General features: G+C 39.5%; 1 long non-coding RNA gene across 1 annotated transcript; it reads left to right on the forward strand.

Annotated features, from left to right (window-relative positions):
• The first annotated feature begins 10,506 nt into the window (after positions 1–10,506).
• Positions 10,507–80,019, forward strand: LOC108891877 (uncharacterized). The gene is made up of 3 exons (XR_001962384.2): positions 10,507–10,594; positions 50,386–50,613; positions 79,938–80,019. It is a non-coding gene; the product is annotated as an uncharacterized LOC108891877 (long non-coding RNA).
• Positions 80,020–144,179: the final 64,160 nt, after the last annotated feature.

Here is a 144,179-nt window from a genome sequence, read left to right on the forward strand (position 1 = left end):
ATGGTAACTTCAAGTTGAAAAAAGATGTCTAAAGATGACTGTTTACAGCAGCGGTTTGCCCAGATTTGCCTCCATTAAATTAAATTATTACACGTCTTTTTATGGATGGGAAACACATGCTTTGTGGAATTAGATCAGACTTGCTTCCGTGCAGTAGTTTCTTTTTTTCACTAACTTGTATTCAAATCTAGAAAACTGAAACTGGGGGGAACATCTGAAGTTGAAGATAACATAATATTAGCAGTATCACCCTGGACTTAAAAAAAGAGTCTTAAATCATTATATAAACAACTAATTAAACAACTAATATGCAATAGAATAATATTAAATTTATCATATTGACAACAGTTTATGATCAAGAACTTGAAACTACAATTTCAAAACTGGAGACCTGTATTTATGTAGATCAGCTTTGAGACATCCCAAAGTCCATAATAGGCTCTTTGGTCTTGCTAATGTTGACTGCAGGGTTGTTATTAGAGATCCACTCTGGAGTATTAGCCTTAATTGCAAAGCCACTGTATACTAGTATATTAATATTTGTGGGTAAACATACTGGAAGATACAGTGACTGTTACTGAAAAGGAAACTATTAAAGTACCTGCATAATTCAATCTTGTGTGTGAAAGCGAAGGTTTTTAATTGCACTTTAAAGTAGATCTGACAGCATGAACTGAACTTAAGTAAACAACACTTCTAACCTTTATAATCTCCATAACTGAGTAAGACAACTTTCATCAAAACATATTTGCTTTAAAAACTCAGAGACCAAAAAAAAGATGACAGCTGCTATCACTCTACAGTAATGGTCATGTGAACACAGGGAATTATACTATCCACATAAATATCGTAATCATGACTCTTGGGACCTTTTAATTGAGAGGTTGAACGCGTTAATTGTACTAAGACTGCTCATCTTAATTCATGAAAGTATATTCATTTTGTCCCCTTAGCCAACCTTGTGTTTGAGAGAGCTATGAAAGGATAGAGTGGGATCCCTAACATCTACTCATGTCTGTCCTTAGATGGACAAGCTTCACTCTCATTTGCCCCTAGTTTGTTAACACTGACATTCAGTCATGTGGATTGGACAGGTCTCTTTGAGGCCAAGCACTTGTTTTTGGTCGGCTGCGTCTCTCTCTGTGTGCCTATCAGCCTGTTCCATGGCATACTGCACAGTAAGTTGCCAGTTGCCTGGTGGGTATAAGGACGCCCTGCACACTTGTCATATGCGCTGATGCATCACGGCTGCTCGACTGTGCCACTGGGCAGGATTGGGACTGACCTGGGGTTTAGCTGGCTCAGCATTGACTGTACACAAGCATATTTAACCATTTTCTCTGCCATAAATTACAAGTATTCAATATAGCCCCAGTATTTTATTCTTGGCAGGGTAAAAAAGCCTCTGCAACACTATAGTCTTGCATTTAAACCAGGATAATGACATCCTCCAAGGTTGGTAGGCACCTCTATGACTTAATGATTTTAGGGAAAACTCTTAATTTGAAAATATACAAAGGGCATAATTCAATAATAAAAGGAATAATATAATATTCTAAGGGAATAGCATTTTCTTCTAAGCCCTACATATATTTGTGTGTGCACCTGTGGTCTGGACCTACAAGGATTAGTTGAATAATTGATTAGTTGACTGACAGGAAACTAATACGTAACTGTTTTCATAATCAGCCAGTCAGATTAAGTCATTAAAGTCAAGTCAAATGCCAAAATTTTGGTTGTTCCAGATTCTCAAATGTGGCAAATGCTTGGCTGTTGGACATTTGATTGAAATTGTGATTGGCATTTTCTTCTACTACTACTACTTTGTAGACCAAATGATTCATTGATGAATTAAAGAAATAGTTGGTTTTACAATAAAATAGTTGTCAGTTGCACCCCAATCAGTTTGTATTACTGACATATTTTCTTAGAGAGGAGTTGTGCCGAAGTGGAACATGTAAGTGGTCGACTGATATCCAGTATTTAACAACAGGAATCCCAATAAACGGGCCTAACTGTAATCAATTTCATGGATAACCAACATGAACGCTGCAGGACACTAGAACACAGAGGGACACACACACAAACTGCAGGAGAAACCTGAACCACTTAGATTTTCCCACTGACCTGACAATCAGAGGCCATAGCTGGGGGCATTTAATTAAGGTCTCTGGACTAGCGCAGTTAATTGCAGAAAACAAACATTGAGCTTTTGCACTGAAGAGAGGATAATATGGAGGGTACAAGTGTTCTTTTTGTTATTTCATATATATATTTTTTTTCTTTAACCCCATTTGTGTCACCAACATTATTAGAAAACACATATCAATAACAAAAGCACTTGAGTCAGACTAATGGCTGAACACTGGCATATGAACAGTTTCATAAGCGATTTACTGCTCCCAGTGTAGCCAGTGATTTAAGCCATTATGAAAAATTCCCAGCATGAGACAGATTTGTGTGAAACAGCAGAGCTGTTTTCTTCATAAAAGAAGTACTCACATAATGCACTTCAGTACTTTATTGGTATGGTTCAAGGACATAATGACTGAAAAAGACCCTTTTTTAAGTCATGTACCATGATATGTAATGATTCAAATAACTACCTCTTAAGCAACAGAAAATACAATGATCTTAATGAGTCCTTCCTTTCATGCAGCATAAGATAATTGGAGCTCACCCATTTCCACTCATTGTTATGAGGCTGGATGGCTCCATCTATATACACATAATGCGTCTCTAAAAGTATATGTCACACATAAGTGTTCTGTTGAAACGGTCTTACTGCATTTTGTTGATTGCAGCAAATTGATGCATTGATAGGAGGCTGGATTGGAGGATGCAGACTGCTATCAGCACATATGTTGTTAAAGATGAAGAAGAAAAGTAAACTAAACCTGTAGGCGCCGTCCAAGTGTGTCCCATTTCAGTGATAGCTGTGGTTTGTAAGAGGCAACATAGCCTGGGATCTTTGTAAAGTTTTCATCTCCTGGGGTGTATTTGTGCTCATTTACAGGTTATTTAAATTTGATTCCAGCTCCCTCAGTGGTCAAAAGCTTTCTATTGAGTGTATGTTCCTCTTTGACTTTCTAGTTAACAGCAATCCACCTATTAGCAAACACAGCTTATAGCATATGACCTACACCCACACAATCAATACTCATTTCAAACAAGTAGGCATTTTTAAATATGTTTGTGCTGTCCTGTTGTTTTAAAGGAAGAACAAATACAGGACTAAATGTGTATGAATGTACATGTACAAAATACAGTCTTTATGATTTCTGAACATTTAAGCGTGAACTACTTATAATACATATGGTAGTGCTTGTTATTTGTGTACAGTATAAAGATAATTGTTTTTTAAATGTTTCTCTCCAGGTTTAGTGCTTAATTGAATAAAATGAATGAATTATTTCAAAAGATGTGAATGTGTTTCAGTTTTGCCGTGATAATAATTACTCTGTCAATTTTAAAAATAAACAAAGCAACAAAAGCAAACCAACCAAACAAACAAGCAAACAAACCTAAATTGCGTGTACAATTCATATTCAGAGATGACTCATATCAGCATGAGATTTGTATTATACACTACCCACTGTGCAAAAAATGTGCATGTAAATATGAATGTAAACATCATTTATATATATCTTTATAACATCTTAGGATGGGTACTGTTGATGAGCAAACATATATATATATATATATATATATATCTTTATTTGCTTGTTTGTTTGTTTGAATGATTAATTTCCCCAGTGAGTGTGATGCAGTTTTGGACTCTCAATAGCAGTCAATGCCAGAGAGCATTAGCTTATTACTTTGGCAGTACGAAGTAGCAGCTTCATGTCAATTAGGAGGGGATAAATGAGTTGGTGAAAAACTGCTGTTTGATACTTCAGTGTCGTGGAACGCTCACATTTGGCTTTTCAAAACAACAGACGGCCGCTCTAAGGGAAAATTCAGAAAGTGAATGTTTCAGTGGGCTGGCCGAAAAAAAAAAAGATACAAACACTTAACAATCAGAGCATATCAGAAGCTTTCTAAGCAAATGTTTGGAGCTGCAAAGAATGTGTTGTAGCTAGAGGAGAGCAGGTCAAGGACTTTTGCCTTTGGTGCTGAGCTCTTCAGTGACATGCAGGAAAATATCAAGGGTGGGCTGAGGTATACACAAACACAGGCACACTCACTTTATAGCATGTTCTGCTGCTGCTTTGCTCTGTTGAGTAACTAGGCAAATGACATTCTTTGAATCAAGCATACAGAGGTCTCACATATTTGCCTCGGGCAAAATATTCTCTGCTGAATGCCATCTGTGAGTCTCTCTACCCCCCACCCCACCACCTCCTCTTTGTGTGACTAACAGTCTGTATGTTTGGTATCAGGGTTCAACATTGGACAGGCTGCTTCCTGCAGAGTTTATGAACATGACCAAGAAGCTAAAATGGTTTATATCAGACTTTAATGGCTGCTTCTGAACCAGCAGGGAAGGCGTAGCATTATGCTAATGCTAACAAATTCATCACATTGTTTGTTACAGCAGGACCGAATATTTACACTGCCCGCAGCTAGTCCCCGTGATTATCTGCACAGTTGAATATGTTTCTGATGCAATGTGTGTTGTGAACCGTGCCGGCCGGGGTCATTTGTGCCTTTAGCCCTTTGATTGTTTGTTAAAATGTTGCTGCACCGCTGAGCAGGTTGCTTCATCACATCAGGGTCAGCCACAGCAGTGGCCTATTGTTCAGATGTGTGTTGTGGTTGTTGATAAGTCACTTGTTGCATCATTGTGGATTTAGAGAATCTTCAGTGTGAAATGGGAATGCCATATTTTCTCTAACACAGTATTAGACAGTTCTAGTTTTTGCACCAGAAGATATGGATTCACCTAGGTTTCAGTGTGCAGAATTCTTAATGCAAAGAGCCAGGCTGACTTTCTAAATTCTTATCTTTCAAAACAAAATGCTGTCAGCAATGAAAAAAGGAAAGAGGATGAAGAAATCTCATGCTTTTTCTTTGGAGTGCTGTCAAAATGCTGCAATGCATGGAGTGTCTAAATTGTGATTTAATTTGAAATGATTTCCAGCTCTAGAGTACCACTGTAGGCTACTGTATTTTAAATAATTAAACTTACAACATATTGCAAAACAGTTTGTGGTCAATACAGAAGTACAGCAGCGGTCAAAACATTTTGTCTTGTGAGTGTAGAACGTACTATAGTGTAAACTCAGTTGGGGTTAGGGTAGCACTCTTACATAAACAGCAGCAGCTTGGATGTAAACGAGGTCCTGTGTATTTTTTTCTGTGTATTTTTTTTCCTCCTGTAGCATTAGCATGATTGAGGCCGCCAGCGATGGTGACAAATATGTCGGGGCATGTTGTTTGTTGATTGCTGATGCCGCTGTATAGCTCATGCAGGTGGACTGCTGCAATAACAACAACAGCAAACTCCCTCTGCATGTAACAGCCGCCACTTCATGCCTGTAAACTCCGTAGGCGGAGAACAGTCTTTGAACACAACCACAACATTTGTGTGTGCGCTCCTTTGTGGATATAAACACAGTCCACTGCCACGAGTCCCACCAGACAGCAATGATTCCCTGTCGTACAAGTAGCAAGTTAGCCTGTGCACATGCTGCCATGGCAACCAAATTATCTAGACTTCATTATTTGTATTATAATGTAATATAGATAGCATAATAAAATGAAAGTCATTTCATTTTAAGGCCAAATATAAAAGTGTTGCGTGCTTGTGGTACTACACATGAGCCAGAACCACAGCTACCTAGATCCCTTATCCAGCCGAGCTTCAGCATCGACTATCGCTCACCTGTCACCTCGCTCTATTGTTTGCTTTTTCCTAATCGGAGCGACAGTGGAGGCAGATGCAGAGTGGTTTCCGTAGTGTGAGCAAAAGTTGTTCGGGATAACACACTGAAAGCCTTTTTGGATTCTATTGAGCGTGTCAGTTTGTTTGTTTGTGTGAGCGTCTGTGCCCCTCAAGAAAACAGCAGTCGATAAAACAAACAAACTAAGCTGGCACGGATGCAGAGTATCATTCTACAAAGGGGCTGTACAGCACTGGTACTGCAGTGTAACATTTTATCAAGATTGAATATTCATAAATAAATAAAACTTGATCAAAAGTAATAAAAATACACTTTACATGTGAATTATCTGCAATTAAGTCTGCATGAAGAGCAAGACTATTTAACTGGTGGTGGATAAATGTGCTAATGTTTTGTAGCCAGCATTGTGCCACAGCATTAATGCTTTCCTGAACCATGACATCAGCTAGTTGTAATTGCATTTTCAATGGCGTTAGAGTCCTTGATGTCCAACTCTGAAACAATTGTCTTTTTTAAGTGTGGTTTTCTTTTATCATACAGGTGCCCTTCAGCACTTCAGGGGCACTCAACTTGTTCAGAGAGGCCCTGTGCATGTGTCACTTTTTAATGAGCAATCATAAAGAGGCAGGAGCGTGATAGTGATAGAGCTAATGGTATGTAATAGAATATATAGCAGTGTTATGGAGTAAACAGTAATGTAATGGGGGTGAAAGGTCGCTGGACTGGCAAGAAGAAAGACGGGTGGGGTGAGTGAGTGAACAGTGCTTCCCCCACCCACCCACTGCTCTGAGTGTGTGTTCAACACCTTCAGGTGGTTTAAATGCACAGGCCTAATTTCCTGTGTGTGTAAAAACAGGAATTTGTCTGTCATTGTAAGAACATTCAAAATTCACGATCAGATCTCAAAATTCACATTTGAATGACACTTGTTAGTATTCCCTCAGACAGTTTCAGATGAGCTGACTCATAGGGAACTGTAAGGCAGTACTGTGTCACAGCATCCCCAAACCCCACAGCACACACAGTCTGCTGTGTCGCTGTTTGAGTTGTCCTGGCTGTGGCTGCTGTTTGCAGCCAGTGCAGCCTTTGTCGCTGTCCTTATGATGACAGATAAAGCACCTTGATGCTTCCTCAGAGGGAGGCTCACACACACACACACACACACACACACACACACACACACACACACACACACACACACACACACACACACACACATATACTCACACACTTGGATTCAGCCGTTAACTCCCATGTCCTTGTGCTGTGTTGCCCAGATGTGCGATCTGTCAAACTATCTGTGTGGGTACATTTGTTTGTTTCTCAAAGTAAGAGCACGCCTGTGGAATCTAAATAAGTTTGAATTCATTAGTGTTCATTTGAATGTGTTTTGAAGTTAATGTTTTTCATCCAGCTGGTTTTAGGTTCCTCTAAGACGTCCAAGAGGGAATTTCTGATGTTTTTATGAGCATTGTTGACCAAATATTACACTGCATGAAAACTTCTCAGCCTTTTTAAAAGAAGCACAGAAGCTGCAGTTGTAACGATTAATTGCTAAGATATCAGTGGACTGATAAAAACACATATCAAACTGTTGAAGCTCCAGAGGCTTTGTCCTCTGACATGCTTTTTTTCAGAGCCCAGTGTTTGCTCTGAAGACAGACATGACATGTACTGCCCTGCCATTTTACATAAAAGCTGCTGTGAAAATCAAACGCCTTTCATCACAATAGTCACCGGACATCTCTGCTAAACAAAAAGCAGTGGATGTGCCGTACAACAAAGGCTTTGCTCAGGTTCAGTGTGTGTGTGTGTGTGTGTGTGTGTGTGTGTGTGTGTTTGTTTGAGAGGAGACCGTCAGAATTAATGAATTCAGGAGAGACACAGTAGTGCTGTGAGTCAGATGGGGATGTTTTAATGGGTGAGATCTTCACTGGGATTTGAATACAAAGAAAAAAAATCAGTTTTGCTTTTGAAGTGTTTTTCATGAAGATATGAAACAAAACAAAGAAGGAAAGAGAAGGCAGTCAGCAGCAAAAAAACAAAACAATTATTAACAAAATGGCTCTAAAACTACAATTAGAGATTTGAGAATAATATTACAGCTTATGTTCATCCAAACCTGCTATTCTGCACCTGTCCACTAGCTGTCCCCATAGAGAGATGGACCCTGCCACCTGCTGCAATGAAAGCTACTATATAGAAACATAATTACTAAATGCAAAGATGATGAATGGCTAGTGCAGAAAAATAAACAATCATGAATAGTAAAAACAGGTTCAGATTTCATGAAAATCTAAGGGAGTGTAATTTTAACTCTACTCTCTTGCTTGGTTGTGTGCTTTTTCTTTTGTGACAATTTAGGTTGAATTAAGTGTTTTTTAGATCTTTTTCTTACAAGCAAATTAAACATTTTGACTTACTGCTCCTAATTAAGTGGAGGCTGAGATTCCTGCCCATCTGGGATACTCAGTGATTTCACAAAACTTACTATGTATGCATCAGTGCCTCCAGGCCAATTAATAAGGTATCATAGGCTTTGTTACTGTTTTATTTTTATTTTTTATTATGCTTTCAATTTTTAATGAATGCATACAGAGTAATGACTTTATCTGAGCATAAAACAAAACAAAAACCCCTCTGTTTTGATTATAGGTCAATTTCACAATTTTGAAATTAACTGGAGCTTGTTAAGTGGAGCATTACAATAAGGCTTTCATCCGTTAAAGTAAGTATTGGTGTTAAGAGCTTCCATTGAACTTATTATGAATGTCTATGGCCCACAATATAAAAATAAAAGTTTTGATGGAGTATTTCAGATTATTCTGATCAGTCATGCTTTATGTGTTGTTGACCTGGAATTGGTTTACAAATGTCATGCCTGAAATCAGGCATTTAAATCAACTCGATCTCCCCACTTAGCATGGGGAACAATATTATCATTATACTCAGAACTGATTGTATCAAGGGAGTGTAGATTGCACAAAGACAGGGCTTCACTTCAGCGGAGCAGCAGTCTGCCTATTGAGAGCTTCGGCTGCCACATCGCCATGACTCCATTAACAAATGCAATCTCAGAGATCATAACTAATCTCTGGAATTAATTAAAAATCCTTTTTTTTCTGTGCATTTGTGTAATTGAGCTAGTGTGGGCCTTGGTTTCGACTGACAAAGCTAATCCCATTTTTAAAATGAGATTGAAATTCTGCAAATCAACAAGACGGTCTCCCCTTCTATTTATAATTATTTCATTATGCGCAGCCATGGGTGTTAACTAGGAAGAATTGATTGTAGCAGCTGGTGATAGGGTCAACCTGATGAGGCTACTGTTGACTTCACTCTGGTGGGAAATTGTCAGCATCTTGTTTTCCAGTGACTCTAAACTACCCAGGTGATGGTCTAATTAGCTTCCCAACAGCGTTTTCAGGCAAATATCCACATGCCAAAACCAGTCATCACCATTGTGATCATCATCACGCTGCTGCTGAATTCACTTGTCTCTCATCTCTTTCCTTTACTTTCATTCCACATAGTTGCTGTTAACCTCAACACGGAGATAATGGCAGCTCTTTGCCACAACATGACATTTACCGTACCATCAATAGCAACACCAATAAAAATAACTTTATTCTTGAAACTGCAAGGTCGCGCCGCCATCTCCTCTCATCCCCGTCCCGCAACCCCAGTTCCGGTTTGCTTTTATTACCTTGCGACGGTGCTTGATCCTCTCGCCTCTGTGTTTTCTCCCTTTCGCCCAGCTGAGCTGACACGCTGACACTAACAAGCCAGCGTGCCTCCGGATTTCCTCCTCAACCCCCGCGGTCTGCAGCGCCATAAATGCACCTGGCTTTGATGCGAAAGCACAGGAACAACAAGTCATTTAGTCGTTTCGGTTCATCGAGCAGACCGTTCGTTAGTTGGCCCCAGGGTAGAGCTGTCTGCAGGAGGTAGGGGAGAGGGGGAGGATGGGGAGGACGTGTGGGTTATTCTATAATGCTTACAAAAGGAGTTTTAACCATTTTATTATATCAGAGTTACATAAAGACGAAAAATAATTCGGCACGTCAAAGAGAGCTTAGCACTGTGAGAAAGTGCTAATTTAATGAGAACGATAGTGAACTAATTGCTATTCTCAAGAGTTTGCTTTAAATCTGTGACTGCTGATTCCCTTTAAAATTTAACAGTAAATTCCCTCTACACTTTGTTGTGCTCTGATGCCTTATTATTTTATTTTTATTCACCTTTTTTACTCAATTTATTTCCTCTCCTTTCCCCTCAAGAAGTTTGCTTGGAAGTATTAGACAAAAAAAATTTCAAACACAAAAATCAACACTTAACAAGGGGACTAGATAAACAGAAGCATTACAGCAAAATATTGGCCACACATAACAAATAGTTAAAAGGTCATCTTGCTTCACATTTGTTTTCCTCTCTCCTGTGAAGACGTGAAGCCCTGTGATGAAATATGATGTTATTACACCTCTCAACCAATTCTCAACCCAAAACCACATTACAGTTGGATAGATATGTCACCTCTGCTGAGTGATGTTCCCTCCGTGTCTGTATTGCAGGATGTTTAACCTTATTCTACTCACCTGAAAGGACGTACAATATAGCATGGATTCTAATTTATTTAAATCGGATTCACCACAGGCCTCGCTCTTGCAGATGGATGAAACGGCTCAGGAGTTTTGACATCGAGGCCTCTGTGACCTTCTAACTTTGGACCATAGATTTCATCCAGCTGGGTGAGTTGTGTGTGTGTGTGCACGTAGATGAATGCATGTTATACTTTATTTCTTTTGCCAAGGCCTGAATTTTTGCTTATGCCTAAATATATATTAAAGGAGCACGCCACCTATTTTACCTCATAAGTTTTCTCATCACAAGGAGCTCTACCTAGCCTGCAAAAGCAGTTGTATGTATGTTGCAATGTTTTCTGTGGCCCTGGAAGAGCTTTGTCTAGTTTGACAGAATAAGTAGTGATGACATTGGGGTTATCTCAGCTTGGGTTTAGGGACTTAGGTTTAACTAAGTAGTTAGACCGCAGGTAGTTAAACCTGCGTTAAGGCAACTTTTTTACTCAAGCTTTGTTATAAAGTGGGTTTGTAGAGTTTGTAAGGCTAAATACCTATTTCTATTGAAATATTTTAGATGCATTATGGGAGTTGTAGGATCCAGTATTTTTGGACTTTGACTGGTATTTAAAAGTCAGGATTTGTCAGCCTGTCCTGTTTTAAAAAACCTAAATCTTATGACATGTGCAATACTAATGTTGTGTTCACATGCTCCTTGGATGGCCCCATTTCCTGGGTTGGGAAGTTGTTCACCCAATTTTGTTGTGTTTATTTGCTTTTAAGTTGAGAAACAACATGGACAACATTGATTGAAGTGATTTCACTTGTGTGTGGCACGTATTGCCACACACAAGTGAAATCACTTCAATCAATTATAAGCACACCTTCCTGTACAGTACTGTACCATGACCCAGAAGCCTGACATTTACACAGAGGCAGATATACTGTATGTGGCAGGTCATTATCACTGTTAACTGTAGTTGAACTTGATTCTATAATTATCTGCTGTATCTGTCTGTCAGGGGAGGAGAACTGCGGCCCAATAAAAACAGCAGAAAATATGACTTTAAACTGGCTCACTGCCATAGCTAGTTTTGCTGCTTCTATACTGCTGCTGTAGCAGAAAAGAGACACTGCAGTTTCTCTTTATCTCCCCTGATTTAAAAGTTGTTACAGCCATTATATTTTGAGCACGATTCCTGACCTGCATCCCTGAGAAATGTCAAATAGCTGTGGTAAAAAATAGGCAGGCTTTATTTCTTTTTTCTGTCTATATGAATCTAACAACACCATCAAGCCTCCAGTAAGGTGTTCCTGTTTCAAAACTCAACACAAACAAGGCCAAAGTGTGCAGAGAGTGTCGCCCACGGCACCAAATGAGCTGCCGTTTTAATTTTCTCATCATATTAACCCTTCCATTAATCACCCTATGTCATGTCTATGCATGCGTGCATGTTTGCGCACGTGCATGTCGCGAGACTGTGTCATCCGTGAGCACAGCGGCTCTCTAGATCATTAATCAACTCAAGGCGAGCCAGCCAAGGGGCTCCCAAAATGTCAGGGGGGGTGGGAGGCGAGAGTTTGCTGCGCTCTGTGCTCTGGTGTGCTCCTACACCAGGGAGCTGATCGCAGCACATCACTCCCGTCGGTCCCAGATGGTGGGGAAGAGCGGCAGGAAAGCATGAGAAAAGAGGATGTGTATATGCGTTGGAGAAAACCAAGTAAGTCTCCAGGAACTGGCCAAGTTACCCACAATAACAATTCTCACAAATTATGGCAGGCTAAAATTAAACTTTCAGCAGCTTTGTAAACTGATATTAAGATTCGATTTCACACTAAGGCAGACAGCAGCTCTCAGCTTTTATTTTGGTGGCACACAGGTTCTGAGCATCTACTTAACATCACAATACATGCTGTGATAAGGTGACAGGAGCAGTGGAAATAGAGGAACTTAAGGACAAGAACAGGAGGAGGAGAGGAGTGTGGTGCACATAAAAAGCTGGTGGATTTTACAGAAGGCCAACTGGCAGTTTACAAGTGGTAAACACAATTCTGAATTGATTTGAAAATGGGGGTGAGAAAAGTCACGGTGAGCCATTTAGAGAGAGAGAGCGGAGATTCAGTTCTAAAATTCAGAGCAGTTGTTATTTGACAGTGGCTCAACTTTTTTTCTCTATTAAAGCGAGAAGGGTTACAGAGACTGAACCACATAAGGAAGGAGATTTCCACCAGTGAAGAGATGTCAAAGATGTATCATCCAACTTCTTTCTTATTTTTGTCGTTTTGTCTCTAAATCCTATTCGTACTAACTTAATACTTGTGTTAATAAGTTAATTGCTGAGATCTGGAAACAAGGTGACTATGCTAAACATAAGTTAGCATATCTTCTTTTGAAAGGGAAAACAAAGGCAAATGGGAAATTGTACCTCCAAACTTGTACCTTGTGGTACAGCTTTGACCAACTGTAGTTATAATAGTTTTGGGTTTAACTGGAGATAGATTAATAACTAATTATTGATTACAAAACTCTTTTTCTGCCTATTTGATTGTATTTCCTTTAGTATCTATGGAGAGAAAACAGGGTACCACATGACCAAGCTGGTATTCTCAAAATACTGTATTGGCCTGAATTAAAACATTGTTCAAAATGTCACTTTCAAGTTGGCCATAAAAGTCCAGCTTAACCTGTGTTTTCAGTTGCTCAGGTTCCGTGTTTTACTGCCCCGAAAGAAATAAATTCCCAACATCTCCTGACTGTTGACTCGGAGAAACACACCGGGGAGCCAATCATCCATCAAAGCAGCCAGGAAGTACTGGTGTCACAGATGATGAGAAGCTCAAACGGAGACAGTCTGAAAATGCCAACTGTCAGAGAGAATAATTCTGACCACTTCTAAGACGCTGTCAGAGGACTGTGTGAGTCTGACAGACAAGCTACACAGGTGTGGGGTTTACATTGTCCTTACTGGAAGGATTTTCACGTTTGACTTTTAATCAGGGCCATCTCACATTCAGGCCGGTATGAGAGACGTCTTCTCCATGCAGTTACTCGATCTGGACTATTCAGCCTGTGACAAGCATCAGAAAAAAAGTGGTTTGGATAGTGTCTCTTGCTTCATTGGGCTTGTTTATCAGCCACAATGATAATACCTAATTACCCGTATGATTTCAGATCTCAGGCTGCAGTTTTCATCAGTGTTATGACAGGGGCACTAAATCTAAATGTATTTGTCAGGGTGTATTTAAATAAATTCATATCTGAAGAGCAGCAGGGAGCAATGTTGCCTCTAAGCTGCACATCTGTCAAAGACAGTATGCTGATATACGTCTAAAAAACATACACACGCTTGTCAGTCATCATCCATTGCTTTGTTTCGTCCCATGAAATTTAGTGGATATTAATAAATTCAGAAGGAATTGGTGGCAAGTTATTTTAAATGCCAAGAGTTTGCCCTTAACGTAGGGTGTAATGAAATGATATTCAGGGATAGAGAGAGGTAAAAAAAGGAGGTAGGTGAGTGGGCAGAAGGGGCAGCAGAAAACATCCAAACTTCCATCCTGGGTGGAATGGAGCTGTTTTAGATACAGTGTGTCACTGTGAGGAGTACCAGAGTGGATACATAGGGGGACAACTGCACTGGTTGACAGCTAGCCTGAGGTGTAGCATAAATAAGGGATGCTTAAGCCAAGCAATGCACAGCTCGCCTCATGTAGAATAACCTAGAGGGGTTTAAGCAAGATGTGGACATGAGTTTCTGTATGTTTGCATGTGTGTGTGTGTGTGTGTGTGTGTGTGTGTGTGTGTGTGTGTGTGTGTGTGTGTGTGTGTGTGTGTGTGAGTGAGTGAGTGAGAGCGAGTGGGTTTTAGATACACAAGGAGCTGTAGCGCTTAGATGTCGGGTCCCTCCCTTCAGGAAATAGTTTGCTCCTGATGCATACTGTACACAAAACACACACATACACACATACATATACACATAGGGATAATGTCTTCCCATAAGAGAAGACAAGCAAACTCAGCACTGTGAATTTGTTTTGCCTCATTCATCAACCAACAGGACGCACGCGCGCGCACCCCAACACACAATCCCTCCGCCTCATCTTTGTCCCCTGTCCTTTGCACCAGAGAGGGCCATTATCTTGGTGTGCCCTTGTTTGAGTGTGAAACATTTTCATCTGCTATGACTCATTGCTTTGAGAGTATACCAGCTGCCCAATGCCCAAGTGTGTGATCATGGCATAAAGCGTACGGAGGCAAGCACTGGCTGGCTGGGAAGCCTCAGCAATGGACTAATTAGGCTTTTAACAGAGAAAAGGCAACAGGCTTGAACTGCAGATGGCGTGCGAGGGGAAATTGTAATAATATAGGCTTTCTTTGTGTCAATAATAGATGCCCCCTGTGAGCTCTGGGCAGGAAAGTAGCATCGGTTAGAATTCTGTGACAGACCATGAGGCAATTGAACGACGCTCGGCTCTCCAGCGTCAATTAAAGCTGAGTTTTATCCCCTGGAGTGAGGTTCCCCGCTGCTTTGCTCAGCTGGTCGACAGTAGAGTTCTGCAGTCGCCCTGGGTAGCCTCCAGGTGCCTAAGTGTGTAACTGGGTGAATCTGAAGCATGACATGTGCACAAGCTCAACCCTTCCCCTGGAATAATGAAGATCAGAATGATGTGTTTATGCTCGTCTGGGAAGCCATTATCTGATTAAGTTCAAATGCCAACTCACGCTGCGCTGTAGTGTGGCGTCATCTCCTGCTGGAAACCAAACAACTGTCTGCTTGTTCCAGTGATTGATTAATTAATTTCACACCACTGTTGATTGAATCACTTATTTACTGACTCCTTTTAGTGATTCCCAGCTCAAGTCAGTTATACCTGCTGTATCTCCAAACAGGGCTGAACAACTAATCAAATATTCATTGCGATCATGGTTTCCCACAAATCTGCATATCAAATCAGGTGCTTCCAAAGTGTGAAACCAGAGAAGCTGTGGTGCTACATTGGTTTTTCCTTGACGAATAGATTGTTTTCTTTTCCATAAAATGTCATAAAATGTGAAAACTTTCTTGAAAACCAACATAACATCTTCAAATGTCTTATTTTCTCCTGACTAATAAACCTCAACCCAAGGATATTTGATCTGCTGTCATCGAGGGCTAAAGAAACCAGAAAATATTTACATTTGAGAAGCTGAAATCTGAGAATTTAATTTTAAATTTCCTTCTTAAATTATTCAAAACTACTCTGTATCCCAGATTTCATTTCCCAAAGATTTAAATGAAAAGAATTCATACGTCTTTATTAAATATTTTGGATTCAGTACCTAGTTAAATTGCAAGGCCTGAAATTTGAACACTGACTTGTCTAAGAAGCGCATAGAAGTGTGATAAGTGATTGAATTCAAAAACTGTATTAAACTTGCGAGGGATATGTGTGCAACACCAGCCAATTCAAAAAGAAAATTCAAAATTTATTATTATATTATCGTCTGCACTGGTGTCAGATATTTTAGAGCTGTCTGTTCCAGTCTCATGAACACGATATCTCAGTGACGACTGAAGCGCCTATAACTTTTTGAAATTTTTAAATAAACATTCACTTGAACTGATCAAGACGTCAAGACCCGATTGACAAAAATCCCACAAAATGATATCTGAAGATGGATTTACGCGTCACGTTCGTGGTGGCCAACACAGCCAGACATCAGGAAACAACATGGGAACATCACGGACAGCATCAGTCAGGTATGTTTGTCAATTCAATGCAGGAAATGTTTTTAGAATTTTTGCCTCTTAATCAAATTATATGTGCTTCACACAGCTATCAAGTAAACATAATTTCTTAGTTCAGTTTTAGGATAAGACCAAATTTCAGGTACAAGTGATAGGATGTTAAAAGGTTATTAATGCTGCTAATTTTCATTTTTTTCAGCTGTAAATGTGAACTGGAACAGAAGGAGGCCACATACGGGAACGTGAACTTAACACAGAACACTGAACCAGGTCTTTTCTCAACGTGAGTACATTTATTTTTAATAGCAAACAAATTATTTTAAGTATCATGTTAGTTTTTTGGTCAGTTTAGCTTTTCTAACTGTTATATTTTATAAGGACTGTCATCAGCTACAACAATAAAAGACACAGACAGTGTACTGGTGTGTAATAAAGTGTTGGTTATACTTTATGTGAAGAGTTGTGAAGACAGACATGACACCTGTCATGAACATGAAGGAAAGTTCATGAATGTTTATGGCTGCTGTCACTGTCATCAGTTAACCCTCACCCCCATCAACAATGACATAACTGACCAAATGACACTCCTTCATGTTCTTGACAGGTGTTGTCATGGTAATGACAGTGTTGTGTCAGTATTATGCACACCCCCTTTGAATACAGTTTCCCATTGTTATAATCTCTCAGGCCTCTCTCAGGCCTCAATGTCCCATTGAGATCAAATTGACAGAATGACTCCAAAAAACTAACACATAGTCACAAAAGTTTTATCATTTGTCTGGAGTCACATTTCTGTTTACCTAACAAATTGCTGTATTTAATCTCTCAGTTCACCTGTCAACCCTTTGAAAAAGTTTTAGTACTTATTTCTTCATTTCAAGCTGTGGTTGCTGATTAATTTGTTGTGTTCCCAGGGTTTTAGCGGAGATGAATCACTCAGAAATAATGTGTAAAAATCAATTTTTTTTCAGATCCACACTGGAGAAGACAAAAGGAGGTGTGAGGAAAAATCCAAACCACAACAAAGGACCCACTCTTAGTAGAATAGGCGGCTGTAGCCATGTGGGGAAGGAGAGTGTCTGGGAGGGAATGCCCAACAAAACATACAGAAGAAAAGCCTCCTTTAACACCAGACAAGCCTGGAGGCCTCAGAGGTATGATGTACACTGAATTTCATCTTAATCTAACAGACAGGTGATACAGGTGTAATTGTTTTGCACACCTGCAATTTTGCAGATTTTTGCAGTGTCTTTGATCCAATCACAGAGCATGTTCCGAACAAAATTTGGTATATTTCACTTTTTCATATCACAGTGCACAAATTAAAGTAATCACCAGCCACAGCTGGGGAGAAGGAGAAAAAATGAGTTCTGGACAGTTGTTGGTGTTGAATAGATTTCTGATATAACTACTGATAGAACTACTGAGTAGTAGGAGAAAATGAGCTTCATCAGGCTCCATCAGAGAATCCGCTCACAAACAGCAAAGATCCCAGTTCTGAATGTTCTAGATATTATTATAAAAATAAATCCAAATACACCTCTACATTTACTGAGTTAATTTGCATGTGATTATTTAAGTGCCACCAGGTTGCAGTTGTTTCACTTTGTTTTGTTTTAAATTTGGGATATTTTCAGTTTGGGCTTTTAAAGATGAGCAGTTATAACATATATACATTTACACCATGTTCACACAGAGTTGTTAAGGACACACAAACACTCATTTATCCTCAACAACAAAAAAGCTTGTCATAGACAATGCCTCTAACCCTTTCTCCAGTTCGTTTATGGATATAAAGGAGCATCACTTCTCAAGTGATGTTCCTCATAAACTCCGCCTTCTTGGTGGCGGTGGCTCAGTGGTTTTATGGTTTGTTGTTTCACCTGATAGTTTAAGTGTTTAAACATCTCTGTACATTGTGTGTGTGTGTGTGTGTGTGTGTGTATGTGTATCTACAGGATGCCCACAAGTTCCTCACATCTGTCCTGGAGCAGAGGAGGTTCTGGACCCCCCACAGCTGCAGGAACTGGCTGCCAGCATGGACAAGACCTACTTATATCTTTACATAAAAAGAAAATGCATCAAAACGCAACACAACACAATACTCAAGTGAATGACAAAATGCCTCAGAATGGAGCTGCAACAGTTATTCACTAATTCAGTAAGTTACTATTCACAATTAGCTAGCTGTTCTCCATCATTTTAAGTCATTTTTAAGAAGCAAATGTCCAAATTCTCTAGCTCCTGAAATATTCATATTTTCTGGTTTCTTTGGGTTGTGGAGTGTTGGTTGAAACAAAACAAGACGCCGTTGTCTGACATTTTATGGGCATGCAGCTAATCAATGAAAATAATAATCAAGAGATGGTCATATTGAAAATCCTTTGCCACCCTGCTTCACATGATTAAAAGCAGACTCTTAAATTATAGTTTAATAACCTGTTGTTCTCAAAACCCAGGAACAGTGTAGTGAGTCTCTGAATTTCGAAGTTTGCCTGGCATATTTATTAGTATTTTTTCTTACATTTCAAATTTTTATAAACGCTGACTCAAACTTTCATAATATATACTGTGTGCTCAATACAAGTGACTTAATTTCTCTTTGAGTTTGGTTGAGTCACACACAAAGACTGTGACAAGACACAAGACACTGCAATCAGCTGCATTTGTGAACCAATCACCTTGTCTGACGCAGGCAGTGTGTGGCACAGATGCTCCCTGTGGGAAAGCAGCTGGAACCTGCTTCTGTTTCTCACCATTCATTTGCTGCTTTTCCGAAGGCCTTTCCTTCACCTGTTAAAATATTTTTTTTTTTTGTGAACAGTTCTTTGGAATAAAAGCAAATTGAGTGAGAGTCTAATACGAACATGCAATGTAACTTCTTATGGTGAAAATTCTACCTAATGTAGCATCTTTGTGGGTGGAACAAGAGGTAGTAAAAAGTCCTGTTGAGATATCATTAATTCCTTTCAAGTAATAGATTTCCTGTTGAGAATCAGTAGATCAGTGTTCTGTCAGAAAGACTGCAGTGTCAGTGGCAGTGGTAGTGTTCAAAAAAACTGTAATGGTTCGCAGTAATTGGTGGGATTTTTCAGTTTCACCTACAAGTGCTGCATTGAAGTTACGGTGGCATTTGTAGCCACGGCTAGGTCATATGGCCAGACGATGAAAATTCAGTTGATCTTGATAATTATCACAATAAATGTCAAATCTTTATTTCTTTAAAATTTAAAGGATGATTTTTGCTCCTGAGTAAAATTTGAGGAAACCAGATGTTTAATTGTGGTTTTAAACTTTTCTTTATGGTCAGAACGTGACGAATACCAACCAAACATTGGAACTTTTCACAAATCTGAGGCAGGAAAAGAATTATAATGATAAAATCTAACCTAACTAATCAAAAGCCTAACTTGTGCACTGCTTCCCTTTATTCTTGCAACGTGAGATCTCATCTTTTCAACATTAGTTCTTGCTTTTTTATCTCAAATATTTACCTCCCTCAATAAGAACTCTTGCCCTATCTGTAGATGTTGGAATATACTTCATTATCGATCAGGAGTACATGTAAGTGGAGATAAGATTAGCCAAATCTCTTTGAGATTTTTGCTGCGAGCATGTGTCTTTGTTCTCTGTAGCCAGTAGCAAATACCTCTCTCACCGCACTGTTGATGTCCAAAATTTCAAACATAAAGAACTTTATCTCGGCTGCCAAACATACGCCTAAGTACCTAATCAGTCTTCTTTCACCTTGTCACTTTGAAGACACATTTTCATTGGGCCAACAGCACTGCTCCTTGTGTGATTGGCTGCTTCTAGCACGCTTATAATGATAAGACGTGGAGAAAAGATAAAAGCAACAGCTTACCATATTTTAAACTAAAACTCTCACGCTTTTCTTTTCTTTTCCATTACCAGAGTCCATCTCAGGGTGTGAAAGTGAAGAGCGTCTGAGCTGATACCCCTATGACACTGTACAACCCAAGCGTTTGACACAAACCTTTTAGGGCTTAACACATTTTAAATGCCCGTCAAATCCCATGTGACAATGCAGCAGGTATTCATAGGCAATTCAGCCGGAGCAAAAGGGCATCAAATCGGCCTCCATTTGCACTGTGGATTTTAAAAGGTCCGGTGGAGGGAGACCAGGAAAGGAGGGGAAATGGTTGCAAATGGCACGCCACAATTGTTATACCCATGTAGACTATATATATATTTCACGCTTCCGTGCTGCCATTTTAAAGACTTTGTCTTCTGTTATGCCTGTTTGAAGCTGCACCTTAAGGCAGCCATGCTGTAATATGACTTGATGTATGGCGCCTGGTTTATTTATAGTCCATTTTAAAATGTACCAGTCTGTTAGATGCTTCATCCAGCAGACTTGAATCAGTGTATTATCCCTGACTAAAATGTTTGTACCAGAAACTACATTTACAGGTGGATGTTGAAGCTTGGAAAATCATTATGCTGAGATGAGGAAATAATCCTGACACTACACAGTGTTCGTCATACTAAATAGGGAGTGGACCACCATTTGCATCGTCAGTGGAAGTCAGACGCTGTGCGTTGAGTGCATGGTCCAATCAGTTTCAGAGCTAAATTCATATGACATTAAACGATAAGACTATTCATCCACTGAAAGCTTTTCATTTCACTCATTTTGCCTCATTTTTAAACTTTAGATGAAAACTCTCCTGAGGAGCCCATTTGAATTGAAAAAAAAGACCAAAAATTGCCTCTGACAGTGACTCATAAGCTAAAGAGTCTCTTGCCCATCTCTCCATTGGAAGCTCCTCAGAGCTAATGATTTATGGGCAACACGTCCCGTCCTAATTGTATCTTTGAAATACCTATCCCCTTTGTCTGAATGGCTTTAATGGCGGGGTGCCGCTGTGCTACCTTGATGTGGTGCTCCGGCACGCCCAGCACTCTCACTCTCTCTCTCTCTCTCTCTCTCTCTCTCTCTCTCTCTCTCTCTCTCTCTCTCTCCCTGCGAACACGGGAAACCAACGCCATGTTCACAAGTAAACAATGAAACGCACCCCACTTGCTCTTACATTATCCTGTAGAGATGCTCCTGCACTCCCTGACATCCGCGCGCACACACACATTCACACACATATCTCCCTGGAGAGACGTTGCCAGGCAACAGGAAGCAGCGCTCCCCCCTTCCCTTCTTTTCTTATTATTATATTTTTCTTTTCTGAAGCTGCTATCAAAGGTGAAAGAAAAAGAAAGGCGACATAGAGATCAAGTAAAAACGATATTTTCCTTTGGTGCTGAATATTTGTTTTCTGACATACACACTCTACTGTGTGTCCATGTGAGCTCATGAAAATATGTATCCGTTATTATGATTTTGCTGCTATTTATATTGTCAGGATCCGAGCGATCCTACTGCCTGCAAGTGCTTGTGTTTTTAAACATGTTCTGCACAGATACTGATTCCATCGATGGTGCAAAAGTGGATAAACCCATTCACGTTTTTAGGTTTGTCAACACAGCCGATGTGCAATCATATAACTATGGTTAAATTGTTGTAAACTTGCTAGTTCAGCCCAAAATTTCACATTTGTTATTGTTGTCTGACACAGCTCAATGGACACTTGACTAACAAACACCAATATAAACCCTCCTTACACATGACTGGATGAATGCACCACTCAGTGGGCTGGCATTGGTCTCCACTTTGAATTTTCAATATGGAAAAAATGGCAGCTGTTTGGGGAAAAGTCCAGTTTTCCATTAATGTGCCCATCAAAATTGGTTTCTGAATAAGTGTAAGGGGAAAAATGAGCTGTTATTGTCAGCATTTTCAACATGTTCAACAGCTGTCTGAAGCGGAGGAAAGCAATACAGATATTAACTAGTTTGGTTTCTGTTTGTATAATTTCCTGTCTTCTACTGAAGTTAGCTTGCTAACCAGCTAGCCCTGGCCCATTCTGTCTTGTAATACAACTTACAATAGTGAGTCACTGTAGTGTCCAGTTGTCTTGTAAACTCAACGATAGCTGAACCTCCCAAGTAAACTGCTGTTAATGCTAATATTGGTGATGTTGTGAAAAACGTAACGTAAGTTTTGAAACCATGTTTTTAGGTGACTTTAACTCTTGTAGTGAATAAAAACCCAACAGATGAGGGGATTCAGCAGTCTCATTTTATGATTTCGACTCATAGGGAGTTTATTTTTACATAAAACTTTTCACCTTGTGCATCAGTGTGATTTAACAAAGACGCAGCAGAAAGACATTCAGAATATTTATCCTGTAACCTATATTTATCAAGCCATATTAAAATGCACTTTGCTGTTGCTGCCGCCTTCTTAGTCACCTTCAGATTTCCATTTCTAAATGAAAATAATTAAAAAATAAAAACAGCCAGGAGATTGTTCTCCCATTTTCAGTCGTAAAGTAACCCTCCCGCGTCCTTGAATCCTCGCCAAGACTAATAACAAGCCTTGTTGTCTCTCCATTTGTTTTCCTCATGTCCTCTGCCGCGTCGCGACACAGTTGGAGAGAGATTACAGTTGTATTGGGTGCCGCCTGTCACTGTACAAATGCCTGTCATTAATTTCACAGGCAGAAGGCAATTTCAGAGAAGTGGATAAGTTCTGATAATGATGCGAGCTCTGTTGTGCTGTCAAACTGGGGAGAGAAACATCAGGTCAAATACATTTCTACTCCTCATTCTAACTTTTGTATCTGTTTGTTTAGATAAAAAAGACCATCTTTGACCTAGAAATTTTGTGGTGTTATCTCTTTTTATTTGTCTGTTGACAGACCTGAGGTACTGGATTTTTTTTTTTTTTTGTGGAAAAGGGTGTGAAAATGAATCAGGTGACAGAGCTGAGCATGAGAGATGGATGATTGAGATGGAGTGGAAGATAATAATTGCTGTAACATTGCCGCTGCCCTCTTATGTACTCATATAAATCACCTCATAAGCCTGGTATTCATAAGGAGCTGTCGGCTCAAGTCCGATGTCACTTGTAGATTTGTTTCTCCCATTCAGAGAGCTGCTGAGATCCATCCCAAGCAGTGCATTCATCCAAAGGGCTGTCTCACCCTCCTCCTCTCCTCTCTAATAACCCAGTGTGCGTGATTGCATTAGGGCCACGATAAATGTAAAATAGGAGCTCACCACTGAGTGAATCATCCCAAATTACTCTGCAGACGACGCTAGTTACAGATGGGACCAGAAGGGATGTGTTGTTTTTGAAGCGTCTGTGTCACAGCGCGGGTTGTTTTCACACGGAAAGCGAGGGCTTTCTCCAAAAAAAAAAACACAGTCTCTGAATCCACTGAGTCCTCCTCTCACTGTTGCCGGCTGATGATATTTGTGCCTACTCAGCCCAGCTGAAAATTTAGTAAAGTTTCACATATATGCTAATAAGAAATTTAGATGAAATATTCAGGAATTGTTTTTGGTGTTCTCTGTTTTTAGCAGCATACACCAGAGGCATCTAGACACATTTGCAGCTGACTGTAAATGGCATAAAAAGACCAAAATGCACTTTTGGTTTTGTGCCCATTACTATACACTTTCAAGTTAAAGATTTCACCATTTCCCCATCTATATACCATGACATTTATTTTAGGAGTTAGCTTTAAGTTACAGCTCTGTCAGTTTCCCTTAGTCTTTTCCAGTGGTGCGTGACTTTTTATGAACCCACATTAGTCTGTGTGCTAAAATGTGAAATCTACTAAAAGGAACTATTACTTTGGCTTGTACTCTCTCCTTTATTCACATCTCAATCCCTTCCTGCTCTGCTTTGGGCCAAATATAACACTTTTTAATACAAGTGCCTTCTCTGCTCCCTAGTTTTTGTTCTGGAATTAGTTTGTGGGAGTCACACAGTCTCTTATGTATAAGAAATAGACATTTACAGTACCTATTTACAATGAAGTGAAGTTGTATTATGTGTTGTTTATAGCGTTAATAATGCTAGGCTAGTCTTAGAGAAATGGTTAGCCACCTTTTTTGACTGATATACCCCCATAGCTCTCTCTGATGGGTTCTTGTAGCCATTCGCCATTTATCATTATTATAAATCACTGAGAAACACATTGACTGTGTGAATCCATACAAGACACAGCTATTCTGGACTTGATAATGTTCAGGCATGGTCAAGTTTATATTCGTACTGTTAACAATCGGAGTGGCAGGAGCTGCCCATTTACACACAGACTTTTAGATATCCATTTGGTATTTCAGCTTGAGCGTCAAGTTAGTTTTATTTAAAGGAGACCTGTCATGCTCATTTTCTTAATCTGTATTTTTATTCTTGGACTCCACCACTATAGCTTTGCCTGAATTTTATCACATAGGGGCCTTATGCAGCCCCATAATTCAGCTTCTGTCTGAAACAAGCTGTTTTAGCTCTGTTCTGTCCGTTCAGCTTACAGAAACTTGCTCTGTTTCCAGAGCAACGTAAACAAGCTTTATTAACCTGGTGCTTGTGAGTGTATAACACATGGAATATGTAATGAGCTGACACCAGCAAAGTTGAAAACACTTTAACTTTAGGAAGTGATCTCTCTTCCAGGTTAAACAAGTTTTCCCACTCTCTCAATCACAACACTTTCATCAGCCTGTCATTGCTGAAAGGTTTCTGGATATGGTGACAGTAAATGTACTAAATAATCGCTATCAGCCCAATTTCTAATCCCATTTGCCTCTTTATTTTCTTGCTAATCTCAAATAATGTGGTTATATTTTACATAACTTGCTCTAATCAAATCATAATTTGCCATAAAGAAAACAAATTTCAATGACTATAGCATCTCCTGACGTCTTTGCCCAAGAAATTACCAGACGGAGTTAGTCTGTCAAATTCTGTCAAGATGGCGAGCAGAGTGAATACCCATCAGCCCACCTCCACTCAAAGTGCTTATCTTCAAAAACAGGTGTTCTTAAAGGGGAGAGGGAGGGGGTTGTCTACAATCAGGGTCGTCTCACATTCAGGCCAAACTGGTATATATATTTTATCTTTCTAGTCTATTATTAGTGAAAATCAAGGAGAACAGTGAGTGAGTCAGAATTATTTGGCAGTGGTTTTTGTTTTTGCCCATTTTTTAATCTTTGCCTGTCTTTCAGAATCCCAAGTCTGGGCATGATGCCCATTTCTCTGTGTAGCACATTGATAATAAATAATCCATTATACCTCTGCAGCTTTTACAGAAACAACTGAGAAACTTGTCTCACAAATTTTGCAACACGCTGAAAAGCACCTCAGTACGTCTGGTCGTCTGGCCCACTTTGCCGTGTGCATTTTAATTGGCTGTAAGTGCAGAGAAAAGTGCGACCGCAACAGTCAAAGTTGAAGTGCTTGAGCGGTCTGTCTCTGGAGCGGCAAGGCGGCTTTCCTCCAGTGCTCTGCAAATCTACAGGCCTGACAAATCCTTATTAGGGGCTTCTACTGTACATCACTACAATATGTGTGTATGGGTTTATCATTTTGCACTACTGGCCAGGGAAGCCTATTTGACCAATTAAACCAGGATGTATTTGCTGTGTGTGTGTGTGTGTGTGTGTGTGTGTGTGTGTGTGTGTGTTTGGCTGCGTGTGTGTATATGTGTCTGCTGTGTGGGTGTGAAAAATATTTAGAATCCTCTTGACACCCAATTAGAGAGCAACCCGACATGACCTCCAACTTCAAGAGACACCAAAAAGCTCACTTGAAACAACAACTTGGAGCTGCTTGACAAAATGGCCCCACTAATGAGCGCCTGTAAACACAACTTTATTCCTGCTGATTGGTATTTAAAAGAAAGGAAAGACTACAGTGTCTGCAGAATGTATGGCTTTAATTACCATGCATAATGAATGCACTGAGACTGGCCATTGTACCAGTGGTCATCTGATATTTTGACTATATGCAGTAAGCCCATGATGCAATATTGAACATTTCACAACATGTTATTCTTAAGAGTCTTCATTTTCAGTCATTAAGTATTTCAAATTGAAAATATCCACGCTGGCTGAAAGGAGCTCTGGATTTATTGTGTTTTTCCTGTTGAGCACGGTTTACAGTGAACAGTATCCTTTTCCCACAAGCATAGCACTGAAATGTTTCTGGTGGGGGCCGAACAGTAAAGGCGTAAAGCATGTGACCGCAATGTGCATGATTTGATTCAACAGATTTTTGATTCAAGGAACTGGGTCTTATTGTGAACATTCTTGTTGTACTGATTTTCATCTTTAACAAAACAGGGCAGTGACTAAATGACAATTAAGCCGTCATTTAGTGGCTTTAGTGGATTTTTGCTGAAAAAGGAACGTCAATATGTGCCTTTATGTGCAGCCTGATCATTTAATAGTATGTGATATGCCCAGCTATTGGACAGATGGTGGCCGGTTGGACAATTTTATGATATGGCCCAAACCTAGTGTACAGTATATACTGGAGTATTTGGACTACATATGTAGTGAAACAGGTTTATGAAGTAGGTCTTCCGACTTCTTGCCATTGTAGCTGAGGTTGGACCTGGTTTGAAATGGACTTATGGAAAAACCAACCCATACTCAGCATGCATAACTTTTCCAAAATAAGGGGGGGGGCCTTGTTTCCCACATTGCATTCTGGTCCATTTGTTCCCAAAGTGGCAGAAAGAGATGTTCATGCTTTGCTGGCCTTTTACTTTGCCACATTTAACCACGGAGTTCACGCCAGACCACTATCCATAAAGATCAAGCCCATCCAGCAGTAATTTGAAACCCAGTTGTAACCCCTCAAATGTTTGAGGAGTTGTAATTAATCAAAAAGTCTTCCATGTCTTGCTGAATTGAGCTGCCTATTTTCTAAAGACACTCTCCTGTAAAAGAAGACGAAAAGGTAGATTTTTTTGGTGTTTGATAAATCAAAAACAGTTGGCATTTGCCTTCAGTTGTCATGACAGTGAGCAGTGAAAAGCTCTGTCAGACTTCATAATTTGTCTTAAATTTGCTTCGGTCTTTCAATTCAACTATCAATCATTTGTCAAGCGACTCAATCATAGTAGTGGCCACTTTGATTATATTGAAGTTGCTATTTTAGGTGACGTGAAATTTGCTGCCCACTCATTCTTTCATACTTTCATCCTGTCACTAACCAAGAGGCTGAGAGTTGGTGTCAGCACCCTCATGAAATGAAAAGTTTCCCTCGCTGTGGTGGAAGTCTGCCACCTCCACGAGTGATGAAACATGAACTTACTGATGTAGACACAGAGTCAGCTCCCACCTGCTGCCCGATCCGGTCCAGTCTGGACGCTCGCATCACGATTGATCGCACTCATGAAACCGAACAAAACTCGTGATCAAAGCGGACCCGGGGAGTTCCCATGGCCACAGTCTTCAGATCACAGAAGAGGAGCAGGTCTGCGGGAAAAGGAGGGAGGAAATGCGGTCGGGGGTGGAGGATGAAACGGAATATGAAACAGTCAAGTGAAGATCAACTCTGCTGATCCTGCTTTTTGATCTCCGTCTTCTTAATATATACGATTTTACACAAAGCAGCGTGACAGTGGTGCATGTGTCTATTAGCTCTTGTCCATACTCCATGTATACAAACACGAACGCAGCCACACAGGCGTACTTACATTATGCAGATAATTTCTTTTTCACATCCATTTTCTCTCTCGCATGCTCGCCATCAGTCACCTCATATCAAATCACAGTTTGAGCCTCGCTTCCTGTGCTTAAAATGCAAATTTTTTGGACGTTTGCCACAAAAAAAGGGGATTTATATGTACAATATGCAACTTTTCACCTTGAGGCAGAGTATTGTTAGCATATCTGCATCCATAAAGTCATCACAGAGGCAGACAGCGGGCGCATCTGCAATTGAAATGCTGTTTTTTTTTTTTTTTTTTTGAATGATTCTGATTCCCATGCAGGCCTGCTGGTTGTTTAGACACACAAACTGTAAGTGTACAGTGTATGCAGTGTGTGTTTATTGGGGAGAAGAAAACTCACATTTTACAGCTAATTATAATAATGTGCAGATTGACTTGTTCTGTTCTTTTATTGGGCTGAAATTCAAGAAACAAAGAGGCCATGCTGCCTGTAATTAATCAAACGTTTATTAAAAAAGCTATAATGTGATGTATGTAAGGAGCACTCTTGTGCGCACGCACACACACACACACACACACACACACAAAGCTGCAGGAATTCATACATACACACAACTTGAGCACCTGCACTCCCACATACACACTGTGCCTAATTATTAAAGTGCTTAAACTTGCTGACTGACCACTTTTTCAATCAAACCTGTGCGTCCCAGCAGCTCCCGTCCGCCCAATCCATCAAATCCCCCACCCGAGCGTCACGGCATCACAGAAGCAGCTATTGTAGCAGGGGCCTCCAAGTCGATAAAAACCGAGATGATTACCAAAGGGATTATAATTAGTTGGAAGTGATTTCGAACCGTTATGTCAGCTTTGTTGGGATGGCTGATCTCAGATCACAGACTGACTTGCCTTTGATGACCACGTTCATAAGAAGAATAAACTGATTACAAAGAAAGGCTGCTTTAAAGAGCTGCATAGCTTGGTTCCTTGAAAGAGAGATCAAACCAAATAAATAAATAAAATGTATTATAGCAGTAATAATAACATTAACACTTCTCCAGAGCGAATTTTAAAAGGGTTTACTATTTATACTAACACGTAAATTAAGATACGTGCTGCTGCTACGTGCATTTTGATCAATATGCAGTTTCCTCGGGCAATAGATTGCAAATGAATTTTGACCCAACTTCACTTTCAGAGCTCACTTTGAAACAAAATCTGCGAGCACTCTTTTGGTAGACTGAGTGGCATATCAAAAGAAGCACGGAGGGGGAATATTATTATATGCTAATAGAGGAGAGCTTGTGGGAGCAAAGGCTTAAGTCTGGCAGATAGAGAACTAATTTTATTTCAGAATGTATATTAATCAAACCCAAACTCACCATCATATGATCTCAAAGGCAAAAAAAAAAAAAAAAAATCATCAGTATTCATACATCAGGGCATGTAATAAGCGTGGGCCCTGCAGGACTGTTGTTGGTGGAAACATTACTAAATCAAGCATGCTGAACACAGAAGGCAAAGGTCGGCTTATTGACACCACTTAAAATAATAGATGTGTTTATTGTGTTTCTGCAACCATCACCCGGGGTTAATAAATGTCTGTGTTCATCTGGCAGTAATCGGCACAACAGGCTGCGATCATTAATATGGATTGGGGTGCATGTCATGTGTGAGGGCGTTGGCAGTAAAGCTTCTGTCGGGTAAAGCTTTAAACGCATGCAGTGGTTTGTTTCGTGAACAAAACTCTTTAGAGTTTTACAGGGTTTTACATTGGTAGAGAACATAGTGTGATTTGGAGTTCTTGCAGTGAAGTCAGACTTACTTATTATAATGAATTTCACATTTACTTTTAGCACTTAGTAGTCTCTGCATGACTGAGTTGAAAAAGAAAAAACTTGATACTTCACATAGAGAACATTGCCAGAATTTGGTGCATAAACCATGCAGATTTGTTGTTGTACCTCACCGTGTATGACAGCTTTGGAAGTGCCAAAAAAAAATTGGTGTGTGCGTGAAATTCGGGTGCACAAACTAATAAAAGTTGGATGGCAATTTTGAATGGTAATGTTTTGAGTGGTTGCCCAGGTATTTTGTTTTGATTCGATGGATAATCCGCAGAAAAAAGTCAGAATAGATAAGAGAGGCCGCCGCATATTACAACCAGATGACAAGCTATCATCATGTTCTTCACTGTGGAATTATGTTGAATTAGTGTGAAATGAGAAACTCGTGAGAGACGCTCATGTTAGAAAGAAGAAATAAAAGTGGAGTTTACTTTGAAAAGATAAATGAAAGGTTGCTTATAAATTCTCTCTATAACCTTGGGAGCAAATGGTGCCCCCGACCAGGGAGGGGTTAAGTATGCTCAACAGGTATAATTCACCCAGGCCCAATGACTCAGGGGGAAACCTCATTAACCAGCACGTTATCCTGCAGCCTTATAAATTAGGAGTCGTGCCATTTTCAGCAGGCACCAGGAGAAAGGACCTCAGACCTCCTGATCTGCAGTCAAGTGTTCTGCCTCTGAGCTACTCTCCAACCCCGAATGCATCAGGCAGGGGACATTAAACCTCTGAGCCAATTTTGAAAACGCATTGCATCACGCACACATACCACATTACACTATGTGTATGTGTGTGTGTGAGAGGGGTGCAGTGCATTTTTAAAATGATCTACTCACTAAGACCTTGCTTTTCTCAAACACAGTTCTATAATGATTTAACCATGAGTTTCATGCCCATTCAGGCCTTCAGAGTGCAGCCACCTAACATCGTCTATGTAGAAAATGAGCATGATTTTTACTATTCACCCTGAAAGCCTGAAATAACCCCTCTTACTTTGAAACTCTCGGCTATTAGGAGTTCATCTACAAGCTCCAGTAGGTGATTTGTTATTTTTTAACAAGTGGGGTGGTCCAACGGGGGCACCACCCTGCTCCCACACCATCAACACACATGATGGGCGATGCAGAGGGAAAAATAAGGGTGCAATTACAAACTGCCTGCTACTTCAGCAGCACAGAATTTATTCATACGCAGCGCAGTTAGGCTACTGGTATTTCAGAGCCAATGTCAGGGTGATAGATTCTAACCTGCGCAAATCTTAGTGAGAGCCTGGCAGACTAGGCTTACATATTCAACTGAACGACCCTGTACTCCCTCTGCTGCTAGGGGAAGGAAGGGGGTGGCAGGTTAACAAGGGGGATGGTATCCCTCATCAACCCCCTCCCCTTTAAAATCACTTACTGGTTGAGGCTGAATCTGAAAACCTTCAAACATCCCAGATAATCCTCGCCAACCATTCGGTATTTGACATTTGTCCTAGCTGGACAGATTCGGCAAATAATCTTTCAACCAGTGTGATAATACAAATGTTTGTTTGTTTGTTTGTAGCATGTGTAAATTCTGTTGTCAAATCATAAATCCAGCCTTTGCTCCTGGTCAGTGACCTGAGTATACGCTCACCTCACCACCTGCCATGTTTTATTCCATGATGGTTACCAACTACTAAAGCATGGGTGCCATTAAAACACAAAAGGTACAATTACACCTCTGAACTTCACTGAGTGATATGAGAGAGGCATAACAAAGCCGCACAATGTGATTATTTGGTTAATGCCTCTGTTTGCGTGTAGGTCATGGAGCAGAGGGAGAGGGGAGCATGCTGGCAGAACGCTGACAGATTGCATGAGCCCTTCGAGCGTGCCCTCCCGCAGGGTGTGTGCGTGTGTGTGTCTATGTGTGTGTGTGTCAAGCGGGCTTCACAAAATGTTAGCATCAGTAGTTTGCTCTTCACTGAGGAGGGGATGTGTCCAACTTTGTCCCCAGACACCTTTGCAGGGGGTCTGGAAGTTGCGCTCCAAATAGAACCTACTGACAAGAGCTATTAATGGAAGTGTTTTGTTTGAAGTTTGCACACAGATCTGGCAGATTTTTTGTCTGTTGTCATGCTCAATTCCAAAGCTGCTTGCAAACATTTACTTTATACACTTGTGCGCTTTTCTCTTGCATGTTTGTCACCGTGTGTAGCTGCTGTCCCAGCTCAAATATCATTTGCAAATAATTAGTGGTGTTTGTTTTAATCTGCATGGATCATCAGTTGTGTAAGGCATACAACAGGGCAATATTAAACCAACTGTCACACACAGAAATATATACATATATTCATAGTACACTGTATATCTACAACCATAACTTTCATATATAACCCTCTCCCACTGTACTTGTAGTTAAGCAGGCTAAAAACAAACCAGGTCAAGTATTTTAAAGTGCTGCCGTTTGCCGCCTGTTTGTGTCTGTGCATAAACATGAGCAGCGCTACACATAAAGTGTGCATTCATCAAGGTCACGTTAAGTGCCTGGCAAGACAAAGGAAGCTCAATTCGAGCCAATATTTGACAACCGATCTGTTCAGGGCTGAGGGAGGAAAGTGGTTTTGCAGGTGGAGGATTATCAGAGCATTACTTTATAGACTGATGTGATTCTTACTTATACAGTTAACAGAAGTCACTTTACAAAGAGACATGTTTACACAATCTAGCTGAATACGAGTTAAATACTGCAATAAGCTAGCAGTGTCCCCTACTTGCTGTATTTCTGCTATGCTAATGCTACATTCATGTCTTGTCTGCAGAGTGGGAAATAGGAATAAACCTGTTGTTCCCACTTGAAACCATTGCACATTCCAAGATGGCCACCTTTAGCATTATGCTAGCCTTGTTGTCATTAGAGACAATGAGGAATCAGGCCTAATTCAGCCATTTGTATCAGGCTACATATTTCTATTGGTTCTTTAAACTTGTGTTGATAGATTTTTCAACATGTAAGGTAATGTTCATAGAAAAATTCTGACGAGCAGCTTTAAAAAGTGAAAGTAGGCTGTAAGTGCATGAGAAAAAACATTTTATGTAGATGCTGTTTTTTCTATTCTTTACAAGAGAGAGTTATTGTTGTGATTTCTCCAATTCTTGAATTACATGTAGGATTTTGATGTGAAAGGGTTTTTTTTCCCCCGCTCGGCTGCTTGTAATTACAGTCTGAGCAATATGACAACAGTGTAGCAGAAGACTCATTTTATTGTCACTTTGGGACATGATGCCACTTTTGCTATTAAAACAAGCATCAGCACTAGTGACTCTATGAATAAAATACTGTACTTCACATAATTGTGAACAAGCTTCAAGCATAAACAACTCATGAGGGCTGTCCCCAGAGCAATAAGCTGAGCTGTCTGGAGTATTTGCCTCATGTCATCACAAATACAGGAACTTTTCTGAAGTCAGTTTTCCAGTCTCAGTAGTTGTAATCTCTTTTCTGAGCTAAACGCCAACTGCCCCGAGACTTACCTCCTCTGTCAAGCAGTGACAGTTAGCTTGCGAACATCTAGAGCTCATGGGAAATGGAATTCGTTCAAGGCCACTAAAAAACAAATATTGTTACAGCTGAAAATATCACTCAATATGCTTCATTTTATTTGAAATTTGTTTTTAAGCTTGAATGAGGGGGGAAAAAATAAATATTGGAACTGTAATGACTGCAAAATAAGCCCAACAGACCTTTGACTTGTGCTCTAGCAGAGGACCTTGTTATAATTTACCATAAGCTTGGCCTATAACACATTGTATTAACCAGCAAACTAAGCTAATAAATTAAATGGAGGACACTAGCGAGCAAAGGCATGCTGATTGGATAAACACAACACCATAGATGGCAAAATTACAGACAAGGCAAAGGCTCCTATTTGCCGACTTTGCAAAAGCAGCTGCCTTACTCTACCACCACAGCAAATCTAAGTGGAGCAGCATCAGCTGCACAGCTTTGTCTGAGTAGGGAGTACTCAGTGTGCAGGAAAACAGACAGACATAGTTTAAGATTTTTTTTTTTTTTTAATGAGTTCTATTAATGATCCTATTAGTGAATCCAGTGTGCCAACAGCACACTTGATGTTTACAGTGTTATTAGCTGCAACAGTAGCAACTGCAGCAGTAACATGACATTAACATTAAAACTAACATCTATTTAAGGTGATTAATTAAAACTTTTGTATTTGCAGTCCACAGACGCATCAGGTGAGGAAAAACACTACATATGATCATCTTACATCAGACATGGAGACACTAATAGTTTCCCACATATGAGATATGTGTTTGTGTTCACACACCTTTCGCTTTTTTATTTCCAAACATGAGCAGAAGGTACAGCATATCCACGCCAGTATTTATCAGGTGCTATGATACGTTGACACGTTTTTGTTGTTTTCCAAGTAGGACGACTGAATGAGCGCTGAAAGACAAGCCCTGTAGGTAATATACTATACCGTTTACACAATACACTGGCCAGAACAAGCTGCCTCAGCTATATTCCTGAGCTTCCTTTTGTTGTAACTATTTCATGTTTCCTCAGGCAACAAAACTCTGCATTAGTAACATATAACAATCACTAAAAAAACAAACGCTGCCTTGTTCTCTTCTCTCTGTTTCAGTAGACAGTAACATTACAATACAACACCAGCAGTATGGAGCAAATACCTGTCGGTGCGCAGGTTTTTTTTGACTGGCTCTCTTTAATGTATCCCATCCTGGAAGAATGGTGGACCACTTTCCTTTGAGCTATATCTGCAAGAAAATCACTTATACTGAACTATGAGAAAAATATATAAACCTATTGAAAAGGAATGTATTCATGTGAGGAATGCATAGGACTCTTCTTTTCCCCCTATACACCTCTGTATAGTACTGACATTTTTCAGATATTTTTAATGTTACTTTCATGCTTCTGCTCTGAATTCAGTGCAGTCTTTGAACTTTAAGGTTTGCTTGCTGTTGAATAAAGCCTTACTTGTGCTCACAAGGTGTCATAAAAGATATTTCTCAAGTGTGTAACATATTAACCTGATGCATTACTTCAGTCTCTAGTGACAACATCTGTAATCCGAGCAACCTCAGAGCAAATTACCCCACTTTGCTTTTGTGTCTCTACTTGATGACTTGTGCTTGTGCGTCAGCCCTTTCTTTCTTCTTCCTCCCCCCTCCTCGCGGCTGCACCACCTACACACCTCTGGATTAGCTTTTCGACCACGACAACCCAGCTGAGATCAGGGTGGGAATTCAATGGCGCGGCAGGGAGCTGGGCTGTGTATGTGTGTGTTTGTTTGTCTCCGAGCGTGTCTGAGTGCTCTCCTATTATTTCCAGGTAGCGTTTCCTGTGTGTTTGGGTTGTGCATTTTGAGCTGTGTGTGTGTGTGTGTGTGTGTGTGTGTGTGTGTGTGTGTGTGTGTGGTGTGTGTGTGTGTGTGTGTGTGGGTGGGTGAGTTGCGCGACTCATATGTGCAGGAGAAAGTGAGAACGACTCGGTTGCTGTAATGATTAATGGGGGAAACTTTCAGTGCTGATTCCATTCGGATAATAGTAGCCAGGCGAAAAAAAGCAATCTTACTTGTCGCTCTTTTCTGCACAATTGATCCAAAAGAAGAAAAAAAAAGCAGAAATGTGGAAAGCTCTCAATTTCTGAACCTGTGTTTTGATACTGTTACACAGCCAGACACACATTCTCTGGCAGCTCTCACTCTCATAACAGATCCACCTGAGCTCATGGCTGCTAAAGAGAATAAACCAACCTTGCACCGACACTAACTCGCAGCAGCTACTTTTATATTCCAGGGTGATTGATCTGGGCTTTCAGCATCTGGCATTTCCACATTTTTTCCGTTTCTAATTAGCCGCTGACGCTGACATAATTAGTTGCCACAGATGGACCGGGGATGTCTGGCTGACACTATCTCACTCACACAGCCTCGCGGCACATTTACAACACTGCATTGTGACACTGCTTGAAGGTGTTTAAATCCTGTGCTGCCTTTATTTGCTCAGGATCATGTCACAGTGCAGCGAACAACAGCTGCATGAGTAAAACTCCCTGTCATTGTTAAAGCCCACCGTCATGCATTTATTCTGGCATTCATCCTGCATAAATTACAATGGAAGACTAAGACATAATAGTATCAGATGAGTGTATTATCACACCTATAATTTTCTTTGAGAATCTAGTTTATTTATGTTCACACCATCTGATTATTTGATAGCACCCAAGGAGCATTTTGTTCTCACTGGGCCAAATTAAGTATAATCACCTCTTCTCCTACAGACTTAATGTGAGGCTAATATTCACCTCATCTTGAGTGTTTCCTCCCAGGACGTGTCAGTGAAGATGTTAGCCAACTCTGTGTGTGTGTGTGTGTGTGTGTTTGTGTGTGGTTGTTTGTGCACTGCAGACCAGACTTGGACTAATTTAAAAACTTACCAGGTAGTTCAATTCTTTGATACATTCCTCATAAAGTGTGTCATAACTTACTCATAATGTGGCTACAGTGAGGTGAGCATGAGCTTGTGTCTGCTTTATGTCACTCTAACTGTTAAATATATTATAAAATTATCTATTTGATACATTTTATGAATGTAATACATCATTTTATCGAGTAACTTCCGGTTGCGGCAGCTGGACCAGCACAGAGACTCAGACATATGAGCTGCAGGTTCTTGCGAGCTCAGGGATCATGGTGGAAATGGCAGTAACTTCAGAATCTCACTGTAAAACAAACAGAAGGGGACGCTTTGGGGATGGCTTAAAGATATGTTTAATTGCAGGATATAATAGAGCTATGGCTCAATAGAAATATAACAAATGTTTGATATAATTGATTTCCATGCTTAGATAGTACTCAAAGTAATTCCCACTTTGCTTGTATATGTCACGTTCTGACCATAAAGAATAGCAGTATAACTCAAAAGAAATAATGATTTAGCATTTATCATGATATATATTAGTATTTACTGATATGAATATTTTCATCATAACAGTATTTCGCCATATTGCCCAGCCCTACACTTGTGTTGTTGTGTAGCCCAAATCAACAGACTTAAAGAAAGACAGCTTGCAGTTGTTTCACACAGACATTACCTGCTAGTTATTTTCATTTATTTTGAAAATCTCTCAGAAATAAATTTTAAATGCTAGATGCAGTCTCAGATTTATATAATACAGTTGTGTGTAAAGTCAGAAAGTTTTATCATGGTCCTTCTGCTGTATGTAGGCTTTTGCTATCTCTACATTGCCAATGTTAGCATTAACAGCTGTTTACTTACCAGCCTGGAAGACAGTGTTGCGAATTCAGCATCAAACTTGATTCCTTTACTCACCAGAGCTGGAACACCATGATGGCTGAAGCTCTTGGTAAGTCAGCAGCTTTTCATGCTTAATGTTAGCTGAGTAGTGATAGCAAAAGCTTACATGTAGCACCTTTAATTTCACTTAATATCAAGCGTTAGTTTACACTGCAGCTGGCAGCGTTCAAATAACTTTACACACCATTTTAATTGTTTTCAAGTTGGTTTCTTTTTATAATATTCATTATATTTGTTTTATAAAATGAGGCCCCTGTACATTATCAGTATCTGTTGATGTGGCTCCATGCAGAGGAGTCAAACATACTTACAGCAGTGTAAGAATCTAAAAAGTATGACATTATTTACCAAGAGAAGGCTCCAGTCCCCTACTTCACTATATTTCACAGCTTTTTAAAACCTGTTTACATCACTTTCAGGCAGGAAATGTTTAGTTCAGTAAGCAGATACCATGTAAACTCTGTCAGCAGTGCTATGGTTCCAACTTTTTTACACCATTTCCCCATCTCTCTGAATTGGAATTGTTTACTGAGGTTTAAGCTGTTGAGTCTTTATTATGTGCTAGATTTTCTGATGTTTATCCTGCAACAGGAAATATTTGCTAAGAAAATTTGTATTCCAGCCTGAAAATGAATAACACACAATAATATGCGGTGTAGCTTATATCATGTATGTTTTGAACATAGTGCCTGCTCGTGCTTAATCTAACACACTGAACTAACACAACACTTCATGATTAAACAAGATGGAGCACGAGAGAAAATCAATATTCATTTGACAGCACTGGTTTGAAAAGAGAACAGAAAAAACTCAAGCAGTAGAATAAAATCAGACAAAAAAGAGGGTATTGTAAAGTTGGAAATGTCACTGAATTCAGTGAATTATCCTCTTAGTGGGGAAACATGAGGAGTCAAACCTGCCAGGCAGCATATCTGCACAATATGAGATTAGAAACAGGTCAGGGTCAGCACACTTTAAACTCAGACAGTGTTGAGTGTAAATTGAAAGCGCAATTCAAATACTGTAACAGTGGCAGAGCCTTTATTCTCAGTAATTTGCTTTTTCAGGATTACATATTCTGTAAGAGCCTTTTTGAAGCTAAATCCAATTCTTGTAGTAATTGAATTGGGAAGTGAAAATGACAAAAAGTCTTATAATAAGCAGTCCTTATAGTAAAGTCTGTCATTCTTTGCTGGAGTGTTTCTCATCCCGTCGACTTCACTATTTTAGCATCAAGGCACATGTCAGAGCTGTGCTTCAGCTGAGCCCGCTGATGACAAAACAAGTAAATTAATAAATAACCAATAAGCTCTTTAAAGTTGATGCCAGTGACATCACTGCAAACTTTTTTTTTTTAAGTCTCTCAATGATTCTGACAGTGAGAAATTTTTCAACAACTGAACCCACCAAACTTGTTTTTAATGAGGGGCTCGGTTGACTCCAATAGTAGCCAGACAATTAGAGCAGTGGCAGCCGAGAACCAAGGCTCTAATTGGCTGCCTTGAGATCTGTAGTGTTTTCTTGTGGCATTGTAGATCTCACAAACCCTAAAAATACGGATCAAAACACCATCCAGTTCTTTCTTACATAGTTTTCAGAAGACCAGATAGTTCTTTCTGTACTGTAGCTGTGAAAACAGACTGTGAATAGTGACAAAAAAGCGACGTTCTAATGCAACAGATGACGCTCACTAGTTTTTTGGTGTGTGGCTTTTGCAATTGCATGACCGCTGAGTTGCTTCTTGTTGGGTCTACCCCTGAAAAGGAAATAAACAGACTAGATAGCGGACGTTCATTGGTTCATGCCAAGCCTCGGTATTACGTGGAAGAGGGGGGTGGAATGTTTGGCCTCTAAAAATCTGCTCAGGGCTATTATGATTTCACTGTTATCTGGAGAAGCAGACACATTATCAAGACACTGCAATATTAATTAGCTTATCACAATGTATCACTGTCACTGAGCCCGAAATGCTGAGGCCACTGGGAGGGAGGCTTGCGTTGTTTTTTTCCCTTGAATTCTGCTGACTTTAAAAACATAAATAAGTCAAATTGGGATAAGCACAGTGATTAAGCATTAAACTAAAGGTCAGCACTGGAGGCTACACAAACTTCTTCCTCTCATATGAATCCATAACGAAAATAATCGATCCTGAAGAGAGTAAAACACAAGCAAGAGTTTAAAGATCATTGTGAGCAATTTATACCAAGATTTCCCTGATAAATATCATAGAAATAATATTATGTTGGAGTTATGAAATTGCGCTAATTTTTAAATGTAAGTCTCTGCACTGCTCCGCTCTCAACTCCTGGTTTCATCAAATATCAGCATTTTCTCAAACCCACTCCAATTTAATAAGGAAAAGAGGGGGAAAAAATGACAATGATAAAGCGGGGAACAATCTGTTATTCAGCAAGCATGGTCTATGAATTATTTCATTTAGAATCAGCTATGGCATTTTGTTTTGAAGCATAACTACACACGTGAGAGCCAGTGTGACTACGGCATGTTCTTACATAGACCAAATTATGTGAGCTGAAAAAAATATCGCACTGGGCTTACAGAGCACATCGGAAATGCACAAGCGTGGCTGATGAGACATTAGCAAGTATTATTTTAGCCAGCAAAATGAATTGCAGAATGTTGTCATGTCACTTCTCAAGTTTTTATAGGACAATCTTTGGCAGAATTAAAGTTCTGCAGTATTTTAAAATATCCCAAAAAGTCTGTTTATATCTTATTTCAAATGCATGCTCAGTGGGGGTTTGAGGTCTGCTGACTGTGGAAGGAAATCCTTGCAAGTCAGCTCTTCCTGAAGACTTCAAATAGGCCTGGGATGGCTTTGATGCGTGTTTAGGCTTACGGCATGCCACTGCAGAATGGAGTGAAACTCCTCTTTGGTCAGTGTGGAGATGTTCCTGTACAACTTCATGTACTCCACTCCAGAAGCAGAGATACACTCTTCTCATTTCCCATTTTTTAACCCTTGCATTAACCTCCAATAAACCTCCTTCCAATTGCATGCTCAATCTATTGTGCAAGTTTTGGTTCAGGCATGATTTCTTTCTTTTTATCTTCAGATCATAAAAAAGCCAAGTTAGAAAACATCAGTGAAAGAGAAAAGAGAGTGATCGAGCATAAAGGCAGTTTAGTATCTCTTAGGTATTTTATTTGTAATTTCATCTTTTCTAGATTTTGTCTCAGCGGTTTCTTGTTGCCACATTTATTCTCTGTTACTTGTTTTATGTTTGCTGCTCTCACGGTACTTTTATGTTTTGGTGAGTCAAAGAAAGTTGTATTCTAATCTTTTCTTAATACGGAACTAGAAGTTTAAACTTCACTTGTTTTGCTCTATACTGTATTTTTGTGTGCTTTTTGCCTCCGTTTCATCCCAACCACCACCTTATAACTAGCATTTGCTGATAGCCTGTGAGCTACGGCTCTACCAATACTGGATTTTTGAGGCGATAATGATAATTGGAAGTTGAAAAAGTTTGATCTATCAGCTGCTATCTTGGGTTGATCTTGGTTGACTGCTGAACACTGGTAGGTGATGATGATAGACTTGTTACCTTCTGTAGTTATGATCTACTTTGACTAAAAGTTAGCATATTGTTGTTGGCAGCAGAACTGAAAATGGTAAGTTAAAATCCAGCACAATCTGTGCCAGCTTCAAGGACATCACTGCAAAAATAGCTAAGTTATATCATTATTATTCAGCTTATTATTATTCAGGTTTGTCAAAAACTTTAGGAAACTGCTGAACCTTTTTTTAAATTAAAGTATATACACATGATCCATTTTTCAAAGGTTTACATCTGAATGGCCTTGAATCTGGATGCCACAATCGCAAGATGAGAGAGTATTAATGCATTGTAACACTGCTGTTTTTCAGACACCTAGATTGACTAATCCATGATTTAGTTAACCAGTTAAACCTAGATGTATATATTGACTGGAAGCTCAAAGGATGTGGCACAAATTAATATCAGATGTAGATTTTAAGATGCAGTGATAATTTCCTGCAAGACTGTGGGCAAGAAAGTATCTATATCTGTCCTGGATTTCCTGTTTTTAACTTTTTGGTTCTGAACTCATCCACTGACTCTGAGCATTTAAACAGCCATTCGATAATGTAACTGTTGAATGATATTAAATGCGACATTGAGCCTAGTACCCGCACATCACATGCACCAGCCTTGTTCAACAGAAACTCGGCAAGTTCTTGGGACTCATACATTTCAAACACCCGTGGGCTGTTTCTCAACTGTGTGTGAGCAGAGCCGTGTCAAGTGTGCTCACAGCCACAGCTGGGAGAAGAGACAAATGCTTCCAGTTTTCGAGAGCCCAAAAAGAGACACTGACAGGAGTAAAGTTTTTGAATGTGGCTGACTCCCTCAGAGTTGTTGACTGTATGCATATTCCTCCAGTCCTAGCAAGGGAAAATGTTCTATATCCTAAAGCAGGAAACCCTGTGTTATCTGTGCTCATGTCACCTTGAAGGCAGTGACATGTTACTTGGTCCATTTTAAACGTTGGCTCAGTTGCCTTGGTTACACTGATGATTTTCTCTGCACAGCCGTGTCACTGCAGTTCAGTGTCCTCCTCAACAATGCAGTGAGTAATTTCTGTTAAGTGACATGAAGATCATGATACATATTCACAAGTTTCTACACCAGTCAAGTTAATGCAGGCAGTTTCTAAGCAGTTAAACATAAATAAAACCCCTATGGAAACATTAGGGTTGTGGCAACTTAAGTACGGTTACGAAATGTTTAAAAGTGCAATCCTCTGATTTTATACATAAAGCTCAGTTTACTGGGATGTCCAGAGGAGTTGAAGATCCTGCTGTAGTGATGCAGAATTGTACTTGGATGTGGTCAGTGCATTGTGTGGTTACACATACAACAGTATTATATCTGCATATTCCCCCAGTCCTATTGTCGAACAAGAGACAATAGTGAACAGTGCTTTTCAACTTGATGTTAAGTTATCCTTGAAAGGTGCTACATGTAAGTATTTGCTATCGCTACATAGTCAACGTTAACAGCTGTTCACTTACCAAGAGCTTCAACCATGGTTGCATTTACAACACAAGGTTAGGAACATCCTCTTGGCAGCGATCAAGACATTTACAGCTGCCTCTTTGGGTAATTGGCAGATTAATTGACAATGGAAATAATTGTTGGGTTGCAGCCCTACTTGAAAATAAACAAAATATTGTGGTAATAGCTAAATATTTTCAAATGTCACTACTGATTACCATTTAAAACCACTATACAAACACAGCCCGTTTATGTCCATTTATGGACTGCAAATGAAATAGAAATGAAATGGGTGGGATTTTGATATTTAATGCAAAGTTTTTTGAATGGCAACCACGAGCAGTGAAAAGCCAAGTGCTGTTATCCCAACCCTCTCCACCAGGCGATTTCACTGATTAGCGCTCCCTCAGTCAGGGAGGAACTAATCAATAAAATCAACTGGTGCAGTGTTCTGCTGGACTGAAGGCGCGAACGCTCTGAACATTCCACTGCACACGGCTGCAGTGGACTCTCTGGTGTTTGCATCAATTCATCAGTTCTGGAAAACACATCTATCAAGAAAAAAATGTGATTAAATTGAATACATGACTGCAGACCTATCTGAAATATTGTGTCTCAGTTCAGCTGTAGCACTAAAGTGACCAGGTGAAGGCTGATCAATACTCCCTCAATGTCTCACCTCATATCTGGGGCTATATTGCTTGTCAAGGCATAATGTAGCAACAATGACGTATGTTGTTGTTTCAGATTGGTTTCAGAACACTACTACACAATATGTCTTTTGCTTATTTTTCTTCTGCAAAGTGCTGCTGGCCAAAATCAGCCCTGTAAAGTTTCTGCAGAGGTTGACACTGGAGGACTAAATTAGGCATTAGCATTAAATCCTCAGATACCTCAGTCCCCTCAGACTGAAGAAAAAGTCCTATACTCACAGTAATTTAACTTCTGGGGTCAATCTGGTGTCAGCTTACTTTAATTATTTGGGAAAGCAATGTCTTCGCCATCATCCACTACAATTACCTGCTGCCATGACTACCACTCAACTTCCCCTATTTTTTCTAATCTCCCTCCAGTTCCTGTGATTAAATTCATTCCCATTCAATATCAACATTTGTTCCTTCCAGTACATGTCATTCCTCACCTGTCCAGTAGCTGTCACTGTAGAGTCTCCAGCTTCAAATATCACCTGGCCGTGTACCTGTGCTTCCAGCTGGATCTCATTACCTATTCAACCCCGGAGTATAAAGAGCAGCAGCCGGGCTGCATTCACCTTTTGCCTGACTGAGCTTTTACCATTAGCCTTCCAGCATTTAGCATTTAGCCCTATAGATTTGTTGGTCTTTTCTGACCCATTTTTAATTGCTGTTGAGTGGGGTTAAATTCTCCAATCAGAAATTGAACTTGCTTCTCTGGCTACTGGTTTTAACTGGCTTAACCAAAAGCCCTTCAGCTATTTAAATCGAGTTAAGTCATTAGCTCTCAGGGAACAGTTAGCCTTCAAGGCGCTCATGCAGTACTCGTTAAATGGTTAAACTCATTGCTCAATAGCAATGCAACCATTGAAAATGGCTAAAAAATGACCCGCCTGTACACCTGTGTTCGTCATTCACTGCCGGCCTTGTTGGATTAGTCTCAAAGCTTGAGTCACCCAATTTGCTTGAAGCTAATTGTGTGTGCAGTGCTCTTTTAGAGGACTTGTTTGTGCCACAATTTGATGTGCAAGAGTCTCAAGCACAAACAAAGTTCAGCATAATGAACAAATTGTCCTTGCAATGCAATCTTTACTAATTTGGGTCTGTCAGGCTGTGTTACAACTTTGGCCTTGATTGGCCAACAAATGTTAAGATTAAGTGTATTAACAGCCTTGCAAGTATATAGTGTCCTGTTTTAACAATGGCAGAGGTTCATTAAGACAAATTATGATGCATTTCATGCCTTTGTATGACTTGGATGTTTCAAGGTTGGGGGGCAAGGTTTGACATCAAATACAGCAGGAATACCTCAAAGAAACAAGACTAGACTGTAGAAAATTAACTGTATCAAGTCCAAAAGTAAGCAGGTAAAAGTTTATGGAATTCACTGATGCACATATTAAAATGTCTTGAGACTTTGCTGATTAAAAGCCACACAGACTTTGAATTATCTACAAAAATTGGAATAAAAACTAATAGACTGCCACCACTTGCTGTAACTTTGAGTTAAAGCTGAATTACTTTGATTTCGTTTGATACAATCTGATGGTTATTTCTAAAAAACACTCAAACTGTGTGAATGTTTAATTTAAAATTGAAACTTGTGAAACAATTAAAAGTTGGCACTGTCCCCGAGCTTTTGGAGAGAACACTATCTTCTGCTTCTTCCTCAATCAGTTGGTCTCCCTTAATGCCTTTCCGGGCTGCGTTGCTATTCATAGCATGTGTGTCTTCGAAACTGAGGTCTCTGATCAATTAAACGTGCCTCTCAAGATAACTACATTAATTACACTGCTGTTTGCATGAGTCTCGTTGCATTGCAGTGCATGTGAGATTTCAGACTGAATGGAAGGCCAGATGGGAAGCGCAGGGCTGAGATTCTTGGATCATTATGTATTCCTCTGCTGCTGTTGCAAGATCAGTTAGGCCTTATAAAACATTTAAAACCTTATCAAATACTTTAATTTTTATGACTTAGGCAATCACCAAAATCTTTTATTTCCTTTTATTTCCTCAATGATAAGGTCATATTTAGACTCCCAAATTAGGGGAAATGCTGCAGGTTTTCCTGCATAAGTGATATTTTGTGCTGAGAGAGAAAGTAAAAGTTAAAGAGGAGGGGAGTTGAAGGAGAGATTTTGATAGCGTGTAAAAGAGGAAAATCCAAAGGAGGGGTCTCTCTGAACTGTATACAGACTCAGCTTTGGGAAAACAGCCTCAGCCAAAAGTGCTGAGTAATGCACCAGTTGTAGGTCCCTGCAGACGCACACACATCCTTGCACGCACACACATGCATGCAGACAAACATTTGAGTCAGCGCTGCCCCGCAGTCTGCATCAAAAAGCCCCTCGAGTGATAAGCTTTGGCGAGAAGAACGAGGATTCCAATGCTAATCTCCTAAACATGATTTTTCATACCGCTTTGCACAACATGCCTCCGGATTAAAGACATTCTATTAAAGAGAAGGGGCTTAACATATGGAATGGGAAGAAAAGCCAGCTGTACTTGGTTGGGTTTAGCTGTCTGAGCTATAGTTCAATAGTCTCTTCTTTTAGTGCATTTGCTCAACAGTATGTGCTGTGGGATGATCCCTGCTAGTACTAAAACATCAGGGGGGAAAAATAGAATTTTTGAGATTTACCAAGTTTTACGTCACTATTTACAAGGATATCTAGGTGTCACAACACTCTTGTGCACTTCAGCCAATGTGTTATTTCATGAAAGGCGGTTTTAATTCTCTTAAGCCACACAGAAAATAAAACATGTCAGTAAAAAAGGCTAGTGAGTAGTAGTGGCCTATTAAGGGCATTTTTTTTCTGACCTTGAAGTTGCTGTGTTATTTCCTAAATTGGACAAACTAATTGCTCATCCTGAGAGCGTGTCTTTGGCAGAGTTGATATCCAGAAAATAAGGGATGAAGAAATGCTTTGTGGTTATTATCATCCTCTCACATGTCAGCGCAAGTGGATTTGTTTTCCTCTGATGCAACCAAATGTTAAATGGGCTGCAGTCAGTGTCCTCCATTATAAAAAGGGCTTGTGCATTGGATTATTTGTATTGTTCATTGAGCATAATTTGAATTAATATGTTTTTCAACAGATGGAAGATGTGCCTGGGCATGCCTGTGTGCAGCATGTGGCATATGGGTGATATTAAGCGTGGTATATAGATAATACTAATAGGTCTTTGTTAACATTTTTATCTTGTACTGTAAAAAAAAAAATCTGAATCCACTGAGAGGGACAGAAATGGTGCAGAGTGAGATGTAAAGTGTTGCAGTCCAAGCAAAGACATAAGAGCATAGCATGGGGTTGAATCTCATTTATTGCAGACCATAATACAGTGTTGGAAGGAGTGGAGAAAGGAGCTGTAAGGAGTATCAGATTACACCTACCTTTATACCTAAGGCAACGATATGTGACAGTACGCAATAAATGCGCCAGTGCTCTTGCAGTTTATAAACTGCTGCTACTACTGCTGCCCGGTACACACACTTTCCTCTGAGGCAGAGTTTCATAGGAGGCAGTAATAATCTCTTGACTGTTAAACTTGAAGGTGTGAAGCCACAAAAGCACAGTTGGTCAGTGTGTGAGATAGTTTACAGGCAAATCTGAGCAGCAAGCAAGGACTATGAAAGCTTTTTTCCCCTGTTCATTTATTCATAATCGTGGTAGTTATAATGTAAGAGGGCTCGCTAACCAGTATATATACTGCATAGCTTGCCCAGCTTGTCTTTGCCTGTGAAGGATAGTATGTAATAAAGTAGGCAACACTTTAATGATGAGCTAGCAAAGCTAACAAACAAACAGTCTTGGTAATGTTTTATTAATCTGATACACAGGAAAGAGGTGATGAGGCAAGAATACTTGGCTTGCTAATGCTAATATTTCTCCCAAGAAAACATATCTGTTGTTTCAGACGATATATATAGATTGACACAAATGTGATCACACATTAGTGAGCATCACACGTAGCACTAGCATTCAGCAGCAGTAAAAGTGTGGAGGCTGGGGAGGTGATTGGGTGTGTAGCACGCCTTCATTTCTAGAGGCTAGATTTCATGTCAAGTGCAGCAGTAAATCTCAGTGTGAAAGCGTGAAAACTGCATTTCTGTCACTGAATGGTAAAGATGTGAAGATTTCCATGTTTGTTCATGGCATCAAGATGGTTGTATGAAGCTGGTCATGTGATGATGAAGTCCTCCAACCTGTCCAAGCCGTGTCCAAGTCCTTTTTGTCCATCCATCCATCCACCCTGACCTCCTTGCTCTGCGGACTCTGTTGCTGTGTGTACAACATCCTTTAACTCCCTCCTTTCCTGCTGTCATAATTACTGCGGCCACTAGAGGTCACCTAAGAGGAACTATGGACTGTATTAAACTGCTTACGTTGGCTGACATGGGACATCCATATTTGCTTGACTTTCAGCTCTTCCATATCCATATGAACAATATTACAAGCCGAAACCTTGATGCTATGTTCATGTCCTATCTGATATCTCAGATAGGATATGTTCATGTCTATCTGATATCTCAGATAGGACATGAACATAGCATCAGATTTGGAGCGCAGGGTGAAATGAAAGCTTTCTGTCCAGATGTCTCGTACACCCCTAACTTCTCTGCTTTCAAGAAACTTCAATAGAAGTTGACCATGAGAGCAACTCTGAAATTTCATTGTTGAGAATCAGGGAAAAAAACCTTTGAGAGAGAATGTTGGATTTATATCATGACAAGGACACAGGTGGATAAAGCATATAATCGCCACTGACAACACAAAGTGTTAAAAGCTGAACGTGAAATTATAACTCTGGCTGTGACTGCAGAATTTCAGAGGTCACAGAGGCCTTACCTCAATATCATGGACAAAAATATTCTCTCTAGTATACATGGGTAAAACCTCCTCCATTGTACTCTATTGTATTCCTCTAAATTTCCAACTAGTTATTTATCAAGGTGGAATGAGCTTAAAATGTGACAGTGACACAGGGTTGATTCATATTCATAGAGGGAGAGGAGTGCAGTGAAATATTAAATAGCAGAGAATATCAAGTCAGCTCTCTTGAAGAGAATGATCCGTGCAGAAGCTAACCTGCCTCAGTCATACTCAATGATCAGTTTTGACTCCGCTGTGAACGTTCTGCCCGGTGGTGGTGCCCCTCGCGCTTCAAGTGATGAGTCACCCTGCATGCCTGTTTCTAAACTGCCCTACTTCTGCTTTTCCTTCCACTTACCCTTCCCCATGAGTCCCCACAAACAAAGCAGAGGAAGAGATGACAGGGTTTGGTACCACAAAGCCTCAAATCAGGAATTAATTAGACATCTTAGCATGTTCAGTATGGTATACGGTGTAATTATTGAGCCCCAGGACTTTCAGATGAGAGGACTGACAGGTTAATGCAGCAAGAGAGAAAAAGTATTCAGAGTCGCCTTTTTACCAGTCTCCAAGTATTTACTGACTATTAATTAATGTGGCTCTCAAAACCCTTTTAGTACATTTGATTGGCAGCAACCCAGGTCCATTTCCCTCCCATGACCACTACAAATAATGCGGGGGCTTACGCTGCTGTAATTGGCCCACCAGAGGAGAGGGAGCACATAATTTCCATGACAAATTACGCCGGACGCCTCTTACCTATATGACAAGCAATTAAAGATATAGCAGCCTGATTATGAATTGCTTTTTTGCTAAGCATGCGTAATTGGAATTTTATGTTAACCTGTTATATTTTAATTGGGATGTTGCCCCCTGTTCAAAGAGTAAAGTAATTATTTTTGCTTCCCCCTATTTACGGTAGCTCACAGATTCCACTAAAAGTTGAAATTGCTTCAATTAACCTTATCAGACTTATTTCCATCCTTGTACCTGAAATGAACTTATTAACTCCAGTTTTTTGACAGCAGCTGCTTATTGCCTCAGAGGTGCCGATGAATTTCAGCTTTTCCCCCCAACCTTGGATTCTTTAGTGAAGAAACTAAACAGGCCCAGTCATCTAAGATACTACACTGCTAATTGGCAGCTAATGAGGACAAAGTGTCTGTCTGCTTCTTGATGTCAGTGCCATTTTTCTGTGCCGCTCGCTCTTGCTTCCACGTCCCATCTTTGCTTTATGTCGTGCAGTCGCGAGCTGAGAACATGAAGGTCTTAATTCCGACTAAAGCAGCTGATCTCAGTGAGTTGTTCGCTTCTTTGACTGAAGATTATCAAATCACTGGATACAGCAGATGTAGTGGGGAAGAAGTGCAGAAACCTGCATAAACTCAGGCCGTAATGACTCATGGGTGATAAGTGCTGTTCTAGATCAGCAACACTTAATTCCAATGCCGAAGACTTGGTACTCTTTTATATGCAGCCAGGTGGTTAATGCACTTAATTAAGTTAAGCAGAAATCATTAAGTGGGGAAACATGACAAATGTACCCTCAAACAAATGCAAACTACATGCCATGATTAATTGTAATAACAGATTTGGTATTCAAACTAACTGTGGTTGTTATATTTAAATCTACAGAATGAGCTAATTAAATGATAAAGTATGCATCGCATGGAGATAGTGTGACACAAGCTGCAAGATCCTCTCACTCACTTTTATTTGCACACACATCCTCCTCTCACACACACTGGCTTGGTTGGATCTTTCTCACCGAGTGCAGTTTTACATGAGTCCAGCTTGGCAGCCTATCTGGAGGCACAAAGAGCTCCAGCAAGACCTGGCTTGCCTAGCTAATGTTAGTCCACACCGAAGGGTGTCCATAAAGTCCCGGCCAACAGCGGCACCTCAGCCAGCAGAGAGGGGCCGTGTTGCTGCTTCTCATGGGCCTGCAACCACACTGCAAACCTATTGTTCAGTAATACCTCCAGATCAGTTTCACAGGCGTTCTCTTTGGCATGCAGGGGGTTGGGAGAGGTGGGAATTGGGTGAGGGCAAAGTGATGCAGAAGCATGCTGGGGCTGAGTGGTTGCGGTGGCGACACATCTAGGAGCCTGATGATGGACCTCGGGTTGCCAGAGGAGTTTCCCCTTGTGGAGCTGCAACTGTTGTTTGTCAGTTTATGCTTCGTTGCTGTAACCGTTTTACCATATACAGAATGGCTATCACCACTGAGGAGTGCACAGATTTTTATCTTCAAATGTTACAGCTGGGGAGAATTTCTTTATGGTTGATCTGTACATTTCCCCTGAAAAGTGTGGAACAATCTTTGAAAAGCTGTAATACATCAGTTATTAAAAAACCCAACAAACCATTGAACTGTTCTCTGACAAACATGACAAGCAGATCTGCATTAATTTTCCATTATAGTAATACCAAAACTCATTGGCAATAGCTATAACTATAGCTATTATCCAATCAAAATGACTCGTTGCATACTAGAATGAAATAATGGCTGTATATTTAGCCTGCATAATGATTCTGTCAGTGTTACTACTATACAGTGAGGATTCTGATTTCCATACTATGGTTTCCAGCCAGGCAGTCCTGTCAGAGATAATGACAGCTTCATAGATGTCTCCTCAGAATGTGGATTTGGGTGAGAACATGTCAGTCAACATGACAACAGTTGGCATGTGGTTGATCGGAGGATGACAATAGAAATATAGAGTAGGGCGACCAGATTAAGAGCACCACTGTTGGAAAATGGCTAAACAGATATTTCAGCTCTGTCTCATGAGAGCTGGGCCTTGTGCCCAATAGTGAAGTAGAAGATGCTTCAGTGAGAGTTTATAGAATATATTGTTCAAAAATTAAATTTTCTTTTCTCTTTTTCAACAGATGGGAGTTTTACTCACTAACAAGCAAGCAGACCCAAAGACAAAGTAGGTGGCCAGTGTATCATCAAATGGCAGGATGCCACAACAGAGCTCCTTTGGTCATTCTGCCCACCAGTGTGAAGTCAGTAAACCCAGAGACAAGAGCCCTCGCCCACATGAACTCTGGCCGCTCTGGTTGAGGTCTGCTGCTTGAGTCACAGGGGCCAGAGGGACCGGAAGGACACAACAGGTACACAATGACACTCTACACAATATTACATAACCTACTGTATGGAAGGGTTGGACAGCATGTGAAATTATTTGATTCAGCTTTTGTTTTGCACAATGGTGAATATTAAATCAGTTCTACAATGTACATGATACTGCTGAGTCCGGTGATAGCGTCACAACTGTGAACTGTAACTGTGTTATTCTCCAAATAACACCAACAGTTTAATCTATCGAGGCAGTGGTATCCCTGCAGCTCCGGTGTCCTGCTCGGTAAAATCACAGTTTTTGTCAATGGAGACTAATAGGGATGTGTCTGGTTAAACCACCTCTTTAGTAAGAGGGTCTTTCTCTATAGGAGTCCTCTTCAAAATTTTGTCAGACAGTTCTAATAACAGTCTGAACCTGTCAGTGGCAAAAACAAGCACTTCAGTGGACGTGTAGTAGTATTTGCAGTGGCTGGGTACACCGTTCATGGTCAATACTGAACCGATTCCAAACATTTTTGTCCCTATCAATCATTTACACCTAAAATAAGGCCCAGGTTCAAGATTGAATACCTGCAGTTCTTTTATTATTCATGTTTGTTTATTTTATAATTTGTTTTTTCAGTTATTGCCCAGTCTTACCATAAGGTTTTCTATAAAATTTATAGTAAACCATCATTGGAAACCTGTGATTTGCTTTACTAGTGTTAATAGAGACATACTGTTGCCTAATTATGCACCTTGAAGAAAGTATTACGTGGGGAATAAATAAACAGACTCATTATTAAAAGCGTCTGATTATAATCAGGTGCAAATTATGGAAAGGACATCCATATTTGACTTTGACTTTTAATCAGGAAATGTTAGATGTTAAGTGGCTCCCTGACCCCTGTAGGCCCTGGACTAGTTCCGTAAACCATCCAAAGTAGGGCATATGAATGTCTCAAGATTAGGATAATAAATTCTTGCCAATCTGCGCATAAATTAACATAAATAAAAACATCTTAATATGCAGCTGGTGAGCTCAGATTCTTATGAAGCCACAATGAAATTCCTAGAAAGAGTAAGAAATATGTTAACCGGGGGAAATAAAACAATAACTGTAATAATTTTCTCACCTTGAAATTACATATCACACATGCACATATTTTGATTTGGAAAATGAAACACCCTAGGCCTCAGAAAACAATTTCATTCACTGTTCCCTGCTTTAAATTTAACAAGGCAATTGTTTTTTTTTTCTCTAACTGGAGCAAATATATTAATAACTGTATTTTTGAAATCATCTTTAGGGTTTCCTCCACCAGTTTTCCCCGCTGTGAGCTAATCTGAGTGCAGTGCAATGTTATGTCCCACCATATGTGTTTGTTATTTTTTCCTCTCATTAAACCTGGGTTGGGAGTAGGAGCCCGCAGTATCTCATGTTTTATTTATGGCGAAGATGTGTCGGCTCTGCTCGTCTTCAGCTCAGGCTTTTTGATCTTCTTTCATTAGAGGATGTTCAATATTTATCAGCGCCGTTTCCCATTATTCTGCCCATGGATAGGTCCAACTCTTTTACCACTTCAGAGTCAGGCAACTATCATGGCTTTCTTACAGCACACATTTGTTAAGGAAATGATACAGTTATCTGTCTGAAATGCTCTCTCTTTTCTCTCTGGAGAAGAGGGTTTTTAGAGATCTTGGAAGCATTTGTCCACATTTTAAACTGCACTTAAAGGACACTGTGGACCATACTGAAGGTATAAACCACTGAGAGAATATCAAATACTGGACTCAATTTGGCCGTATCTCTGAATTCTAATAACATTATTTTAACTGGTTTCCAACATATCCATTTTTTAAATTAGATCTGTGCTGTTTGTGTGCATTTTTCTAAATTCACACTTTTTTAATCAGAGTTCTGGCACAGAATAAGTTAAGAGTAAAGTGCTTATCCTTGTTATATCACTTGACAAACTACAGCAGACATTTATGAGAATAATAGCCTGCGGTCAGTGAGCTGCTTATGTACTCTAACCTCACTACATCAAGACCCTGGTTTTTGCTCAGGGTGTCTACATCTCTCTATTGTTTTCGTGACGCTCTAAGGTCACCTCTCATCGGTACGAGCTGTCGCTAGTCAGACTGCCGTGTTAGCAATCAGGCCCAGCTCTGTGGCTTGACAGCAGGGCTGTGTCTGTCTGCCCCAGCTGAGGTCAAGCCTTTCAGCGTGTCGCCCGCGGGCCGAATGTAAAATTGCGACCCCATGGAGGGATCTGAATGGAGTGCTATTTTCAATGCTTTTTATGTGACATGAAAAAGTGACCACTGCAGAAAGGCAAACAAGAGGAGTCTGGTTTTGTTCAGCTTTTTATGAGTGGACAAAAGTGTGAAATGACAAGGTGGGTGTATAATCTAAAGTTCTAGGACTTATTTTTGGCAGTATTTTTAGATTCTGTGATGTGATGTATTTCATAGTGAAAAGGAAAACATGGTTGGGATATAGCTGTAAGAAGGACGTTCAACGTTCGATTTGATTGTTCAATAGTGGGTGGTGGTCCTGTGAATACAGCACAATACACAGCTACAGGAGGACTGTTTGCTTCCACCTACATGTCCTCAACCTGCAGGACGATATATATATATATATATATATATATATATATATATATATATATAGTATTTCACTGTGTCTTTAAGCAGGGGAAGCACAGTAGCAGTGTCACCTCACAGCAAGGAGGTTCTGGGTTCTGGTTCACTGTGCCTGCATGGGGTTCCTCCAGTAACTCTGGCTTCCACCCACCATCCAAACACATGCAGGTTAATTGGCGACACTAAATTGCCCATAGGTGTGAATGTGAGTGTGAATGGTTTCTTGTCTCGATATGTCAGCTCCGTGATAGACTGGTGATCTGTCCAAAGTGTACCCCACCTCTTGCCCCTGTCGCCTAGTGTCAGCTGGGAATATCTCCAGTCCCCTTGCGACCCTCATGGATAAGCAATATAGATAATGGATGGATGGATGGATGGACTGTGTCTTAAAGGTTTGCTATAGTTACACATTTTTCCCCACCTTTAAACCCCATCATTAGAGGACAAACATACCATTCTGTAGACATTTTGAAATCTTATTTGTTACATTTTAAATCAAAGTTGAAGTTGGAAATTCAGGGTACACCGATATCATTGGCTTTGACGTGCTTTAAGGATGAATAAATAAGAAAAAATGAATAGAAATGATTGATTGGATGAGTGAATGAAAGAGTACATGCCCTCCATCTTGTTACATAGTCCTCTCTCTGGCTTCAGCTGTGCCCAGGAGCTTTGCTAATAGTTACTTTTGAAACATGTCTTACACTGTCCCTTGTGCTTGTGTGTATGCTGGTAGAACCACACTGGGTCTGTGATCCAAACATTGCACCACAGCGCCACAAGTGGTCAAAAAGCTCCACGGGGATGACTTCTAATTAGTTTCTTAAAATAATTGTTTTCAATTTTCTTCCAAGAGCAACAATAAAAACATCCCTCTGCTGTGTGAGCCCTTGCACCTGCTGCAGCAGCAGGTACGCATGAAATGATCTGGAAATATTTCACTCACAGGCAGACAAGGGGTCTGCAGTGTTCGCTGCAAAGGCTGACCACATGCAGTGGAAACTTTCAGTCTTACATAATCTTAAATCATACCCTTTTGCAAAGAAAATGAGGACTCCAGAGGCTTCTGTCAGATTCTCAAGGCTTACAATAACAACTTGACAAGGTACTGTAGCATAGCTGGCTACAACAAAGGGCAGACTGTATGCTGTAATGCATGCTCTGTTTCTCCTCATGGTATAGGATTATTTCAGGGCCACATTTAAAACCTCTTGAACATTCTCTGAGAGTTGCCTGAAGGAAGATCGTAGAGCGTGGTGTAAAATTTTAATCATTAGGGTTCCTGATCACATAGAAGGCCTCTTTTCAGTTTTACTCTAAGTGACAAACGGTACCAAGTAATCGGAGATCAGCAGGCAAATCGAAAAGGCATTTTTGATAAAAAGTTTTGCCAGAAGACTTAAATCTCTGTCTCACTCACCTCCCCGTCCTCTACCTCCCCCCTTTCAAATGTTGAAAAGGAGTGTAGCAGTACAAAGGGAGGCTTGACAGAAAAATAGATCCAGCCCTTAGCAGTAGGTCTTAGATGTCTTGAAAGACTTCTTTTGGATGTTCTCACAGTAGCTCCTTTCCTTTGCGGCTAAACAGATTTGTTGATTACCCCCAAAGACACAAGTGTGCACCGCTTGGGAGAATTTTTTCCTCTGCTCTCACATCGCACGTCAGCTGCAAGAAAAAAAAATTCACATCTGCTTTGTATGTGCTGGTTTGTTCTGGAAAAATGGGTGTCAGTTAGCATGAATTGCAAAACTGAGTCTTTTCATCAAATCATCTGTCTGGATCTGGACAATCCAGCAGCACTTCAGGTTCTTTTGCAAAAATCTGGAGATAGCTGTGCAGTTTTAATTTTTTTTCCAATTTCACATATTTCTATTGCCAGGTTTATTTATGCATGAATATTGAAATGAAATGTATTGTTTTTTTGTCTTTGTTTTTTATCAGCAGCCAGTCTTATATCCTTAGCACTCTGTATTTTATTGTGGGGATTTGAATTACAACATTCTTTGACAGAGATGACATGTTTCACCAACATCCTTATGGGCAAGTCTCACCACTCAGCATCCATCTCAGCCATTCCCCCAGGCAGGTATTTCAGGATAACAAGACCAGGCCCCTATCTAAATGAATGGGGAGAGAGCTGGGACTTCTCTTTTACTGGTCATGGGCACATAAAACACAGCAATTTCCTCTGTGGTACTTCCAATTATATCCTAATGTGTACACAAGTATATTATATATATAATATATATTAGTATATTATAATATTCTATAATTTCATTTGCAAAAAAAAAAAAAAAAAATTAATTTCAGTTTGACTTAAGATTTACTTCAACCTCTATTTGAAGTTATATTAACATAGTCGGTGTGTATTTCCTGCAGGGTTAGATATCATAGCTGTGAGTCCTTGTTTTATTTAAGAAAAAATATGGCTGAACTAGGTAAAGAAATGAATGCTCTATCTAAGGAGGAGTAGTTTTGAGAAGACATATTGTTAGTCAGATTTTATTTTATTTTTTAATCTTCCCCCAGCTAAGAGTTGATGAGGCGGTAAATTTCATTTACTGGTCTGCCTGAGACTTTATAGCTTTTGTGATTGAACTTCTGGTTTAGAGGAAGAGCTTGTTATCAATTAACAGTTCATCTGATACACAATATAGTTTCAAATAGGATTTCATTGACTAAATCAGAACAGACAAGGCCCTTCCCCACCTTCATCTGCCAACACACACATGCAAAAAAATCTGTATTGTTTTCAATATTGCGTCTTGTCCACTCAGCAAGGCAAAGAGGGGTCAGTTGGAATCTAATGAACCAGCAATTTCATATGACAAATTGAGTCTCCATACCAAAAAATTCAATTTAGCCGTGTGAAGGCTACGATAGCTGAATGTCTACAGATGATTATGCCATTTCCCTGGTAACCCATGAGACCCAGTTGATGTGATTGGATTTGAGGAAACGCAGATATGTATGCTGGTAGACACACTACGACACGTTATTCACTCATACATAACTTGAAAGAGTTTTTATTAGGTGCTTTACAATTTTTTTCCCAAGAATAATATGTGTATATTATTATGAACTGGAAAATTGCCTGAAAATATGTTGATCTTAAGACTTATTGCACAATAATCCCTGTGATTAAATCAAGAGCTCACTAAATGAGGCACTAGAGTTGATAAAAAGCTGTGGAAGGACCCTATAAACTCAAGTAATGTTAGAAAAATAATGTAAAATTAATATGCAAACTTAGATTTCTTTTTTTTCTCCAAATAAGAAATCCAAATTGCTTGTCTTAAATGTACTGTTGGATGAATAAGAAACATTATTAAATACATTTGCAATCTCATGTCATGTGTGCCTCTATCTCATGACATCTGTAAACATAATTGCCTTTTATTGGTTTGTTAGCATGCAATGTTTCATTTGTGATTATTGGCATTTGGGACCCTGATGCAGACTGAACAGTCGTACCTACTGGTGTTTGTAGGAGGTGATGCAGAACAAACCTATCACAGGAATACCATACCATTATATATATATATGATATATATGATTTGTTTCTTTTCTGCTGTCTTGCCACTATTTGTTGCTCATGATAGATGAAGTCTGTTTGTATTTTGAAGTCATATTTCCTCAAATCATGTATGCTGGCTTTATCCACAATGTTTGAAAATTTCCAAAAATCCCATAGAGATATATTACGAGTGCCTGGAACCAGTCTGTATCATTTAGATTTTTTCTTCTTTTAATTAAAGGCAGAGGAAGTGCATTGCTGCCTCCTGCCAGTTAAAAACAACAACACATTTGGTCTTTGCAAATAGAAATGTGTTTATTTGCATGTAAAGCAGAGAAGTGAGTGGCCAATTTAGATGCATATGGAGACGCATTCTTATGCCAGGTGTGAACTGATGTACTTAGAACTGTCTGTTTCTGATCGGATCACCCAAGATGCATCTTAATTCCATGAACAGGGCCTTACTGAAGTGTCACTTGAACACCATCATCATCAAAACATGAAATCATGGAATCATTTGACGAAATGGCATTCATTCCTTTGATAAAATTACAGAGACTTTGCCATGGAGTATTGTAACTCTTATGGTTGTACTTGGTTTGTTTTTTAGACTAATTTCATGTGTTATTAAAATGTTTATGTGACAGAAGCTCAGACATTCAGTGTCTTGCTCAGGGACATTTTTTGCAGTATAAATTCTTGCTAAAACAGAAGCTTGACTCTGCTCCAGTTGACATTAGGAGGAAGTCATCCCAGACACACATTTGTCCCCTCAGTTTCCGATCAATTCTGACTTTGAAATGAAAGGAGGTCTGCAGAGAGCAATCAAATTCCCCATGGAAAGCTGTGTGGATGGGCCTGGTTCTTGTGAGGTGGCAGTGCAAACCACTGAGCCACCACCTGCTGTAAAAGAGTCAAATAACGTCTAAATCACTCTGGCTTCGACACCTGAAGAGTATCCTTTTATGTTTTCCTGACACAGCAGATAGGCAATCAAACAGTCATTCGGTACATTGTGTTTTCGGGAGGGGTCTCCCTTCTGTGCAGAAAGCTCACTGAACATTTTAAAGCACTTTAAAGAATAGGTGAACTGCCCGACCTCCACCTCCACAATTAGTTTTGCCTGATGCAGCTTTCCCTTGTATTGATCCAGACTCTCTAGTGCAGGCGGAGAGGGAGTGAATGAATGGCTTTGCCTTGCTCAGTCCTTCTGATCTCTGTAACCATGTCCGGCCCGGTGCTTTTCTACAATTACATTTAAAACTTGTCAATATACATAACATCTATCTTACATTTTCCCTCTACTTTAAACTAAGAGCAGTGAACACGTATTTTCCAAACTATACGGTCCCCATAATGCTGCAGTCTTGGGCTATTGTATTGTCTAACACCTAATCTATGTTTTTCACACTTGTCTGGCTTCTGCCCTTCAAATCCTGCAAAGTACAGACCACTTTTGCATCCTCTCTCCTGGCTGTTTTCTCCAGTCTGTTTAATTGCATATTTTATTCAGCGATTCTCTTCGTTATACCACAACACAGTGCAAGCGCAGCACATTATGTGTTGACTGGTGGATTTTTTTTTTACTTCACCCTTCCACCCCAGCACCTATAAAGTACTAATGCTCTTGTTGTAATGTAGCCAAGCAAACAGTGCATTAAGTCAGAGTCATTTCAGTGGAATTTTTTTTTTGGCTGCAACAGCTCAAAGATACACAGCAAAGTCCAGAGGTACAAAAAAGCAAAAAGTAGCTACATCCAATTTGAGGAATGTTACTGTGGAGACCACACGCTATCTATCTGACATTTTCTTGTTTGTTAGTCACACAATTAATGGAGAAAACATCATTTTGGGTACGCAATTATTGTTAAGTGCTGTGTAAATAGATTTTTTCCCCTATAAACTAAATACTTTCAAAATTACTGGTTGAGTTGTTAGATGGTGCCATTAAATGAAAATCAACTTTTAAAAACACTTCATTTCTAAATGTTGATTTCCATTTAGCAAACATTTTCTTTTGTTGCATCCTCCTCCATGGTTAGGGTCACTTCTTTTTTAGTTCTGTCAGATGTCAAACTCTTTTCTTACTTTAAAACTTGAACATTTGGGCACTTTTGCCTTTTATCTAGTTAATACGAAGTGAAGGGAAATGAACATCCTATCATTTAATTTTCTTTTTTAATCTCTCGTCTATACCAGTGCCTCTCTGAAAATGGGTTATTAAAAAAAAAAAAAGATTTACATAAGACAAGCTTGTGATAATTATGAATTGATTAATTCTTTTTATTTGCCTGCCTAAAGTCAGAGATAAGTCCAAATATTTCCCAAACTCAGTCCGACAACATTAAATGACTCAGTTGCATTTCAGACATGAATTAAACATCAGTTGTCATTTGATTGAATGCCATATTTAGACATGGGCTACTGATTAGAAAAGTGGTGGGATGATGACAAAAGCTCCTCCAGTACCACAATCACCTATGATGAGAAGGCCTCTTCAGTTGGCCTGAGGGGATTTTGGCTTCTCCATGTGGACTCACTGAGAGAAAATAAAAGTTGGGATATGAGGCAGTGATTAAGATGGTACTTTAGATTTAGTGTGGATTTTGATTTGACATTTTCTAGTTGTAAATGTTCCATGAGAGATGAAAATACTTAGTTGGTCTTTGCTCTTCAGATTTTCATCATCTAATTAAAATCCTCAGCTAGAAGTTGTATTTATTTTTAAACACTCAACAAGAGAACAGGGGCCATAATCACAAAGTATCCAATCTTACCACCAGAAGTTCCTCTAAATGGCACTAAATGTCCTAAACTGAGAGTTTTCTCTTCAGATCAATTAATGAGGCTGCTGTGAGCAACTTTCTTCTAATGGAAGAAATTTAATGCTCAGACAAAGGGCATGATTCAACTTCTTTGCTATTGATAGCATGCTTCACCGATGTAGTCCAGTGGTTGATCGATGACGGGTCATTTGTGTCTCAAAAGCAAGAGGTACTGTAGTCAGTCAAAGCAAAACAAAACCTCACTATTATTTTGTAATTTTACTGAGGTCCTGGTCATACACAGATGTTAAGAGGAGCTCCAAACCCGCACAGTCACAACTCTACCACCAAAGGAGCTCTTGCTCTTGAAACATTTCCAGGGTTTTTTGGAACCTTGGTGCTATCCAGCAAATCAGCCCTCATTTCCACTAGAAATTTTCCACTACAAAGGAACCATTGTAATCAAGGAAGCATCATTGTGCACAATGGAACTCTCTCCAACCTGTAGAGTATGATATAGCCACTGTCACAGTTTGCACTTGAAATCCTGCCTTTTCTTGGTTCCAGCTGGGAACCAACTTTACAGGCTCTGTACCAATTTATTTTGGGTCAAAATGCTCAGAGTGGTTCAAAGTCAGGTGTGTGAACCGGAACAGAACCAGTGGTGACTCTTATGGCCTCTTCAGGCTTTTTAAGAAACTGTCTGGTCACACCAGAGAGTGACACAGCGAAATTCATTCGTCTCGCAAAATAGGAGGTGCTGGAAAATTGTTGATATAGGAGCTATTTTCTAATCAGACATCAAGTTATCACAGTGGATTCAAGGGGAACCATCCACAAAATCATATAGCCCAGAACAATACTACTGACAGTCCAAAAATAAACCAAACTTAATTTTATTATTACTTTATTTTCACAACTTGTAGACTTTTTATGTATTAATTTCTTACATAGCCATTTGGATCAATTATAAATAAATAAAAAAATATATATATATTGATTTCCAGTGTGATCGAAAAACTAGTCTTAAGAACTAGTTTGCCCAGAACCCAACTTTTAGTTTTACACAGTTTTTCCTAAATAAGATTTGTTTTCCTCATGAATATTTTTGAATCTGTCAGCCTTAACAGCCAGAGGGAGAATAACAGATGTTAGCTGTGCAGCTAGCCTCTAGATTTGGAGGAAATAATGTATGATTTAGTTACTTTTGTTTGATATGCATCTGACTTACTTACTGAGCGACTCCACTGATTGTATAAAATTATGAACTGAGTTGATACTGAAATATAAGCCCACTCTCCTTTATAACCTTGGAATCGTTAGCTCCACATGGATACTTGATAAAAATGATCATAGCATCTATTTATATGATTTTAAATTGTAGTTTTTCAGCATTAGATTGTTGAATTTCACTATTTGCAACATTCCCACTGACAAAAGGAAGATCTGCATAGATCTCATTCAGCAACCACTTCTACAACTGTTCTGTGATTCAGTCACAGCCTTAGGAGTCTTTTCAACTGTGTCGAACTTTTCAGTGGTTTAGTAGCTTTCCCAAAAACAATCTCCCCTGCAGCTCTGTTTTGTCTAAAGGACAAACTTTGGGGACAAAAAGGAAGCTGAACTGAATAAAAGTTTGCCTTATGTTTCTAAGCTCTAACTCCCTTCTTGCTGCATTCTGAATTTTACATATACATGCTGACAGGGCCCAAGCACTCTAGAGAGAAAAACATAAACGCTCAGCAAATTATATCTACTCCTCTTGGATACAAAAAAACGCAACATCCCGGATATCTGTGCTTTAGGTGGTAATTTTCTGATAGAAGGTTGATGGATAGGGAGGAAATTCTGTTTTAGATTGCTATTATAGCACATCATCACCAGTGGCATCAAGTTAAAAGTCTGCTAAGTCAAGTGGTGCAATCTGAAAGCTGGATGTTCTGCAGTTAATGTGAAGTGGAAGTTAATAACTGTAATTGGCAGATCAAAAGAAACACCTTCACCGGGGGCCTTTGTAGTACTTGTCCTTCCTAAGTTTGACTGAACTGCAGCAAAAAGTGCCTCAGTTCTGCTATAATTTTTGTTTTTTAAACGATTTTAAAATTAAATTCATATTCGTCCTCATTAGTATGATGATGTAAAAGTTGGATTACTCAGATGAGACAGTTGTCATAATTTTGGTGCGACTTCAGCTCTGTGGTGCAACCATTATCACCTCGCACAAAACGGGCAACAATGGAAAATAAAAGCCAAATGGCCGCGTTGATTGGCATTTGGGGAGATTCCTCAATTTAGTCATGACAAGTGTGTTGCAAACAAGTGGGAGAAGCGCGGCAGCCAAAATGGATGTGACATTTTGTTGTTATTGTTACTGTGTGCACACATGCATCTTTACAGCGTGGCTGTCAGTTGTTGTTGGTGTCAGGTACGGGTGACATCCTAAAACAAATCTGAACAGTCAACCAGACGATGAGATGTATTTGGAGCCGAGCCTGTGGTGTGAATGCAGCGTTATGTGATGCTTTCTTCTGAGCAGTATTTATTTACATGAGGTTTAATTTGGCCAGCGCAATACATTGAAGCATAATGGCACCTGCTGCACTGTAATCAGCGCTCACTAGACAGAATTATGCCTAATTTAATGGGTGTGCAGTTCATTTGCTCGCACAATCGGCCAGAGGTGTAATCTGATTGGAAATACTGTGCCTCGGCAGTGAGAAACAGTCAGAATTCAAATATCTAATTTGCATATCTGCGTCACATTAAGGTAACATACTAAAGCCTTTACAACTTGTAAAAACCTCTTAACTTCTGACTGTGCTGGAGGTGTGGTAATCATGGTGCTCTGCCATATTAAAACTGATTACTTTATTTATAAGAGATTGCTGCTATTTTGTCAATTAGATAATTATGACCTTTAGACGATTTCTTTATATGGAAGTTGGTTTTTTTTTTCCCCCTCCACTCTATGCTGGAGCTGCCTGCATTGACATCTAATACATCAGAGGACTGTGTGTGTGTTTTTGTGTTCTGAGTTAAAACACTTCAGGGTACTTTACCAATTCTGGAGACAAGCCAAGGTTCCCCGGCTATGTCGAGACCTTAACTAAGTGCAGGGAGAATTCCAGCAAGGGTGAGCGAGGACTGAAAAAGAGACACAGTGAAGGGAGGATCGGAGGTGAAGTGTAAAATGGCTATAATTATGCTTTGATATTAAATTACCATGTATAATTGAAATAAAGTTAGCACCCTAGTCTTCTCCCTTAATAGCAGCTATACTGCTCAGTTCTGTTAAATAACCTGCTAGTTATTGCTTGTCCTGTATGGAATGAGAAGTCAAACCATCATTACAAAACTCATGTACCCATCACTTTCTATATTAGATCCAGGCTTCACACACTATGGTTTTAATTACAGCCTAGTACTTAATTCTTCCTCTGTGTACACTTATGTGCAGCAAATAATTTAGTTAGCACAGGATCTAACTCTCAGTGATGGGAGTTTGACACAACTGGAAATTACTCTGACTTTATTAATTGATTATAATTGACACAAACAATAAACTTGCATTGTATCAGTAGAGAATACTGAGATGCGTAATTAGATTACACAAGCCACAATTATCTAGTGAAGAGGTGATACATCACAATGCTAAAGTCAAATGGCTCTGGACTGTGTTGTCCTAAAATGCTATCACCCAGTGATATTTTAGTACTGAAACATAATATATAATAATAGTATTACTCAAGTATCTCAAGTAGAGCAGACTCAGTTACAAGTTACTTTGTAGATTAAAATTTTACCTAAAAAACACATTTGTCTCTAAAATCTGAAGCTTTTTTATGTTTGGTCATCCAAAGAGTGTAAGATGTAGTTACAATTAGCTTCACCTCCACCAGCTGCAACTTTAAATTGCTGTCTACATGATAATGCATCAGTAACAATATTAATTCATAGATAAACTAATTCACTTTGCATAATCACAGGGTGTATTTAATTTAAGTATATTTTGCTGAAAATACTTATGTAGTTTTACTTAAATACCAGAAATGAATAAAAACTGTAATCATGAAAAAAAAAAGGGTATCCATCAACAACTTATTTAAATTTTCTATGACAATTTAATATGGCATGTGATGCTCTTTGAAACCACTAAAAGTTGTATTTGATTGCTTTGATGGCAGGCTTTCAATCTGGATGCACCAGCCAAAGATGGACCGTATGCTCTAAAATGATGAAATGTACACGTATTTTAGAGTGCATATATATTGTTGCACTCAATAATAGACTTGTTTGAATTATGGCTATGACTATAAAAGAAAAAAGAAAACGCTTACATTAACAAGTTTTGCTCAACTCTTTAAGAATCTAAGTGAATATAGCCTGAATTTATGTAGCCAGATAGCAGCTTTAAATTAGAAGCAATCTGGAGGGGATAATTTCACACAAAAAGGAAAATGCTTGCATGCTGTAAAAATTGTGCTTATGGCCATAAAGTACAGCAGCATCCCTGTAATGCACAGTGTGCACCTGGTCAGGCAGCTTCTATAAATGACTGGTCCACTCTGGACAGCTGTGCAGCACTCTGTTAATATGCAAAGCTTGTTTTTATTCACTGTAAATGTGTATGTAATTTTCATGTAAAACCTACGTCATACAAATGTTGAGTGCACTTAAGCTGAATCCGCAGGCGAAGTCTTTGAATGACCATGAGATCCTGGAGACGAAGTCAAGACTTTAACAGGGATGTTGTGTAACGTGTCATACGGCCAGAAGTAGTGGATGGTGTCCAAACCAAACTTTTATAGTAATGCATCTTGAAGGACAGACCTTGTTTAACATTTCCACACCTCTACCCTGCAAGAGACACAAAAATCTGTCAGAAGAAGTGACTTTACTGCAGTTGTGGATGACCTGATGTCCTCTAAGGAATAAACCCAGAGCAGAAACAGGAGTGTTGGTTAACCACGTTTGCCAGCAGTGAATATAACATGAAATTTTCATTGCTCACAGCACAGCACTGGCTGCAATGTTTATGTTATTTTTTTTTAAACATATACATTTTTTAACTTGCCTGGGGCCAACAGAATACTTAACAAATTACAAGTCTGCCTTTGCTGATGCCATGCATTTTTCAATTAATACAGAAATTTAAAAAGGGACGTTAAACTTATGCAATGTGGGCATTTTTTTTAAATCCAGCATATATATTGCTGGTAAGAATACACTATCATCACAGTTATGTTCCTCTAACTAGCACCATTTCAGTGTCATAGTGCTCTGCATGGTTTTCGCTGCATTGATGCGAAACAGAGACTGGAATATTAGAAGATCAGTGATTTATTAGAAGGGACATGGAGTTGCCTTCAAGCTTTGAGTGCATGAGATACAGATGTAGTTTATGAGGGCATCAGTGTCACTGACTGGAATACATTGGATCTTTGTTCAGTGCGTGAACTGTATGTACCACGGTCGACAGGAGCTACACATTTTAGTTACCATGACTGACGTGGACTGATTTTTAGAAATATGTGCAAGTGTTCATGCACCACTTGGCAGACTTTTTGTATCCGTGTTCCAACTTCTTTCTGTCCACCCCGGCAGTGACAATGTGATGTTAGACATACACAAAAAAATCAGTTTACATGAGTTTGTTGTCGAATTGATTCCAGTCGGAGAGTATAAATAACGAAACTAAAATCAATATTTGCCATGCTATAGATTGCATACATATATCAATTTTTTCTAACCTTCCCCTCCAAAGGGAAAACGACTTCAATAAAGCACTGCCACTGTTGACATACGGATTGACAAGCCACAGTGTCAATCATGCCTGCAGGTGACGCTGTTTGCAGGAAATAACGATAACAAATTAGCATCTGTCAGAGGTTGTCAGACAGAGTGCCACAACACTGGGTCAACAGCTGCTGGGGATGTGATTAAAGTGGCTGCCAAGTTAATGCAAAAAGCCTCAGAAAATAGACTGCGACTTAATTAGAAATGCATTACCAGCAGATCACTTCTATCCTGGATGGTGACAAAACATTTTCTAGACCATTGACAGAATTATTCTTTATTCTGATTGAGCTACAGTATTTATTACAACTGCTGGGAATCTGAATAACAAAAGCAGTTCTCCTCTGGCTTTGAAAGTGCACATAATTACCAGTTTTACTTTGGAAATGTGACTTGTGAAAAAACAACTTTTGTTGAATTTAGATGCTGGTTGACATACGAGCTGAACCCTATTTTTTAGACTGAGCCGAATGTGCACAGACAGCAGCAGAGAGCCTGGCTGTTCTTATCCTTTAAGTACTGCTTAGAAGTGACTGACTGGCACCTGCTTTAATATACCTCCTTGCATGCAAGAATACATCCTTGTGCACTTCCCATCAAATCCATGCGATTGCGTTCTGATGGAGAGCAGACGCTGTGAGTTATCGGGATCCCCGCTGAAGCTGATACTTAATGGTGACTGATGTCAGGGGCCCACGCCTGGCTGGTCACTCTGAGAGCCTTTTGTCTCCCCGTCACTGTGCATCCGTTCCCCGTTCCCTCTCTCCTCTTCTCAGTGTCTGCGTTCGGAGGTCATCAACGGAACTGTCAGCATGCAATTTCACACAGTATAATTGCTGTTGTGGACAGACAAGCAAATGAAGTGTTCTGCCACTAAGTCGAATGATCAATGAGACGGTTTTGACATGTGAATATAAGTGCAGTGATTAAACGAACACATCTCGATTTTCATGTATCACTTTTCTTTACATTCATGTATTTTATACATAGTGTCTTCAAGTGCCGTGTATGCAGTCTGAATTCTGTGTTCAGCCTTTTTCATGCTGCAACATTTCTCAGATGATCTCCTCGGATGTAAAGTGGAGTTTCTAGCCCTAACGAACGTGTGATCATTAACACAAGGAGCAAGATTCTGTGTTTCTGAGATATGTAGCTATTGATCAGTTTGTAGTGTAGACACATCGACCTGCTTGTCCACAGTAATACTTCATGGTAAAATGTTATTTTCTCTTCAAATTGCCTCCCCTCGCAGTGACTCAAAAGGTCAAAGGTCAGCTACGGAGCAGCCAACCTAGAGCTGTTGTGAATTCAGTTTAGAGACTTGTTCTATTTCAATTTCTTTTCTTGTTTCTGCTCTTTTCAGAAACAATTTATTCATTTAACCCAATTGGACTGTCGAAAAGAAAAAAAACACCTTTTTTTTTTTAAACAAATTGTTTAATGATCAAACGGCCTCTTTTTCTTTTTGGAGATCTGACCTTTTAGGTTTGTTACATGACCTATACGTTCCTCTAAAGGCTGTTCGGCGAAAGTTCACCAGGGTTGTTGGTATCTAGAAATATAGATTGTCGAATGTTACGATTTTCAATGAAAGTATCAGATGAAGTATCAGGTATTAAATCCATAAAAGTCTCTGACACACACCTCACTCACTTGCATTGTTAAACAGTCATTAATGCTAACATTGGCTATGTAGCCATACCAAAAACCTACATACAGCACCTTTAAATTGTGCTTTACTCCTTTTCTATATATATTAGAGTCTGTTGCTCCCTGCAAAGCAGATGTACAATAAAGATAAAAGCAATGAGGACAAAATCTAGGAAACTAGCCAGACTCATCCTTTAAGATAAACTGACAGATATTCAGCAGATATATCAGAACCATTTTGATGATAACACACTTTTGGATAAAACAGACGCTCCTGTTGGAGGGAGACAAATAATAAATAAAGACATCACACTTAACTTTGCCTTCTCCCCCTCCACCTCCACTTTTGGTTTCATCTCAAGAATCCCAGCGAGAAAATATGCATACAGTATGCTAAGAATATGTCGATTGCTCTGCAGTGATTCATAACAGCAGAGCGCTTTTAATCTTTTGTAGTGAATTAACAAAAAAAGTGCATTAGCAGGCATTCATTATGCAAGGCAATGACTCAGAAGTAATGTGCAAAATTACTAGGACTTTGCAATCCATTATTGTGACCGATTTTCACACTGGGTGAGTAGCAAAGAGTAGAATGGAATAGAATTAGGAATAAGATGGTCTAGACTAGGCCTGTATTTAGCAGCTGCATGGAAAGACGCACACACACACACACACACACACACACACACACCTTAAAGCTATCTTTCTATGAATGTCTTTTTAGCAAAAACATGTCACATCATGTCACTATTCTGCAAATGCAGTGCTCCCATGTTGTGTGATCTGATGTGCTGTGTATGTGAGTTGGTATGCCTGTGCATACGATTGATGCGGCGTTCACATTTGTTCACTGTCATTTATTAGCAGAACCAGACTGCAGCTTCAACCTGCTGGAGGCAAAGGGAGCTATTTAAAGAAATCAGAGCCACACCAAGTCTCTAAATGAAGAAGAAGGGGGGGCGAATGAGGACAAGAGAGCGCAGAGGGAAGGAAAATGACAAGGCGGGGAGGGAGGGTGAAAAAAAGAAAAGGGGGGGGGGTGTAAGGAAGTCAAGAGAGAATGGGGAGAGAGATGCTGAGAGAAGGCGGGAAGGGAGGAGAGTAGAGTGTGAGCTGCAGAGTGTTGCTAAGACAAGAAAGGTGCGGGGGTCACAGAGGGAGAGAGATGGAAATCTGGAAAGATGGGAGGCAGCAAGGCAAACTACCAGAGTGAGTGAATGTGATGTGAAGGAGAGGAGAAGGTAAACAAGCCTTACAAGCCTTAGCTGAAGGGAAGGGAGGTGTGAAGGAGAAGAAAATGAAATGCAGAATAAAAAGGCATGATGGAGGAAGGAAGGTGCTGCTTGAAGGATATAAGATGTTCAATTCAAGCCTCACAACTATGCAAATGTGAAACAGGCAAATCCCAATAAATGTAACCTTGTTACGACCATTACTCTCAGTGACTTATGTCCTAAACACAAATAGGTAGCAGTCTGATAGACATGGTGTGCAAATACACTTTGTTTCAACAACAACAACAGTACTTCCATTCACTATAAATGAAACTGGTCACTGTTTATTGAGTGTAGAGAACCTAGAAATTACATTTTGAGGCGCATAATACAACACAAGGCACATTTGTGTATTAGTTGTTTAATAACATATAGCAAGATGCTGTAACTCTGTTAGCAGTCACTAAGCTATGGGGAAAATGACATCTGCCCTCAGATGCCAGCCTAAAAGTTTTATAACTGTGTTATTGCTCAAATAAATAAAATACTGAAAAATGAATATTAGATTAAGAATACAAGAAAAAATTGTTAATGCTAATACAGGCTATGTAACAATAGCAAACACTTACATATATCAGCTTTAAGCTACTTTAATTCTGCCAAGTAGCCTTAGTAGGTAATGCTCAGATCTCAACTGTGTAAACTGTTTGGTGCTTGTCAGAAATGACAGAGGCTCCAGAGCAGAAGCCTGTAAGCCAAGACAGTATTAGAAGTACCCACAGACAAACACCAAAGATACTGTAAGTGTAATATCTCTATCAGTGTGAAATAAATGAGTTTACAAAAGTCTCTGTACCTAAAAAGAATCATATTTCATTCATTAAGCAATACAAGAAGAGAAACATGTCAAATTATATTTCCACAGTGGTTATGTTTTTAGTGGATAGAGTGATTCAAATCATTCGAGCATGCTGAAGATAGTACCTTTGTAACAACATCACCCAAAGCATAATATAAAATGCCCTGAATTTTGCTTGTTTTCACAGTAACACTTCCCTGTTTGTTTGCCATTGTCAAAATGCTACTTCAAAACTACTGCAGCCTTTGTCAGCAACAAACGAGACCTGGAGCCAGAGAAGAAATGGGGTGTTTTATTTTTTATTTTTTTCTTTTTGAACTAAAGCTGCAATTAAGCCACGTCTGCTTGTTTTTAAAGGGGATTCAAATGATGGTGTGCCTCACTGCCCCCAGATATAATGCGATTTAACTGGCTTCATTTTAGGAGCGAGATGAGAAATTGCCCCTAGTAGCTGCTAGTAGAATTCCACTGAAAGTTGTAGGAAAGTATTGAGTTCTGTGAATTATCAGAGAGCAGCGATTGAATAGGAGCCACTGATATCCTCTTTTTTTGGTAATTTCTCACATATGTAAGGGAGACGCACGCTTTGTTCCTGTTTTTTGCAAAGTCGGTGCTCTTAGTTCAATCTGCAGTGCTCCAAGTGATTGGATTTTGCCACAAGGTGGAAATAAGTGCCAGAACTGTTTACTTTAGAGAATTGATGATTACATTTCTGCAGATTTTCACCCCTTTCAAAACTGCTTGACCTGGCAGAGGAGAGTAAAAACATAGTTACCTACAATACATTAAACCCTGATCCAAGGCCCTTATATTAGACACTCGCATGTGTTTGTCTAAGTCAGACCAAGCCTAATGTGAGGCATCTTCTGAAAATGACAGTGATGTATTTTTAGATGTACTTTTAAGCTCTGCCTCAGTCTATAGGAAGTGTTGTTAGCACAATCTACAACTACAGCACCAACTCATTAAGCAGTCATTAAGATAACAAGCCAATGCACTGAGATTAATGGGAAAACTGTTTCAACACTCTGCTGCTGAGTGGCCAGGGAAGGCAACTTGAGGAAACTCTAATGCACAAAAAATGTGAAGCCCCCCCTCCACCATTTATGTACATTTAGAAATGATCAGCAGGGCTTTATGTATATCTACATGACCTTTGGTAAACCTCATAGGAGATCTATTGGCAGTTTGTTCTGGAAAAGTGAGATGACATATAAGGTGGAAGACCTTAATTTTCTGCATTATTTCATGGTCTGACAAGTGGAAATCAGAATTACTGACCCATAGCTTTGAAAGCATACAATCAAAATCACATTTTGTTTGACATCATAGAGAAAAGTGATGGAAATAGAGGAAGGAAAGGCTGATATTTTTTTTAACACTATCTGTCTTAAATTATTGTCAGAAAAAATTACTTGTAAATGTAAACTTTTAATTTGTATCAGTATGAGATACCAATGATGTAAATGCTTCCCTGTTTTTCGTGTATGATCTTTATTATAGCAGTGGTAGTTACAGGCTGTTGCAGATTAAAATAAATGCAATGATAAGGAACTGTAATTAACTCTCGTGCTCTATTAGATTACACACAATACAATATAATTATGTAACATCCAGTAACAGTCCAGGGTAAGATAGGGGGAAGCAGAGAAAAGAGAAAAAGTGCCTATAGGATAAGAGAAACTGAGGCAGGGAGAGTAAACTCAGTCAAGACTTTAAGCCTGGGAAAATCAATATTCTCAAGGAGGGTCAAGGGATTAGTAAAGGGCCACTGACACAGTCCTGGGAAGAAACCTTTAAATGATTAAGAAAATGAGAGTGAAGTTGCAAAAGAGAAGGAAAAACACAGACAAATAGAAGTCTTGCCAAACTGGGGTTCCCCCTGACAAAGAGCAACGTTCATTACAGTCAACTGGGTTTTCATAATCATGTCCCAATTTGTTACAAGTGCTGTCCCACAAAATTATATTTGCCTTTTAGACTACAGGGAATAATCTCTTTTGAATGTGATACAAAAATGAATTCTGTGAATTTTGCATTGGACTGTATTGAACAGATATAGCCACATCTGCAGTGCATTTTGATAGTAAATTAATCTTGACCTCGTGTGGCCCCAGTGTACAGCAGTGTTGTGACATTCAGTGTAAAGACCTCTTTTGCTCAGCTGCTAATTGCAAGGCTCAAATGCTTCTCTCAGTCATTCCACTGCACTTGAAGGCACAGAAAGCTTTGTTATAACATAATTAATACACGTTGGAGGCATCATTAAGAGTCTAATTTAATCCATCTGTCTGCTGGTGATTGCATAGAGCCGGCTTTGGAATAATGAACATTTTGTGTGATTTAGATACATAATACTTTGATAATATTGTCCCGCTATACTCAGCTATTAGCATATCTTAAGTTGCCGTTCAACACATTTCAACATACCCCAGCTGAACTGAAGTCTGTGAGTTCTCTTCAAAATGATGTTAAGCACTTAAGGGTCGGACACAAAGGGGACACACACAGCAAACAACCTTCAACAAACCAACAATCCCCACCAAACAAGCAGCTGTAATAGGACAGGATAGGAGGATTAGAGGGACAATCTTGAAAGGGTTTTTTTAAATGGCACCCATGGGACTGGGCAACTGAGAGTTACAAAAGGATTATGGGAGTCCACTGGATTTGTCCAAACTGGATGACTTATATGGAGGGTTACAGTGACACTGTTAACTAGAGCTTGTGGTTCTGTCTTGATTTGTTCCATCAGTATTTCTAAAGAAAAACATTTAATAATGCATAGTGATATCAACACTGTCTCACACTATTTTTCCAATGCCTGACATAAATTTATTCATATGTTCCCACAGTACTTAAACTATAGCCTCCAGTCATTGGCTCTTATCCTGCTTCATCCCAGCTGTTAGTTCTCTCACACCTGGCATTGCCAGGTGTTTTGCATCCATATTGTGAAAGGTCTGTGTTAGCTGGATGTTATATCCACCTGTCTTTTAAATGTCTCTTCATGCTGAAATCCAATTTATCGTTCTCTCGCCAGACTGTTATTAGTATGACAGCCTCTTGCAGAATTCACACCTTTTGAAATTGATGGTGAATGCCTTGGGAAAGGCCTTTCATGACAATTCTGTGCATTTGTGTCCTCTGTCAAAATAATACATTTGTTTCTCCCCCTCTCTCTCACACACACACGTCTGTGTATGTATGTATATATATATATATATATATATATATATATATATATAGGACTGATTTATACACATTCACAAAGTACATTTTAAAATGGCATTGCCTCTCTGTAAAAAATGGATCTGTACAGCTTAAATGCTTTGTTGAGGTCTTCACAGACATCCTTGATAACCTCCAGAGGTGATTGAGGCAATGACAATACATTATGTACTACATCTTGAGGTCCAATAATCTTGCATTTCTATGTGAATCAGTCATGTATGCACATTATTTATTAGTCTTAAAATGTCTAAGAATTGCACTGATAACAAATGACAGAAAAGACCTTTGAAAGACCCTTTTATCTATGCTTTTTTGTGGAGGAATCAGTGAGCCTTACATCAATAAGATGAAATTGCACTGAAGTATATGCATTCATTGTTTCCTGTGAATCCCTCAAGTGTGTTAGTATTTATTGTGGGAATGGTGGACTCAGCCACTTCACGTAAAAGTACTATATGCAGAGTTAATCGGTGAATGTAAAAACATTGAATATCTCTGCTGCCACATGTGGCGGAGAGCAGGTGATGGTGGTGGTGATTGCTTGTCAAGAGCTTCAGCCATCATTCTGTTTACAATACAAGCGGTTAGAATATGTTCTCTGAGCAGTGCTACGGTGAGTTACTTAAAAGTTACTTAAACTTTTGAAATTACCATTTTGAACAAGCAATTGTTGATATGTGGATGGAAAACAAGCAAAAATGAACCACAGTAATCCTAGTGGGATGTGACAAAAGCTTGAATAACTTCCTCTGTGTCCTCAAATGACACATTGGATCAGATCGTAGCGATATTCCTGAGATGAAAGAAGCCTGACTGAAGCAGTTTAGTAATATGCAGATTGAAATGCAAAAAGAATTGAAATAAATGGCACATTTCTTGGATACTGGCATTACATGGATAGATAGGGAGCTCAGGGATTGGGACAGATGATTAGAATTTCTGTCTTATCAACGTTCAGCTGGAGCAAAACATCAACTGTGCAAGGATTTGTCAGTGTGATTTGGGCACCCGCTCAAATATTATTCTGATTTTATATGTGTATTCAACCCTAGGTGCATGTGTTTAATACACATGGTTGTTATTTTTTTTCAGCCACAGTATTAGATTGCAAACTTAACAAGCACCAAGGGCCTCGTTTCACTGTTTATTCCTTCCCAAGGACAACCCCAACTTGATGATATTATCCATAAAGTACTTCACAGTCTTTGTTTGATCTGTGTCGTATTGAATAAATTGCCTGTAATAGTATGCGTATTGTCTCAGTGAAAGTCCTCCATGTGTGCGAGCCCGCCACTCACACACATGAACACACGCAAACTCGGGTTGATCCCATGAGGGAAATTAGAGAAAGCGTGCATGTTGAAACATGAGGGCAGGCGTGCTAAGGACAGTGTTTAGCAGCATTGTTTTACATTGCATGAAGCTAATTTAATTGACGACGGCGAACATGCTGTTCTCTTAGTTTTTAATAATATATCTGCATTTCAAATACATATAGTGAGATTGCCACTGAACGAGAACCTTCCTCCATCTCTAAATTATGTTCTCACTGTGTCTGGTGCCCTTTTTAGTTTATTAATTTTTTGGAAAAACCATGCCAAAAATCCAAAAGAATTATCCTCATGGCTTAATATTAATATTAATATAACTACTTCTGCTAACATTATAACAATAATTATGTACTTTTTGCCTTACTTTACTGCTTTCTTGACACTGCAGCCTTAGGCCTTGAGTTCACCACAGCCCTCACATTATTAAATAATATATTACTCCTAATAGGCTCGGGTATGATTAATGAATAGTGTATTAGCTGACAACAACCCATATCTATTTATTACAACATGTGACCACCTGCAATTAAAATGGCGCCCCACAATCAAGGGCAGAGGATCTACCAGTTTCCAGAGTCATGATCAGAACACCACTGACTGTAATTACACAACAGCTAAGCCATAGCTTAATTAGAGCTGTGCACTCGGAGCGTGTCACTGGTAACTACAGCACTCTGGCTCTCTGAAATCACATCCCTTTCAGCCACATGTTTACACTGAAGTGAGCATTTAGAGTGCTCACATATTCCCCACTATCTTAGGAGCCCTAGACTCTAATAACAGGGTGTGTGTCAGTTATGATGAACCTACAGCTGTGGTGCCACTGATGAAGTAATATATTAACCACATGCCAGTGCTATTAAATGTCATCCAATGGATAGCTCTCCTAGAGAGGCCTTAGTTGATAAATGAAAAGGATAATATGGACCTTGCTGCCTGTAGCTTGAATACAAGCTGCAATATTTATGCCTTTTACTGCAGTTCCTTCCTTGTTTATTTCAGTTTAGTCTAAAATATGAAAACATCATCATTATGCATTTGACCATTATTTAAAGAGCCTAAATACGATTTATAATTAGAGAACAACTTGCAAAGTGTGACATTTGAATTTATAATCTTGCCAGAATGTTGCACAATCTCATCTTGTAGCAAGACAAATAAATGCACTTCAGAGAAATTTGTTTTGGACAGTACATTGCACATAAATAGAAACAACAAATATGAATGCCTAAACAATTTACAGAATGATATTTCCTCCCTGCTTTGCATGCCGAGCAAATGTTTAATCATGCATTGCAAATACAAGCAAAGCTTGTTTTTACTAATGAAACATTGTTATGAAACGTTGTAAAGCCCGGCCGACAGTGCCTCGCAGAAGCTGTTCCCATTCAAATAAAGAAGATTCAGGCCTGGGTGAAGAGCTGCGTGATCCATAATTCACAGGATTTTACTGAATAACCCAAGTCACTCTAGGCAGGCATGGCAGGTGAGCTTTTTTTTAAATTTACTGCAACAGGGAAGAAGATGTCTTGATTGGGAACAGAAGTACATTTCTTTATAAAGAGAAATGGGACTATCCTCAATTCAGCATGCTTCAACAACATGTGCATATACAGTATGTATCCATGTATATTATATAACATTAAAAACAACAACATTTTTCCCCCTACAGATAAACATTGATTATCTTGTTACAATGGCACCTGTCAAAAGGTGGGATATATTAGGCAGCAAGTTGATGTGCTGGAAGCACTGAAAATGGACAAGACTTTGACAAGGGCCAACCTGGATGGTTTCACCACTGAGTCAGAGTATTTCCAAAATGGCAGGTCTTGTGGTGTGTTCCCAGCATGCAGTGGTCATAGGTGCCAAGGCTCATTTATGCGTGTGTGTTGTGTTAGGTTCTTATTTAATGCAATGCATCATGTAATCCACTGTCAGTGATTTGCTCTCAGTACCAACAAGTTCACCAACGCACTTACTGTGTACCAAAGGACTAAAAAGTATAATAGCTTTACTGTGCAGCTCTGTTAATGTAGCTTTGATGCACATGGAAACAAAACCTTCACCGGATTTGTACTTTACAGAGGAAGTGGAGAAGATTGCTGATAGCGATATTCAACAGAAGAACGTCAGTAACAAGAAAAACAGCTTCAATAATCCTCACAGCAAAGTGCAGGAAATGCAGCCTGCAGCACTCCCGACCTACACGGCGTCTGGGGACATGATAGTTTCTGTGATTGAATGATGTGATTCAGGCAGCATCATACATGCTCACTTTGGGTTATCTGCCATTATTAGAGACGGTGACTCGGGTGACCTTTTCATTACGGCTGAACATAGTGAGTGTTGGCAGGGATGGTGCACACCAACCATTAGTCAAGGCTTCACAAAAACACAGTAAGCCAACATAAAGCCACCTTTTTCCACCTATGCTGAAACTGTATTCTGTACACATCTAGGAATAAATTTCAAAGCAGGTTATGTACAGTATCATCCATGTGATAACATAATAGTGTGCTGTACCACTTACTAAAGAGTGCTGATCTTTTGGCCCCAGCTGGAATAGGTTTCACCTGTAAAATGCCAACTGCATCATGTCCTTTACCGCATTTTACCTTTCATATTTAAAGTCTAGTCAGACCAGGTCCAGTGTGATGACACAACCAGAGGGAGCACTCAAATCAATAAAAATCTCATTTAGATAAGCTGACAGGTGAGCTTTCCCTTCCAGCCGCCATTGTGATGTGCATATTGTGCGTGACTGCAGCTCAATGCGTCTTTACGTTCAGTATCTGATGAGTGATGATGTAAAAACTAGTTAAAGTCAACTGAAACTGGTGACAAAAAGGTTTTAAGAGCCTTTTGCTGCTGGGGTCTATTAGAAAGAAAAGAGCTGTACTTTTTCCTCCTTTGTTGCCCTCAGTAGTCTTCGTTATTACATTCCCTAATAAATCATGTGATGCTGGTCACATTTAATTCAGAGCTGCTGTCAGTAAATCTTAATCGGTAGATTGCATATTGTGCATCAGTAATTTTGTCACACTCAAGCGCCGCAAGTTATTTGCTTCTGATATTAAACCTTTTCTTTAAAAATGTCAGGTCTATATTTGGCCTCAATATTCTTGTTTGCATGAAGAATATTTTTTCCAGTCCAACAACACCTCTGTAATATTTCATTCATAATCATATTTCATGAAGATTGGATTGTAATTTGTTATTGGTGCAGCATATAATATTCATCACTTATGGTTTATTAGGGTTTTATTCCATGTAGGCTATAAAGGTTTACCACTTGTAAAACTGTAAACAAATAAGACTGCTTATTATGAGATGTTTGAGGTGATTTAAGGAGAGCTCATCTGTTTGACTACATCTTGTACGGGTTAAGATACTATACTATGTCATTCACTTGAAGTACATATTGATCCCACCATAACTTATCTCACATATGCAGTGGACGCCTGGGGCCCGTCCTTCATGTGTGGATAACCGAGTTATCCAGATAAGAAAGTTGACGATTTGACACAAGTCCTGATTTTTTGGCTCTTCAAAGCTTCAGAGCAACAAGTCCTTAAGCCCAAACCTACAACAGTGCAGCTTACTGACAGTTAGCTGGATCATGACCAAGAGGTTTTACGGTGAACCCCACACGTAAACAAATTTTTAGATACAAATGTCTTGCTTTCTTAGATTTGTGATGAAAGTGTTGATATAATTATAATAGCCTGAGAACATGCAGGTTGTTGAGAAAACACTATGAGTCACCCTTGTGCACACACAATAAAATATAACAAAATGAACACTAAAAAAGAAACAAACCAAATGTAGTTTGAGATACTGTGAGAAAAAAATACATAAATAAAATATTCAGATTGTTAAAAGACCAATGAAGCCAGAACATATGGTGTTTAATTTGACATTAAACTGTGAATTTTTCATTTGAACACTGAAACTGAATGATGATTAACTTCACTGAAAATTGTTACTGCAATAAAAGCTGCTTTTAGGGAGCTTTTAATAAGGTTTAATTTTCATAATAGGTTTATAATTATAAGTCAAAAGACCATGGGGCAGAACCTCACCAATCATACACCAACATCGCTTGTGGTCTAACCACATTCACTGGTACTGTCTCAAGTTTAACAGAGATGAGAGTGTGGAAACAGTGAAAATATAAACCAAAATGACACCTGGAAAAATGCAGGAAAACATAAAATGACATAATAGGATTATATATTAGCCTGATAGCCTGAGTTAGTTAAACCACATGGGTAGAACCGTTGCTATCATGTTGCCTCATCTGCCATCTTTCAGCTGCTATTGGCAGCATTTAGGAAGTTTGTTGTTAGAGGTTGGAGCTAAGGTTGACAAGCGAAATGGTCAAAAAGTGGAGGAACTGGTGGTGAAAACCATGTATTTATTGTGCAGACACTGAGGAAGGAAATGATTTTAAAAATGTTTGAATTGGATGTTAAGAATGTTGTTATTGAACTTGGGCTGCGGTTATTTTTATTATTGCTTAATTTGCTGATTTCCTGATTTGGTACATGAAACATTAGAAAACTGATGAAAAATGGCCGCCACCAATTTTTAGAGCTGATGGATGAAAAAAAAAAAAACCCATCAAATTCTCCCATTTGAGAAGCCAGTACCTGCAAATACATTGTATTTCTGTGTAGCTTGGTGATTTTTGTGGGTCTACAGTGAATGAAATCTGTGTTTTTGCAAGAATCTGCTCTGTCTGGTGATAAGGTTGATGTCCTGCTTACTTGCACATTCAAAATTCAGTGCAGTTTATTGGTTTATTGGTACCAAGCGAATGTGTTAAAACTGTACTGCAGTAACATTGTTTTTTTTTTCCTCTTTGACTATCTCTTGAGACAGTACTTGTTTCCTAGAATCCTAAATATTTTGTTATTCCATTATTGTTGCTTTGATAGGATGTGTTTACCCAGACAGGCAGCATGTAGATTTATAAGATCTGAACAAATAAAATAGTCTATTTATTTATTCTTTATCTTTGGGATCTCTCACCGCTTCTTGTGTGCTGAAGAAACACAATTGCCGTTTTTCCTTGTCAAGTCGATAAATATTCCCCGTTCTCTTGTTGAGCTGATTCCATTCTCAGAATTTCTCCACTGGAAAGGAATAAGATAATTACAAACCTTCAGTCTCTGTAGAGGTCTTCTGTTTTTCCCCCCCATAACCTTTAGTGACAGAACAATTTGGACTGAAACATTGAACACAGCCCAGACCAAATTATAGCAACAGCACCAGAAGCCAATAACCAATTTTCAACTTGTAACGCAGCAGCTTTGTTCTCAAACTCATCAAATGGTAATTAAGCTTTTCCCGCTGGGGTTCACGCTTAAGTTTGACCGGACTAGACAACAGAGCACACAAGTGCAAAGAACTTCACAATATACAAAACATAATGCACATACAGGAGAGTGCCTTTTAAAAGAGGAAAAGTATTTTTTGTCCATGCCAGCCTCACTGTTTGCCCCACCCCCAAACCCTCCCTGTAAAAGTTGTTTAACTTTCTCCTTTGGAAAAAGCTCACTCAGCTGTAACATTAAGTTTCCCAAGTTTCTATTACTCCACCTTAGAAGCGGTTCAAGTGAAAGGACGTGATGCGATCCAGTGACAGACACTGTCAGACTCACAAAGACCTTCAATCTTCAGATATCAGGCTCTGGCAGGGAGTGAGACTTGATAAATGAAACGAAGTAGAACAAAAGTGCGAAAAGCACTTCAGTGAGTGGCTCCTCCTCGGGAGTCCTTTTGACACGTCGACAGCTGATACAGACACTCAGACAGTAATGGGGGTTTGACATTGGGCTGATGGGCACCCAGCCTAGCACGACTGAGGTGAAAGGCTGTCCCATGTGCCTGCCATGGATGTGGCAGGCGGCAGCCACCTCCCCCTATGAGCATGGAAATCCTCACTCCAACAAACTACTGACAGGAATCCAGGTTGCACACACCAGATCCAGACAAATCTTACAAGAATTTCTGGAGTCAATGATGTGGATTCTACAATAGGGAAAATCCAGGTTTACAGCTCTTTTGTTTTGTATCATACCTCTGCATAACCTACCTACTTAACTGGTTTTGATTAGAGCCTCAGCCATTAGTTGATAAATTAGTCAATCAACAGAAAAAAGGCAACAATTTTGAATATCAGTCAATGGTTTTGAGTCATTTTTAAAGGAAAAAAATGAACAAGACATTAAAAGACGTCAGGCAACATTTTCTACAACTCTGACATTTTATTGACCAAGTGATTAATCAGATTCAGGTCGATCAGTAATGAAAATAAGCTCTAGTTTTGATATTTTATGTTCCTTTTACAGACTGGAGCTTCTACCAGTTGTGGACTGGACGGGTATACAGAAGCATGTGAATATACAAAGGTAAGCACTACAATGTGAAGCTGTTATGGTAAAACCTGACCTTTGACCCTTTTCATGTGAACGTCCCTAGTGGGTTTGCTCTTTCATTCTGTTCTCTTCGAGTGTGTGGTACTTAACTCTGTCCCTGGTCTCAATCAGCAGTGACCATGTCTTTATTTGGAAAATAGGAAACTAGATTTTCTTTGAAATCCCAATATACGAGCTAACTTCAAAAGCCACATGACTGCATTTTCTGATGACAGATACAGTATCGCAATTGGAATTTAATCCCATGACCACCACATATTAAGTCTTTTTTTCTTTTTTAATATTAGAATTGTTTCCTGTTTGGATGGTATACATCTTAACTACCAGAGACTTTGAAAGATCAGTCAAACAACCCATCTTACTGCAGTTGTTGTACTGGTCCTTTAATAACATCAAAGCAGTCTGACGTTATCCCAAGAAAATCTGTCTGATCCTCTTGGATCAGACATTTGAGCAGCGCTATGATGAAAAGCCTAGAAACTGACAAAGGCTGCTTGTTGATGTGACATAGTTTTTAGTCTTTTGTAGGCTTTTGCACAGTACAGTAGACAGCATCTGCCCTGTTGTTTCAAAACTTAACAAAGCATTGTATCTACATTTTAACTGGCTGAATGTCCAACTTTGCTTTCAACTTGCTACTTTTACCCCTTGGGCATGTCATCTTTGCCCTAATGTCTAAAACTTTGAACTATCTCTGGGATCATATTCTTTCATCTCCCCACGTTTTGCCCAATATGCTGAGGCACAATTAGGCAGACAAGAACTAATTTATACTCAGTGGTGACAAATGGTCAGTGAATCGTAAAACGATATAATTACCTTTCAAAAAATATGGCGGACCTCATTTAACTGACGTTAATTAGTCAAACTGTTTGAAACTACAGTTGAAATCCTTCCAACTGTGAATGGTCATACAAGTCCTACTTATAATTAGGCTCTCTGCTTTTGCAGATATTATCTTAAGGTCCATATGTTGATGGGAATATTATCTAGGGACTTGTTCCCACTTTTTCAGTGTGTGCACAGATCGGAGTGAATGTTTTAAAGTACATATTACCATATTTTTGCTGCACTGCTGAACAGACTGGTTGAGACCAGTGATGTCTTTTTTTACTGACAGACTGATGGGCTCCTCATTGTTAAAGTTATCCTGCTAAAGAGAAGTGTGCAAGAGAATCACATAAAAGCTACTTTTGTCAAATTCTTATAACCAAGGTACTATATGTAATTTTGTGCTATTGCTAAATAGTCAGTATTAGCACTAAAAGCGAGTTACTTACCAACAGCTTCAACAATTGTTGTGTCAACAAGACAAGAGGTTCATCCCCTCATGTTGATCTAAGGGAAGACTGGATGCTACAGTGACTCCCTGTTGCAAAGTGGTAGCTGGTTAGCATGCCAGTTTCACTAGAAGAAAAATGTGCTAAAATATAGAAGCAAAGAAGAGTTAATGTTGTTGGTGCTTTACACCACTGGAGACAGCTCTTGGCAAGTAAAGGAATAAAGTTTGATGCTGAACTCACCAGTCTAGAACATTTCTTCTGGACTGGTAAATAAACAGCTGTTGATGCTAACATCGGATATGTGGCAATAGCAAAAACTCACATATAGCACCTTCAAAAGCAAATAACACTTACTTTCAGGAATTTCATATTCATGCTTTTTCATTTAGCACAGTAGCAGTTCTTCAAAACATCAATACAGACTTTCTTTTGAATTGTTCACCCTTTTACCCTAATTGGGCTGCTGTTTAGATATGTCATAATAAAGCCAGAGTGCAGGCAGGACTCATTTGTATTCTAAATAGTGGCAGAGTCGTTTAGATCTAAAAGATTGCTTGCACGTGTAAGGTAAATTCTTTCTTCTCTTGTACTGCAAACACCATTAGTGGTTTCACACCGTGCTTATTGGTCCCACATGATAACCTGTCAAAGACGTAATAGGCAGTGCTGTATATTTCCTATGTTGCATAGAGTATCTACAGCCGAAAGAAGCAAACAGAAGCTACTCTGAGTTTTTTTTTTCCCTGCATTTTACTTTTGAAGAATCAAGCTCCTCCATAAGATTGTTAAAGCAGGAGAATTCTTGACTTATTATATAGCAGTTTTCATATTTCATAGTCTCCCAGTACTGATGGGACTAATTTCTTTGTCTGCTATGATTACCCCTCAGTTGGCATCCATTACGGGTGCATGACTCCCATCCCGAGCCAAGTCATCCTTTCCTTACACCCAGCCCCCCCATTACAGGGCCACTGAAATCCATTCCCCGCTCACTGTTAAATCACGCGCTGCAGGTTTCCAAATGTGCTGCACGCTTGTGGAGGGAAACCGCCATCCATCAGCTCCATCCGCAGCTGTGAAAAAAATCCCCCCCCCCATTTTTGCTCCCTCTGTACACAAATGATGTGTGTAAATATGGCAGCGGGAGTCAGTGAATTGATGGTCTAGGATATTCGAATGAATGTGCCCCCTTAGTAGATACACTCTTAATGTAGAGGTCATTAAACTGTTCAACCAGCCCCTTCTTCTATTTATCAGGGTTGGATTCAGTCAAATTAAAGCACTGGGCTGGCACTAAAAAGCATTTGAAAGAGCTAGTCCAATTTAGCAAAGAGACCAGGGAAGATTGTGGAGAAATCTTGGCTTGGGACAGCCGCGGAAGCGCACTTGAGCAAGGCAGCAAAACCCAAAAGCTCCCATGAATCACAGAAATGTAAATGTAAGTCTGTAGAGAGGAGTGCAGTGGAAAAAAATAGATCAGTCTTTCTTTAGAATTCCCTTTTATGTACAGCAAAACAGACTAAATGTGTATCTTGGTGTATGTGTGGCAGAGCAGGCGAGTTACCCTGCTTCTTCAGCTTTGTCCCTCTTAGATATTTATGAGCATTGTGGCAGTGAAATGGTCCGAATTTACTCCAATCAATGCCCCGTCACAGAAATGTCTCGCTGGAGCCGTCGTGCTGAGAATAATTTTCCTTTTTGCTTTACATAAATGTCGTGCCTTTTTAGCAAGAGCTGGCTCAGACCTTGAAGCAATTTAGACAATTTTAGATTACTTTGTTTGCTTCTCTCTCTTGCTTTTGTGTGTGTGTGTTTGTATGCGTACACAGCTCCGAGTAGTCACAAAAAAATGAAAAATTTGAGATGGAATATAAATGTTTCACACATTCGAAATCTCCCATCAGTTGCCTTTTTTGTTACGTTCTGATTGTATATTGGCTCTTTGAAGAGACTGCAACATAAAAAAATGATGAGGAGTGAGTAGGTTGCTCTCAGGTGAATTCCTGATTGCAGTTTACATATTTATTTTCTGATTTATTTGTCCATGTGTGGCTGTCCAACCCGCACAACTTTACCTGATACTTACTCATAATGACACAGTACACTTACAGAAGCAAATGTGGCGAGACATCGATGTTCATCAAATCAAAGAGAAGCACTCCCGCCTCTCCACCCCACCACGCAGCACCTGCCCCCTCTCGGGCTCTGTAATGGTGTCAAATGTGTCATTTAGCTCTGCGGTGTCCGGGGAACAGAATGCAGGCCTCTCTGAGGGCATCACTGAATCAATGACAACACCGGCGGCATCAAAGCAGAAATTTTCCAACTGCCGAGCGGGGACAACACTGCCGAGAATCAAAAGACAATATGCTCCCCAGCTTGTTCATCACTGGGAGATAATTGTTCTTCTAAGGAGCGCTGATGTACAGGTTGCAAAACAGATTTATGATATAATTACACAAACAACAGACAAGCGAGCACTCTATCTTGGACACACATACATGCTTTCAAAAGGTCCCCTTGGTGGGTTGCAAAATAATAATAAAAAAAAAGCTAATCTTCAATTGTGTCCATGGTAACAGAGCAGTCGAGACCAACTGACAGCAATTCTCTTGTTCCCCAAATCTTTCGGAACATTGTCTAAATTGGTTTGAGGTCTTGAATTTGCACCAAGAGGGAGTGCATTTATTTGCAAAACAAAAGAGCAACTTGTTTTTTGCACAAAAGCCACTATGAAACATTTGAGACAGTCCTGATTGACGGGGACAAAGAGAGACACAGGACAGATGGGGTGGACACTCAAACCGGCCACGTACTGTATGCCTGTTCCTCAGCTAGCACTTCAGCTGCTTTCTGTCGCCTTGATTCAGTGTGTGTGTGTGGTGATTGCTCAGTGGCCCGTGAAGGGGATTAAAGGGCTGCAGAGAGGGAAAGAGGGAAGGATAGAAGGGAGATCTTTTCCTTGTTTGTATTTATTTATTTACTTGCTTGAGTTTCCCTTTCGTCTCACCTGCCTCTGGCCTCTGAGCTGCTGATTTGATACTCCTTGACTTGGTCAAAAATGAGCATTTATGCACATCTGCAGACTCACATCCCTATATTATACCTCTAAAAATACGAAAACACCATTGTTGACCTTTGCTTTTCATTTGATGCTACCCATGTGGAAAGGCTTTACCACGTCTTTAGGTCATGCATCATGAGCTCAGCATTAAAAGGTGTTGTCACAAGGAATGTCATGCATCCTATGGAGTTCTGTATTTGATGCTGGCTTTGATGTTTACTCCCTTTGTAGAGCCGCTGATGTTTGCGCTCACATTTTCACTTAATGTGACCCATCATGGACTGGAATACCAATAAAATTGAATCAGAAAGTTCAAACGTACTGTCACATCTTAGGGATTGATTTGAGGAAAACAAAATGTTTCTTTAATTTTTCTTAAGCTTAGTTTTTTTTTAAGTAAAATAAATTGAAATAATAAATAAAATATGGGCAACGCTGAAAATCCAAGCCCAATGTCAGTACTATGATTCATTCAGTAAGTCGTCTGATGTCCACTGTGACTAAATCTCCATAAATCCACTTAGAAATCAAAGAAGAAATGTTCCTTATAACTTCAGAACTTGCTTAAGAATCATCCAGTTTAAAAGTTTTCTTTAATATCAAAGTAATTCAGTGATAACTGTCTGTTCATCCATGGGTACACTGCAAACAGCATATACTTTTAAAGCAACACTGTAACTTTTGCTGAGCAGTGGCAATGGTGGCCTCTGCAGTGACAAGTTGTAATTAGGTTCTAGCCCATTAAAGTCAGTTAGGCTACGTGTTCAAATTGTTAAGGGTACTGGAAGCAGTGTAACCCTAGCAGCTAATAGCTTATGTACAGAAAACAAAGCCTATCAATCACTTAGGCAACAAACACAAAATCATCATCTCAGTACTAACCAGCTGCAAACCGCAAATTTCCTAATCTTGCAGCTGTATCCTGAAGAGGATCCCTGTGTCAAACAGTTGGTAATGCCAACATTTGTAGCAATACTTACATACAGCACCTTTAAGTGGAAGGCTGATTTAACTTATAGATCTGTGAATTTGAAAGCTTCAAAAATACAAAAACTATACAATACTCCTAAAGGATTGGACAGTTGTTGCAGCATCAGTGATTTTATCCTCTGACTCTACAATCACAAATAAACAGCAGAATTACCCCATTTATGTCACCAGGAAAGAAATCACAAGAAATCCAGGAAGGGCTGCATTTTTTTCATGCAGTGCTGTTGTCTGCCTGAACACAGCCTCAGCTGGTACCAAGCTGCCTATGCATAGAAGTGTCATTGTTGTCTTCTTACTTGGCAGGGCCTGGAAGGAATAAAAAATCTTTCATACATTTTAAACACGGCTGGTTTGCACATCCTAGTGTCCTACAGTAACATAAATCTTTGGTACAGTACATTCAATTTCTTCTTGGCAGAGGCACCTTCCTTTTCTGCAGGCGCCACGAAAACCTGCAGCACAGAACAGCTTAAAATAAGCATAAATGATAACAGCAGTCATAAATATAAGCTTAATAGAAGTGTACATGTTTACATTGCTCTGGGCTTGTTTAGCTTTAGCATTTATTGGCTGGTCTTGTGTCAACAAGTGAAACGGCATTGAGGGATTATGACACAATTAAGTTGTATTCAGCATGACGAAGTTGACTAATATTTCCTAAGCAGTTAATTTCCTGTCTCCCATGCTGCTGATAAGGCCTGAATGCAGTGATTAAATTTCATCTAATAAAAGGCCAGTGGACAGACAATGAGAGCTCTGCATTTCTGCTAAATTAAATGCATTCTGAATTGATCCAGGCTTTGATTCATTCACAGCCTGACCTCTGCAATCTCCAGTTACACACAGGCGGTGCAGGATTTGATGATATCCAGCATTGTGTCCCCTGGAACAGACCAGTGTGCATTTGTATATTGTCGGCTGTAACAAACGCCCCTCCCTCCCCCCCGAGCAAATTGAAATTGCCAGCTACCAGCGGAGAGCGCGTGCATCTTTCTCAATTTCACCAGAAAGTGAATCCCGAAGAAAAACCTCGATCACCCCCTTCTTCTGAAAATAGCAATGCATGAGCCACCCGCTTTCTCGGGGCCTGCCCAACATCAATCACTTTCACTGAAGGTACAAAAGGACCTTTTTAAATCTTCTGAACTTTGCTGCAGCACACGCTGTTACCTCCTCCTCGGTGCCCTGTCACAATGAATTGGGGTGCGCTTTGGTAAACATATTTCCTGCACTTACTTTGAACACTAGTTTCTTCCTCATGTATGGGGGGTTTTTAAACTTTTTTTTTTTGTGTGTGTGTGCTTGTGTATGCTAAATTGGGAGAAAAAAGTCTGGCATAGTGAAGCAGTAAGATGATGATTATCTATCCCTGCTTAGCAAAAAAGCTAAACCCAGTAATGTATTATTAATCAAGATTTCTACTGACTCATGCCTCCATTATCCTTCATACACTTCTCTCCTGCTAAATATAACTAATTACAACTTAATATCCATTTACTTAAACATAGCCGCAGTATTATATACAGTACCTGTGTGTGTATGTGTGTGTCTGCGTCCACATGAATCCTCTTGATTTCATTGGCTCCATTAGAGGAATGAGGCTGTGGGCGAGCAAGATAGCCCTCGTTAGGGAGGCAGAAAGAGAACGAGGGAGGGAGGGAAACGGAGAGCGAGAGGAGGTTCTTGTGACATGGCAGAGGGCCAGGGTCGGTGACGGCTGACTAATGACTTTCACTGAGGGTGTCAGCCTCAGATTTATGTCCCCCCCTCGCCCGAATCCACTCTCAGTATCTCAAAGCAAGAGTTATTCATGAACTATAGGGGCACGCTCGCAGGCAAAAAAGGCACACGCACCCTCAGAGATTTAGAGCTGGAGCTGTTTGCCAAAGCGAACGTGCACACACGACCGGTGATGTAGCAGTAAATAAAGCGCTGGGCAAACTACAAGCTCCAGACGGTGATCATCATAAGGCATCAAGACCACAAATATAAATAAATGTCAGTTAGAGATGCAGGAAAGTGTTAATTTATGCCCTTTCCCCCTCTGAAAGGAATATGGCAAATGTTGTAGAGATTGCCCTGTTGACGCTGACCTTTAAATGATCCAGGGGCTATGCTGCTTGGTCTACTTGCAAAAGGACATTAGCATTTCCTAAAGGCACACTAAAAAGCTGATAGTGGTTTAATATATGCTGCTGTAGTTAAATTCTGACAGCTAAAATCTAATTTCAGTCTGCATAGTCCATGCTAACTCTGTAAGGCTGGACTTAATGTAGACACAGTGGTGCTTTGAGCTAAATGCTAACATGCTTGTAAAGGTTTTAACATCTCCCACATTTTAACATAACCTAAGTTAAGACCCTATGGCTTGTTGCCACATTTGACAGGTAAATTTGGGACGGGATCTTGCCAAAAATCAGATACACTGGATCCTATATTTCCCATAATGCAATCAAAGGCATCATTTAATTTAACTCTCCCTGCCTGGTGAATGCCTGCTTCTTTTAAATTCCATGCCCCCAATTCATAATGCAGGTTTTCTGTTGTAAGTTTTTTATGCGTTGAAGCGCAAGCCAAGATAACCCAGATGATATCATCAGGGTAACTTTCCTTAGGCTTTAGAAAGCTCCTCCAGAGCCCCAAAAGACATTACACAGCTGGTTTCACAGGTTGAGCTGTACTCCTTGTGACAACGTATTGACCTTTAAATTGGTGGAGTGCTCCCTTTAAACAGTATGTTTTGTTGGTACCCAGGGATGCCACAATTGGCTGCTAACTTGGAAAAAATCCTGGTTCAGTGGTGAACCGCTCTGGTGACCACCATGGGCGCTGTTTGTGGGTGGGATGCCAGCATGGGATCATGCATCCTTTCCACAGCACCAGTGACTTCTGCTGGTTTGTTCTGATGATAAACCATCTTGGTTTTGTTTGACTATACATATCGGGTCTGAAAACTGGGAGCCTGCTGTACTTGAGGGATTTGACAGCTGTGTGAGACCAAAATGCTGAACCCCACAAGTTTAAATGGCTGTGTGAGGGATAAAGTTAGGTTTGAGTTAAGGTTAGGTTGAGACTTTCATTTGTAATGGATAAGGTTATGACAAATGACAGGTCCCCACAAAAATAGTTGTACAAGGATTTGCGGTCGTACATAGTGGCACAAAATAAACATCCTGAACTTTTTGTTGTGTTCCTGTTACATTCCTGAACCTGACTACTAGTCTCTAGCCTACTGTACATGCAGAAGCACATTTTAAAAACAGAAATAACAGGTTTTGTGTGAAGGTGAGATAATCCCTTAATTTGCATACAGTGGCTGAGTCAAGCGACTCATGCTGCTTGCTAGCAACATGTAGAGGTGCCTTTGAGCATAAACAGGGAGCAAGACAGAGAGAATTTCACACGTCACACATGGCGGATGCTCCTAATCCAAATAGCTTTACTGTGCCCTGAGTGCATAACAGTGCAGTGAGTGTGAATAGGATGGGGTGGAGTGGGGGGAAAGATACAGAGAAAAGAAGAGGGTGTTGGCAAAGACATGATGAGTCAATTATCTGAAAAGTGTGTGTGTGTGTGTGTATGCACGTAGTGGGTGTCTGGTCCGTGGTGCCTTCTCTTGCTGATGGCCCCTGTTATCCATGCAGGTTAAATGCCAAAGCGGTAATCAAAGTGGAATAGTCTCATCGCCAGCTTAATCCAGACTGGCACCAAGAAGCAGGCAATCTAAATGTTTTCACTCGACGATCATCAATCGCACAGAGGGTTGGTTTGGGCCTCACAAAGACACACACGCACATATTTGCACAGACAGAGTCATCCATACTAGAAGATTAACTTTGATATGCACACACACAAACACACACACGGACAGATTTGTGAACATTTCCACAGAGTGATTATCAAGCGCATAAGGACATTTGAGAGTAGGGAGCTGGAGAGCCCAGCCGGTTAGTGGGTATTTGGCAAGCAAGGTAGGGGAACCGTGATTACAGTCTGAGTGCTATTTCGCCATCGACCCCCAGATGGCTAATTGAGAAAGGTTTAATGTCACCATCACTTGTAAGAAAAGGGGGAAAATAAGCCTCGAGATATGAAACAAAACAGATAGCATGTGCTATTTTTGATTTGCTTCTGTTAGATACTGTGCCAGTGTGGTGTAGGATTTGGAAGGTAATGTTTAGGTATTTTGCAATGAGGTCGCATATCGCTACTTGACTTTTAAGTAAATATAGAATTAGTAAATTTTATTGGTTAGTTTTCAGGGCATGTTTTTTTTTCACTGATGAGAACACGTACAGTGAGAGAACATGACCTGCTAGCTTTCTGTCAACCCCTTAGCTGTTTCACAATCATCCAACACACACACACATATATATTAGTAGGGCAGTAGATATAGCAGTAGTTATAACATTCATGTGTTTACTTTTTGCTGGCTATTTTAACTATTTACTCTTTACTTGTATTTTCAGCTGTCCAATTGAAGTTGAATTGAAATTTAATGACTATATTATAATTTTAGTGGACTAATTTGGTGTTAGCTTGCTAAGTAGTCTTCATGCACTCTCAATTGTAACACATAGTGTTCAGGTGTAACATGACTGGCAGTCCTTCCATGTACCTCTTAGCAGCAGTGGAAATACCTCCCTGGAGTGCAAGTACCTCTGGTTGGAGTCACTGCTCTATGATGGCCAGCAGTTGAGATTTATCCAGTGGCAAATAAGTTTTCGCTCCCTGCTGCTCTTCATGACAACTTGCCAGTTGCTGTAAGGGTTTTGTAAGATCTGGATTCAGTGGTGAGAACTCTAACATAGGACCAAATGAAAGGGCATGGAAAGATACTGAGGCCTCTGGGCCTCTTTTTTGTAGCGGTCAATGTCAACATTTTTTCATGTTTCCCAGAGCTTATGAAAACAACCAACATCATATGGTAAAACATGGTTTTATTCATTAATATTTCTGAAAGTAAGAATTAAATGTGGGCCTTTAGAGAAAAAAAAAAAAACTACAAAAAACATCATAGTATAACAACACTAAGAACTGGAAAACACAAATGATTGGAAACATCTTGATTTTGTTTTTGTTATTGTTTTCAGTACAGTAGTTATGCTGTTGATCCAACACATTCACCAAGCTCATCTAATAATTATGCTTATTGGTAGGGAAATTATTGAAAATGTGTTTCATTAAAAGAGTGGGCCCCTTACAACTCCTTTTTTTGTCATTACACCTCAAACACCCATTTCCTTGGTGCTAATTAGGTGTAAATTGCAAGAACTGAGTTTCTATAGTGTGAACACAATTTTGTCAATGAAGTATCCCAAACAAAATTTGTCAGAATATCCTTTAATCAACACATCTTTTGAAGAGGGTATTTATTTTAGATCAAAACGCATTTTACATCAGTGGATTTAGTACTAGTTCTGTGAACAGTGGCATTTCAGACCGATTTTCAGAGATGACTGATACTGCAGAATAAATACAGTCGGTGTCGTATTTTACAGGGCAGATTCTTGTTCTAACAAAGCTGTGAACACAACTGCTCTGGTTCAAGGTCGGCCTCAGTGCTCACTGATCCTGTTGGCCTGGTTAGAAATAGATTAATTTAGAGCTTTACTATTCCATTGAATATCCAGTCTTACTGTTTATTCTTTTTGTGAAACAAAGCATATGTCTAAACCATAGCAAAAATTCAAAAAAAAAAAGAAAAAAGAAGCACTTTTGATACTAACTTTGAAGCAACATCCCATATATAGAGGATCAGCAGGGATGATATTATTCAACAAATTACCAGCACATCATTTTCAATGGCTTTTCCCCAGTTTCCTACAGGCATTTTAACAGGATTTTGTCTATTTTTCTCAGCCAGGCCCTGCTTGCTTGTAATGTCTCTTTGTGAAAGGTTCAAAATTTCTATCAGCTGTGTTTAAAAATAGCCTATTCACATGTTCAGTGAAACTAGTGCACAGTGCTGGCTGCGAGCGCACAAGCTGCTCTGCCAGAAGGTGTTATTGTGTGTATGGTATCAAATAATTTATTGTGGCTGTAGCCAAAATCTCAAAGATTTTTAGAGTATTCCTTTGAGACTGGGGCGCCCAAGTGTTTGGGTGCCCACTGATATGGCTCAGATAACAAGCATTGTATTCCAAAATCCCTCCACATTTTTACAGTGTTTCCACTAAAATAGCCCAAATATAACTTATGTATTATTAGAGCCTCTCTGTTTTTCTACTTTCAAAGACAAAGGTTATGCACACAGTCTTGAGTACACAGTGATCAGAATTCTCTAGGACAGAGCAAACTCCATGACTCCATCTGTCTTGCCATTTGTATCAAGACTGTAAATCCTTGTTCCTTTCTTTGTACCACGCAGTGAGGCTGTAAAAAGACTGTGCCGCTGCTGCTTTACAGCCAGTTGTTTTCACTCTTCTTGAAAGTTGGTATTACTCAGCTGATTTTAGATGACTCACATGAGACAGCTGGGAATTGACATTGAGCAAAGACGTTACACGGCTAGAGGATATTAAATCATATCCATTGTCTGACACCCAAAGAAATGTTTACTTTATGCAACACCGAGGCTGCCAATCAGTTTAGCTGATTAGCAGCAGCTATTGGTTGGATAGGCGTTCAGATGCTCATGTGGCCAGAAGGTGCGTGGGCTGGGCCTGCACAGCCATCATGTGCTTAATTTGAGAACTAGACATGGCAGATTGACTCGGGTCAAGGGCAGAACCAAAGTACCTTTGCTGCACCAGCTCTGTCATAACTCCAGGCCCAAACAAAACACTTGGTTACAGACAATACACACGCATACTCTCTCTTTCTCACGCACTTGTGCAGTAATTCGCTCCTGTGCAGATTCCCAATAAGCACACACCCTGCTGCAAGCCTCCGTGGCTCAACTCTTTTCTGCAAGTTCTGTCACTTCAGTGTGTTAAAGTCTTGCTGCGGGAGGTATAAATGGAGGGAGGGGGTAGGAAGGGGTGGGGTGGGGTATCACTAGTCGTCTTGCAGTAAATGTGACACAGCCGTACACACACACATGCACGCAGGCACACACAGCGAAGCTCACACTCAGCTGTAAGAGAGAGATGACACATTATTAAAGCCCTCGCGGTGGTGCACTGAGCCCCACCGTCATCTACAGCCTGTATTGTTCCAGATCCTACTCTGTGGATCAGTGTACTGGTTAGCTGGAGGGTGCAGATGGAAAACTACTTTATGTTAATTAAACAGAACATACAGTGTATGCCATGTAAATGTATTTAAATGTCCATGGAGAGGTTGAGAGTAAGTGTGCAAATTTGCTGTGGCTTCCTGATACTGAATGTTTTTAATATTCTAGAGGATCAAACGGTCACATACTATATGACATACATGATCCAAACATGGTCATATTTAAATAAAATACTCACCATGTATAAGTTTCAGTTGCAGAACATAAGGTTACCCCAGGGCCTGTATTCATCAAGCATCTCAGACTAGGAAATCAGTCCTAACAGTCCAAAAAATCTCTGACTGACACATATTTGGGCCCACTTCTAGGACTAGGAGTAAAACTTTCTTAACTTAGAAAATTACTCCTATTCTGGGCAACATCTAGGAACGCGCCAGAGGAGTCCTTAGAGTTGCCAGAATTCTGTGGGAGGAGAGTTTGTTAAAAGCTTTTTTTAATGTCTTTTTTTCTGACCTTGTGCAGGATGCAAATGAGAACACATGCTGTCCCTGCAGAAACTCTAGGTCCTTGCAGTCTTGCAGTTTTTGGCAAAAAAAAAAAAAAAAAAGCAGCTTTGCAACAGTGATGATTTGGATCTGTCAGAACCAACAAATCTGGTGGGGATATGTGCATCTTTGATCGGTCATGTTAGAATATGTGCTCATATTGTACACATGATCTGAGTCCTTTAAGTCCAATTCAATAGATAAATTCCATTACTTAAATACATTACTTAAATGTTAAATATCCTGTGCATCTGACACACTGAAATAATACAGCATTATGTCTATGAGCAGCTTGATCCAAATACTGAACGTCATGGTTCTAAAATGTTATGTTTTTATGTACTGATAAGTGACACGGAGCCATCCATTAGAAAGCAGACATCTCACTCTGTTGGATGTGTTGGACCTAAAGAAACATTTAATTTGCAGTTTTACTGTAATGTTACAGAGTGGAGCTTCTTCCCTCACAAGCTATCTTCGAACAGTACTGACAGCAGCATGCACGGAGCACACAAACCGACAACAGCCAAGTTTAATTTAGGCCTGCCATCAAGGTACTGACAGAATTCATGTTAATTAGTGACAGCTGATATGACATACTGCTGGCAATGTCTTTTAAAGCAGTGAAAAAGGCGCTCAGCACCAGCTAAAATGACTGTTTCCTGCTCTGCTATGCTAATCATAATTAGCATTAGAGCTTAGTGAACCTGTGTATCTTTCCAACCTGAGTGTCAGTGTGAACAGTGTGAGTCTCTCACTGCTGCGTCCAATTAATATTTGACTTTCACATGCTCATTCTCATTTGCTTCTGCAACAAGATGATGCACTGTAGAGTCCAGCTAACTTAAAGGAGACCAGGCTGAGGTGGACTAAAGACAGCAATGGAGGGATCAAATTTTCATCTGCGTTATTTTAGCTGATACATCCTCTACATACGTCTCTAATAAAGCTGAACAGAATATTTCTCTGCAGTCAGAATGCCAACGATTTTAAATCACATTTTGTTTTTTATGCCATGTAAATAGGATGCAGATCTTCTTTGAAACCTGGACGCAACCAGGTAACATTTTTTAATCTGAAAGACAAACTGTAAATGTCAGAGAAACTTTGTTGTAACTACTACTTGTGGCTGGGAGTGTCGTAAAACTGTAATGTCACACCCTCTCTCAGGTGTAGTCCATCACCCTGCTCAAAGTATGTCAAGGAATGACTACTCTGAGCTAGTGTTTTAGTACTATTATTAACTTTCAGTATCAATAAGTCTGTAAAACCTTCAAAGCCCCAGATAAAGTAATATATGACCTCAGTGTTGATTTAAAGTTAAAGATTTCGTGATGTTGCATAATCTATACCATTTGGCCACAGTACAGACTGATGTCACTCGAACACGTCAGGTTTGTGAGTCCTGTTTACATGTCCTCCTCCGTCCTTCCTCTCACAAACTAGTTCCAAAGTGTCCCCGAAGCTCTGCGAGTCCTGACAGAGATTAATCTGTGTGTGTGTCTAAGTGTGTCCGCTGAAGTTAACGCTGTCCATCTCTGAAAGAACCTCTGGTCCCATGAGTAACCAAACTGACACACACAGACACACACACACACACACACACACAAAAAAAAACATACACTCATCATTCCCTTATCCCTCCACCACACACACACACACACACACACACACACACACAAATATTCTTAAGGCATGAGTAACCAGGGTTGGAAGCATCAGGGGGATGACCTTGCGTCTAAAACTGAAAGCCCCTCTTCACAAATGATTTGTGTCCAAAAGCCACATTCGTCCTCCCTTACACCCGAGACTCTTCTTCAGGCTTCTTTGAGGAGACTCAACTTTGACTTGGGCTTAGTTTACACTCCTCTTCTTGAAATTTCTCCACAGAGACATGTTGTATAACACTTGGCTTTAGTCACCAAAGTGTCTTTAAGTCAGAAATATTTTGCAGCGTAGGTTGTTTAATTTTCTTGGAATGTGGGTGATAATGAATTGATGGCAGTGACTTGCCAGGCCTTAGTCCTGCGATGGGAGTGGATGACAATGACGCAGCAGAGTCACTGATCACTGCTTTGCTGCATTTTGTGTTTTAGCCTTTGTTGAGTGCTGTGAATTTGTAATTTTGCACTTAGTAAAATATTATCACATTTTGTCCTCTTCAAGGCTGAGCATTTCTTTTCAAGATAATATAAGGAGGCAATGAGGAAGGTGAACTGAGTGAAATTTACTTGTATTTTCCAGGATATCATTGTTAGTGTGGTACAGGACAATTGCATAACCTTGGAAGATGTAACTGACTGCAATTTTCCGTCCGCCCCCCACCCCCTCTTTTTTTTTTTTTTTTTTACCTTTCTGAAGTCTATCTTCTTTTGTCTTAGGGTTTTTATTCTTCCTCTGCACTTGCAGTCTAATGGTTTACCCAGCTGGCGCTAAGCCTCTCTGCTCTCAGCAGGCCAAATAAATCCTTGCTTTCGTGACATGCTTCAGCATTTGAGCAGAATGTGCGTAGACATCCCTCAGCAGATATCATTGATCAAGGTTTGGAGAGACACTGATCTAAATATCCTCACCGCTTGTGGTGGTTTGCAGACTCTCTGCCATGTAATTTTTTTCCCCCCATTTTCCTCCAGCTCAGTGTAAGGCATCAGATAAGCTGCCTTTTGGCTAATCTATTGCTACCCTGTTGCACAACATGGTATTTTTGCATCATGAGCTTTTCTAATGCAGCTTTAATGCCATTCTAAAATACAGAAACACTCACTGTAATTCACATTTCCAATCATATTATCAGCTTAAATAAAAAAGGACCGAAACCCTACTGACTAGAATGCAATATCCTAACAGGTAATATAGTACATGGACTGTTGTGCTCTTAAATAATCCTACTTGGCTAAAAGCACAACACAAAAACATAGCAATTGGGTCTTATTGAGCACAACATTACCATCAATATTGCCCCCTACTAGACTTCAAAATCTCACCAACAGGACTGACTGCTAAAACCTTTAAAATTTGTCTCTCATTAGCAGCTCCACTCAGAAAACCACTGCAGCATCTTCTTCCTCTCATCTCTTTGGCATCCTTTAGTACAAAATGATCACAGATCAGCTTCTACTTTGACAGATCAACTACTTTCATGTAAGTTAAATTAATTTAGGAAGTCATGTTCAGTGTCTTTGCCACCTTAAGATCTAAGTTTAGAAAATCTCACTTAAAAAATATACTCCAACAATTTGATGTATTTGTGGGGGTATTTTCCACCAAAAATAGATGACTGTGTGGCAAGTTGGCACACTGGCAGCAAAGCTGACAAATTAAACATGAAGTAGCTGGTTCAATCCACAGCGCTGACCGCAGGCTGTTATCCAGCTGTGAGATGTCACACACCGGCTGGCAAGTATTTCATCTGCAATGCCCACCATCAAAGTGGTAGCTGACAAGCCCTGATTAAGGAATTGGAATGTGTTAACAGTGCTGCACTGTGGGTAGACCTGCTCTAACCAGTGCAATAAAAACATTATATCCATGTTTGTCACATAAGGATACAGCAGGAAACACACAGTGTTAATTTTGGCACCTTATTTTGATTCAGTTTGAGGCTTTTTTCAGTAAAATGTCATGTTTTAGAACATTATATTTGATTGTTGCTGCATATCAAAAGGAAGTCATGTTAACATTACATCCATATCCACAGCCATTGGTAGTGCTAGAATAGCTTAACTTTTTTAATAAATTTGAGTCTTCATGTTTCTCCTTCTCTTTTAATTTTCAGTAGTATTTGAGATGCAATTACCTTCTTCCCTCAAAGAGCTGCAAATTCTTCTAATATTACTGACAGAAAAATAATGTTACTGAAATGTGAGATGCAACACAAGCAGCTAATTCAGCTTCTGAAGACAGAGGAGATAGGTTTTTTATTTTACTAATATGGAGCAAACAGTCAAGGTGCATGCAGGTTGTTGAATAACACTGTATTATAGTTCATTAGTCCATTCACATATGTTTCACCATAGTCTTGGTTTTAGTTTTAGTCCTGTCCTCTTTTCAGTCAATCAATCAAGACTTTAGGTCCAAGCTTCTGGTCTTAAGCATGCAAAGGGCTGAACAGTGTCAAGAGAGGACAGCAGGAATAATACTTTTATTGCTTGTTTGTTGTGTTTTCTTTGTTTTACCACAGCCTGAAAAACGAGCAGTCAGGATTCTATTAAGCCAAATTAAATTGACCGTAATAAAATTTGTGTGACGTATGTTTTAATAATGATTTAAAGGGGGTTATGATGGATGACCACTGCAGAAGTACTTGCATTGGATTGATGCTACATTCTGGAATGTCTGAGGATTCAAAAGCATGAAGGCAATTCCTTACATTTTGTGGTGGCAGCAGACAATGGAGCCTGTGAAAACACCCAGACGTCTATTCACGACCGTAATTAATTTGAAAGTGAAACCGAAACGGATCTCAAAACAGCATTCATCATTTAAAGAAAGCACATAGTGACATACGTGGAAGTATATTTATCCTCGCTGGTGTTACACACGGTGCTAGAATAAAGATGCTTTATTCAGAGGAGCTCTCTGTGCTCTTGTCGAGCCTAATTTGTTCTCCTGCAATGGATCTGTGCATACCAGAGAGACACGACAACCTCTGCCAGCCAGAGATAAAGTCATAATGGAGACGTGAAACGAGTGTGTCCACAAGAGTGAACAGGTGGAAGGAGTCACCTGACATATTGTAATGTACACTGGCAATGCTGTCTTTTTTGTATGTTATCAAAATTTATTGTAGCAGTTGTTTTTGAGAAAACACTAATATGATGAATTCTTTAGGTTTGTATTTGTGCACCTTTTAAAACAGAAAAGAATAGAAAAAAAGAGTAAAGACATCTCATCTAGGCCACATTTAAAGCTTTTATGTTTCTTGCAAGTATCCATGGTAATTGAAAAGGCTGTAGTGTGATTTCTCTGGTGCTATAATATTTATCACCAGGTAGTCAAAGGAGTTTTACTGCTTGATTAGATTCACTAATTGACTTATGAACACAAAAGGATGCTTTATCTCTTAGCTGAAATCTTAGATCAAATGGCAATAATTCAGTCCTGTTTATCCATCTAATCACAAAGACTAAGACGTAAGACTTTTAAAGATTCAACCAATTGCAAAATGGTTGAATGGTTGGCCTTCGTTTGCGTTGCGCACAAAGCCTCAAGGATATATGACAAGACTCTACTAGATGAAACAGAAACTTGGGAGTACCAAAGACGGCTAAGGTAATGGGAGAAAAATAGGGTCTGATCCTGAACAAAGGGTTAATAAAAAGTGCTGTCTTCATTGATTTGCAGAATATTTTCTCAAGCATGATGTCTGCTACTCTAAAGGTCAGATGAGAGAAAGATGAAAGTGCAAACTGTAACATCTCCCCCTGACTTAAAGCTAGACGGGGTAATATTGATTTGAGGCAAAAGGAGCTGAAAACAAGAGTGAACAACGGCCTGGATCATAATCTAGTGAAGATTTTGACACTAAAATGGGTAGCCTTCTCAATTTAGTGTCATCTAGTCATTTTATCAACTTAAGGCTCTTTCATGTTTCTTTTGGCAAAATGCACCATTTTCCAAAGTTTACTCTATGACTTTGAGATGTAGGGAGGAGAAAAGAATCAATCTTGAATAGAAAACACTTTGCTCACAGGAAGCACCTTAAATGTTGCTTTGATGCCAGGTTTTCATACAATTTCAAGAGACAAAAATGAGATGGAGCACTTACAGTAAAGTTAAAACTGAAACATAGTAGTAACAAATTGCAATATGAGCTCTCTGTTCATAGGTATAGACTTTTAATTCATAAGCTTGAGGCTGTAGGCACAGTATATATTTGTGTGCCATAATTTGTGAAAGAAAGGCATCTTGTAGAATGTAGAAAATCAATAATGGTTACGTCTTGTAACCTGAGTCCCATTCTGGGCTTCCACTTGCGTTTTATTTATTCATTCATTTTTATTATCTGCCCTGCCAATTGGGAAATAAAGTGCAAATCCTCTCCATCACTTAACCTTCGCCATCTCAGACACAGAGTTATTATGAGGTGGTAAAACGATGATGATTGACTGCTCTGCTATTGCTAGTCTAGTGTGGAAAGTCAGGAAGCAGTAGCTAGACACAGCTTGACTTGTAGAGTCCTTCCATACTAACTTCCAACCTGCATGAGTGGATTTTTGTGATAAAAAATAATCAAGGTGATGACAGCTTTTGGACTCATGCAGAAGTTTTTTGTTATTGGGGTTTTTTTTTTTTTGTCTTAAGCACAAAATCTCTAGCATTTTGCCTTTATGTCTTTATATTGAACATGACTGCAAGCAAAATTGGCAAACACATGTTTCACTTTCTTTTCAGCACTGTTTTGATCTCCACTGACTCCTGATGGAAAAATATGGCTCTTTATCAGCTAAATGGTCCACTATGTTCACCATTGCTAACATCGTCCGTCTGTTGTTTGGTGCTGGGTAAATAGTGTACAGCCAATTTAATAGAGCTTTTTTTGATGGAAACAGGGATGTTTAGAGCTGTGAGACTGAATCGAAACATTAAAGCTGCACGCTGTAAAAACAAAACACTGAGCTGAAACATGCTAAAGTGTTATGTAAAGCTGAGGGAGACTGCAGATTGTGGTGATAATTGTTTGTGGGTTCATTACTATGAGTGACACCTTGCACAATGCACATAGTAATTTCATTCATTGCTAATATAAGAAAAAATGATTAGTACAGCTTTAAAGGTGCTTTGTGTACGTTTCTATTTTTGCCACATAGCCAGCCTTAGCATTAACAACTGTTTACTTGTCAGTCAAGAAGGAATGCTGCACGTTCAGCTGCAAACTTAATTCCTTTACTTGCCAAGAGCTGTCAGCGGGGAAAGCAACGCCAATGTTGACTCTTGTTTTCCTTCTATTGCTATCACTTCTTTTCTTCTACTGAAGTTGTTATGCCATGCTATGCCATGCTAAACAGCATGTGTTTTAATACCACTTTAAGACAGTGAGTCACTGTAGTGTCCAGTCTGCCCTCAGTCCAACATAAAAGAATGAGGGAGTGGCACTGCCCAGAAGGCATATTCTAACCTTTTGTCTCATAAATGCAAGGCTGAAACTTTTGGAAAGTAAACAGCTCTTCATGCTAACATTGGCTATGTAGAAATAGTAAAAACTGACAAATAGCACCTTTAATGACAAGGGGCTAAGCAAAGGCAGACATCCAAAACAAAGTGCAATGCAATGATCTCAACATTAATATAGATGACTTACTCCGTCTCCCAGTGAAGGCATTCTGGACTATGTTGTCACATGATGTCACTTAAGACAACTAGAAGAGTGCAATGAATGCTGCCATTTTATAATTTCATCCCTCATAGAGTTGAAAAGGATCCTGTTTGGTAAAGCACCTGCTGCGCATTTAAATTTTGGTTCCATTAGAGTTCCATTAAAGGGTGCAGCCTGCGTGAATGAGAAATTTAGAAATAAGTGACATGTCACAACTTCATTTAACATTACTCGCTGTCCACTCTGTTGTCTAGAGATCAGCTAGCTAATAGGTCCCATATGAATGGGCCGTCTATAATTACACTCCCCCACCCACTTTTTTTTATTCCTCCGACCCTCCAAATGCATCTCTGTGGCAAGGCAAATGTCACTAAATGCCAGGCCAGGCTTACCATTCCAAAAGCCAAATGTTATTTCATCTGTTATGTCAGTTTCCACTCAGCCTGACCAGCTGTTCTGTGGATTGGCTCTTTTTAACCTCAGTGACAGGAATATGAGATTGACCCTTTTGGCCTGTGCTGTCTTGTCAGACATGACCAGTGGATGCTCAGAAGGTGGTGTAAAATGGTGGGGAAATGTGGAAAAACATGGCTTACAAACATTGCATTTACAGTTAGGATCCCAATCAAGCCAAATGATGTTTTAATTAGATTTTTATGAAACCAAGATTTTCCATTATGCATCAGTAAGTTATCACATTTACTCATTATTATTTCCAGTGCCCTCACCAGCTCCAGATACTTTTTCATTTTGCCGCCCTCAACAAACTGTGTGTCACTGTCAGTCAGTTGGATGTTGTATAAGAGGCATTCAAGAAAATGAGACAGCTTGTTTTTGCTTTAAAGTGCACCCTTTTGTTCATTACATGGCTGATTCATCAAAAACATGGCTGACATATTTTGCACATTCTTTTACTACACAGCTATAAACAATTGTCACCGTGTCTTTCAGTTTCAAACTTTGGGACTCGAACTTCCTGACAGTTTTCGCATGTGAAGTCATCCACTGAGTGATGGCATCAAGAGGACAATGAACCTTTGTTGTGTTAATTAAAGCTTTATGAAATGAAGCACATGAAGAATAAGTAAGGCCCCAAGCCTCAGTCAGGGATGTTGTTGGAATAAGAATATTGCTTCCACATAATTAGGTTTAATATTGTACTTAGAGAGTGAATCCGGCTTTATGAGCATTCAAATCCAAACAAAGCATCACAATCAAGTATTGAAACAAAGACAATATTGCTAAGGAGTATAGAAAGTGATAAATTCTAACCAAGGAAAAAAGAAAATAAGACTATTGCAGATTATGGGTGAAATGTCCCTTCAAGAAGGAGAAGACTACTCTGAGAGCAGATAGCTATATTGCATGCCCTGTTAGTTAGCCATGAAGTGAAAATGAGCATCCTACTCTGTGGGATTCAGCCTGACAAGTATGTGCAAATGGAGTGTATCTCTTCAAGTATACCCTGGGTAACAGTTCCCTCGCTTTCTCGGATCTCTCCCTCTTTCCCTCTCCTACAGTGACACTCAACATCTGTAGCCACTGTGACACAATCTGCAAGTAATCCATAACCATAAATGCAGTGACATCTCATCGGGGTGGCGGTGGCAGTGGGTGGGGGTTTACATCCCCTGCCAACACAGGAGCAATATCACCGTCCACTAGCCAAGCATCTCCAGCACCTCCAGAACCTTGAAATTAGAACAACCGAGCGGCAGATATCATCTGCAGAGCGCTTTTTTACTTTTTCATCCCCTCTGATACACATTCACAGACACATACTGTACTAGGTGGGACATACTGTATGTATCGTTTTGTCGGGGTAATGCACCGGGCTAATTTGGCGTTTTATTAAAAATACGATACAGGTTGGTCAATGTCGTTCGCCGCCAATATTCTGAAGGTTCTTCCGTGACCACAGCTCATGAATATATCACTGTCCACTGAAATCAATTCCAGCATGATGAAGGGATGTATCCTACAGCTGCTTCAGAGGTTACTGTCTCTGATCCTGTAATAAAACATGCCTCATCCTGCCTTAAAGAGAGTCTATGTAACATTTGAAAGACAAAATCACACATTTTCCCTATTACAAATCAAACGTTACTTGTAATTATAGAGTAGTTGTCACATAAAAATAGATACAAGGTAAATGTCCATGATACTATTAGGCTACATTTTAGCAATTAGCATCACCCTGTAATTGTAACATGTGGCCACAGTTGTTGCTGTCTAGCTAAAGTTTCATGGACCCCTTTTAAAACCACAAAAGAGTTTCCCCTCAATTGGCATCTTGTTTGAGTTGAGCAAAAGTGTTCCCAAAATGAGAGACATTTTTTGGTTACGCTGTAATAGCCTGTTAGTCTGCAATGTCAACTCTCAAACATCAAACTCTGAAACATGATGGTAGCTTTTCTACCACCAAAAGAACAAAATAATTGGAGGAAACACTGAATATTTAAAACTTTAGGGTGATGGGAATAACCAAATTTAGAAAATAATAGAAAACTAACACAAAGTAAGAAAGGGCTGTTTCTTTGCCAGCTTTGACAAAATATTATTAATACTATAGTATTACAAACTCCATATCCCTACTATCCCTACTAATCCTAATCCAATCACCAGTGAGATGAAGCACATTAAATACATCAAGAATAATGAAAGCTTTAGTTTTAATCTGTTTTCCTTATTTTCATTTACACTTTAAATGCATTAATGCACGTTTAATGCATTTAAGACCACATGCTTAGATAGACTATTGATTTCATTTCCATCTAGATTGTATTAGTCATATTTTTACTTTTTTACTGCTTCACACAGTGCATTGTACTGTAAAGTCCATTAATCAAGTAAAATATCTGGCAAGTACAGAGAGTTCTTTTCTCTGTAAAACTCCTTCTCTTGTATTTCCCATTGTCCAGTAATGTCTTTTAAGTCTCCATGATAGAATCAAGTTCATGCTGTATCTTGCTCCAGGGCTATCTCTATGGTAAATAGCCTGCGATAACCATCCTTATTATGTCTGATGCTGCCAAGTTGTCACCATCTATGAAATAACACCACTATTAGCAGCTAATGGTGAGCTCTACAAAAGACAGATTTGGACTAAAGACACTATTAATTCTCCAAGGGTCAAATACAATAAGTGTGTGTGTGTGTGTGTGTGTGTGGTCGTACAGTATGAGATTGTACAATAATGGTGCCATTTAATCACAATTGAGGTCACTGGAGGACTCCTGAGCAACAGAGACCGTTGTGCTAAAGACATCACATCAGTTCAAAAGATTAGCGTAAGCATAGATGGATGGTTTGGAGTGGCAGTGTAATTAGAGCTTGTTATGGCAATTTATGATGGTATAACAACATATCTCAGGGAAGCTGTTGGACTAAGATGGTTAATATTTCACTGTCACAACACTGGGTGATGCGGAAAAATGGCAAAAAAAAACCTAAACTGGTAAGAAGTGAAGTTGGCTGTAAACATGCTCTTGTTATATTCCCAAGGCCTTGGGCTTGGGAATGCACATTTAGAGTGCTTATATATCAGGGTTTACTGAGGTGTTATCAATAAATCATTCCCCTGGTACACAGAGGTGATTTATAGTATCAGGTAAAAGCTAACCTGCAAAATAATCCCATATGTTGTGCTAATAGGAGGGTATGTGATCGTACCAAGACACACATGCTGGTTTGTTAAGAGATGTCTCACAGGGAGCTGTGCTGTTTTTGGGGGCAGCTAACATTAGGTGATGACAGTTTTTGGACTCATGCAGAGTTCTGAAAGGGTTTTTATCGGAGCAAAATATCACTAACAATCTGCTGCTGAGAAGAGAGGCTCTAATTACTAGTTCTAGGCCTCAGTGTGTCATGATAGAGGAATTTCTAAAGGGACTCTCTGGTACAAGAATTTCAAGACAAATTGTTTGATCACTTGTTAATGTGAAATCTCTGTAGATTGGAATTTTAGTTAGACAGATATTTGACTGAAGCAAAGCCGCTCCAGAGGCAGGAGTTATGTTTTTGCTTCAAATAAAACTAAAATCTCCATATCAAAAATGATGCAGGCTAGCTTTCCTAGGCTTTCTTGGTTACCCTATTAATAAACCAAATTTATGAGTACAGCCTTACAGGTATGTTGGTTCACTGGCCTGCTGACTAATCAGTTAATTAATTCCATGGCTATGAATGAATTACTGATAAAGAGGAATTTTCTATGTTCCTTCTTCCAGTGTTTTGTTATATCTCTCCAAGTTGCCCAGTATCACCCTGTAAGCTCACTTAAAAGTGGTGCAGACTTGATTAATTGATTAGTGGATCAAGAGAAAAATAATCTGCAGCTATTTTGATAAAAGATCAATCCTCATTTTTCAAGTAATAATGCCAAACATTCACTAGTTCCAGTTCTCAATTGCAAGAATTTACTGCATTTCTTTGTCTTCTGTGACACCAAACTGAATATCAGCAATTTAATCAAGCAATTTAATAACATCTCTATGGGCCTTAGGAAATTGTGATGGGCACTTTCCACATTTTTCATTAATTCTCTTAAGTTTTTAGACCAAAAGATTGATCAGTTAAGCAGGAAATAATCTGCAGATTAATTGATAACAAAAGTAATTGTTAGTTGCAGTCCTAGATGGCCTGAAGCTGTTGGACAGTATTAACTGGTATTGACTGAAGCTGCAGATTGATTTTTTTCAGGGGCATTTGGAGGCAGTGTAATAAGCTGAAAACACTAAGATGATTTTTTAATGGCTATCATGGTAGTAAAATAATACAGGAGGTATCCAGCAAATACAGAGCAACATGAGCATTCATTTAATGTCACAAGGAAGATGCAAGTCTATCAGGTGGGAACTCCATTAGAACTAATATGGGAAATATCTGGGTCTTTTGTTAGCATAGACATCACTTTGACAGTAAAATATAGGCAGTAAAGGCATTTCTTATTTTTGAATAGAATACAACTTCAGTTTTCAGCATGCTGACTGACCTGCTGTGCCTTTTACTAATACTGGCTTGTCTAATAGCAGCTGAATATGGTGGATGCTCTGAATAATGTGGCTCCAAGTACCGTGCACAAGAAGTGCAAGCAGCCTATGAGATGAATTGGCTCTTTGTAGACTGGCTCAATGATCGCCCCAAATGTTTTATTGAGTAAAATGTTTTGACCAATGATATATGAACCATAAATATGTATTGAACACATTGTTTGATGAATAGGTTAATGATGTTTAGACTCAGCTGAGGATTTTTACTCTGCATAGCATGATATCATTGGGGAGGCACAATAAAGGTGGAAAAAATAAATTGGAAGAGCAGAATTAGAAGTGAATCTATTACTGCGCATCAATACAAAGTGATCTGGGGCTGTGGGTGTTTTTAAGTGCAGAAAAAAAGCAGTTTGGGCTGAGAAAAACATGGAAGAGGTCAGAGAGGATGTGTGATTATGTTTGGCCTGTAAGCAGCATTTCGATTGGCCTGAAATTGCCCAGCAGATTGAAATAAAATCAAACATCCACAAATAAAACATGATTTTGGTTCAAGTAAACAGAGGCCAACAAATAGAGTAGTCCCAAATAAACAAAGTGCACTCCTCTAGTTTTTATCTGTTTAGATATTTGAAATAAGACACATTTGCCTTGACAAAATATCAAAGCAAGTGGGTGCTAAGTTCAGAATTTATGTATTTCTAAAACCCTCAACAACAAACTTACTGAATAATAAGTTTTCTGTGACAGTCAAATCAAACTAGTCAAGTAAGACAGTCAAGCAAAGGGAAAAAAAATGCATTGAAATATAAATAAAAGAAAATGTATCTTTATGCTGTATCACTGGCCATAATAAACTGTCTGGGTTCAGGGCTAAAGCTGCTTTCACATCAAGACAGGAATAGTAGTATTTTTGTCTGATTTTGAAAGTTTTGCATATTCGTACTTTGTATGTTTATTCAGCAAAGAAGAAGGATAATTTCTTCAAATCTCATTTGCGAGGCACTTCAGCAGCACTGCACCACTTATCCCCCCACATGGCCCAAACACACGGCAGGTGCTATTTTTAGCACGTGTGGTGTCAATAATTCACGAATCACAAGATGTACCTATAAACGATCACAGGCAATGATGGTGTTTCTCACTCACGGCCATCGTCTAACGTCAAAAAGGTAATCAATAGTTGCACTCATGTCAGATGTTCATATTGACACCCACCACTGAAACAGACCTGAGTGCTTCACAGTAAAGGATAAAATGAGAAAAGATATGATCACAATGACAGTACCATTTGATGAAACACTAAATTGTGGCTTTTCAAAGATAGAGACATAAAACATACAAAGACAAGCAAATATAGAAATGGCATATGCATGGTCTTGGTGTGTGCGCATTATTAATACATCTAGCCCCACAATACAATATCCTTTTGGATGTTTTTATGTCACATGTTAAGCTTAGTGCAGTGAGCTCTGGGGGTACTCCAGCAGTTAAGTTTTGCATTTTCATGTAGTAGTAACTACAAAACAGACAGATTCGGAACAGCTGGATTTTTTCATAGTTCTAAGAACAGTTGGATGAAATTGAAGTAGCGGGAATGGTCGTAGTTCTCACTGTGAACACCACCATTACTTCACAGTAGGTACTCTCCCAGCAAGTTCCCAGAGGAACTTTTCAATGATGTAAATGTTTGTTGATTGGTTGAACCACTGCAGCACCAGGATCTGCCATTTTTAACACATTAGCCGCGTAAACAACAGCTCATAACGGCTTGTAACTCATAAAAAAGTCAAAGTCTTGTATTGGTCAAAGCAAACAGTAAAAAGTCCCTGAAAGCATGAAGTTCTCAGAGGAGCAGTGAGCAGTTCCTCTTTGGGGGGTCAAACCTGTTTGCAGCTCATTGGAAAACACCTAAAGATATCCTGTCTTTTAGCCCCTGGTGTGGGTCAAAATTAAAAAGCACTGGATGCTGTATTTCCCATAATACAACTCAATAGGAGCTGCCCTGAGTTCTGCCAAGCCTCCTAAAAAATGCACTCTACATTTTAAAACCCACATCTCCAATCCATAACAGCTTGTCTGTTAGGAATTTAAAATCTCAAACCTAAGCCCAGATAACCCTGATGATGTCATGTTTCCGCAGACAAGCAGTAATCCCTGTGAAAAATAAATTGATCTTCATGTTACCTTGAAACTGAGTAGAACATAAATAAATACATCATAATATACATTCTCAATTCAAGATATCAGATACTGTCTGCTGTCTGGAATACTTTATTAATACAAAAACACTCCCAGTAATGAAGAGGACTTTAATTAGAAGCTGCTCAGAAATATATCACCATGACAGAAATGGGACCACTATTAAAGATAACACAATTTCCCAAAAAGAGTGAATCACTACTTGGTTATGGGACGTCACACTTCAGGGTTAGGGGTGAATATCTGACCAGACTCACCCTTTTGGATAGTGTCATGGCGACATTACACAACTGCGTATTTTGATTAATTGCAGAGCCGGCGACCGGCAGCAGGTCGAGTTATTAACTGTGAAAGGGGGAAAACCTGTAAAAGCTCACGTCACCTCTTAAGGCACACTGAGGTGAGCATGAAAATAGCTTTTATGCCGCTATGTCAAGAACAGAGCATCACATTGTATGAGCACTTACCAAAGCCCCATGTCATCATGCTAATCCTTTATTTCAGCATGTATTCTCTCAGATTTGATCTTCATGAAGGTTGTCTCTGTAGAAGTTCACCCATGTATTCCCACCCACTCTACATTATCTTCTTCCTCTTTTTCCTGTGTGCAGAATTAATGCCAACAGTACTTTCTTTAGTCAGTTGAGTTCATAATAGGTAGATAAGAAGTGCTCTTGTTTTCCAGCCAGTTTGGGTCACTATTATTTATTTATTTATTTTGTTATTTTGTGTCTTTAAAGCAAACAGACCATTTTTTAAATTAATGTATCTACTGGCAAATCTTTCAAAAATGTTATTCTTATAATTCATCATGACCTAATGTCTCTTTCTTTGTTTTAATCAACTTGAATCCTTGAACTGCTGTACAAAGAGGGAGAAGTGAAAATTCTGTTCCCTGAACAACTTTTAAACTTCAGTAATTTACTTACTTTCCCAAAATAGTTGAACACATAACTTTATGACATCTAAAGTACTTTTCCACAGGCATGACCTGTCACCTTCCAGCATCAGTTAAAAAAAGCAGAAAATCTAAAATAAATTGACTTTTTTTTTTTTTTTTTACACAGGAAGTCACTCCTGTGTTAAACTGATCAGATTTTTTATTCATGTGAACATGTCCTAGATCATTAGAACACAGAAGGCAGCGGGTAGTGTGTCAACCAGATCAAATGAGGATCAACTCAGTGGAAATGTCACCGTATAAAATTGTCGAGTGCGAATGTTGCGTGGGTGTACCTTGAATTTTAATTAATCCTGGCATTCATGCCTGCTAAAGTGTGTGTCACCTTCTCCTAATTGTGGCTATACTGTGGGAATGGGACACTGCACACAACTCACGTCTATCAATGCTGTGTTAACTGCATAGTACATTTTGAGACATCTCTTCTAGAAAATGACCCCATGGGTCATTTGTGCAGAAGCTTATTATGACCCATAGTTACGTTTTATTGTTAGGTGACCTCTAGTGGGGGAAGGAAGGAAGGAAGGAAGGAGGAAGTCATGTGATATAGTATAAAGAGCTAGAAAGTCTGTGCTAGGAGCAGGTTTGGGTGGATGAATAGACTTCAGTTCCAGTATGAAACCAATTGTCTATATTGTGTCTTTTATCCATGACTGTTCCACAACCTTAGCCATGTTTTTATTATTGTCACCATGACAACAAAAGTCCTCTAATCCAACAAACCTAAACTACGATCTTTTCCAAAACTACAATTACTACAATGACTACTAACTACAAATAGTTTTTGTGCTTAAACCTAACCAAACCGTGATCGCTCCATAAGTTCAACTGCGTTGTTTATTACTGTAACCATGGCGACAAAGGTCTTGTACGCCCACAGCTATAGGAACACTATGTCAATGGGCGCTCCTATGCCTATCCTATTTGCAGTCATTCAGATTGTGCATTTTCTGTGTATACAAAGTATGGTTATTGGCCCTGACAGTTAAACACACTGCAGGTAAAGAAAATACATGCAATCCACAATCATACGTCAGCCCATTCCCAATATTAGCTTTTTTTAAATTCTCCTAGTTATGCTTCCCTCCATCCTGTGGCCTGTGACCAGAATATTGATCAAAGGCTGTAGAGGGGAGTAGGGAGGAGGCTCTACAGGTGTGACAGTGACACTCTCTTGACTGGAATCTGTTTATCGATTGGTTGGCTGGTCTGATGGGTGAAAGTAATGGCCGTGCTGCTGTAGAAAGAGCTTTATTGCGATATTAATAATACTGTGTGACTGTAATACTGCCGGTTGGACAAACAACCTGTAGAAAGAGAACATCACCACCAGCAGCGGCTCTATACTTATTCATAAAATAAAAATATTACCCGTGTAGAATGGATTAATCATGAAAACACTATTACAACTCTACTTTTTCTTCAAAAATATTTTTGTCCCGTCTTCTTATTTTCCTTTCCAAGTGCAGTATGACTCATTCAGGAAAAAATATACCTCTTGCATTATTTTAACCAGTGTTACTTGTCTCCCGTCTTTCATAGTCACACATTACTTGTCTGCTTCTGTCAGTTATACTCCATGATGTTTCCATGACGCTGTTATAGATCTATCATAAACACTGCAGGTGTTTTTTTCTCCTTAGACTCCTTAGACCGTTCAATTATCTCTACGCATTTGACAACTGAGAGGCTGTCGTGTGCCACAAGTATCCGCCCTCCCCTGAGCATGATGCGGGAGTGAGCAAGGAAGTCTCATTTGGTGAATAGAACCCCTCCATCCTCATATGTGTGGCTCAGAGCGAGGGAGAAACACCCAGTGTACACTTGCCATACATTAGGTGTGTAGCAGATAGCTGCTATAATATGTGACTCATTCAGTCAGAATGTGTTTTTGTATTGGCTGAATTGTGCAGTCTTATGTCTTGGAGTGTTATTTTTTTAATGCTGCATGTATTTTTCTAACTTGAGTTCTCAGACTATTTAAATATAGACTTTATTACTATGTACTGATGATCTGTCAAGACCTCGGAAGACTTCAGGGTCCTCTGAAACAGTGCCGAAAATGAGAAGGAGCGCAGGTGATTTTGCTGAGGGGAAGAAATTGACAATCAAACCACTCGATCTCGAGTCTTCAGTAATATGCATCATCGATGTGGATTAAAAGTAGACTACTCGGCGGGGGGCCAGAGCCATTACTGTAATGATGAAAGGCAGATGAGCGCTGCCTTGTCAGCGAGGGAGAGTGTGCACTTTTTACCTCCGGACTTCATTAAAAGGAGATTCACCAGGCTTAGCCTGAAACACCGCTGCTGCCAGGAGGGTTGGGGGGGTGGGGTTAAAAGGGCAATGGGATTGCAGGGACTCTGCAGTGCATGTGAGGTGTGACAATGTCGAAGCTTGAAGATGTGTGTGCATATGTCAGCCCACACATGTATGGAGGTGGGGTGTGGTTGTGTATGTTGCGTATCTGTTCACACGCTTCTTGCCCCTGTGGCTTTAGTTGCAGAGTGTTTATCATGCAGTGGCCTCTCACTAACTTCACCTTGCTGGTCAAAGATGAGAGATGAGAGCTGAGATATTCTTTATCTGTTAGCCCTTGTGGCCTTGGGATTAGCATTGATAACAGATGAGTGAAACATTTTTTTAGCTTTAATTAGTGGCATCAATTGAGCAAAAGCTAAGATGTGGCAAGGTCACTTATAGGCCAGTAAACATTCATCCTTCACCTGCGGAGACAGAGGCAATGTAACATCACTGAATCTTTAATAGATATTTGACAAGCTACATAATTTAATAATGGAACTTTCCAATGCTTTTCAGTCTCCACCTGTCCACCAGATACTTTGTTTCCGTACAAGTGACAGAAGGACGTAACAAGGGGAAGAAAATCAGATCATTAAGATTACTGCTTTACCTTAAACGAACTCGACTGCATTTAATCCAGTCACAGGCAATTAATCACAGGCGTTTACTGGCAGGGTCTCAAACTGGCAAACTCACTGCTAGTTGACAGTTTATCGAGATGTGAAATGTTTTACAGCTGCTGGTTCCACATTAGCATGAGATAAGCTAATCTTTCAGCAGGACTCCCGGTGGTCCTCAGGTAGCACTGTGGGAGCAGCTTAGGTACTCAGTGTTCCTCCCGCTCCACTAGCTAAAGCTAATTAGCATTACACTCTGACCCAGTGACTGAGCACCAGCAGCACCTGGCACACGCAAACCGTCATTTGATATCAGGTCAGAGGGTGGCTGTGTAAAATTAATAGATTTGTGTAAAAGCATTGATTTATCCAAATTGAGTGAGAGAATATGCAGTTTACAGACAGCTCTCGTCTTTACCCAGCTCTTATCTGCTGTCCTCAGATGTAATCTCGATGGAGAGCTGACAAGCTGGATGGCTAATTTCCTGACTGGGAAGCCTCAGTACGTCCACGTGGAAAACACAGTGTCAGAGTCGTTCCATCAGTGCCCACCCCGCAGGGCAGTGTACTAACATCTTAATTCTGGTTTGGGAATACAAGGTTTGGCTAAATTTACTACATGTAAACAACTCAGTGGTCTGACTTGGGACTTGTCCTGTCTCTCAAAAAGGGGCTGTTATTCACATGGGCTTACTCTGGCTCCCTTTATGCCTGACCTGGTCAGAAAAGAGACACCAGTCTTCAGGGTTTACCGCTTTTTTTGTGACATTGAACAGAAAATTTCAACCTTTTCTTTCGTTTCTTTTTCCAGATTTATTTCTGGGTCAACCGTGTAATGTAATGTACTGCTCAGTGGTCTCTCGTCTATGGAACCGGGCTTGGGCGTAGTGGATTTTTGTACATTATGGTTGAAAACATCCTTGTCCTTTTGATTTACAAAGATCAATAACGCTTCAGAGGAGAGCACAACCTTGGACTCTTCAGGACAGAACTTTGAAGTCACCTTCAATACCTTCAAATGACAATATGCATGTGAATCAATATCATATGCTCCATTATTATGGCCTATTACAAAAGAAACAAACAAAAAAAGTCCAAGTCAGAGTCGTCAGTGTCAAGTCACGAGCCTTGAAAATCAGACTGTCAGACTGAAGTTCAAGTCCTGGTCACAAGTACGAGTCCTAGACTCGAGCCACTAAACCTCAAGTCCGAGTCTTGGACTCATGTACAGTGTTATCAGCACCACAAAACCACCAAACTTCAGCATAAGATATAAATAAGATTCACAAATAATATTCAAAATATTTGTGTTTTAATTTAAGCTTTAATCTGCTTTATATGTAAACCGTTAATAAAGCCATCAGAATTACCTTGGTATTACTGTTAACATTAATATCTGACACTGTGAATGTATTTCAGTTATTTCACTCTTAGATAGAGCAACCTGTCAAACTGCCATTCTCTCATCCTGACAATTCTTCACCAGGACGGAGACAGAGAGTGGATGAGAGAGGTGTTTCATATTGAACTGTCACTTCTCAGGGACTTTATTTCCAGTTGTAAATGTATTACTGCAAACCACACTGAGGACCCACCACTGAAAACACATATTCTGGTACATTTATTGCTTAATTTAACAGAAAAAAAGCATTTTAAAATTGGTTGATATAAAATCAGTGATTATAACAATCAAATGAATAGAGTTGGTGTATTACTGTGTGCAGTTTGACCTTTTTCCTATTCTTTTTTTTAATACATCGGCCTTGACTAGCGCTTCACTTACAATGAGCTATGATTAAACTGTGAACTTGTTTAAAAATGATTTGCCATTAACACAATGCACTCAGTTGACTTTAAAGAATACTTTTAAAGTGTAGTAAGGTCAGTGTACTGTAACTGTAAACTTGAATGGCCTTTGTAAAGCTTGAGTTTGAGCTATAGCTATACTGCATAGTGGAAGCTGGTGAGTTGTCTTGTTGGATAAAAATAGCATAAAAATAAAAATGTGTTTACTGCTGTAGCTTTTTTATCCGAGCGAGACAAGTGACACTATCATAGCATGTGTTGCAAGCTGAATTTGTTCCAAGATTGGCATCAGGCATTATTTACTGGTTGGAGAAAAACAGCAGGACAATAAATTATTTCACAAGCTTGTTAGCCAGTTGATCTCTGTGCACATCCTTTCTGTAGGCCAAAACATAGTGTTAGCGCATATTTTCTGGTTCATTTCATGTCGGCGTAATGGAAAAAAAACCCCACCATGTCTTGATTTCTTTAACCATTCAAACCACTACCTAGCTCACTTAGTTTTTGATGTAGCACAGGCCCAATTAGAGCAATTAGGTTTGACAGTCACATTTAATACATTTAATCAAAACTGCATCGCACATTCACATCTCTGCATGAACATCTGCTCACAAACAATGATTTCGGTGAATGGAGGACAAACTCAAAGACAGAAAAGTAGATCAGCTGCTTGTAGATGACGTCAGCTTCTTATTTGTGAGTGTACTTCTTGATTCTTGTTTTGTAGAAACATTTTGCATCTCACCTATTTGTCCGCCTCGTGCACAGCACTAACAGCAAGGTCTCCAAACAGTCTGCAGTGCACTGTTTTGTGTGCAATGAACAATCTGTTGGAGGTGATCTACTCTTAGATATAAAACGGCTTGCCTCAGGGTGAGCCGGCAAATATTCCACAGAAGAGATCATACGATCAGAGGGTTCATCCGGGATGCCTGTGGAATATGAGCAAAGTCAGTCAATTCAAAGGCACCAGGTCAGCTAACAGGCACACAGTGGCTGTATGTACGATACTGCATCTACTAGGTGTCCTTGATTTTATAATGAGGCAGTTTAGGCACATAAAAATTATTCATAGCTGGTGGGTGGACCTCATTATTGACATTGCGAGCCATGCAAATGACTGTAGCTCAAGCATCACGAATATCAGGGACAAATGTGGAATGTTATTTCTGGCACGGTTACACAGGAGAAACTGCATGACAATTTAATGCAAGAAAGTAAAATATTACAACAGTAATCACTGCGGGATCTACTTCCTTTTCTAGCTCTGCTTTCACAATTAGTAAAATCTATTACGTTCTGTCAAGGGTAAGACTTGTCCCATGTGTATTCATGTAGAGGTGTGAGGGGAATGTTTGATCCTTGGCACTGCAGTATTTTCAATTTTCAACAATAATATGAAACTCCATGAATCAATCACAGCTTTGCCTTTCTGCTGTAACAACTGCAGTGCACCTAGCAACACCAGAAGCACACAGTAACAGAGAAATACAAGATTGATCTTGTAACCAAAACATTCTCACCAAGTGTAGCTGCAGGTATAAAAGATAGACAACAGGAGGGACTGACTGACTAATTGACAGTTTTTTAAATGTATTTAATGTGAGACCACTGGTGATTGTCAGGTACAAAACTGAATTCACAGTCAGCAAGCTTATTAAAATAAGAACATGAATTTGTTTTAAGTATTTTTAGAGTACTTCTTATAAAGTAATACAGTATGATATTAATGCAAAAATGGGTACATTTTGTGTTCTCTTTCCTAATGGGTACTATACTGTTCAGTCAGTACACATTAATTCAACACTAGCTTCTTCCCCTTAAAATCAATTAGACAATGGCATAAGTGATTGGCTGTATAGTCTGTGATGTCCCAAGTCGAGAAGTTCTCCCTGATTTTTCATTTCTCTGCTGTCCATAATTGTAGCTTATTATCAGAGAAGGTCTAATATTTGTCTTATCAAGAAGGACGCATTGGACATGTTAGCCTTGTAGGGTATTACCTACATACAAATAGCTCCACTCAGTAGCAAGATGACCTGGCTACACTGTAGACAGTTGCCATTTTTTTATATGCAGAGGCAGTAGGCCTTTAAGCATTGAGCAAAAAAACACAATATGACAGCTAAGTCAGTACATAGCAGCTCTATCTTGTAAACAGGACTTAATGGACCTGCTGCTAGCTGACATTAGCCGCCATACGCTACTTGTCATACCAGAAAAAGAACAGTTTGCATTGACAAAAGCTCTGACTGTTTTAACTTGGGAAGAGTGTGTTTTATTGCTTTTCAATGTATGTTTCATTTGTAAGAAAATTTATAATGTTATTTCCCACTGTAAAGATTCAAGAATTATGTACAAGGTCACTTTAAACAACCCTGTCTATCACGAATACTTGATTATTTCTGCATTCAGCAATGATGTCTCAGGACGTTTCACCTTTTATACAAAGATGAAATGCATACTAAAACTTTTTTTAAAGTTGAGACTGCATGTGAATGAGCCGCAAGGAAAGACTGAAAAGGTCTTCTGTGAGTTCTCACCTCCTCCATTTATGTTGCAGCAGCTCCATGTGCCAGTTTCCTGAAAAGCAATGAAGTGTTATGGTATATTCCTCCAGTCATGAGAAAAACTTTGAAAGAAAAAGCAAAACAAAAAAAAAAGCTGCTAGTTCATCACAGAGGTGTACCCTGAAGCCCACAGCAGGGCCGCTAATGGCCTGAAAGACAGCTCTGATCTGAATCTCCCTCTTTCTGTCTCTCCGTATCTCTGTCTTTTCTGAGAATGCGGCCTCCAAATCACACCCACGTGTTTTTTTTTTTCCCTCCACCAGCTTTTTATTCCCTCTCGCACATCATCTTTTACACAAACCTCCACTGCTGCTGCATCGTCTACTATTCTCCCGGAGTTGTCGTTCATCATTCTCCCCTGTTTCCTCAAGCTGAGTTTTAAACTTATCTACCAGCCGAGCTGATGCCGAGCAGCTCGTTTCTCAGCTGGAGTGATAACTATCTTTTGCATGCCTGGCACAGGCAGGGCCTCTGAATACTCTCCCCGCGCCTCTCCCTGGGGCCTACTGGGTATTATTGATTCCAAAGTTTTCTTGATTAATTCAGGTGGAGCTGTAACAGGAGTAGTGTTGTGCTTGTTGCGGTTAGTTGTCATCAAAGTTATGTCCACATTCACACACAAATACACACACACACATACACGGAGAGAGCTCTGTCCAGAATGCTAAGCTCCATGACAACAAATTGTTATGTAGGATTTGGATTTGGATTCGCCCGAGCTTACACAACTGCAGAGCTGGCTCAGACCAAAATACTGTGGTCCATGTGATTTGCTTTGCTCCAAAAAAGGCCTTTGCAATTGCTTTTTCTTTTCTTTTTTTTTGTAATCATTTAGCAGGCAACAAATAGATGTATTATTTTTATGAAAGTATAATTTAAGTGTTTGCGATAGCTGTGGGTTTTCCTCGTTAAAAATTTATTATTTTGCTTATTAGTTTTTTCTCAAGTGAACCAGTTTCACATCTGGCATTGGTTCAAGTATGCCAGGAATGCATGAAGACCCAGTTCTCGAATAAGAAATTAGAGACTGACTCTATATTGAGCACAGCGCATATACAGTATAAATGAAGGAATAATTACACAAACAGCATCCTAACCACAAAAAAAGCATCCAATGGTCTAGATTTAATAGAATATGTGATGTTCTAGCAGAACACAGACATGCCTTTAACTTCCCCTTGTGAATTATTTAGGGTCGCATTTCTCTGGACATGGGCTTGGGTGAATATTTCATGCAACTTATTTGCCCCTTGTAATGGCTTTGACTTAAGTCTGACTCTTAAGTCCTTGAAGGGAGCCCTTGCCAGTTGGACAGCTAACCTTTCTCTGCCCAAAGTGTGAAACGCAGGGCGCAGAAGGAATGAGAGGTCTTATTCTATTAGCAGTGGCTGGAATGTTGTGTGTAGCACTGCTGATACAAAACAGCCTAAAAACCCCTAAATATACTTATTTTCTTCCTACAATTATGTTGTTACAACAAGACTTACTGTGTTTTGTACCTAATCAAAGGTTCACTAAATGGCTTTCCATGTTTTAATCCATTACATGCAAATTGGGTAAATTGCTGATCATTCTCAAAAGGTGTATGGTTTTGTTGCGGACAGATGTGGTCGACAACCTTAACCATGCTTTGGTTATTGTAACCATGACAACAACATCTCTTAGTACTTATTTTAACCCAAACCACACTGCTGACATTCAGTCCCCCCAGAGGATGGATCCTGCTGACTTTGGTAATCCTCTGATTTTTCCTCTAGCATCCCTGTAGCATCACTATGAGGCATTCATGACATATGGAAATCCATGCAAAATGGGTATGTTAGCTTTCCTTAAAGTTAATAGGGCTGTATCCCTAGTTCTTCAATGGAAATATGTAAAATGTACTATATAAATGAACTAACCATACTCAGTTTCATATATTCAAACATACATAATATTTTGACAATGGGGCAGCAGTGTGTTAAGAGCTTGACTTCACATGAGCTCACAGCAGTGAAGTGTGTGTAACCGAGTGTAACATTAATATTATATTATACCTCAGGTGATAAATGTTTTAAATGTTTAAAGTGCTGTGTATACTGTACAAGTAGGACTATTCAAAAAGCATGTATGTACATGGTGTAATTGACAGAAAATAGACTTGTATGTTTGTCATTAACAATCCTGTGTGGTGTAGATGAGGAGCGAAGTGTTTTAGTTTACATAGCAAAGTGCTAGACTGTGTGTGGGTGACCATGTCTGATTAAATGATTAAGTTTCGCACTGACAAATATTAAATCTTTAGTTAAGTTTATTATTATCATTCAAAAAAATAGGAAAATGTTGTATACTGTGTAGCTAGCCAGTAGTAGTATCTGTATTAAACATGATGACAACTGACACATGCAGAGATGAGTGACACACTGATCAAGCCATTTCCAGATTTTCCACCTCATCACCACACATGTATACATACACACACATACACGCCGCATTTCTCGAAAGCAGCTTGGACAGAACTCCAAATGCTGAGGGGGAAGAAACCACATTCATTCATCTTTCAAACTGTGGGGGCTAACATAATCCACCCGTGGGTACAACTCCAAGAGCATTGCGTTCCAGCACTCACAACAAGTGCTTCCAGTCGGCAGAGAAAAATGAAGAGAGCGGAGACAGTGCATCATGTGATATGAGAATGTCAAGCTGTGAATATGTGCACATTAAAAGCTTTCAATGAACAAGGTCATTGTCAGGGAACAGGCAAACTTATACTGATGTTCAGTTATTGCAAGGGACCTTTAAATACTGACTATACAGGTATTTTTTATTTGCCAGTGAAGTGCATATTCAGCTTTTACTTTTACTTTTTTTTTGTTTTAATTGTCCGTCCATTGTAACAGGGTTTTCCACTAGTGCTGGTGGGGTAGGGGAAGGGGATTTGTTATTTTCATTGTTAAACAATAGACCCAACTTTATTTGTAGGTCTCCTCCTCTCCAAAATAAGCAGATTTGATCATCAAAATGGGTAAAAACACTAAATAAGAGTTTCTCGTTTAAAGCCAGTGTTCCTCCAGTGCTCTTCAGCAGACACAGGGAGACAGGGCTATTGGCGGGGGTGTCGCTGATGCTAGCTCAGCTTGTTTCTATGCATTCAACTTGTTTTTAGGTTATGATTCCAGTGTTGATTGTGCAGGAGGTTTTTACTGGGAGTTGAATTATCCACAGAGGTCTCCTCCTCTAGAAAATAAACACACCAGGTGATTAAAACTGAAAAAAAAAAAAAAAAAAACCACACAACAAAAATCAGTGTTTCTCCATGATGCTCTTGGGCAGACAGGAGGGGTTGTTCAATCAGCTCGTTTTCTCCGATAACTCATAAGTCATAGGTGTCCAATGACTCCTTCATCCAGTTAAAGGTTATAGATATAAGCTTATAAAAAGTGACATGAATTGTTGATGTGGATTGACACAGTAATAAAGTTGTCAGCCGGAAGCCGGTGCTTATGGAAAACTCTGTTGTAAACAAAGGTGTTCGTCCCCTTGAGCCCAAATGGTCTGTGACTATGTTATTTTTATTTTTATCCTCCTCCAATAATTCTTCTTCGTGACATGTTGACCTTTCTCCTCACAATTGGACCTCTTTTCAACAACTCTTTCCTTATATGAAGTGCTCTCTTGAAAGAACATTTGGCTGTTAAAGACTATGTGCTTTTTCACTAAATAGCACATTATGTTCTCTACTTCTGTGTTTCTTTCAGAAATTGTGACTCATAAAGTGTATTTTGCATTTAGTTTTTTGTTTTATTTATGCATTTAGTCTTGACAGAACACCTACGTAACTACATTTTTCTGTATTTAATTTTTTCATTTGCTTGATTTTCTTCTAATGGAGCACTGCTGTGGTGGATTTGGAGAGGACATAAAAGAACAGAAAATCAACTGCGGATAAACTTCACATAATGCAAGAATCACAAGGACTTTTTTTTTTGGAGCAAAAAAGCATTTGTGCATCGTTTAGTGGACTGTTATGCAAATGTAAATTTACCTGGCTAAAGAATTAAACAGGCAAAATAATTTTACAGAATGCTGGAGACAAAACAATATAAAGACAATGATGATCCCCTATTCTTAACCATGGATGATGAAAATTTTATGATGCCTATTGGGTGTTTTAGAACTCATCTATTTATCATAAGAATGGTTGAACTTGTTCAGTTTTTGTCCCCTTTTTATTGGGTTATTTATGCGTAGTGCAGTGTTTGTGGAAGGGTAGAGTTGTGCAGCATTTAGTTTGTTGTAGATTAGAGGTTTTTGAAGTCTGACACTGACACTATCTGACACTTTGTTTACACTTTGTCAAACTGGTACCATCAAAGGTATGCTGAATTAGCTATTAGCCACTTGTGTTTGCAATGTACCCATGAATTTACTGACAAATACCTCTGAAATACTTTGATGTAGAAGAAAATTTTAAATAGTGACTCTCAATTCTGGAGTCACAGGAAGCATCTTTCTTTCTACTAATTCTAAATAGATTTATGGACATGTATTTGCAGATAATGATATCCTCTGAAAGTATGAGTCCTGCTGAATCTAGCAACGTGTATCATACAAGGTGTGATCCAAAGTTTAGAGACTGCACGTGCAGTCCTCAAATTTGGAAGATCCAACAGTCTCCAAGACCAAAGAAGGTGCATCAGGTCAAGAGTGAGACTTAGAGCATGCTTGTTTCCTTGACATTTGCAGGGTTGCGCACCATGAATCCCCCCTCTCCCCAGGGTCAAACTGTCAACAGCAGGTTCTACTGCATCGTTCAGAGGCCTGAAATGTGCTCACAGTATATTTTTACACACCAGTGTCACAATCGCTTTGACAGTGGAGGAGATCCAGTGCCAGTCGTAGATAGTGCACTTACAGAACGAGACTTGCAAGAAGCGTTCTAAGCGTGGCAGGAACATTGTGTGCGGTGTATTGTTCGACAAAGTGACTACTTTGAAGGGGATGGTGATGATGGCTGAATATAAATCAGGCACAATTTTTGCTTGTTATTTGGGCAGTCTTGGAACTTTCTGCTCTGATGTGACTAAGTCAGGACCCAGAACAGCATTGTGATTTTTTACAAAAACTGCCATGAATTGGTTGCTAAAGGTCTTAAACTACCAAAGCCACTGCAGCAACTGCTAATGTCAATGCTCATATGAGCTGTTTTGGAAGGCTAAACTTTATCTTCCTTACATTATTACATTTGTAATATTTTGTCAGCGCATCAGCAATTAATTTAAGCAAATGAATTAATCTGTGCATGTTTTTTTAGTTTAGTTAGTAGAAAACCAAGCACATTCTGTAAGAAAAGCAGTTGAGATGTGAAAGGAAGTGTAGTAAAAGGGAAAAAAATCCATGAAGCTTCTGTATGATTTTGTATTTGAGAACAAAAATAGCATAACAGGCTTAGTCTTTGCTTATAAATCCAAATACTACTTTTACACACAGTGAACAGTAAGGCAGATGAGAGGGAAAGTAATCCCTGGTAACCTATTTGAAATCCAGGCCAAAACAACAGCCTTTTACAGATAACAGTCTGCTTGATCCCCTCACAAACATGACCCCGGCCTTGAATATCTGAACTCATACTCCATGCGATTGATAAATACAAGTGAAACTGCCACATCATTCTACTGTGAAACTATTTATTTTCACCCCAGGAGGAAGTCATGATTGTGGTCCAATATTCTCCCGAGCTGAACCGACTGGGCTTATTATCAGCTCATGCTGGCTGTAGCTTGTGCATACATACATGCAGACGCGCACACACACACACATTTGATACTGCTTTATCAGTGCACCACCAGTCCAGCCCACTTTGCTTTCATTAACACCCTAATTAACTTTTCATGAAGTCCATTTCCTGCTTGTTTAATTAACTGACCATCCCCCTTCCATTGGCCAACTCACGCCAGACCTGAGGGGAATGAGGTGGAGGAGCCAGCCAAAACAAAACTTCTGAGTTTGTATATGGACCCATACTGGCTCACAGTTGATGTTTCTGGTTCCTAACCTGACCGTACCTGATTTTATAATGATGCTTGTTTTGTGTAACATTCATAATTCAGCCCCTCAAGTTGCACAGCTTTTCTCTGCTGGTGACAAGTAATGAAGTTTTTATTATTTATGGCACCAGAACGACACGTCAAAGTTGTACATGCACACTTTGGTGGCAAGTTTGTGGTAAAAGTATAATTTATACCTTCGCCTTGAAGAGAGTCTGGAGAGATGTGTGTGTGTGTCTGCCTGTGTGTGTGTTTGCCTATCATGTTCTATCTCCTTCGCCTATTCAATCATGCAGAGAATCCTGTCACATGCGCACCCGTAATGGACTTAAATCATACAAGTGGAGACCTATTAGATTAACCCATATGATCTATCATCACCCTTCTCTGTCTTATCGAGAATGCGCGTACAATTTACTTCACCCCCCCCCTCCAGCAGCCATTAGAGCCACGAGGCGACCCTGTATCTTTCTGCGGGATGAGAAAGACCTTCAGGAGCCAGCAACGTGTGAAAATTAAAAAGCCCCCACCACCGCCACCACCACCCTCTCGCCCTCCCCCTTTCCCTTCTCTTTCCCTTTGTTAGCTATGCTGGAGTTTTTAATCAGATATGGCCGATGGGAAATACAGATCCCCTTCACGCCAATCCTCCCGCCTCGTCGTGATAGCAGGCGTTTCCATGGTAACACGGGGAGAGACGTCAGTAAGCGGCAGGAGCCGCTGTAATTATGACTGATCTCGGGGAGATCTATGGGAGGAGGAGAGGCGCTGCCGAAACCTCTGGCTGCAGTCTGGCTAACCTCCCCAAAGAGAGTGACACAGACTGAGAGAGGGAGAGAAAGAAAGAGATGGAGCTATTGAGTAACATTAACAACAGGATTCTCTGACTATTATTAGTTGTAGTTGTGATTGTAAACTGTGTGTTGTATAAAACCTTATGTGGCAGTATACAAAACCTGTGTTTGCATCTTTAGGCTGTCTATGTACACTGAATTTTTCCTGTCCCCTTGTAAAACTTAACATTTTTGCCAACCAAGCACAAGTATAATAAGGCCATTACACTGCTGTGAATGAGTGTTACAAGTGTATAAAGTGACTCTGTATGAGCTCACACTTCCAGGATTTCCAGTAGCTTTATCTTGCATTTCTCTTTCCAGCCAGTTTTCATTTAAGATGAATATTTAAGAAAGACTTTTAACTGAGAAATAAAAAATCTTGTAGCAGTCCAACTGTTTTATGGGGAGTTGGGGGAAATATTTAGCTCCTTTACTTAAATAGAAGTACTAATACCACACTATAAAATTACTCTGGTACAAGTAAGAGTCCTGAATTGAAAATTGAAAAATACTTTAGTAAAAGTATGTAAGTATAATATTTTACTTTAAAAATCCAAAGTAAAAGTACTCAGAAACAGAACTCGTGACAACTAATGATCATTAGTAGATTATTATTAGATCAGTTAACTGTTGGTAAAACAATTAAAAAGGAAAAGCAGCAAATCCTTACATTTGAGAGGCTGCAACTATGAAATGTTTGACATTATTGCATGAAAACTGACTAGAAAGTTGAAATATAATTATTTCTGTTGTACTTCTATCTCTGATCAGTGATTTAATTAATCACAAAGCATCATATTTTATGTTTTGCAGACATATTAATTTCTTAAAGTAAGTAAAGCTCAAATAACTATGAGTTAGGATGCCTCTGAAATGTAAGGGAGTACAGGTAGAAAGTCCCTCAAATCTGTGCTAAAGTGCAGTACCTGAGTAAATTTGCTTAGTTATAATTCTATAGGCTTCATCTTCTTGGAGCTATTCATATCTGATATGACATCCAAATTTCATGGCATTCTGTGCAACAGTTTGTTTATTTCAGTCTGGACTAAAGTGGTGGACCCTAGAGCCACACCACTCGCATGACTAAAGATTAATGATTAGTAAACTGTTAGAGAAATGAGTCACACTACAACAGCATGAAAAAACAACCTTATGTGTGCACTTGTGTGCTTGTATCTAATTTCTGTTGTGTGTGTTTGTGCCCTTGTGTTTCTATGGAGATTGAACTCAGGTTGTTTTCCGAAACCCACAACCAAGTCTTCTAAATGATCTTAATTGGACCCACAGCAACAAAGGGTCTTTTGGGGTGCAAAATGTCAACTTGTAGCAACTAATGACTTCATGTATTACCAAAGTAGCAGCGCCATGTGTTCACCCACACTAAAGTATTGAATATCATTGAGTAACTGCCTGATCAAAGACTCATTTCTCATGCTGTTTTAAGGCATACGTTCAACGTGAATTTTGCATGGACAGAGACTAATGCAGTGGTGGTCTGACTCATTAGCCGGACCCCCCACTGACTGACATCATGGTGAAACATAGACCTCATTACCTTCCAAATCAGCGTGGATCGGAGCCAATCCTCACCTCACCTCTGCATGAAGGAGAAAGTGCATTCTGCATAAAAGTGAATTAACAGAACCAGCAGCAATGCTGAATAAATGCTGACGTGGTTGTAGTGTGGCAGATGGCCGTCAAAAACACAAAAAATATATATCATCAAAATTGATTTACCAAATTGGCAATCAAAATGGAGAGTGAGTCTTTGATCCCATGAGCCTCAGTTGTTGTAAACATAACTTAGGAGAACAGATGGTTGTGCAGACTAGAGTTGGGATAGCTACTTTTAAAATTTAATATGAATGTAGCTGTACTCTCTTCTAATCTTTGTCCTGTCTAGTCTAGCTTCAAACAAATTGACAGCCAAAGCAATCAATGTTAATTTCACATTTATGCTTTAAGCTAATACAATGCAAGACCACAAGGCATATGATATGCCATCTTTCAGTAATTTAACTGATGACTAGGATATTCTGCACAGGCAACGTGAAGCACTGTAACCTCAATAAATTGCCACATTCATTTAGCAAACACTATTAGAGTAAACGAATGAGCTCAATAATGAGAAGTTGGCAGCCTCCATCAGTCTCCGCACTACATTTGACACTGCGAACCACAAGGTTGAGTTTCTACTAGAACTTTGACAGATACCTGGAGGCTGATTGCAACAAAGTGGTAGCTGAAGTATGCAGCATTATTCTAATTTTAAACTTGAGCTGGAATGAGTGAAGTGATGGCGACTGCAGCTTCAGCTACATTTTTTTCACTCAAAGTGGCTGTACTCAATGTTTTTATATTAACAATGGATCGCATAACTATGTGTATGTGAAAGGCATCACTTCTTGTAATAAAACCAAGAGAATGACTCATGAGACTTGATTCTGCATCAGATTAAAACCAGCTTGACAAAGATTTATCGTTATTAGCTCATTGCTTTGGTTTACAGGCCACAACTTTACTGTTTTGCTTGTCTCTCGGCTCTTAACATGGCTCCTGTTCTTCTAAAAACTGTTACTCTGTTCTTACTGGCTATCGTTTGGTAACAAGTTTGCCATGTCAACTTTAAATGTGTGGTGTGTTGTGATAGGTTCAACTTAAAGGTGTGGACACACTGTATGGAACTAGAGTGAGGTTAAATGGAGCTATAGCCCCTGTTAGGAATTACACTAACTCCACAGTACAAATACAAATACAGTCATGATTGGCTTTATTCAACCATTGTTTTTCCCATTCTTCTTTCCATCTGTTCCAGTACCGTGCCCAATTGCCGTGGCAACCTCTGATGCACTAAAGGCATTTGGGACACTTGATGTTGCGTACGTCACGGAAGATGTATTTACTTTAATAAACTGATGCTCAGTTTGCTTTGGTACACTAGGGATGATAGAAAAATGACACAATTACTCTATGTTCTGTAATACAGAATAATGTAATGTAATCTGTCATTTTTTAGTATTTCAAACTTTCCCTATCAAGCATTTGCTTGCCTTCTGTCTGCACTTGGGTCTTATTACCTCTCTTTGGAGTCATGTTTATTATAATTATTGGACTATACAAATGGGATTGCTATTGTTTATTGTTTTATTGTTTATCTATTTCCAACATAAGTGTTTGTAGTAGACATATACTACATGAAATTGAATTTATGTAGTCTTATGTAGTCTTGTTCATTTGTGCAGGTTGTACAAACTCCATCGGGCCACCAGTAAATAATTAAACCCCTAACATGTAGTACGAATGTAAATGCAGGGATGTGTGTGTGTGTGGCAACTCTGTGTGTGTGTTATTGATATCATGCTCTGACTGTCAGGCCAAGAGAGCAGATCTGACATGTGATGAATCGTTAGCATCTGCACTCAATTTTATCCAGCCTATGGGCATCATTTTCAGTCAGTATTAGCTCTCAGTGTGTGTTGAGTGTGTGTGTGTGTGTGTCTGTTGTGGGACTAAAGGAATCCCCTGATCCTTAGTCTCATCAGTGACCCTGATGATAAGTAAAGAACCTTTGTGTTTATGTCTCACTGGATTCTGGTGTGCACATGAATTATGTAGAAAGACTGCAGGCAGTGGAATTTAACAGGTCAACTTCATTATCATCATCTTTTATGAACACGTTTGTATTCCCTCCATACAATTTCCTTTCATTTCCTTGCATTGATTTTTTTCATGTAACAGTATATAATTAATATAATGAGACTGATGCTCTCTGTGTCTTCCAGTTTTCATTAAGCTGCTCATTAAGTGTAATAGAATTTGTTTCGGCTCTGTCAAAACTGCTAAACCATGACATAAACACATGCCAAATGTAAGCTTTAAACTGTACTTAAAGCTAAAAGTTGATACAGTGATCTAGAGTTGCTCTTCAGGGTTTTGACCTGTATAAGTGTAAAATGGATTTCACTTCAAAAGATGCCCATGAGGGACCAGGACACACTCTCAGCTCTGACTGCAGGTCTTTTCGGGGGATGTGCCAATGCTTTTGGAGCGCATATTTCTATGATAACATTCCCTACACAGTGGGATAATTTTTCGGAGGGAGCGTTTTGCTCCTGTGAACCTAACATACCCGACTGATGAGAACAGGGGAGGGAGAGGTGCCCTTGATCTGTCTCCAGCATTATCAGAGCGCTGAGCCAGCCGGAGCTGAGGAAAGGTGTGGGGTGGTGGGGCTGTGTGTTGGTGGTGTGTGGGGGGGCGGTATCTCTGCACGTGTATGCGCACAGATACACACACCTGGGTTACATGGCAGTTCAGTGGAGTGTGAGGCACAACCTGTAAGTGCACACAGCCGATACTAAAAGCTAGTTGCCCTTGCGTGTGTTTTTGTGCTGTTATCTGTTTGTCATTGCAACCTTTTGCTGTGTCTGTCTGTCTGTCTGTCCTTCTGTATGTGGGTGTTTAAATGCAGAGGGACGCAGGCTTGAATCTCAACTAAAAATTATCAAACACAGGCCAGAGATGTGCTGCATTGGAAGAAAAGGGTACCTGCGTAATCACAGACTTGGACATGAAGCAAGGCTCTGCTACCTCCCTGCACTGGCAGCAGGTGCTCTGCCCACTACTCCATATCAAAAAGACTTGGCCCAGTGGTTTAGACGTGTAGTGAACAGCCAAGCAGGCCAGGAGAGATCCACCTCTTTAAAATCAGCTTAAAAAGCTTCCAGTCTAGCAAGGAAATTGCTTTAAGCTTAGTTTATTTGACCATTTTTACTTGGGTATAAAGTGAATCTTAATTTATATTCTGGCCTTTCAAGTAACTATATATCCAAAATATGCTAAAAGGAGTTCAGCCAGACAGATGATTAGAGCCTGAGCCACTGTGGAGGCAGGAATTATCTGATTGGTTGGGTTAAACCTCAGTGGGTAAAGTTAAAGAGCCACCATTTTCTTTCTGGCTATGCAACATCAAACAATGTAGCCATCTTAAGTTATGTAAATTAAGTAATTAACAGACCCAACTTTCAGCTAGCCATACTGAGTCTTAGTGTGTGCACCCTGGGTTCCATTTGCATACTATTGTGGCTGTGTTTTGAGTATGCAGTGTGGTCCCATTGGAAAAATGTTGCCACGCTGTTTGATACATCGCAGCAAGGATAGGGAAAGCTATGACATATGAAGAGGAAGGTGTGATGCTGAATCTCAAACAGCAGCATGTAATGGAGATACAGTGGTTGACTTCAGTTTCATCTTTTAACTGCTTGTTAGTGTCGGCTTTGTAGAGTTATCCTATGTGAACAGAAATGTGGACTCTGTACACCAGCTTCACTGATATGATGATTCAGAATAAAAATGTTAAGGTGTACAATGGAGAAACATGCATGCTGTCATAAGGGTTGACAATTTTTATTTTTTGTGAAATTTTGCCAGTTATTGAACAAACTAGCTTGAAATTTGGTACAAATGTCCATGGGTGAGGATAATTACTTTGGTGTTCCAAAGTCCAAAGTGATTTTTCATGTAGCGCCACCAACAGGTGAAAGTCTTCACATCTCCAGCAACAAAATGAATTGGCCCTATATTTTCTACAGACATTCATGGTTACTAAATACTATTTTGATGATCCCCTTGCATGCTTTAATGCTGAACTAAGATGTTGACTATGGTCAACATTATACCCACTAAAAATCACCACTGTAGCTTTGTCACTGTGAGCATTTTTAGCATGCTGCCGTTAGCATTTAGCTCAAAGCACTGCCTCACAGAGCTGCCAGTGGACTCTTGTTAAACTTTTTTGTAAAGTTAGCAACATTGACATGATTGTTGTTTTCTAAGTTGCAACTGGAGTGATGTTAAAGTATTGCCCTGTCAGTATCATTATCTTAGTGTATTGCATACATTATAGTGTTAGCATTATCTAAGGTACTTAGATATCCTGTTTAACTGACATATCATGATGACAAAAGATTTTATGTGCAGATCAGTATATCTGATGTTTGTACAATATGCAGCTCATAGACATTTAATTATTACTTTATCAGAAGAACCCATAGGATCATGTTTACCAAGCACTGACAACTCTGACAGCTTTATAAGCTTTTCAGCTTGAGCATTTAATGCACGTTTTTCTTTATTTCCTTTTAACTGCGTAACTTACAGGCTTGTTAAAGTGCCACCGACTTGCTGGATTTCGATAGGACACACAGTGAAATCCCAGGTGTCACAATTGCCTTACACGGGCGTCTGACAGACATTTACTCACACACACATACTCACACAGTAGCCTGGAGACTACAACTAGAGCTGAGGAATCAGGACATGTCTTACTGTTTTTTGTATTGCTTTTCTTGAACTGTCCAAAATGTCTACCTGCTGCTCACCCTGCACCAACTGTCAGTATTTCACTTGTGATGAAAAAGCAGGCGTTCAGAGAGGTATATACAGATGTTTACCCAGTGGTTTAGCCAAGCAATGACTTGATGGTGTTTTACAAAAATAGAAAAGAGAAAAAAAAATCAACCCATGAATAGGATGGTTCTGCAGATCCTCCTTCCCAAGCATGGGGAAATGTTCCCTTTAAACATACTTCTTTAGTGTTATCACCAACCTGTCCACCGTTTGGAGTCCAGATTCAGCTGAAATGGTTCACTTGCTGCTTACACCATGTGACTGATATGTCTATCTTCCCTTGCTGGCAATGGAGTAAATAGCTGTTCAGTTTGTTAGCAGTTATGTTGACACAACAGGTGTTTTGGTAGCATCTAAGAGGTTGCAGTTGCCATTTTACCGCCCGATTAATCTGCCATGTTGAGTACCAGCTGTTAAAAAGGTTTTTTTTTCTCCACCATAATGAGTTTAAAAAGAGATAGGGAGACCTCGATAACCATGTACAAATGCTCTAAAACTGGTAGAGGTCTTATTGAATAGCTTTTATTGTAAAGCTGTGTAGTAAAAAGCATTCACTAGTCATCAAGGAGACTAACCAGTGGTGTGTCCAGAGTAATTTAATTCTGCATTGCGTTGTATATGAAAGCATTTGGCTTCTTTGGTCTGTGCAGTGTATTGATCTCTTTACACAATACAAACTCACATCTAGCTAATCTGCTTATGAGGAGAGCACATACAATCTTTTAAGGACCTGTTTGTAAATTTGGCTATTTCTATGTAGCTTCTACTGAAGTTAGCATGTTATTGGCTTTCATTTCTTTTCACTGAATAGGGAGCTAGAGCCAGTGGACTATTAGCTCAGTCCACTCAGTCCAAAGTTAAGAATAACATAGCATTATGTATAGAAAAAGCTATGTTAACATTCTTGAACTGTCCCAAAGGATATTAATAGCCCAGCAAAGACTGAAAAACTACAAAGACCAAAAATGTTAAATGAAATGATATGTGACAAACTTTAAATAGCACAAAGTATTATACAGGATAAAACACAAAAAATAACATACAAAACATATAACACATAAATAACATATTCCTGCTATGCCTTTGCAACATTGCGTACTCAAGTGAAATGTGCAGATTTTATTATTGTTGGTACTATACACTGTACACAAAAATATTGCATTTACTCATCTCTCCATTATCTTTAATATAACTTTTTTATACTTGTTTTTGTTAATTGTTATAGACTCTGGAAATATTAACCAAACGTGACGACCCACACACGGAAAAGTTTTACACCTAAATAACCAATATCTATGCATTATGACTTTTGAATTCTACCTGTGCATAGTATTATGTCTGTACTGCTCTCTAGTACACTCAGACCTGTAATACATTAATCTGGAGTATGACCTTTAGGTATTTATACAGATCACTGGCTGCTAAATGCTTAACACTATTCAGAGTATTTAAATATGCAGTGTAGATTTCTTGAAGATGGCTGGATTTGAGTCACAAAAAGCAGAAGATTACTGAGCCTTTATTCAAATTGCTTGATCTTGTCTTCACTGTTAGCAATGGAAAACACAAGCAGCCTGAGCTGGATGACTAAAATCTTTGAGATCTCTATGTAGTTATTCCATAACCCCAGTGTGTATATTTTCTGAGAGGGTGTATGTCAATTACAGTGTGATTTCCATAGTCCCTTATTTTGGCTGGTTACACATTTTTTCCCCAACCAATTGTGCCTACTCATACTTACTGTAGGGTCCAGTGACATATAATTCCCAGCATGCCTCCACCCACCTTCTACCTGCCTAGAGTTATTATTCAGCTAAAATAGCTGGAAACACCTGTGGTAATGCCCCCATTAATGTTTCCAAAACAACTGGAAACACCTGTGGGGGCAGTGCAGTGCCTTTAATAATAGTCATTAAGTTCAATATCTGGTCTGTGGTCACCCAAAGCCCCCCCCCTTCAGCATGATGGTGGTGTGATGGTATACATTCAAAAGTGTAACTGATGTTTCAGGCTGAATTTAACTCTTTTTAAAGTGCACGTCACAGTTTACAGTGAGAAAGAACAAATGTTTTTTACAGTGGTACACATATTTTGAGTCTGTAAGATGATACGACTCCAACAACAATCAGAAAATAATCTCATCAAATGATTCTTCAACTTCCCTCTTCCGAAGAGTAAACCCTATTTAGTTTGACCAAATACCAGTCGCTTTCTATATTTGGACGCCCTGGTGCTTTTTCCTTCCCCTGTTATCATCTTACAGCCACGCTTCTAAATAATATTATGCTCAGCCTGTCGAAAATGGACTTAATGGAACCATTCATATTGAAATTTATTCTAGCGTTCACCTACTCTAACTAGGTCTCGAGGCTTTCCTGCATCTTGTGGATTTAGTCGGTTAGTGGAGCAGAGAGTGAGGAAATGAGGCTATTTGCATCAAGAACATCGCAAACTTTTCTCACTCAATGACAGGGTCGGGGTAAAAAAGACTCCTCCGGCTAAATATAGCCACACACTCTTGTGTGTTCCCTCGACCTACACAGCTCTTTCATCCTTTAACAAGCTTGGGAGAAACAAGCTGCATAATAAAATCATAATGCCATTAAACTTGGGGAAGTTGGAGCCATTACGCACGGCCAAATTACTCTTATTAACCCCCAACAGCAAGGATTAATCACTGTACAAGTGAAACTTTGCTCATGTGTGCGCCCACACACACACAAAATGCACTTGCACACAGATAAGGGCACACACAGTGTAATAGTTGGGAGGTGTGGTGATTAGTCTTGTCATTTAGATGGAAAAGATCATAATGATTTCATAATTTTGACCTTGGCCGGAGGCTTGATTATACACATGGTCCTAATGTGCTGAGGCAAATGATGATTGATATCAATAATGACTCCTGCCAATCATTGCTCATAATACCTTCAGGATCCAGGTGGCGGGAATCTTATTAAGCTAACCAAGCAGGATGAGGAAAACATGCCAGACGAAACGCCACTGCGCTCCAACAAACAGCGTGATTGTGCTGTGATTCCTACAAGAATCACAGCACAATCACGCTCATATTTGTCACATTTCCTTCAATAAGGAAGAAATCGGCTCCCGCCGGCTATGTTCTGTCCTTCTCCTCTCAAAACTGTTTTGACTCCTCTCTTCATTTGCAGTTAATTTCAGAGGCGATGTCAATAATTGCTGCCTTTTCATTTGCAATGTGACAGAAATTGAAAGAAATCGGCACTGTCTCTTTTCTCTGCTGAGGGGATGAAGGATGATTTTTTTTTTTTTCACTCAGTAACAATGTGTTGCATCAAATGAGGCAACACCATTGTTCCATTACTTTTTTTTTTGGTCTCCTCTTTGTCTGATGTTTCTGAAATAAAAGCAACACGTAGATGTGAAAACACACCAACACAGATGAAAGACAATTATGTATGGGTTTGGAATGATTGCTGTGCACTTCTTTCTGGATCTATTCACAATCAGACATATATCATCATACATATATATATATATATATATGAGTGATATGTTGTATTAAATCTCCTAGACAAACACATGCAGACTGCTACCAAAAAAAAAAAAAAAGGTGGGCTGGGGGGTAGGTGGGTGGGTGTTTTTGGTGCCTGCCCCCCCCCCTGTTCTCCCATACCCTGTGACTTGCTCTTGCGCCATGCCTCCCCTTATTTCTCCGGGGCACTCAGGTGGAAAAGCATTTCATTTGCTAAACAAAGTGGAAGGCTGCCACAACAGAGGGGCGTAATGGAGAGTGATGGGTGGGCCCCATACCGGGAACCATGGGACAAAGCATAATTACTCCTCCTGTCAACATCGCAGCATCCATCACTTACCGCTGTCGCTCGCTAAAGGCTCTTTGCCGTGGCGCTTGCAGCAAGACAGGAAGTGTGCGCATTTGTGTGTGCACGAGTGGTGTGTAGTAATTTTTGTGTGCCTTCAAAAGATTGTATTTGCTTGATTGATTATTTGTGGGCATATGTGTGTGTCTGTTTTAAGTGTGTATGTGTGTTTGTTTGCGTGCAGCTACCCAAGCGAAACCTCACAGGCACTCATGTGGATGCCACTGTTGGTAAAAGCTGTGCAACAAATCAGCATGTGACTTTTTGAACTTACTAAGTAGGGAAGGGGAAGGAGAGCAGCTTAGATTTGAAGATGCTGATTACTTTCCTCAAAGCGTAACCGTGAACCATGCAACAACAACAACAAGGAGAATCCATTTTGTAGTGTGTACCGACTGAAAGGCCCCAGTCATCAGAATAAATTTCACATGAAGATGTGTATTTGTCTTCTCAACCCAGAGCTTAAAAAGCTCTCTTTTGTAAAAGCACACAGACACCACTGGAGGAACTCTTGTGGGCTTCATTTTCAGGACGGAATATATTATTGATGGATAAGAGAGTTAGCTTGCCAAAAAAAAAAAAAAAAAGTTTTGTGCTTGGGTTACTAGAATATTTACAGAGTGAAGCAGGAGCAGCTCTAACACGTATATGATGACCATTAAGTGGGAGTTTAGAGAAATGAAACCAAGTTGTGATTTTAAAATACAAGTAAGGTTGTTCCAGTACCATTTTTGGGGCATCATGGCAACTGGACAACAAACATCAGCTAAGCTAATTTGCCTTGATATGTACCCAACAAATGAATAACTGAATAGGTAAATATTCGTCAAGCATTAAGTAAAAATAGATTAGATTAGAGAAACTGAGATAAAATTAGGTTTTGAAGTCCAAAATTTGATTCATTCCAAGATTTCTTTTCCTTTATTTTCTGTTTATCTGTAAATCTGTAAATTACAGGGATTTTTCCATGAAATTGTGCATAAGTGAAACGGTGAAAGTAGACAATAATTTAATTCTTGATTGAATAGAAAATGTGTTGAGTGACTTTTACTTTGCAGCTCAGGTCTGTGAAAACTAGGTAGAAATATGTTAAGTACAACTGCTAAGGTGGTTAAATCAAAAAGAACTGGGAAGTACACATAAATGGATATTTACTAATCACCAAGTGGATCTATAATATATGGCATTCTAAAGTAATGAGGAATCCAAGTCTTTAAAGAAAACTTCAATGGATACTGTTTATTTATAATATAATATATAAATGGCATTTATTGTTTACTGAAAGCACCGATTCAGATGTGTAAATGTTGAAATTTGATTTTAAAGCATTTCCCGTGTCCTAACAAAACTCAAAACATTTGCAGATATTCCATGTCATGAATAGGCAAATGAATTTGTTTTGCACCATGTGCGAGTAGTAACAGCAATTACTCCGTGAATCTGACATAAAGATATAATGGGAGGAGGCTGTATTTTACAGTCTAGTGAGCCTAAATTACATCACACAACTGTCTGCATCATTTTAACTGCATCATTTATGTCAGTTAGCAATAATTAAGTACATGTTCCCTTCCATAACATATCTGGGATCTCAACAGCTCCAAACAAGCGGAGGTTATTTAGAGTACCAAACCCAGAATAGATGAAAGACTCCTCATGTATATTTCATTTCTGTCATAGTCCAACGTTTAGGTGTCCCAGGCAAATCTACCTTCCAGTTTTTTAATTAGGCTTACTCCTGTCATTTCTTTTATATATACTAATGTCACTCTTCTTTAGTGTTACTCAGTGTGTTTAAACCAGATCTGTCACCTTCTATGGTGGCTATTCTTTGCATTTTCTATTTAAAAAGTGTGACACTATTGCAAACCCACAAATGAGCCTCCCCTTATTTGACCTATACTTTTCTGCAGTGTGTGCTCGCTCCTCCTCTCTTCTGCACCATCCTTCTTTACAGTAACCTGGCTCCAGACGTGGGACACAGATTGTCTTCCTACTGAGCAAGAGTTTACTTGCTTCCTTACCTCAGGGCTTTGTCAGTGGCAGCAGCTGAAGGATAGGGAGCATTTCGTACGTGTCTGTATCACTTCAAGCCTCTCTGTGATCTTGGATCCTTAAAAAAATGATTTTCCAGCACACGCTCTGGCCGTGGTAATGCATGCTTGGCAGCATTCGCCCGCAATATTTTGGTCATTTTAGCTTGTTCGTTTTAGCATACTGCAAGCAGATGTGGCTGCATATTCCCCCTCATTATGATATGCAGATGACATTATATTGTTGTTTCCTTGTTTCCATCACATTCACAGATTGAGGAAAATCTGTTGAGACCTGCACAGCTGGTGTACTGTGGCACATATCCTCTGTTTTTTCCAGTGTGTCTTCACTTTTCATTTATTGAAAGGAGAATTTTGTGACATTTTTCCTTTACAAGTGTGGTTTTTATGTCCCGTCTTACATCACCCAGGACAAACAGTAATAGTCCAAGATCATAGGTCACGTTATGTAATGTTTATAGAAAGAAACATGGCTTGACTCAGCTGTTTTTTTCAGTGTATCCCATATGAAGTGAAACAACAAATGTTGTGTAAACAAAAAGAGATTCACAATCATTCATGCAAATGTCAGGCATAATGTTTAGCATTGAAGAGAAAAAAGACATTAAACGATGTAATTAGCTTATAAAAATAACCTTTATTTATTGAGAACTGTATCTTTTTTAAGCTGAAAAACACCTCAGCTGTTTGCGTAATGCAAATATATCACATAATGGGTTCAGTTAGGGGTTAGTGCAGAGTAAACAACAGAAAAACAACATGTTCTGAGTCTGACTCCAGGCTTTTGTCAGAGTCAAGGTGGTTAGTTACTCCTGGCTTTAATGACTGTCCTCCATCTCTCAAAGCAATTTGAAGCAACCATGAGAGCAGAGCAATTATCCTCTCCTTTCTCCTGGCTGTAGAAATGAAGGATTGACTCATCTGGACTGTCTCAGGGGGTCCATAGCTGTCCGGGCTGGAGACACCTTCTCACCAATTGTCACCTTTCCCCCGGTGTCATTAAATCTTGCTGAGTCGCCCACAACTTGCTGCCGCTTGCTGTTTTTTGCCGGGACACCAACAAAACACCAGTAGTCAGTAAAGGTCAATAGCCAGTTTACCTCAAATGGCTCAGCATTTAAATTCATCATTTCAACATTGATTTAAACAATATGAATACAGTTTTCAGATATTAACAGGTCATTTATTCTGAGAAACATCCAGTTTATTTGCAGTAATATCGTTTTTTTTCCCCTCGACCAGTTGATGAAATCTATCACAATATGTCAAGAGATATCTGCTTTCAATTCATTGATACTAAAGAAAACTTTGCATTCATCTTGGCCTCCTCCCATTAGATGCAACCCTACTCCACTATTAATTTTCACTTGGACAGTTACACAGGTTTTTGTTTAGATTTACTTTACTATTTCTGAAGGTGGGGTGCAAACCCAACAGCTAAACTTAAACATAAACTGGACAAAAGAGGAGTTAAAATGGCAAAAAAAAAAACTATTGACAATGAGTTCTAATAACTCTTTGGGTACTTCCTGTGTGACTAAGGCCCAGTTCAGACCACATGAATTCAGCCTGATTGTGACAAGCTGTCCTGGCCAGACAAATTCAGTCAGGCCTGAATATGAAGTTTGGGAACAACCAATGGAAGAAGAAGAACAGCGATGTGGCATTTGGGAATACACCCCGATGAAATTTCCAAATTCAGTTAATCACCCTTCTCTGAAAGATTTTTTTAAAGTGTAAAGACTGGTAGGACACACTCTCCCATGTCCTCAGCATTCCACACGCACCTCCTGTGCCCTCTTCTGACATTGACGGCTCGCTGGCATTCTCGCAGTGACGTTTGGTGGATTGTGCCTAGATGGTGTTAGCTAACATGTCAGAATCAGCTTAAGCCCCCCACCACCACCAAAAAAAACAATATATGCCATCACCTTTCCAAAGCATCTATAGTCACAGCTCAACACCTAAGCCATCTGTCAGAAGTCATAAAAAAGACATATGACTAATAAACCTAAGGCAGCAGTTTGGCTACTGTCAAACTCCACAGTAATGCACATTTGAATGGCTGTGATTCATTTACTGTATTCAGCAGTTTTGCATATTATGGGATTTGCATGCAAATGAGCACCTAAGTTCATGAGCCATGGAGCATGACTGTCCCTAGTAGCAGCAATACTGAGGTAGGACATCTTAAAACAGCAAGGGAAGCAGCAACCATTATCTTAAGTATTAAAAATCATGACATTGCAGAGTAAATCCCATACCCAATTGTTCTTTGCTTAGGAGGGTGTTGGGCATGAAAATAAAGCCACACGGATCCCCACAGGGGCTTAACAACTGGTTCAGTAGTAACAGTACGGACCAAAGATAATGCCCTTGTAAGGCTGAGAAAGTCTTCACCCCATTGCCTTTCTTTTAACTGTAGATGACTCAAAACGTGTCGAGCCAAAGATTATCTGATCACTGGCTCTTATAACATGTTCCAGCTGTGCCTGGTGGAGAATAAGGGACAGGCAGAAAATCCTTAACCTCATTAGACACAGAGGATTCAACAGCGCTGTGGGAAATTGCTCAATGAGACCAAATAGAGGCTCGTATCGCCTTCCATTTTCTCTGCGAGTGTGAAAGTGGCACTTTGTAATTTTTTGTTTGTTATTTGCAAACGCTGAGACAATTTCCAAACCCAGATGTTCAATCAAACATGCCATTGTATAGCAATTGAGTGGCCCGTAGCGAAAGTCTGCAAAATGCCCAATATGCTAAATGCTGCTGCTCAATCAGTGCCAATCCACAGAACTCAGCACAGTGAGCAATTGTGCAAAGTGGTGGAGGCAGCACCAGCAGAGGCCTTGTTCTCCTTCCGCTTCCTCCTCGACAAGTGTTTCATAGTCCCTCAGATCTTGTCCCAGCCAAACGGAGGAGTGCATCAATTGCTCTGCTGAATTTCCATCCGTCTTCGTGGATGATTTCCCCCGTGGTCTCTCTCGTCTAGAACAGGGAGGGTGGGTGTTTTTTTTTCTCCCTCTCTCTCTTTTCGACATCGTCTGTCTGCTCTGTCGCCTTGTCTGAAAGGAGTCTTCCCAAAGTGTGATTGAGCGCTGAGTTAAGTGGTCGACGGCAGAGAGGTTTCTTGGCTCCTTTGCCTGATGAGGTGAGGTAGGGCGCAGATGCCAATTTCTGCACAGGCAAGCAGATGCACTCCGCACCAGGGATGCTTTCCTTTCAATTAGTCCCAGCAATCAATGCAATCTGTGTTTGGTAATCTGCTGCACTGTCGTTCCAGTGGGGGAAAAGCAGTCTGAAAAAAGGAAACACAACAGAAGAAGGCCAGGGAGTCGGAGAGAAGTAGTGGGGAGAATCAGGAAGCATTCAAAACTATGGAAATAACTGTTTTGAAATGAATTGAAATGTTTTTGCATCGATTGATCTCTCTCAGCTCAATGTGGGAAACTGAATTGTTCCCAAAGTTATTCCATCACCATATGGTGCTGCTAGCAGGCCAAAACAAACACTGAGGGGGAATTAATTCACTTCAGTGTCATTATGAGGAGGAAAAGGCATCGAGAATGCAGTATATTGATGTATGTGTAGATCTGGGGACAGCAAGGTTAAGAAAATAGCATTAGATTAAAAAAATATTGAAAGTGGTGCTTTTAATTCATGTAGTTGTGAAGCATTTCTATCTGGATACTGCAGTATAAATGTTTACCATTGCAAACACGCCCATAGAATTTACTGTGAAAGAATATTTAGGAGGTAGAATGTTACTGTAAATATTGTTAGAGGTTAATGTTGGTCACCTTAATTTGAAGAGTCATACAGAATTTTTTAAAGCGTGCCTTCTATAGAAGTACAAGGTTTTACTGATCTATAGAAAAAAAGGTTATTGAACTGTCTTAATTGGCAATGGTCTGAGGGGTCACAAACGCAGGTCAAAGTACCAATTTTATTAAATCAATTCTAACAAAAAGAAAATTACATTACACATTACGATACAAGTCTTGAGTTTTTATTTTTCCGAAGCATTTCCTTCTTGCTAAATTAAAGGTACACTACTTGTTGTTTAGGCACTGGATTTTGGCATTATGTGTAAACTAATCTAATATGAACCTAATGTCCAGGGAAGTGCAAATTCAGTAGCAGGTAGAATCAAACAGGGCTGTAAGAGGAAGTCCAGTAAGTCAGTAAACCAAATCTGAGCTTTAAATGGAATCAAATGTAATTCTACCAGATTTAGCTGGTATTAGAAGCAAACACGAGTCCTGCATATTGAAACATAGCTGATGTGTGCACAGGTTTAAAATTCCATAGCCATGGCTGTAGATACAGAACACCTTAATGGGAACAAAGAGGAAAATGATTCTAAAGGATGTGATAAGAACCTGGTACCCAAAGGGACAAGCAGTTCTTAGCTTCTGCTTTAGCACACTTTCTGAGTAAATAGAAGTACTTTGAAAAACACCTTTGCAGAACAGATATGGTACATGCTGGACTTATTACAGTGGAATAAGAAGATAACCACTCTTAGAGGATATGGTAGGAACCAGCTAATTTCATGGGAAATGATACAAGCATTAACATTTATGTGTAAGAAAAGTAGTTTTAGGTAAGCAGTTGCTTAAATTTAGGAAGTCCACAGTTTTACTTATAACAGTAAGTTACAGAGGTTGCACCAAGTTTATGTTGACTTTAAGAAGCAGAATGCATAGAGAATATAGTATGAAAGCTCTTATGCAGTTCATCTGGGAAACAAAATACCACAAAGATCAGCATTCTGAGGAACACTTTGCAGTATTCTACCTCATCGATCATTCTGCAACACACTTTCTCCAAGACTGAAATCCTGATTATCACAAATCCGAAACCAAACACTGCACAAGCACGTTTTAAAATTCACTTTTACAGCTGCAAAATGCCAGCTTATGTAAGAGATGGCGAGTTGTTTCTCCATAATTAAAGAAAGATGACCGATGCAGAAAGGGGTTGGGGGAGTGGGGGGGTCATGTTGCAGTGTGGAGCAGGCATTTGAATGTAAACTTGGCAAATACTGGCAAATATTGAAAGGGGAACAGAAATAGGAGCTCATTCTACCCACAGATTAGCATATCAGTCTCATCACACACACGCTGGATCATCAGAATAATGTACATCCATCATGATCACTGACACCACCATCTCATATGAGCAGAGACAGAGATGTCTTGGTACTAATTTCACACTTAGGGTCACCCTCATTTCTTTGCCTTCTATTAAGTCAGGCTGCGGAGTAGGAGTGAAGTGATATGGCAAATTAAATGAAAAGTGTTTGTCGATGCTATTAATCTAAAACAATACAGATAATGTCACACTCGAGGTGTCAGCCCGCTCATTTATTATGTTTGTGTAGTCGCTTTTAATTGCTTCTTTCACGCACAACAGCAACAACTCCCCCAACTCTTCCCCCCTGAGCTTCACTTGTGCCATCCTCACAGGTGATATACTTGTGTAACGTACTTGTACTTTCTTTTTCATTATGCTGTAGCAAAGTATTCCTCAAACTTATTGCAACCAAGGACTCCACATTAATGCACATTTGGTAATTGCTCCCCTTGGATTATTGCTAATATAGAAGTTACATGCACACTAGGGAGGTTGTATGATTTTTTTCACATAGATATACACCACAGTGTTTAGTATACTGTTGAATGCATTGCTCTGAATCAAATAATGAAACTACTTTTCCTTTTGGGAGTCCTCTTAGTGAACCAACCTCATTATGTGAAGCTTAATGTTTAATAATTTGGGAAGCTTTTGCATATTGTGCATGCATTAGTTATTAAAAGACACCCTCTAACATGCTATCCTATTGAATAGAATGCATACATTGCTGTCAGTGCCATTTATGCCACATTAAATATTTAAATTTTTGCCCAGATCATGCAAAACGTTGCTTCAGTATACTTTGTTGCAAAATAGTTTTCATTAATATTAATGTTGTTTTAGCATTGTCACATGATAACTGCATGATTCATCCTCATGGCTCTGTGCAGGAGAAACATCTCCCTAATTTGCATGACGGGTAGCCAGCTTGCTAGAATGTGATGGAAAATCCATTTTGCTTCCTCTCCACGTATAGACCAGCAAACAAATCAATTAAAGCGTAAGAGCATGCTTATGGGCACTTAGCACCTTTGTCACGCTCAGAAGTTTCATTATGTGACATTTGCATGCTCGCAGCATGACAGCACATCACATGTGTACAACATGAAGTAGTCCTGAAGTAGTCCAGTTATCTTTGGATGTTATCTTTTATTTCTTAATTTTTTTCTCAGTGTTTTTCACACCCTATCGATGTGATTCAGCTCAGCTCATGACCAATTTGTTTAAAAAAGAAAGCAAAGGCTGAAACATGACCAGAGGAATTTTAAGGACATGCAGTATCATGGAAGGCCAGATCAACCTCTTTTGAGACCCCGGGGCAAAAAGTTGTTGTTGGGCTGTTCATGGCTGCAGCTGCTGGCTGCTGTTAATGACTCATGCCTCCCACCCTCTTTGTGTTTCCACACTTCATTTTGTCATTTCATTTCACCATGCCATTTCAAGCATGTCGACATTTAATCTTCTTTTGTTTAGAGTTACACATGTGGCTAAATCAGAAATCTGATTACAGTCATTGTGGTTGTATGCAAATAAGAGTCGACCCCACGTCAGAGGATAGTGGTAATTCAGCTGGTAACTGATACTGAGTAAAAGTTGCACACTTTAGCCATTTAGATGCAGCAATAATTGTTTAGTTAGCAAGTAAAACTAACAGAAATGCATGGATGAACTACAGACAGGTGACAAATTAAAGCAAAAACCAACATAATGTAATTTAGTAAGGTGTTGGGCCACAATGTGCCATCAGAACAGCCTGTCTTTAAGTCTCTGGCACTCTACTGGAGGGATGGGACACAATTCTTCCAATAGATACTCCCTCATTTGGTGTTATTATGATGGTGGTGGAGAGCTCTGTCTAACATGTCACTCCATAATCTCCCATAGGTGTCCAATTGGGTTGAGATCTGGTGACTGTGAGGACCACAGTATATGATTCACATCATTTTCACACTCATCAAACCATTCAGTGGCCTCATGTGCCCTCTGGCTCTGGACATTGTCACCCTGTTTCTTTTTCAGGTTTCTCCTATAATTTGTCATTTGTCTGTATTTCATGAGAAAAGTTTTATTTGTTAGCTTTCCATCCAAATGTACTGCAAATTTTAACCAAATTTCTAGAAAAACCGTAAAATAATTAGCGTATTAATGTGCATTTCCATCCATTACTGTCACGCCAGCATTAGAAGTTGGGTGCAATCGATCATCAGCTGTGGTGGTGCTAATTCTCCCACTGGGCACCATTAAACCCCAGTAGAATATGAAAATGCAATGAGATGACATAATTAAAGGAGTGCCAGTAATACTACAAAGAATGGAAAACCATGTGGGAAACATGATGCCGCCATTTTTAATCTCTTCAGTGGAGCGGATGATGTAAATAAATCATGACATACATGCTTTATGTATGTCATGATTTATTCACTACGTCTGCTTCCATTGTCCTTATAACACATTTAGTTTATATCCATACACCAACTTTTACACCTCAGACAGGTGTAACAACTTTTTTCCTTGATTTTTTTCCCCTTTTTTTATGTGCATAAAATAGGTAGATGGAAACTTGGTTGTGTGTTGAAATTGCTGCAGCTTCTTTTTCCTGTTGCTTCAGTAAGTCGGGGAATGACGGCCAGTTTCACTGTCACTTCCATTATCGCAGGGGGACAATCCCTGTTAGTGGTCATTTCCACAGAACACTTAACTGACGTAGTTAAACTTGAGAGGAGGTGGCTTCACCTGTGTGTCATGATGAAACAGATGCATTTACTCATAACTTTTTTTGATATGCGATAGCACTCCTATTTGCCCAAAATGCATGAAGTGGTGTTTAGGTGAAAGTGTAAATGGATTTGCAGAAGCTTTATAATTTCCCAGAAACCAATCATTCATAAACTGGAATAATATAATCTTCCCCGAGGCTTTCTGTGTGTAATTTGATTAAACACAACTTTATTTATTTATATGAACCATGTGAAAGTAGCTGACACACAACGAACACGGGTCACTTGTCTGATAATCCAGTGTTTGTGGAAGCAGTTCATCACACTTTATTCATTTATTACACTCAGAGACACTGTATATGGTGCCTCATACAACTTTGTTGTAAAGGTCATCCTAGACTCATTCATGTGCCACTGTGTGACTATGAAATGTCAGTCAAAATGTGCAGCCTTAGCGCTTGTTGACTCATCTGCTCCTCAGTGAGCATTTTCAGGGGAGAATGATGGAAGAGGGCTCAGATTGATTTGTCAAACCTTTGGCAGATTTGCAGTGGGGAAAAAACGCCGGACTGTTCATGAGAATATCAAATTGGAACATACACAATCAAAGACAGGCATACACAGATACACACACATATTTATTATTAATACTGCTGTCATTGTCTCTTTGTTCTCATTATGCTAACAGCCATCTCAAGTCCCTGGTGCTGGGGACTGAACCTCTCAAAGTTTAAAATCCCTGTCAAAATTTGGCTAATAAAAAATGCACCACAGCCAAATCATGCTAAGAAGACCACATTTTTTTTTAGATGTATGTCTCCCAGCCTGCATTTAGTATGCTCCTCAAGGGCAACCTCAGTCACTGGCTTCTGTCTGTGCTGTCTCCCTCTTAACATCACACTCAGGATTTGGACAAACAAGAGAAATGCCGAACTAAAACGGAAAGACAGTTTTAAGCTGTACTTAATAGATTCTTTATTTATAACCTTATGACATCAATTTTATAAGCATGATCAGGGCTACGGAGTAAAAAGCAAATGTAGAGTACAGATAGTTTCATTTTGCTTCTACTGATCACAGGTTGTGCGAGTATGCATTTAAGGTATTAGGGCAATAAAATAATAACTATTGCAATATATGTCAGCTTATATTGCCATACATTTCTGCCCAGTCCTATAAGGCATACTTACATAAATTCAGTTATGCCTCAGAAAGACTTCTCCTGGGTTCTACAGCAGGTGAGGACTCACTCAGTTTAAGGGGTCTCTGAGTAGCATGTTATCAAAATTA

Source organism: Lates calcarifer, linkage group LG7_2, assembly GCF_001640805.2.
Source record: "Lates calcarifer isolate ASB-BC8 linkage group LG7_2, TLL_Latcal_v3, whole genome shotgun sequence".
Lineage (NCBI taxonomy): Eukaryota > Metazoa > Chordata > Actinopteri > Centropomidae > Lates > Lates calcarifer.